The 144179-nt window shown below is 44.5% G+C and overlaps 1 protein-coding gene across 2 annotated transcripts; it reads right to left on the reverse strand.

Annotated features, from left to right (window-relative positions):
- Positions 1-33356: 33356 nt before the first annotated feature.
- OS9 (OS9 endoplasmic reticulum lectin) lies at positions 33357-118464 on the reverse strand. Of its 2 annotated transcripts, XM_068267419.1 has the most exons (15): positions 118200-118463; positions 99640-99816; positions 93412-93475; positions 92545-92621; positions 86259-86357; positions 85944-86145; positions 85704-85850; positions 77515-77648; positions 73707-73752; positions 71538-71626; positions 67556-67774; positions 65553-65748; positions 58554-58721; positions 53840-53949; positions 33357-38526 (listed from the first exon to the last, which is right to left on the reverse strand). In XM_068267419.1, exons 1-15 carry the CDS (start codon positions 118410-118412, stop codon positions 38389-38391), a joined length of 2079 nt encoding a protein of 692 aa, XP_068123520.1. In that variant the 5' UTR covers positions 118413-118463; the 3' UTR covers positions 33357-38388. The 2 variants fall into 2 exon arrangements, with proteins under 2 accessions (XP_068123520.1, XP_068123521.1); XM_068267420.1 differs by lacking the exon at positions 58554-58721 and having other exon boundaries at positions 118200-118464.
- Positions 118465-144179: the final 25715 nt, after the last annotated feature.

Below are 144179 nucleotides of genomic sequence, written 5' to 3' on the forward strand. Positions count from 1 at the left end.
CAAAATATTAAAACATCTGCACTTTATACATTATTTTTTACACCTTATGTAGTATTCTTTGCAATTATGTGGAGTTTGTGGCACTAGGATATATACAATATACTGTATGTATATATCCTATTCTCTAGTCAGTCATGTGTTTGTAAATGTATAAATCTTATTGCTGTATCTAGCTATTTATTCACTTAATACTATTCACTTTGTATTATTTGTAAACATCAAATGAATAGTGGCTGTTCACTGGCTGGAAGTCATCATTCATTCCATGTGACACTTTGATTGGCTTTGGGATCACTTGTTCCCATTCACCAACTACAAGGCTGTCGCGTGACAGCGGTGGTGCACTCCACAATTGTAAGCAGAGGAACACGTATCTACGGCCCTGTGAGCAGAGCGCGGGTTTTCAGGGACGTACTGTAGATACACATACCAGGGGAGGGTAAGTGATTAATTTACAACAACAAAACATTTGTAAAGCGTTTTTCTTCCTTAGGACCCAAAGTACATAAGCTTGTCTCAGATCACTACATAGTGATGTGTTACAGGGATAAAAGTTATGCCAGCGTAAATGCCAGACAAATGGCTTTTCAATTTTGAGTTAAATGCCTCCAGGGTTGTAGCAGTCTTGATTGGGTGTGAAAAGGCACTCCAATGGGCAGGGTAAGCATGACAGAAGCCTCTGGCTCCAAAGGTTTTTAGTTGAACTCTGGGGGTGGTCAAATTCTTAGATCCTGTTTGAGAACTCATGGAGAAGCATGTGATCAGTTTAGTCAGGTGATGGATATGCAAGTCCCTGGTTTACTAGTCATGAGCATGTGCTAAAGCAGGATGTGATCACAGCAAATCAGAGGTTTGCAAATCTATCAGCTGAACTAACAAATCACATGGTTCTCCATGAGTTCTCCTACACATGACTATCACTAATGTACATATGTGCACTGATGATCTCCGTGGACAGTTTTATACCCTGAAGACATTTCGCAGTCCCTTGTGCACAGCATTGTGACTACTTTATATGTTTACTGCTAATAACGTTTTAGCTTTCTTTTGGTCACATTTTGAAAATAATGTTTTGATTTATAGTTATTAATTAGGAATAATCAAGCAAAAATTAGAAAAAAAAATCCTCCAAATTAATTTTGGCCAAAGCAATATATATGGCCTAGACACACATTTGAAGGGAACCTGAGCAGAGAGTAAAAATGGAATTCTGAACTTACTTGGGGCTTCCTCCAGCTCCCCACAGCCCACAAGGTCTCTCGGCGTCCTCTTGGTCCCCTGCATGCTCCCACTGACGGCTCCATTAGGTGCCTAAATTTGCCCTGCATGGGGTGAAACTGTGCATGCGCGGCCAGTCCAATCGTGTCCATCGCCGTGAGCAGTCTGCACAAGCGCGGTTCTCGAGGCTATAAAAGGCTGGAGAAAGCCCCAGGTGTGTTCAGAATTCAATTTTTCGGCTCTGCCTAGGGTTCCTTTAACCATATTTTACGGTTTATCACAATTTCTAGGATACTAGAAATGGATGCGTATGTGCAAAGACCCATTTATTCATTCACCTGGTAGGGGTGCTATCTGGAGAGGATAAGATAGCACATACGCCCCTTGAACCCCATATCCCAACTCATGCCGGCTACTTTACTTGGAAGCTAAAGGCCAAATACTCACTGGCCATACCCTGCGGACCACCAGCCAGCATGTGTATGGAACGGTGTGAGGTAGCGGCGGCACAGTGTGCTTGCACACAGATTCAGAATATGTGCTTACAAGCCATCAGCTTGCACGTCACTGCCAATTGTGTAGTGGGCACAGTATCAAATACCTACCTGGCAAACGTCATTGCTAGACAAACCCAGCTAGGAGACTGTAAAATATGATTATATATCTCACACACACAGTAAAGGAAGCTAGACTGACATCAACGTCACACTTCAGGTATCTTAAAACAAAAGCACAGTAAACATTACTTAGCGGAATGGATGCTGACCACATTTAGTTCCAGCATGCACTGAGATGAGTAATAGTAATACACCTGTACAAAGACTGGGTCACCAAGGTCAACTCTTAAGCATGTCACTCATGAAAGCAGCACCAAAGGTTAAATTGGAAGACTGGATTGTGGAAAGATTACGCAATGGGACAGAACCAGCTCCCATTTACCTGTGTGCTAAGTTAAGAGTGCTCTGTAACTCAGACCTAGCAAATGCCAGTTCCCATGATAAAGTTAAACATGAAGAGTTATAAATCAATTATTAAATCTTAAGTTTTGTATATGTAGATGTATAAAACATTTATCAGGTTATTAACAGGTTCTAAAAATTGACTAAATCTAAACTCTAAAGTTGTAAAGGAACACACAGCAGATTCCACAGTGTCATTTGCATGCAAACATTTAGTGCACTTTGTAAAAAAGTACATTGCAGACTTGAATAGCTTGCTGAACCACATTCAGCGGCAATAACCTGAAGCAATTGTTTTCTGTAGAACATTCAGTCCCTCACATCATTGTGCTCTTATTCATACCATTACTGCAGATTGTTGAGGTTATGGACATTCCTTTAGGCACGGCTATCATAAGGTTCATTCACAGCATTACAGCTGGGTTGAGGTCTGAACTTAACTTTGACCATTGCCATTAAAGGGAACCAGAGATGAACGTTTCACACAAAATAAACATATCAGTTGATAGCTTGTAAAGAATAAATGCTCTACCTGATAATTTCGCCGCTCTGGTGGGCCTTTTTTTTGTGTGTTTTTTATCCATTATTGCTCCAAGAAAAATCAAATATGGCCGCCGGCTCATATCCCTTCTCCTTCCGGGTTATGAGTTGTTCTGGATGTGCGGTCTAGGCTAAATGAGAAAGGCCTCAATTCACTAAGCTTATCTCCTGTCTTTAATAACTCTTCTAGAGTTGTTACCATGGTGATAAGGCATGTAGTATTCAGGAAACATTTTAGGCAAACCTAAAGTTAACTCTTCTGTCTTTAAGTTAACACTTCAATCCTTAAAATAACTCCAGAGTTAAAGTCAGGCTGTTTATTAACTGCATGTGAAAATAACTACAGAGGAAGTAAATTAACTACAGAGGAGGTAAAATAACTACAGAGGAGGTAACTTAACTACAAAGGAGGTAACTTAAGGAATGAAGAGATAAGATAACTCTCTCTTATGTGGAGGTAAGTTTTCTCTTGCCTTATTATCTCCAGCATGATCTTAGTGAATCGAGGCCAAAGGCTGCTGTGTGCTTTCATTTTGGTATAATGTACAGCTGCCTGTAGGAAGTGTCTCTCATAGGAATGAAACTGCAGTCATCATCAGTATCTATGCAGACAGAGCACACAGGGATCATATTGCAGCCACAGAGCTTCTCTTTCAGCAGGAGCAGCCCCTCCCATGTCATCACAGCTCTCAGTATGAAGAGCAGGAAATCTAAGCCAGGAGGGGGAAGGCTTGGGCTTGAAAAGACTCCACAGAAGAGTGACTCAACTATAATGATTCCAGGTCAAACCTCGACTGAATAGTCGGTGGATTCTTATCACAGTTGATAACAGATATATTAGACTGAGAAGAATAAAACTAAAAGCAGGGTAGGTGTTTACTGTCATGTTCCCACTGATAAATGTAATAAAATATATGAGGGTGCTTCTTCTCTGGTTCTCTTTAAATAGTCTGTGGATTCAAATGTGCAGTAAGGCCTCGTTCACATTGCGTTCCGCTCGCGCTGAGCGATTATTTTTCTTTTTTGAAATCCCTCTGCATGTTTTAAAGAGAAACTCTAACCTAGAATTGAACTTTATCCCAATCAGTAGCTGATACCCCCTTTTACATGAGAAATATAATGATTTTCACAAACAGACCATCAGGGGGCGCTGTATGACTGATTTTGTGCTGAAACCCCTCCCACAAGAAGCTCTGAATACTGCAGTACTCTGGGCAAACTGCCACAATGTAACAATGTTCACAGACAGGAATTAGCTGTTTACAGCTGTCTCTAACAGCCAAAACAGCTAGGTGCAGCTACATAACCTGTCCACAGTAACAATGTCACCATGTAATACATGTTAGAATGTGAATCTGGGAGAGAAAAGATTTTACATTGAGCAAACACTGACTAAATCATTTATACATAATTATGGTAAAAAATCAAGCACTTTTTTTACTACATTATTTTCACTGGAGTTCCTCTTTAAGCACTTGTGTAAGTGCTTTTTAGCAGAGCAATTATTTAAATCACTTCCTGACATCAGTCAGGAAGTGATTACTTTGCCCACTGGGAATGAAAATACAATGTATTAATTAAAGCGCTGGGGAAATCGCTATACAAAGCGCTCTTTCAAGTGCTTTGCAATGTCCCTATACCTTCCATTCAGGGCAAATCGCACTGAAAATGGTACATGCAGCGCTTTTGTCAGCAGCAAGCAAACAGAGCGCCCCAATGAGAACTAGCTCATTGGAAAGCATAGTGTAAACGCTTTTAGGGCGATTTGTACAAATCATCTGCGCTTAAAAAAAATTCAAAAAAACGCCTCTAGTGTGAACGAGCTCTAACAGGGAGGCCCAGTGCACACCAAAAAGCTCTAGCAGATCTGCAAAACACTAGAGGTTTTTGAAGCAGATTTCAGAGCGATTCTAGGCATGTTTAGAGAGGTTTTCTAAACATGCTTAGCGTTTTTTGGAGCGTTTTTGTGTAACAGATTACAAATATTGTTACAGTAAATCTGTTACTGAACATCTACTGTAACAAAAACGCCCCGCTGTGATGTAGCGTTTTCCAGAGCGGTTTGAGCTTTTGCTATACTTTACATTGAGGCAGAAATGCATCTGCAAACCGCAAAAGTGCTGCAGGACCCCAGTTTGCGGTTTGCTAAAAACCTCAAACCGCTGGTGTGCACCATGCCATTGAAATACATTAGCCAAGCGTTTTCACAGGCGGAAGCAGTTTGCGGAACACTTCAAAAACCGCTTGGTGTGCACCAGGCCTGACTGAAGTATGTGTGTTGCAGACGAGCTGCAAGCTTCTGGGTGAAAGTACTGAGCCCTGTGCAAAAGTGCTGTGTTTTTCCCTAAAGGCTGATAGACACATTGCAATTTTCCCATCAGATCTGTGGGTCAATCGATAATTTCCAGCATGTCTAGTCTGCTCCCGATTGAGAAAGGGATCCATTTTCACATCAGTACTGGACAAAACCCTGTCTCTATCCAGAGTAGATCTGACATGCCAGAAATTACTGATTGATCCACCCATCTGATGGACGCACTGCATCATGTGTACCAGGCTTAACCTGCAGTGTGGCTTTCAGGCTGGATATCTGGTCTAAATTGGACAGACCATCCAGGCCTTTCCTATGTACACAGACCAGGAACAGACCATGCTTCCCATGATTGGATAGCATCCTGTGATTGGTTTTAAGTGTATTGGGATGGGTAAAAGGCAATGCCCCAAACATTTTGGACACGCTTTCTCCTGACTTGGATAGACAGTGCTTGAGCCCCTCAAATGAAGTAATTGTGTTAACTACTCTAGGATCCTTGGTACGCAAGTCTACACCCCCTGTATAATTTACATGCGGATCAGGGGCATAGATATGTGTACTATTTACTTACCGCCGTGTTTGCGATCCCAGCACGGTTTCCATTCGCCTCATCATCGCAATCACCTGCTTCTTTGATCGGGGTATAGGAATCAGCTGTTCCCAACCCCGATCACTGTGCTTGTGATGACTCTGAACTTGCAGCAACAAGATTAAGCTCTCAGTCAAAAAAATAAAAAATAAATTAAAAAAAACCCTGACACTTCTGTGTTTCTATTATTAGAAAGTATGGCCAAAGTAAAAATACACCCAAATACACTTTTACATAGAAAAAAATATATTTTTATTTTATAACTCCTTTCACCCCTGCCCCATAGTTACCAAAATAAAACCTTTGTAAAAAAAAAAAAAAAAAGTGAACATAAATAGTTACCTTAGGGACTTTTTTTTTTTTTAAACATATATGTATGTCATGTATGTATTACTATTAATTTTTCAAATAAAGTCTTGCAATAAGTGATATAGTATTAATAAAAAAAATCAATAAACTGAAAAAAATACACCTTTATTTCTAGATAAAATATTATCGCCATACATTGTACTAGGGATACAATTTAAACGTTGTAAGAACCAGGACATATGGGCAAATAAAATGTGTGTGTTTTATGTATGGAAGCACATTTTAATTTTAAAACTATAATGGCTGAAAACTGAGACGTGATTTTTTTTCTTATTATTATTCCCTTTACAATGCATATAAAATTAAATAATGCTTAGCAAAAAATACCACCCAAAGAAAGCATAATTTCTGGTAAACAAAAAAAATATATATATAGATCATTTCAGTGTGATTAGTAACAATAAAGTTATCAGTGAATGAATGGGAGGAGCGCGGAAATGTGAAAATTGTTTTGGTTTTTAAGGGGAGGATTCCACAGACTCCTAATTTGCATATTACAATCTTGTTGAATGAAAGTATGTAACATGAAATTTGTCTCTTAACTTCCAACGCTTAGGAATTTTAAAAGGCAACTGAAGTGAGAAGGATATGTAGATTGCCATATTTATTCCCTTTAGTCATAGACTAAAGCTAGTCCTTGGTAAGAGTACTTGTAGAAGGTACAGACCAGAACAAAGAACATCAGGCCCTAGGCAATGTAACTGTGGGTACATGTAAGAGTGATGTGCAGGTACTCTGCAGGAGAATGAGGCGTTTCTTCCTCTATTAGGCCTGGTGCACACCGAGCGGTTTTTGTAGCGTTTTCCAAACCGCTTCCGCTTGTGGAAACGCTTGGCTAAAGTATTTCAATGGCATGGTGCACACCAGCGGTTTGAGGTTTTTAGCAAACCGCAAACGTGGGTCCTGCAGCACTTTTGCAGTTTGCAGAAGCGTTTCTGCCTCAATGTAAAAGTATAGGAAAAGCTCAAACCGCTTTGGAAAACGCTAGAGGAGAGCGCTTTTCCAGACGTTTTTGTTACAGAAGCTGTTAAGTAACAGCTTTTACTGTAACAATATTTGTAATCTGTTACACAAAAACGCTCCAAAAAAACGCTAGGCATTTTAGGAAAACGTCTCTAAACATGCCTAGAATCGCTCTGAAATCTGCTCCAAAACCTCTAGTGTTTTGAGGATCTGCCAGCAGTTTTGGTGTGCACTGGTGTGCAATCTGCCAGCAGTTTTGGTGTGCACACATTCTTCATGCACAATCTGAACCAAGTTTATGGGTGATAGACAACACCTCTGTGTTCAATGTGCACGACATTCTCAGTGGATTCCCTGCAGCTCTGTGGGGAGTGCATATGTAGAGTATAGTACTACTGTGTAACAAAGTAAACCTGAGACAGATGAAATTAAAGTTTTATACATACCTGGGACTTCCCCCATCCCCCTTCAGGCTAATCAGTCCCTCGCTGTCCTTGTCCGCCACCTGGATCTTCTGCTATGAGTACAGGTACTTGAGCCAGTCTTTAACCATTTCCGGACCGCAGTGATAGAGATCTACGCCCTGTTTTGATGGGCTCCTGGCTGGCAGGGCGTAGATCTCTATCACCGGCGCCGCCGCTCCCCGCCGCGATCGCGCGCACCGAACCGGCTGCACTTAGCTGTCTTATGACAGCTAAGGCTTCCGGGTATCGGCAGGAGCCGTCACTGATTGGCTCCCTGCCGTGTGATCGCTGTGAGCCAATCACAGCGATCACCCTCCGAAAGGCAACATAGTTGCCGTTCCGCCTCCCTCTCCGCCTCCCTCTCCCTGTCACTGTGGATCTTGTGTGACAGGGAGAGACGCACAGCCTGCAGCCGTGACAGGCTGTGCGATTTTAGTGTAAAAATAAACTTTTTTCCAGCTCTCCCCCCCCCATGTATCCCTTGATCCCCTCCCAACCACCTATATATAGATCTATATATATATAGATCTATATATATATATAGATCTATATATATATATATATATATATAGATCTATATATATATATATAGATCTATATATATATATATATAGATCTATATATATATATATATATAGATCTATATATATAAATAGATCTATATATATATATATATATATATATATATAGATCTATCTATATATATATATATATATAGATCTATATATATATATATATATATAGATCTATATATATATATATATAGATCTATATATATATATATATAGATCTATATATATATATATAGATCTATATATATATATATATATCTATATATATATATCTATATATATATATATATATATATATATATATATATATATATATATATATATATATATATATATATATATATATTACTGGATTGTGATTTTAACCACTTGCCGGCCGCCCCTACCTAGGGGCGGCGGCAAAGTGGAGCCCGCAACGACCGCGCAATACGCCGATCGGCGGCGGCTCGTTGCGGACTAGCTGCCGGGGATCGCACGCTGGATGTGCCCACCCGCGACGTCAACCCGCCAGCCAATTAGCAGCGGCGGCCGGTTGTTAACCCCCGATCTTCCGCATGTAAAGCGGATAATACGCTTTGTAATGTATACAAAGCGTATTATACAGGCTGCCTCCTGCCCTGGTGGTCCCAGTGATTGAGGGACCACCAGGGCAGGTTGCAGCCCTCCTAGTAAGTACCCAAGCACACTGATCCTGCCCCCTGATCGCCCACTGCACCCATCAGACCCCCCCTGCCCACCCCTAGGACACCTGTTTGCACCCAATCACCCCCCTAATCACCCATTAATCACTCCCTGTCACTATCTCAACGCTATTTTTTAGATTAGGTCCTAAACTGCCCCCTGGGGGCTCCTGAACACACCCCCCCACACCCTTAGATCCTCCCTAGACCCTCCCCCCTGTGTACTGTATACATCTATTCTTCCCTATAATCACCCACTGATCACCTGTCAATCACCCATCAATCACCCCCTGTCACCACCTGTCACTGCCACCCATCAGATCAGACCCTAACCTGCCTTTTGTGGGCACCTGATCACCCACCCACACCCTCAGATTGCGTGCAGACCCACCCTCAGATCACCTCTGAAAGTGCATTGTTTACATCTGTTCTCCCCTCTAATCATCCACTGATCACCCATCAATCACCCCGTCACCACCTGTCACTGCTACCCATCAGATCAGACACTAATCTGCCCCTTGCGGGCACCCAATCACCTGCCCACACCCTAAATTAGCCCCCCAGACCCCCTCTGATCAACTCGCCAGTGCATTGCTTGCATATATTCTCCTCTGTAATCACCTACTGATCACCTATCAACCACCCCGTCACCCCCTGTCACCACCTGTCACTGCTACCCATCAGATCAGGCCCTAATATGCCCCCTGCGGTCTTCTGATCACCCGGCCAAACCCTCACCCGCCCCACCGCAGTGACAGAAATTTTTTTTCTGATCACTGCTGGTACGACTTAATTGCCATGTCCAGGTCATGATTTGAGAACATTCCTGCACTTCAGTGCCAATACAACCTGTCATCTAAGAAGCCACCCTGCTTATGACCGGTTCCACAAAATTCGGCCCCTCATAGACCACCTGTCATCAAAATTTGCAGATGCTTATACCCCTGAACAGTCATTTTGAGGCATTTGGTTTCCAGACTACTCCTCGTGGTTTTGGGCCCCTAAAATGCCAGGGCAGTATAGGAACCCCACAAGTGACCCCATTTTAGAAAGAAGACACCCCAAGGTATTCCGTTAGGTGTATGACGAGTTCATAGAAGATTTTATTTTTTGTCAAAAGTTAGCGGAAATTGATTTGTATTGTTTTTTTTCACAAAGTGTCATTTTCCACTAACTTGTGACAAAAAATAAAATCTTCTATGAACTCACCATACACCTAACGGAATACCTTGGGGTGTCTTCTTTCTAAAATGGGGTCACTTGTGGGGTTTCTATACTGCCCTGGCATTTTAGGGGCCCTAAACCGTGAGGAGTAGTCTAGAAACCAAATGCCTCAAAATTACCTGTGAATAGGACGTTGGGCCCCATAGCGCACCTAGGCTGCAAAAAAGTGTCACACATGTGATATCGCCGTACTCAGGAGAAGTAGTATAATGTGTTTTGGGGTGTATTTTTACACATACCCATGCTGGGTGGGAGAAATCTCTCTGTAAAGGGACAATTGTGTGTAAAAAAAATCAAAACATTTTAATTTACAGAGATATTTCTCCCACCCAGCATGGGTATGTGTAAAAATACACCCCAAAACACATTATACTACTTCTCCTGAGTACGGCGATACCACATGTGTGACACTTTTTTGCAACCTAGGTGCGCTAAGAGGCCCAACGTCCTATGAGTACCTTTAGAATTTCACAGGTCATTTTGAGGCATTTGGTTTCTAGACTACTCCTCACGGTTTAGGGCCCCTAAAATGCCAGGGCATTATAGGAACCCCACAAGTGACCCCATTTTAGAAAAAAGACACCCCAAGGTATTCAATTAGGTGTATGGGGAATTCATAGAAGATTTTATTTTTTGTCACAAGTTAGTGGAAAATGACACTTTGTGAAAAAAACAATAAAAATCAATTTCCGCTAACTTGTGAAAAAAAAATGAAATCTTCTATGAACTCCCCATACTACTAACGGAATACCTTGGGGTGTCTTCTTTCTAAAATGGGGTCACTTGTAGGGTTCCTATACTGTCCTGGCATTTTAGGGGCCCTAAACCGTGAGGAGTAGTCTAGAAAATAAATGCCTCAAAATGACCTGTGAAATCCTAAAGGTACTCATAGGACTTTGGGCCCCTTAGCGCAGTTAGGGTGCAAAAAAGTGTCACACATGTGGTATCGCCGTACTCAGGAGAAGTAGTATAATGTGTTTTGGGGTGTATTTTTACACATACCCATGCTGGGTGGGAGAAATATCTCTGTAAATGGACAATTGTGTGTAAAAAAAATCAAAAGAAATCTCATTTACAGAGATATTTCTCCCACCCATCATGGGTATGTGTAAAAATACACCCCAAAACACATTATACTATTTCTCCTGAGTAAGGCGATACCACATGTGTGACATTTCTTTTGCAGCCTAGGTGCGCTAAGGGGCCCAAAGTCCTATGAGCACCTTTAGGCTTTACAGGGGTGCTTACAATTTAGCACCCCCCAAAATGCCAGGACAATAAACACACCCCACAAATGACCCCATTTTGGAAACTAGACACTTCAAGGTATTCAGAGAGGGGCATGGTGAGTCCGTGGCAGATTTCATTTTTTTTTGTCACCAGATAGCAGAAATGGAAACTTTTTTTTATTTATTTTTTTTGTCACAAAGTGTCATTTTCCGCTAACTTGTGACAAAAGATAAAATCTTCTATGAACTCACCATGCCTCTTAGTGAATACTTTGGGGTGTCTTCTTTCCAAAATGGGGTCATTTGGGGGGTATTTATACTATCCTGGAATTCTAGCACCTCATGAAACCTGACAGGTGCTCAGAAATGAGAGAGATGCTTCAAAATGGGAAAATTCAATTTTTGCACCATAGTTTGTAAACGCTATAACTTTTACCCAAACCAATAAATATACACTGAATGGGTTTTTTTTAATCAAAAACATGTTTGTCCACATTTTTCGCGCTGCATGTATACAGAAATTTTACTTTATTTGAAAAATGTCAGCACAGAAAGTTAAAAAAATCATTTTTTTGCCAAAATTCATGTCTTTTTTGATGAATAGAATAAAAAGTAAAAATCGCAGCACCAATCAAATAGCACCAAAAGAAAGCTGTATTAGTGACAAGAAAAGGAGGTAAAATTCATTTAGATGGTAGCTTGTATGACTGAGCAATAAACCATTTAAGCTGCAGTGGTCTGAATGGAAAAAAGGCTCTGGTCCTTAAGGGTGAAAAGACTGCGGTCCTTAAGTGGTTAACAAATCCATTTTTATTTTGTAAATACAAAAACACAGAACAAGGCAAACACATACCTCCACATGCGAAGGTTGGTACATACATATTAATAGTAGCAACGAGGTGCCGTGATAGCATATCTGGGTAACATTCACCTCCGGTACCAGTGAGTAAAGATACGATGGGAATACCATATATATCATTGTTTCATCATTCTTGCATCAGAGAAACTGTGTTGCCAGTGAGGATAGCCAAAAGGCTAGAAGAAAGGAGAGTACATAGAGGAAGAAGAAGGGGAAACTAGAAGGAGGATTATAAGATGAAGGAGGAGAAAGAAGGTAGGGAAAGGGAAGGTTGAAAGAAAAGAAGGAAGGAAGAAGGAAAGAAGGATGGCTCCAGGCCCATCTCCAGGGCCCCTATATAGTTAGAGGGTTATGATATAGGAAATCTTGCATACTTTATATCGGCGATTAGGAATGATTTCACTCAGGACTATTTCCTGCAGTTTCTATGTTATTGTACCAGGGTGCCCAGATTTTCTGGAATCGTTGTGGACAATTGCGGTTTTTATATGTCATTTGGTATAGAGGAAGTGCAAGGTTAATTGTGCGTTTCCAGTGGGAAGTAGATGGCAGGGTCCCCCCTTTTCAAACCCTCACTATCTCTTTACGTGCGTAATAGCAAAGAATGCGTACCAGATATTGGGCATGTTTACCACAAGGGGGATCATCAGAGATTCCCAGTAGCGCCAGTCTGGAGGTACATTTAAAGTGGGAATCCAAAATTTCATTAATGATAGTGAATATTTTACCCCAGAAGTGTTTTATCTTATCACAAGTCCAGAACATGTGTAGAAATGTACCCGTACCAGTAGAGCATTTGGGACATATAACACTATTAGCTGCACTAATTTTGTTCATTCTTTATGAAGTTAGATAGGTCCTGTGTAAGAATTTGACCTGGATCAGTCTATCTCTGGCTGATATGGGTAATTTAATAAAGTCTTCTAATATGTCTTCCCAATCAGTGTTATCTATATTGTCTAGATCATGGTTCCATTTCTCTTGACATCGGAGGAGCTTTTCATTGTTTTTTTGTACTTGAGCCAGTCTGGCGTAGTGCGCATGCATACACTCCGCCGCCGAGAGCGTACTACACCTGCACAACACTATTGCACAGGTGCAGAATGCTCCTGGCTGTAGGAGTGGCACGTGGCCATACTGCGCTGACTGGCTGAATTACCAGGACTCATAGCAGAAGATCCAGGTGGTGGTGGAGGACAGCGAGGGACTGATTGGCCTGAAGGGGGCTAGAGGAAGCCCCAGGTATGTATAAAACTTTTCTTTTCATCTGTCTCAGGTACCCTTTAATTCATAGTCACCAAACCACATTTTAACAACAAATCAAATTATTTCATGACCAAAGAGAGTACATACATTTGCATAAATCAAGATCAACGCAGAATTATTTCCATCTCATTGACCATCTCTTAGTGACACGGCTACACATCAGGCTTTATACTTACAGCATAGATGTTATTTAGTATATATAAGAGATTCCTGTGTACATATATATATAACTGTACAGTCACAATCAGATGTGTATATCTGACTTTAAAAATAAGGGGACTGCTTTATTGAAGCAGCACAAGTAACTAATTTTGATTGGTTTATTTCATTTTTGTGGACTAAGCAGAGCTATTCCTGTATAAATAACTTATGATGACTATTATCTGAGAAATAGAACATTTTATCATATTTTCCATTTTAAATTCATTCAGAGTCGGTGCATTTTTTCCCGACTCCAGCTACCCAAAATTGCTCCGACTCCAACTCCACAGCCCTGAAAAAAAAACCTGTGATCCTGAAGTGGTTAATAAAATGCTTTAGTTGCCTCATATTTTATGTAATCGTTCTGATAACCCTTGCTAAGATTCTGAAATTGCTGAAATTGGATGGGAATCGGCCTGCAGTATATGGGTAGCGTCTACAAATGTATCTCTAATCGGATTCAGTTACAGATAATTTGTCTCTTTGTAGAATCTTCCCATAATATCAGGTGTATTACCTTAACAATTACCTCTTCTCAGGATGAACCCTTATCTACACCCTTTACATTGCTACGTTTGTGAAATTAACATAAAAAAGAACAGTTCCAGGAAACAAAAATAAGGGATGTAAGTGATTAGAATCTTTTGTATTATTATTACTGTAATGTTTTCCACCTGTGAGAGTTCCCATCACTGCTTGTCCAAAATGTTCCAAGTGAAAGAGGCAGCAACAAACAAATGTGCAATGAGGGAAGTAGAGGTGGCCAATAAGATGCAAATATTTCCAGCTTGCATGGAAACTTATTGCATTCAGTTTGCATGTATTAGTACCTTACTGACAATCTCTAGTGGGGAGGAGTTAGAATCTCCAAGTAGCTTTTATTGCTGTACATTGTGTCATGCACAATCTCCTCCCCCACCCCCCACATACATATTAGCTAGCAACTTTAAAGGAAACTTGAGACATAAAAATATACGTTTTATACATACCTGGGGCTTCTTCCAGCCCCCTCTGCACCAATTGCTCCTACACCATCCTCCCACCCCCTACCCTCCTCCTCGTTCGCCCTGCAAAAGCCCTGTTAGCTTGGCCAGTTGGGGCCTATTGCTCGTGCGCCGACTGGCCAGGCTAACGGGGCTTCTACTGAGCAAACAAGGAGGATGGTGTTGGAGCAATTGGGGCAGAGGGGGCTGGAGGAAGCCCCAGGTATGTTATATCCTTACATCTCAGGTACACTTTCAGGCCGCATTCACACTAGAACTAAAGAGGTTCCATTTAGAAGAACAAAACGGAATGGATCCCTTGAAAACAACCGTATCAGTTCCAAACGGAATGCAACTTTGGGTCCTGCACAACAAATCCGGATCAGCTGGACGAAGTAGAGGCCGACGATTAGTGAGGAGCAGAAATTACACCAATGCATAATTATGCACCGTAATTCGCATTTATGCATCGTAATCGGAATGTGAAATATCAGGGAAAAATGTAATTCATTTTGTATGCAATTGTAAGCATTTGTAATTACACATGAATTTACGCATAATTTCATGCTGACTGTGGCGGTGAACAGCAAAACCCCCATACATTCTATTGCTACCATGTTTTTAGGTAGAATAGTGAGTACAAGTCAAAAAAATAATTTTTCAAAAAGTAGTGTAGTTTTTGAGAAAATCAATTTTAAATATGCAAAGAAAAATGGTTTTTAAACTGTCATTTTTCAGTTTAAAACACATTTTTCTTTGCATTTTTAAAATATATTTTCTCAAAAATTAAAAGGTCTTTTAAAAAAAGTGTTTGGGACTTGTACCCACTAGTCCTTAACCCTTTCTGGACCAGCACCCTCTGCCCCCTTAAGGACCAGAGGGTGCTGGTCCAGCAAACCGCCGCTTCCCGACGAATCGCCGCAAGTTACAGTCGCTCCCGCCGGACACGCTGCTCTGTCCCCGCCGCAGGCTGCTCTCTCTGCCGCCGCTATGACGGCAGAGCACTGTGCGCCGGTCAGGAGCCACTTTCATTGGCTCCTGACCCTGTCACTCAATGTAAGCCAATGGGAACGGCTTACATGAATGACAGGGCCAGGAGCCAATGAAAACGGCTCCTGCCCGGCTCACAGTGCTCTGCCGTCAGAGGCGGCTGGACATCACATTGCGGCGGGGGCAGAGCGGACCGAGCGACGGGGACGGGCGGGGGCGCGCGGTCAATGGGACGTAGAGTTTACGTCTGGTCAGGACCGCAGCGCCCCCTGCCCGCCGTAGATTCATACTCGCTCGGTCCGCAGGTAGTTACCATATGTAGCAACTTTGGTAGCAATAACGTATGTTTTTTTGTTTGTTTTGTTATTCACCGCCAAAGGTGGCATGAAATTACACGTTAATTCATGCATAATTGCGAATGATTATACAAAATCAATTGAATTAACAATTTGTAAATTACATGTAAGTAATTGCAAAAATTTACGTGAAATTTCACATAATCGTTATTAGCTGATTACAATCATCACTACAGACGGAATGAAAGCTAGCCTATCAGAATGGACATGCCATTTTTCAATGGGTGCCGCCTCTGTTTTGCAAAATACCGTACCTGCATGGACGAAACGCTGGTGTAACGATCCAAGCCCCATCAGGCTCCCATTGATTTGCAAGAGACCTATTGGAATTGTCCCTCCCCAGGGAGGATTCTCATTGGTTCACTGTGTGGTGGACGAATTAATGTGCTCCCTGGTGCTCAGGGATATTACCATTGGTCTTTTGCAAACCAATGGGTGCCTAATGCCTCTGATGGGACCCTGGGATTGGTGTAACCAGCATTTCTAGCATGCATTAGAAACTCTAACCTAGAATTGAACTTTATCCCAATCAGTAGCTGATACCCCCTTTTACATGAGAAATATAATGATTTTCACAAACAGACCATCAGGGGGCGCTGTATGACTGATTTTGTGCTGAAACCCCTCCCACAAGAAGCTCTGAATACTGCAGTACTCTGGGCAAACTGCCACAATGTAACAATGTTCACAGACAGGAATTAGCTGTTTACAGCTGTCTCTAACAGCCAAAACAGCTAGGTGCAGCTACATAACCTGTCCACAGTAACAATGTCACCATGTAATACATGTTAGAATGTGAACCTGGGAGAGAAAAGATTTTACATTGAGCAAACACTGACTAAATCATTTATACATAATTATGGTAAAAAATCAAGCACTTTTTTACTACATTATTTTCACTGGAGTTCCTCTTTAAGCACTTGTGTAAGTGCTTTTTAGCAGAGCAATTATTTAAATCACTTCCTGACATCAGTCAGGAAGTGATTACTTTGCCCACTGGGAATGAAAATACAATGTATTAATTAAAGCGCTGGGGAAATCGCTATACAAAGCGCTCTTTCAAGTGCTTTGCAATGTCCCTATACCTTCCATTCAGGGCAAATCGCACTGAAAATGGTACATGCAGCGCTTTTGTCAGCAGCAAGCAAACAGAGCGCCCCAATGAGAACTAGCTCATTGGAAAGCATAGTGTAAACACTTTTAGGGCGATTTGTACAAATCATCTGCGCTTAAAAAAAATCCAAAAAACACCTCTAGTGTGAACGAGTTCTAACAGGGAGGCCCAGTGCACACCAAAAAGCTCTAGCAGATCTGCAAAACACTAGAGGTTTTTGAAGCAGATTTCAGAGCGATTCTAGGCATGTTTAGAGAGGTTTTCTAAACATGCTTAGCGTTTTTTGGAGCGTTTTTGTGTAACAGATTACAAATATTGTTACAGTAAATCTGTTACTGAACATCTACTGTAACAAAAACGCCCCGCTGTGATGTAGCGTTTTCCAGAGCGGTTTGAGCTTTTGCTATACTTTACATTGAGGCAGAAATGCATCTGCAAACCGCAAAAGTGCTGCAGGACCCCAGTTTGCGGTTTGCTAAAAACCTCAAACCGCTGGTGTGCACCATGCCATTGAAATACATTAGCCAAGCGTTTTCACAGGCGGAAGCAGTTTGCGGAACACTTCAAAAACCGCTTGGTGTGCACCAGGCCTGACTGAAGTATGTGTGTTGCAGACGAGCTGCAAGCTTCTGGGTGAAAGTACTGAGCCCTGTGCAAAAGTGCTGTGTTTTTCCCTAAAGGCTGATAGACACATTGCAATTTTCCCATCAGATCTGTGGGTCAATCGATAATTTCCAGCATGTCTAGTCTGCTCCCGATTGAGAAAGGGATCCATTTTCACATCAGTACTGGACAAAACCCTGTCTCTATCCAGAGTAGATCTGACATGCCAGAAATTACTGATTGATCCACCCATCTGATGGACGCACTGCATCATGTGTACCAGGCTTAACCTGCAGTGTGGCTTTCAGGCTGGATATCTGGTCTAAATTGGACAGACCATCCAGGCCTTTCCTATGTACACAGACCAGGAACAGACCATGCTTCCCATGATTGGATAGCATCCTGTGATTGGTTTTAAGTGTATTGGGATGGGTAAAAGGCAATGCCCCAAACATTTTGGACACGCTTTCTCCTGACTTGGATAGACAGTGCTTGAGCCCCTCAAATGAAGTAATTGTGTTAACTACTCTAGGATCCTTGGTACGCAAGTCTACACCCCCTGTATAATTTACATGCGGATCAGGGGCATAGATATGTGTACTATTTACTTACCGCCGTGTTTGCGATCCCAGCACGGTTTCCATTCGCCTCATCATCGCAATCACCTGCTTCTTTGATCGGGGTATAGGAATCAGCTGTTCCCAACCCCGATCACTGTGCTTGTGATGACTCTGAACTTGCAGCAACAAGATTAAGCTCTCAGTCAAAAAAATAAAAAATAAATTAAAAAAAACCCTGACACTTCTGTGTTTCTATTATTAGAAAGTATGGCCAAAGTAAAAATACACCCAAATACACTTTTACATAGAAAAAAATATATTTTTATTTTATAACTCCTTTCACCCCTGCCCCATAGTTACCAAAATAAAACCTTTGTAAAAAAAAAAAAAAAAAGTGAACATAAATAGTTACCTTAGGGACTTTTTTTTTTTTTTAAACATATATGTATGTCATGTATGTATTACTATTAATTTTTCAAATAAAGTCTTGCAATAAGTGATATAGTATTAATAAAAAAAATCAATAAACTGAAAAAAATACACCTTTATTTCTAGATAAAATATTATCGCCATACATTGTACTAGGGATACAATTTAAACGTTGTAAGAACCAGGACATATGGGCAAATAAAATGTGTGTGTTTTATGTATGGAAGCACATTTTAATTTTAAAACTATAATGGCTGAAAACTGAGACGTGATTTTTTTTCTTATTATTATTCCCTTTACAATGCATATAAAATTAAATAATGCTTAGCAAAAAATACCACCCAAAGAAAGCATAATTTCTGGTAAACAAAAAAAATATATATATAGATCATTTCAGTGTGATTAGTAACAATAAAGTTATCAGTGAATGAATGGGAGGAGCGCGGAAATGTGAAAATTGTTTTGGTTTTTAAGGGGAAAAAAAACAGTGCTGTGGAGTCGGTACAAAAATCCACCGACTCAGACTCCTCAGTTTAGGATTCCACAGACTCCTAATTTGCATATTACAATCTTGTTGAATGAAAGTATGTAACATGAAATTTGTCTCTTAAAGAGACTCTGAAGCGAGAATAAATCTCGCTTCAGAGCTCATAAATAGCAGGGGCACGTGTGCCCCTGCTAAAACGCCGCTATCCCGCGGCTAAACGGGGGTCCCTTCACCCCCAACCCACCCCCCGCAAAAGTGTGTCGTAAAAAAGTCGCTGGCTGTCTCTTCCTGGAGGCAGGGCTAACGGCTGCACAGTCGCGTCTGTCAGCGGCGCATCGCCGCCTCTCCCCCGCCCCTCTCAGTGAAGGAAGACTGAGAGGGGCGGGGGAGAGGCGGAGATACGCGCTGACAGACGCGCGTGGGGCAGGGCTGCGGCGGTTAGCCCTGCCCCAACCAGGAAGCGCTCCCCCGGTGTATCGAGGGGGATTTGGGGGTGAAGGGACCCCATTAAGCCGCGCTATAGCGGCGTTTTAGCAGGGGCACACATGCCCCTGCTATTTATGAGGTCTGAAGCGAGATTTATTCTCGCTTCAGACTCTCTTTAACTTCCAACGCTTAGGAATTTTAAAAGGCAACTGAAGTGAGAAGGATATGTAGATTGCCATATTTATTCCCTTTAGTCATAGACTAAAGCTAGTCCTTGGTAAGAGTACTTGTAGAAGGTACAGACCAGAACAAAGAACATCAGGCCCTAGGCAATGTAACTGTGGGTACATGTAAGAGTGATGTGCAGGTACTCTGCAGGAGAATGAGGCGTTTCTTCCTCTATTAGGCCTGGTGCACACCGAGCGGTTTTTGTAGCGTTTTCCAAACCGCTTCCGCTTGTGGAAACGCTTGGCTAAAGTATTTCAATGGCATGGTGCACACCAGCGGTTTGAGGTTTTTAGCAAACCGCAAACGTGGGTCCTGCAGCACTTTTGCAGTTTGCAGAAGCGTTTCTGCCTCAATGTAAAAGTATAGGAAAAGCTCAAACCGCTTTGGAAAACGCTAGAGGAGAGCGCTTTTCCAGACGTTTTTGTTACAGAAGCTGTTAAGTAACAGCTTTTACTGTAACAATATTTGTAATCTGTTACACAAAAACGCTCCAAAAAAACGCTAGGCATTTTAGGAAAACGTCTCTAAACATGCCTAGAATCGCTCTGAAATCTGCTCCAAAACCTCTAGTGTTTTGAGGATCTGCCAGCAGTTTTGGTGTGCACTGGTGTGCAATCTGCCAGCAGTTTTGGTGTGCACACATTCTTCATGCACAATCTGAACCAAGTTTATGGGTGATAGACAACACCTCTGTGTTCAATGTGCACGACATTCTCAGTGGATTCCCTGCAGCTCTGTGGGGAGTGCATATGTAGAGTATAGTACTACTGTGTAACAAAGTAAACCTGAGACAGATGAAATTAAAGTTTTATACATACCTGGGACTTCCCCCATCCCCCTTCAGGCTAATCAGTCCCTCGCTGTCCTTGTCCGCCACCTGGATCTTCTGCTATGAGTACAGGTACTTGAGCCAGTCTTTAACAAATCAATTTTTATTTTGTAAATACAAAAACACAGAACAAGGCAAACACATACCTCCACATGCGAAGGTTGGTACATACATATTAATAGTAGCAACGAGGTGCCGTGATAGCATATCTGGGTAATATTCACCTCCGGTACCAGTGAGTAAAGATACGATGGGAATACCATATATATCATTGTTTCATCATTCTTGCATCAGAGAAACTGTGTTGCCAGTGAGGATAGCCAAAAGGCTAGAAGAAAGGAGAGTACATAGAGGAAGAAGAAGGGGAAACTAGAAGGAGGATTATAAGATGAAGGAGGAGAAAGAAGGTAGGGAAAGGGAAGGTTGAAAGAAAAGAAGGAAGGAAGAAGGAAAGAAGGATGGCTCCAGGCCCATCTCCAGGGCCCCTATATAGTTAGAGGGTTATGATATAGGAAATCTTGCATACTTTATATCGGCGATTAGGAATGATTTCACTCAGGACTATTTCCTGCAGTTTCTATGTTATTGTACCAGGGTGCCCAGATTTTCTGGAATCGTTGTGGACAATTGCGGTTTTTATATGTCATTTGGTATAGAGGAAGTGCAAGGTTAATTGTGCGTTTCCAGTGGGAAGTAGATGGCAGGGTCCCCCCTTTTCAAACCCTCACTATCTCTTTACGTGCGTAATAGCAAAGAATGCGTACCAGATATTGGGCATGTTTACCACAAGGGGGATCATCAGAGATTCCCAGTAGCGCCAGTCTGGAGGTACATTTAAAGTGGGAATCCAAAATTTCATTAATGATAGTGAATATTTTACCCCAGAAGTGTTTTATCTTATCACAAGTCCAGAACATGTGTAGAAATGTACCCGTACCAGTAGAGCATTTGGGACATATAACACTATTAGCTGCACTAATTTTGTTCATTCTTTATGAAGTTAGATAGGTCCTGTGTAAGAATTTGACCTGGATCAGTCTATCTCTGGCTGATATGGGTAATTTAATAAAGTCTTCTAATATGTCTTCCCAATCAGTGTTATCTATATTGTCTAGATCATGGTTCCATTTCTCTTGACATCGGAGGAGCTTTTCATTGTTTTTTTGTACTTGAGCCAGTCTGGCGTAGTGCGCATGCATACACTCCGCCGCCGAGAGCGTACTACACCTGCACAACACTATTGCACAGGTGCAGAATGCTCCTGGCTGTAGGAGTGGCACGTGGCCATACTGCGCTGACTGGCTGAATTACCAGGACTCATAGCAGAAGATCCAGGTGGTGGTGGAGGACAGCGAGGGACTGATTGGCCTGAAGGGGGCTAGAGGAAGCCCCAGGTATGTATAAAACTTTTCTTTTCATCTGTCTCAGGTACCCTTTAATTCATAGTCACCAAACCACATTTTAACAACAAATCAAATTATTTCATGACCAAAGAGAGTACATACATTTGCATAAATCAAGATCAACGCAGAATTATTTCCATCTCATTGACCATCTCTTAGTGACACGGCTACACATCAGGCTTTATACTTACAGCATAGATGTTATTTAGTATATATAAGAGATTCCTGTGTACATATATATATAACTGTACAGTCACAATCAGATGTGTATATCTGACTTTAAAAATAAGGGGACTGCTTTATTGAAGCAGCACAAGTAACTAATTTTGATTGGTTTATTTCATTTTTGTGGACTAAGCAGAGCTATTCCTGTATAAATAACTTATGATGACTATTATCTGAGAAATAGAACATTTTATCATATTTTCCATTTTAAATTCATTCAGAGTCGGTGCATTTTTTCCCGACTCCAGCTACCCAAAATTGCTCCGACTCCAACTCCACAGCCCTGAAAAAAAAACCTGTGATCCTGAAGTGGTTAATAAAATGCTTTAGTTGCCTCATATTTTATGTAATCGTTCTGATAACCCTTGCTAAGATTCTGAAATTGCTGAAATTGGATGGGAATCGGCCTGCAGTATATGGGTAGCGTCTACAAATTTATCTCTAATCGGATTCAGTTACAGATAATTTGTCTCTTTGTAGAATCTTCCCATAATATCAGGTGTATTACCTTAACAATTACCTCTTCTCAGGATGAACCCTTATCTACACCCTTTACATTGCTACGTTTGTGAAATTAACATAAAAAAGAACAGTTCCAGGAAACAAAAATAAGGGATGTAAGTGATTAGAATCTTTTGTATTATTATTACTGTAATGTTTTCCACCTGTGAGAGTTCCCATCACTGCTTGTCCAAAATGTTCCAAGTGAAAGAGGCAGCAACAAACAAATGTGCAATGAGGGAAGTAGAGGTGGCCAATAAGATGCAAATATTTCCAGCTTGCATGGAAACTTATTGCATTCAGTTTGCATGTATTAGTACCTTACTGACAATCTCTAGTGGGGAGGAGTTAGAATCTCCAAGTAGCTTTTATTGCTGTACATTGTGTCATGCACAATCTCCTCCCCCACCCCCCACATACATATTAGCTAGCAACTTTAAAGGAAACTTGAGACATAAAAATATACGTTTTATACATACCTGGGGCTTCTTCCAGCCCCCTCTGCACCAATTGCTCCTACACCATCCTCCCACCCCCTACCCTCCTCCTCGTTCGCCCTGCAAAAGCCCTGTTAGCTTGGCCAGTTGGGGCCTATTGCTCGTGCGCCGACTGGCCAGGCTAACGGGGCTTCTACTGAGCAAACAAGGAGGATGGTGTTGGAGCAATTGGGGCAGAGGGGGCTGGAGGAAGCCCCAGGTATGTTATATCCTTACATCTCAGGTACACTTTCAGGCCGCATTCACACTAGAACTAAAGAGGTTCCATTTAGAAGAACAAAACGGAATGGATCCCTTGAAAACAACCGTATCAGTTCCAAACGGAATGCAACTTTGGGTCCTGCACAACAAATCCGGATCAGCTGGACGAAGTAGAGGCCGACGATTAGTGAGGAGCAGAAATTACACCAATGCATAATTATGCACCGTAATTCGCATTTATGCATCGTAATCGGAATGTGAAATATCAGGGAAAAATGTAATTCATTTTGTATGCAATTGTAAGCATTTGTAATTACACATGAATTTACGCATAATTTCATGCTGACTGTGGCGGTGAACAGCAAAACCCCCATACATTCTATTGCTACCATGTTTTTAGGTAGAATAGTGAGTACAAGTCAAAAAAATAATTTTTCAAAAAGTAGTGTAGTTTTTGAGAAAATCAATTTTAAATATGCAAAGAAAAATGGTTTTTAAACTGTCATTTTTCAGTTTAAAACACATTTTTCTTTGCATTTTTAAAATATATTTTCTCAAAAATTAAAAGGTCTTTTAAAAAAAGTGTTTGGGACTTGTACCCACTAGTCCTTAACCCTTTCTGGACCAGCACCCTCTGCCCCCTTAAGGACCAGAGGGTGCTGGTCCAGCAAACCGCCGCTTCCCGACGAATCGCCGCAAGTTACAGTCGCTCCCGCCGGACACGCTGCTCTGTCCCCGCCGCAGGCTGCTCTCTCTGCCGCCGCTATGACGGCAGAGCACTGTGCGCCGGTCAGGAGCCACTTTCATTGGCTCCTGACCCTGTCACTCAATGTAAGCCAATGGGAACGGCTTACATGAATGACAGGGCCAGGAGCCAATGAAAACGGCTCCTGCCCGGCTCACAGTGCTCTGCCGTCAGAGGCGGCTGGACATCACATTGCGGCGGGGGCAGAGCGGACCGAGCGACGGGGACGGGCGGGGGCGCGCGGTCAATGGGACGTAGAGTTTACGTCTGGTCAGGACCGCAGCGCCCCCTGCCCGCCGTAGATTCATACTCGCTCGGTCCGCAGGTAGTTACCATATGTAGCAACTTTGGTAGCAATAACGTATGTTTTTTTGTTTGTTTTGTTATTCACCGCCAAAGGTGGCATGAAATTACACGTTAATTCATGCATAATTGCGAATGATTATACAAAATCAATTGAATTAACAATTTGTAAATTACATGTAAGTAATTGCAAAAATTTACGTGAAATTTCACATAATCGTTATTAGCTGATTACAATCATCACTACAGACGGAATGAAAGCTAGCCTATCAGAATGGACATGCCATTTTTCAATGGGTGCCGCCTCTGTTTTGCAAAATACCGTACCTGCATGGACGAAACGCTGGTGTAACGATCCAAGCCCCATCAGGCTCCCATTGATTTGCAAGAGACCTATTGGAATTGTCCCTCCCCAGGGAGGATTCTCATTGGTTCACTGTGTGGTGGACAAATTAATGTGCTCCCTGGTGCTCAGGGATATTACCATTGGTCTTTTGCAAACCAATGGGTGCCTAATGCCTCTGATGGGACCCTGGGATTGGTGTAACCAGCATTTCTAGCATGCAGGCACCAGAATGAAAGGAGGCGGAGGAACACGGCAACAGGTATACTGAGCGGGTAGCACCAGAAACAGAACGGAAAACTGGATATAAAACTGATGCCCAAATTAACACACGGATTTGTTTAAATGGAAACCGTATCAGTTTTGACAGGTGGTCAAGAAAAGCTTTACTATAGATAGATAATTAAGTCAAAAGTTCTTCCTTTGAAAAGAAAAATGTGTGGGCAGCTTTTCCAAGTCCAATAGATCTTTGATGTTGGATACTCCACTCTTTGTATTATTTTTATAGTGCCATCATCTTCCGAAATGCTGTAAAGAGTATATTGTCTTCATGTAACTGTCACAATATAATCCCTACCAGTCATATGACTATGCACCTTATGTATTGTGTATTGTTTGTATCCTAGTCTAGGGCCAGTTTAATTAACTCATCTATATTTTTGTGATGCGAGAGGAAACCGGAATGCCCAGAATAAACCCACACAGACAGGGAGAACATACAAACTCAGTACAGATAGCGCTCCAGCTGCGAGGCGAGAGTGCTAACCACTACACTATTGTGCTACCCACTCTTTCCACTAATTTAGCTCTATGAAGAGTGTACCTCAGAACAAACAAACACATTAAATCATGGTGCAACCCTGCAGCACAAAAGCAACAATTCTCTCAACCAGGGGATACCAGTCTATTTAGTGCACACCTGAAAAATCATACTTATCACCGTTCCATCCAACATTACAAGCAGCACAATAAGCCTGCAATATTCACAGTACAAGTGTAGCAACATCCCACAGAGGGCAGTGCACACAAGGCTCTCCGTGCTAACAGGCTGCTCACCCTTCACACTGCCATCTTAATTACATCAGTAAGCACGTTATCTGCACTCCTAGACCGATGTCTGAGCTGCTCTCTGTTGCACCAGCCATCCACAGCACACCTACCTATTAACTGACAAGGCTTCTGATTGCAAGAACAATTTTACACTATCCTAACTGACACAGGAGACACGTAAACTGGAGTCCCCTGGTGGAAGGAATTGTTGCTTTTGTGTTGTAGGGTTGCACCATGATTTAGGCTTTGTTCACATCTAATATCGAAATCGTTGACACCAGAGATTTGATTTAGTGAGTGATTTTTTTTCACCCCCTCTCCCCACACTTACCTGCATGCTTTGATTTTTGGTAAAGCGCTTTTGCAGGGAGATTTGTTTGTTCACTTCCTGGCGTAAGTCAGGACGTGAACTCTTTGACCTGGAAAAGAATAAATACAATGTATTTATTCATGAAAGCTCTAGGGAAATCTCTATACAAAGCGCTTTTTCAAGCGTTTTGCGATTTCCCTATACCTTCCATTGAGGCAAATCACCAAAAAAAAGAGTACAGGCAGTGCTTTGCTGAGCGGATCGGAATTGAACCGCTCAGATGTGAACACTCTCATAGGGAATCCTTGCACAAGCGCTTTTAGGGCGATTTTGAAAATCGCCGGCCCTTTAAAAAAAACGGCAAAATTGCCCTAGGTGTGAACAAGCCCTTAAAGGATACCCGAACTGAAATGTGACATAATGAGATAGACATGTGTATGTACAGTGCCTAGCACACAAATAACTATGCAGTGTTACTTTTTTTTTTTATTTCTCTGCCTGAAAGAGTTAAATATCAGGTATGTAAGTGGCTGACTCAGTCCTGACTCAGACAGGAAGTGACTACAGTGTGACCCTCACTGATAAGAAATTCCCCCTTTTTACCACTTACTTGCTCTCAGAAGCCATTTTCTGCTAGGAAAGTGTTTTATAGTTGGCATTTCTTATCAGTGAGGGTCACACTGTAGTCACTTCCTGTCTGAGTCAGGACTGAGTCAGCCACTTGCATACCTTATATTTAACTCTTTCAGGCTGAAAAATAAAAAAGGAACTCAGCATAGTTATTTGTGTGCTAGGCACTGTACATACACAGGTCTATCTCATTATGTCACTTTTTAATTCAGGTATCCTTTAATGTGTTTTTCTAAGGCACACTCTTTATAGAACTAGATTTGTGGAAAGAGAGAAATATTGAAACATCACAGAAGTACTGGACTAGGAAAAGCTACGCATGTTTATCTGGCACGTGAGGAGTGTATTTTCTGTTCGGAGGCAGCACATCTGACTTCATTATAACTGAAATTGTAGTATGATTGGAGCGCCAAACACATGTAGATGAGGCAAGCCAACTCTATAAAGGCTGGGTGCATACATAACAGAGCGTGAAAGATCGAGTTTTCTGTATTTTTTATGTGCGTTTGCTTTTTTCCTGCATGTGTTTTTCTAGCGTTTTGCGTGAGATTACACGTTTGTGGTTTTTAAAAAACCTGAAGAAGCCGGGAGAGCCGGCGAAATCGATTGAGAACACCGTCCTCCATCATGGTCACGCCATCCTCACTTATCCACGCAGTCTAGCCGGGCCCCCGGCTTCCCTTCTCACAGCACCACATGTCTCCGCTCAGCTGTATGGCTCCCATTTTACCACAAGCCACTGGACCAGTTCATCTAGGGACACAGTAAGAGCCCACAGGGCACATGTGTTGCTACTAATGGAGCAAACTATTACATGGCTGCACAGAAATCTATCAATGCTATCCATGCATGAACTTTCACTCTATGCACCTTGCTATGATATGACTTGCATATGCTGTGCTACATTGATATGTGCTGAACTGCTGCCTCACTTGTTTTGCTACTCTGCCTGGCTGGCTAACCTGCATCACTGTGCTTGCGGCTAACAGTCTGTGTTAGGCTGACACAAGTCAGGAAGTGAACTCTTTGACCCGGAAATAATAAATATAATGTATTTATTCTTAAAAACCCTCACACAATCACCACACATTAATGAGCCCTCATAGTAACATTTCAAAAATCTGACCACTACACCACACGTTAAATTTTTGCTCAATGACTCAAGATTAGCTGCATGCTTGTTTCTAGTGTGACCCAGACACTACTGCAGCCAAATAGATCAGCAGTGTTGCCAGGCAACTGGGAGGAGTCAAGTAATATTCCCTAGCCCCTGATCTACTTACCTGGGGCTTCCTCCAGCCCCTTGCAGCTGACATGTCCCACCGCGCAAGCTCCGGTCTCAGCCGCCGGGCCCAGGATCCCCGCACGGTGCAGAGGGCAACCTTAAGGACATCCTTACAGCACCTGCGCAAGCACTGATGCCACGTTTTCCAGTGTACTGCGCAGGCGCAGTAGTTCTACACCTGAACAGTACACTGCGGACTTGATTGAGAGCGGCGCTCACGCAGGCGCAGTAGAGGACGCCTGGCGAGAGACTGTGCAGAGACCCCAGGCCGGTGGCGGAGAGCAGAGCTGCGGCGTGGGGCATGTCAGCTGCAAGGGGCTGGAGGAAGCCCCAGGAAAAGTAGATCGAGGAGTAGGGAATATTGCTTGATTACTCCTTTAACAGAAAATAAATATGGCAGCCTTCACATCCCTCTTACTTCAGTTGTCCTTTAAAGGATACCTGAAGTAACATGTGACATGATGAGATAGACATGTGTATATACAGTGCCTAGCACACAAATAACTATGCTGTGTTCCTTTTTTTCTTTCTCTGCCTGAAAGAGTTTAATATCAGGTATGTAAGTGGCTGACTCAGATAGGAAGTGACTACAGTGTGACCCTCAATGATAAGAAATTCCCATTTTTACCTCTTTCTTGCTCTCAGATGCCATTTTCTGCTAGGAAAGTGTTTTATAGTTGGAATTTCTTATCAGTAAGGGTCACGCTGTAGTCAATTCCTGTCTGAGTCAGGACTGAGTCAGCCACTTACATACCTGATAGTTAACCCTTTCAGGCAAAGAAAGAAAAAAGGAACACAGCATAGTTTTTTGTGTGCTAGGCACTGTACATACACATGTCTATCTCATCATGTTACATGTCAGTTCAGGTATCCTTTAACCACTTTGTCCTCCTTGACGTATAAAAACGTCGAGGACATGCTTGCTCCCGCGGCCGATCGCGCACGCGCACTCCCGGCCGCGGGTTCGGTAGCCCAGGAATCAATGTATTGGGCTATGGTGCCCGATCACTGATTCCTCTCCCCCGCTGAAAAAGCGACAGCTTCTCTCGGAAGCTACGCTTTTTCTGGAGCCATGTCCCTCTAAGCGTACATTGTACGCTTAGAGTGACGTCATGTAAACAAACTCAAGATTGCCATCTTGTGGCCAAAAAGTAAAACTACAAGTAAAAGTAAAAAAACATTACAATACACAAATATTTCTCCAAATAAAACACTATTTATATCCCACCCTCCCAAAAATGCCCACATAAAATGTTTAATAAAAAAAAAAAAACATTACTATAAAAAAAAACAAAAAAACACATCAATATTTACCTAAGGGTCTAAACTTTTTAAATAGTTATGTAAAGATGAAATATTTCTCTCTTTTTTTTTTTAATAAGCTTGTAAATAGTGATGGATGCAAAACGGAAAAAATGCTCTTATTTCCAAATAAAATATTGTCGCGATACATTGTGATAGGGACATAATTTAAACGGTGAAATAACCGTGACAAATGGGCAAATACAATACGTGGGTTTTAATTATGGAGGCATGTATTATTTTAAAATTATAATGGCCGAAAACTGACAAATGAATTTTTTCATTTTTTTATTCTTACTGTTAAAATGCATTTACAGTAAGGTAGCTCTTAGCAAAATGTACCCCCAAAGAAAGCCTAATTGGTGGTGGAAAAAACAAGATATAGATCAGTTCATTGTGATAAGTAGTGATAAAGTTATAGGCTAATGAATGGGAGGTGAACATTGCTCGGATGCATAAAGTGAAAACGACTGAGAGCTTAAGTGGTTAAGGTCCACTTGTAAGAGTGGGAAGTGGAATCCAAGCTGCATACATTTTCAAACAGTTATCAACTCAAAATGATTTGCATCTCATTGACCATCTTGAATGATAACACATTCATCGGAGTCATGTCAAATTACTACAATCAGAGAAAAATTAAAGCATATTTTAATAAATATTTCTGTATGGGACAATTAACAAGTTATTAAAGACCTCAAATGAAAGAAACATAAAATTGCAATATAAAAGTCACGCACTCCTTCACATTAAAAAAAAAAAATTTGTACAAAAGAACATTTTGCAAAATTGCACATTTTCAGCAGGACATTTTTCTCCTTCGCTTTACATCAAGTAATAAGTCATCTGAATTCAAAGGTAAGAAATATAGGCAATGAAAAAGTACAGCATACAAAGAGCGCAGCTTCCTATATTATATCTTGCAAGGGTTATTTTATTGACCTAAACCAAAAAGAAACAAATGGGAAGATGAAACTCCAAGCAAAAGGCTAAAACCCTTGACCAGACAGTACTTTTGTATATAATGTGAAGTACACAAGCAGCAATGCTTATAATCCAGCAACAAGTATTACAGCTTTCCCTGTGTCTCCTGCCCATCTTACCTGAAAGTCTGAAGCAAGCGACTCATGCTGCCAGCTCACATTTTTGATCACTGAAGACTGATGAATGCTACCGTGACATTCATTAGGAATGAAGATGAGCAAGAGTAAAGCTGCACCCTCTCCATGCTAATTTGCATTTTCACACCCTCACAGATCCTTCAGTGCCCAGAAACCTCATCTTGCATAACATCAGACTTTCCATCAAGCTGGAAACATTGGAATGCTGCCCATCTCTATCCCACATATATACTCTGCACATATAAGTACTCTATGAGTTTCAGTTTTTTCTTGGAGTTTTAATTAGAAGCAGGATTTTTTTTTTTTTTGGGGGGGGGGGGGGGGTTTAGCCTGGAACCCATTCACAGCGCTTATCTAAGCCTTTTGTACACGCTTGTGATTTAAAAGCTATTGCTAATGTAATGCTATGTGTGATCTATTAAAATCCCCAACAGCATTGCATTAGCAAGAGCTTTTTAAATCACTAGTGCTTAGAAGAGGCTGCTAGTGGGTCCCAGGCCTGAGAGCCATCTTTTTCCCCTCCGCTCCAGCCTTGCTTCAAAAACCAAGAGACAGGAACTCGAAGACAGCAATTGATAAAATATACACTGAAGACGAGCAATATAAAGCAGTCAGCCATGCACAGGGGATTACATACTTTCTAGGTTTATAATCACCTGAATACTGGCTCTCTCTTTATTGCTTATTTGCTTTTAAACCGATAGGAGCAAAAAACAAAAATCTAAACACCTGTATATTTCAAAGCCATTTTTGAAATGGTTTTTAAAGCCAGGGAAGTACTTGGCAGGAGTTGGTATATCTACCGAAACGGTACTCCTAAAGTATACAGAAATCTAGAAAAAAAAGAAAAAAAGAAAAAAAAGAAAAAGGATGCAGTAGCCAAGAGCAGCCAATCAAAATCTATAATATGTTGAATGTGAATGCATCATGAAACCTGTCTGGCTTGCGCTGGGCATATGCTCCACTTCTGCACATCTTAATAAATCATCTCCTTTATCAACTCTATAGACAGACAAATAAAATGCATGGATGAAAAAGCTGTGCATGAACATCTGTTTTATTGGGCATGCGGGCCTTACTTCCGCATTCCCAGTCAGTATGCACTCGTCCACAGCCGGGAGAGGAGGCAGAAGGTGAAGCAGGACCCTGCACTGGAATGGTGGGCATAACGAGGATCTGGGAAGCCTCTGGACTATTTAGATGCTTCAAACTACTTAACCTCCTTAGCGCTATGCCCGACACGGTGTCTGGCATACCGCTCGCTGGCCCCAGGAGTCCCCCAGTATAATAACAGACCTTTAGCAAGCACTAGGCTGCTGATCTCCCCTGCTAATACATTACCCAGCCTGGATCCAGCGATCGCGCAGCCTCCCTGCACATCTCCGGTCCTCTATGGGTAGGATCGCGTCTGCGCATGACGTCATGTACGATCCTCCCCATAGAGAAGAGCGGAGCTGTGCAGGGAGGCTGCGCGATCGCTGGATACAGGCTGGGTGATGTATTAGCGGGGGATTGGGGGGGATTAGCAACAATCGGGGGAATGTCGGCCACATGTACTAGCTAGCCTAGTGCTAGCTAAGGGTTTTACAAGCGTGCGATCTAAAAATTATACTGGGGGACTCAGGCTGTAAAACTTGAGCGGTGTAACGTTCAGGAGATTAAATATCTAACTTCTACCCCCTGCCCATTACAGGTTTGTTTCAAATCAAATACAATCCATGTTAGCTGGATCACTTAAGAATCATCTAGGAGAAGGGTTGGCAAGTGTGTTCCTCGAGAACCATGAGAGTTCCAGTAGGGTCCATTTGCAATAACACACAGTAATTAATAAGTTCTTGGCAAGCAAGCTAGTCTCCAGCTCACCTATGGCTGGGAGCAAAACAGGGAGAAGTGGATTGAGTAACAAAACAAAACAAAAAAAAAAAAAACAAAAAAAAAAAAAACAAAAAAAAAAAAAGGTACCTTTAAACTGGACACCTTTTTGACTCTAGATATTTAAACACTCCTTCGGAGTTACTACTTCAGTTCTGATGAGTGAAGAGGAGCGACCTAAGAATGTCCTTCCCTCGTCAGAGCTGAAGGAGTTACTAACATCTTCCAGAACACATAATGGTGTCTAGTTGAAAATCGGTTAATGTTTTCTTTGGGTATACCATGACCAGGGTAAATGGAACCTTCACACAAATATGGAAAGAACAAGAGAACGTCTGCATGTGAATGAGTGAAAAATGTGCCGTTCACTGACTATCTCAAATGCCAATTTAGCCCAGTAACAGAGCTGCAAGGGAAATATGTCTGAGAAACGCTGGGACTGGGTGTGAAGCAATTTAAAAAGGACCCCCATTGTGAAAACTACAATATCTAAAATGCATGTTAACACATACAAATAGAAGTTAGTTTCTTCCAGAGCAAAATAAGCCATACATTACTTTTCTTCTATTTTGCTGTCAATTACAGTAGGTAGTAGAAATCTGACTAGAAATTACCGACCGGTTTTGGACTAGTCCATCTCTCCATAGTGGATTCTCAGCATGGCCTTTATTCTTTATCAAGATAGCTTATGTCGATAGTTCCTGTGATTGCAACAACCCCAGGTTCATTTAAATCCATCAGAGCAGGCGGGAAATTAACCGTCCCGGCTCGGCTTTCCAGGTCTGTTGACAGGAACTGGGTGGTCGCACTCCAGAAGTTCTTTAGGACAACTAAAAAACAATCACCTCTAAAAGAGGTATGACCAGACATTTAAAACAGGGGTGGAGGCGCCCAATGCATAAAAGATAGGCTAATAAGCGGTTAACCTTATAAACAGAGGTAATCTTACCTCTCTTGAAGAATTTGGACCAGTTTATAGAAAAAGATCCATTCGAGAACAATTTTTATGTGCTCGAATCGAGACCTTTTTCAATAAACTGGTCCAAATTCTTCAAGAGAGGTAAGATTCCCTCTCTGTTTATAAGGTTAATAGCTTATTAGCCTATCTTTTATGCATTGGGCGCCTCCACCCCTGTTTTAAGTTTCTTTATAAAGATCCTCCCTGAAAAGGATGTATACAAAGATGCTGGCCAGCCTCCCTGCTCATTGATTTGGCAGTTGGACAGAGCAACTGCCAATCATAAAATGCTTATCAAAATAAAGAAAACCCTGACAATCCCCCATGAGGAGATGGACTAGTCCAAAACCTGTCAGATTTCTACTACTACTACTACTGACAGCAACATAGGAGAAAAGTAATTTATGGCTCATTTTACTCTGGAAGAAATGTGCTTCTTCTTTGTATGTGTACACATGTATTTTAATTTTTACAATTTTCACGATAGTGGTCCTTTAACCGCTTGCCGTTTATTAGAAAGTACATTTATATACACTGGAAAGTCATCTAAAGCTTCAAAATATACCTCCCAAAGAAAGTCTAGCTTGTCCTGGAAATCAAACCCAACATATATATGACTTAGGTGTCAGAAGTAGCAAAAAAATTATTGCTGATTAAATAGGGTAAGAGCTAACATATCAAAACTGCTCGGGTACTTAAAAGTGAAAAAAAACCTCTAGTGGTGAAGTGGCTAAAGCAGGGGTCAGGAACCTTTTTGGCTGAGAGAGCCATAAACGCTACATATTTTAAAATGTAATTCCGTGAGAGCCATACAATATGTTTTAAACTGGGACAGTAGGGCTCACATCCCTGTTGCCATGGTGATGTGTATACAGTTGACCCGCTGGACAGCAGAAGAGTCAGACACGTCTTCAGCTTCTCTTGGGTTTCAGCAACATCAGCAATTTCCCCCCCGAGAGCCAGACAGGAGAAATACTGACTAACAGCTTGTACAATTAGCTAGCTGACTTGGGGGTTGATTCGCTTTGTAGGACGAGATCCCCGCACTATGGCCCAATAGGCTGACTGTCAAGTGACAAGCAGCCTATTGGGCCAATCAAAGTGTGGGGATCTTGTTCTACAAAGTCACTGGAACCGACAGGGTCCAGAGTGAAACAATTGGAGCAGCCATTCGTTTTGGGGTAGTGCATGCAACAGCAGAAAATGTTACTTGTGCTGCCACACTAAGATGAGCTGCTTGAGCAGTGTAGCTTAGTGAATAAACCCCTACTGATTTGTCTGTGAGCCAGATGCAGCCATCAAAAGAGCCACATGTGGCTCCCGAGCCATAGGTCCCCTACCCCTGGGCTAAAGGAACATTGAAGTAAGAAACATGGAAGATGCCATTTTCAATTTTACTAAGGAAAAATTAAGAAAGAAAAACCGAGTTCCTTACTGGTCATGCTGATCTGGTTTCAGTGGCTGTAAACTTACTGTAGGTATGTATGTATGTATGTATGTATGTATGTATGTATGTATGTATGTATGCATGTATGCATGTATGTATGTAACAGACTAAAAGGTGACCATACAATTATGGGCAGTAGTCTACTTTAGGGGAGCCAATAGGAATCCCCATAGACAAACAGCCACTTCCTGCTTATGGCAAACACTACATCTGGTTGCAATCACCAACTTGTTAGTGGTTCCCTATTTCAAACACAAACATTGCACAAACAATGACTCTTGCCCGCTGCCTTCAGCCGCTGTGCTTCAGGCATGGGCAGATTAACTAAACCTATTCGGTTGGTGGCGTGGATATTGAATCCTGCTGGGTCCTCCATTTCGTACAAATGGAAGCTCAGATTGTCTATAGGAATTCCCATTGGGTCCCCTAAAGTAGTAGCACCAAATTCTGATTGTCAAATCTTAACACATCTGTGTAGTATTAGGGCCAATAGATTGAGGATGCTTCGAATAGTGGTAAGAATGTACAATCAACATTGCATGGTGTACGGTCAGGATAACAATAGTAGATATGGAAGGCATGGTCCAATTCCTTTTTTTTTTTTTTTTAAATGGTAATCATATTAACATCATTTGGCTGTTGTATCCGCCCTCTGCAGGATGTGCGGCCACCATGCAAGGCAATTCGGTCACCCCTATACAGTATGAGAGCACTTCTAAGCGTTCAGCCCCATGCCAGTGTGCATATTGTGTTTCAATAGATTTGCGGTTTTTTATTCAATAGTTTGATTGAAAATCTAAAGTGAATACATTTCCACTTGAAAACCAACCAGTTCTCCTCAAAAAAATAAAATGGTTAAATCAACAGATGCAACTGCCAGGGTAATAAAAGCTTTTGTTTGATTTTTAGTTGCTTCAGGTCTTTTATATGCATTTCAACCATGTGATCAACCATGTTATCAAAATGGAGGAGATGTGGGCAATGGTTGAAAATGGTTTCCAGTGGGAAAAAACAAAACATCAAATCAAACCTAAATTAAGAAACACAATTTGGCCACTATAGGATTGGAATGGACTGGGACAAAAAAAAAATTCCAATTGATTTCTCACAAACAGCAGGGCAGCTGGTACATAGCAGCCTGTATTTAGCGCTCAGTACAGGTACCCTTTGGTAACATGACAGGAGAGTAGCAAGATTTAAAGGTACATACACATTGGTTTTGATTGTCCAATCACTTTTTACCACCTCTATGTAATATGAGGGCCAACAGACTTTAAATACTATGCACAAATTGTGTAAGGTAATCTCTCATGCTACATGAAGGTGGTATAATTGGATGTGGGTGCCAGGCTTTAGTCATTGTGCCACGCCCTTATGTTGCAGCATTAAGATAAGGGAGGAGTTTTGTCTATGCTGCTTTACAACTGCAAGGAGATAAGGACAGAATAAAGAGCGCCTAATGGTGGATCTGTTGGGTGGACTGTCTGGACAAAAGCTAGAAGTGGGGGTATGGAGGGATACAGATTTCAGATGTGTACTCTGTTTTGCACCCAGAAGTTTAACTTTACAGGGTTCAACATTACTGAATGGTCGAACATGAGCAGATTTTAGGGAGGGCGTGTTAAAAAAAAAAAACGTTATAAAAAAATGCTCATACCTTGGTACAATCTGAGCGTTTACTATATACTTTTAATAAGCATACCTATAAATATGCAGCCGGGAGATTTGGGCGCAGGATAAAGCAGATATATGGCTTAATCTGCTCCTGCGCAAGTCCCGGCAGCGTTAATTACCATTTCCCCTCCAGGTCAACTTGGATGGTGGGGAATGATGTAATTCGGCTTCCAGCTATTGCTGGCGGCTGAATTACAGAGTTTTAAAAGTAATTTGCCGGCGCACAAGTTACTCACTGAGCGCCACTACAGCCATAATTCCTATAACAGCCTATGGTAGCACTATCTGCGCACAAATCTCTTGCATTGTTTTAACAGCGCTTGCATTTAATAGTACTTCTACAGGAGGGAAGTCAAACCAGTCCTTCGAGGGCTGAGGCCCTCACACATTTTTGACATAGCTCAAAATAATTGATGGGTCTGAATCAGGAAAGGTGTGGTCCATCAGGTAGAACACATTCCTCTCTTTCTCAGTCCATCCTAAACCCTGGCATGGATCTGGCCCTCCAGGCCTGGAGTTCGACACCTGTGTTCTACAGGTTATGTTCTGTAGGATTGATTGTAACTAAGTCCGGGTGGCTGCCTGTGCTCATAGGAAGGGTCATTTCTGTTTTCCACAAAGGCTGAATCTAGAAGAATTTGATTGTGATTGCAGTCAGCTAATCAGATGTAACAAACTGATCACCTGCTAATCCATATTTTTTCCTTTTTAGAGAATGTATGCAAGTGAAATAGATCTTGCTCCCCTTCCTGTTGACATGTCATAATAGTGGTAAGAGAAGTTGGTAACAGATGTTTGCAGTGCAATCCTTCAAAAATCGCACAAATTTGATCATCTGAGCCTGGACTTTAAGACATTTTTGGGGGGGCTGAAGGTGATCCCCATCTATGCTGAGTACCATCACTTAGAGGAAATTCAGTGTTAATTTAAAATCAATAGTCTGTTGAAGTTATAACAACTTGCCGATACCTCTAGTTCCAAACACCTTCAGGCGCAAAGCCCCACCCCCTTGCAGAAATCAACCTCAGCACTATCTCGAGTAGAGAAAGTGCCAAGGCACTTTTCTGCAAGGGGGAGGAGTTACATGCCAGACACAGGGCTTTGAAAGGGATTTGGAAGAAAGAGACCCAGCAGACTATTAATTGTTAACTTTACACTGAAATTGCTCTTTAAGGAGTACAGAGGTGTGCACTTGCACTTTTCTGGATGCTTTACCCATGTTAAATTGCACTATATAACGTAACTCCAAATCTTTAGGCAGCAATTCGAATGATATGTACTACACAAAAATAACACAGGTGGCACAAATGCTCACTTCAAGGTGTTACAACAAACCTCAGTGGAAGAGAAGGGAAAAAGTGACAGCATTACATTCTGATCCTAACACCTGATCAGAAACAGTTTTTCTCCCTTAATAATCCATATATGACTGCTCAACAGTATATGACAAAGCCGAACAATTACAAAAGTAAAGGCGTAATTACTAAGCTTTCAAGTAAACAGGAAAAAACTACATTCTCTCCAAGTTTTTTTTTTTTTACCAAAATTGTGTTTTGTTTTTTTTAACTGGTCAATATATTTTTTCAGCATAAACGCAGTCTATTTATGGTTATCAGCGAGTCCTGCCAATAGGAGATCTTCTGGGACTGCTACCTTTCAGAGGAAAAGCTGGAGGTGGAAGATGGCTCAAAGATGCAGCAGAGAGGAAAGGCTAAATGTAAAATGCCTTCTTCTGAAGGAAAATATAGTATGGTTCATTTGGTGCGTGAGGAGGCTGTGGTCAGTGTTAGGACATGTATTTCCAGGGAGGGGGGGGGGGGGGGGGGAAGGGGCTGGAATTAAGATTGCTTAAATTCTCCTAGTTGTGCTTTGCACACCTAAAAGATCATCTAATACTGGTTTTAACTATTGCACGCTAGATTGAGGTCTCTGCACATTTTTCTATAGGTTTGCAATCCCTATCATTGTTCCAGAGGCAGCACAGTATCCAAAAACCAGTTGTTGCAAAGCTCCGAAGTCCACAGGACAGTCAGAAGGTCTGCAATGTGCTGACGATTTCCTGATGGTTTACGTCAGAAGTCCACATCGTCAGAATCTGTAGAACTGCTGCTCTTTGTTTCCTCTTGATTTTGGTTCCAGACAAACCGGTAGTTATCTTCCAGCTGCTGTTGCCTCTTTTGCTCTTTGTGAGCATCTTCTGACCCATGAATCTAAACGAAAGAGGGGGAAAAAAGCATTTATAACTGGATCCACATATTGGAGAACCTTAAGATTACAATTGGTCCCTTGCCATCAATCTAAACGGGTTTCACATAACACGCTCGGGACTACAAAGACTGTCCATCTTACAGTCATGGCTGAAATTGTTGGTACCCCAGAAATTTTTCCAGAAAATCAAGCATTTCTCACAGAAAAGTATTGCGGTAACATGTTTTGCTATACACACGCTCGTTTATTCCCTTTATGTGTATTGGAGCAAAACAAAAAAGAAAGAGGAAAAAAGCAAATTGGACATAATGTCACACAAAACTACAAAAATGGGCTGGACAAAATGATTGGCACCCTTAACTTAATATTTGATTGCACAGCCTTTGGGAAAAAATAAATCATTTGCTTCCTTTAATCATCAATAAGTTTCTTACATCTCTCACCCAGAATTTTGGACCACTCTTCCTTTGCAAACTGCTCCAGGTCTCTCTTATTGGAAGGGCACCTTTTCCCAACAGAAATTTTAAGATCCCGCTACAGGTGTTCTATGGTATTTAGCGCTGGGCTCATTGCTGGCCACTTCAGAACTCCCCAGCTCTTTGTTGCCATCCATTTCTGGGAGTGTTTTGATGTATGTTTGGGGTCATTGTCCTGCTGAAAGACCCAAGATCTCAGAAGCAGTTCTGATGCTCCCTGAGCCTGCAGGACAGCTTGAATTTCTCTGGAACTTGTTTGGGGATGCTTATCCACCATCTGGACTATCCTGCGCTGCAACCTTTTATCAATTTATCTCTTCCGTCCACGCCCAAAGAGATTAGCTACAGTGCCATGAGTTGAAAACTTGTTGATAATGTTGCGCGCTATGGACAAATCTAGATCTTGAGTAGTGTTGGGCGAACAGTGTTCGCCACTGTTCGGGTTCTGCAGAACATCACCCTATTCGGGTGAAGTTCGAGTTCGACCGAACACCTGATGGTGTTCGGCCAAACCGTTCGGCCATATGGCCGAACTAAGAGCGCATGGCCGAACGTTCGGCTAGTGCTGTGATTGGCCGAACGGGTCACGTGGTTCGGGTAAATAAATACCCGATCCACGTCATTTCTCCGCCATTTGTCTGTGGGTTTAGCTTTGGGTAGGCAGGCAGGGTAGTTCTCTCTCCAGCCAGGCTAGCCAGGGTCCCCCCAGTCATTGTGTCGCTGCTGGGAACAGTAGTACACCGCTCACCCACACTATATAGCATTGTTTACTGCCACTCTGTGTACACCGCTCACCCACCACTGTATAGCATTGTGTTTACTGCCACTCTGTGTCTCTGCTGGGAACAGTAGTACACCGCTCACCCGCCACTGTATAGCATTGTGCTCTGTGTCGCTGCTGGGAATAGTAGTACACCGCTCACCCACCACTGTATAGCATTGTGCTCTGTGTCGCTGCTGGGAACAGTAGTACACCGCTCACCCACCACTGTATAGCATTGTGCTCTGTGTCGCTGCTGGGAATAGTAGTACACCGCTCACCCACCACTGTATAGCATTGTGCTCTGTGTCGCTGCTGGGAATAGTAGTACACTGCTCACCCACCACTGTATAGCATTGTGCTCTGTGTCGCTGCTGGGAATAGTAGTACACCGCTCACCCAACACTGTATAGCATTGTGCTCTGTGTCGCTGCTGGGAATAGTACTACACCGCTCACCCACCACTGTATAGCATTGTGCTGTGTGTCGCTGCTGGGAATAGTAGTACACCGCTCACCCACCACTGTATAGCATTGTGCTGTGTGTTGCTGCTGGGAACAGTAGTACACCGCTTACCCACCACTGTATAGCATTGTGCTCTGTGTCGCTGCTGGGAATAGTAGTACACCGCTCACCCACCACTATATAGCATTTCTGTACTGCCACTGTACTGCTGCCAGTCAGCGTGTACTTTAAGGATAAGTGAAATGAAGAAGAAATCCTGTGAAAGAGGGAGGGGCAAGGGAAGAGGCGTTTCCCCTGACGGTTCCCGTACAGGCCACAGTGGCGCACCGAAGAAAACCCACTCAATACCGCCCATGTTGTCCAGGAAATCAACCCTCACAAATCCAAAAGAACAGGACCAGATAATTAATTGTATGACCTCTCAAGCGTCCAGCAGTGGGTTAAGCAGCACCAGCACATCACGCACGAGGTCCGAGTCCTCAGCCAGTTACAAGGAGCCAGTGGGCACAAAGCTGACACAACCGGCAGCGACACCATGCACACAACTGCCAGATAACCAGTCCGAAGAATTTCCTCAGGACACAATGGGGTATTCGCAGGAGCTATTCCCAGCCCAACAAACTTCCACCTTTCAAAGGTCAATGGAACAGCCAGAAATGTTGTGCCCGGATTCACAACCATTTACTGTGGGAAATGCACCGCGCACTGAAATGCAAGGAGAGTCCGAGGACTTTGAAACCCAAATCCCAGAGCAAGTTGGGCAGGAGGGGTTTCAATTGCAGGAGGTCGGCCGAGAAGATCTGGAAGACGACGTTGGAGTGAGCTGCGCAGAGGTTGTTCTGGGGAGCTCTACTCCACGGCGGCGGCCCACAATCACATATGACGAGTTTGAGGAGATGGAAGAGGAGGAGGGTATGGACAATGTGGACACAGACCCAGATTTTGTATGTGAAGGAGAACATCGCCGTCGTAGCAGCACAGATGAATCTGTTGAAGAACCCACTGCTGCACGAGTTCGCCTTGTGCCACAAGGTAGGCGGCGCGAAATTTCAGGCACCACAAGCGTGAAAGTTCAAGCGAGATGCAAAAGAGGCGCAAACAGAAATCGCCAGCAAGGCAGGTGCTCCAAAGTCTGGCCTTTCTTTGAAGACTGCAGTGAGGATGGTACCATGGTGATTTGCAAGGTGTGCAAGACCCGCCTGAGCAGGGGGAAAAATATTAACAACCTCTCCACCACCAGCATGACCCGCTACATGGTATACAAACATCCCACTCTGTGGGCAAACGCGGCAGGACAGGGTACCAGCAACACTGCCTCCCTTGGGGTCACCAGACTCACCACCAGACCCTCCTCAGCAGCAGCAGTAGCCCAGCCATTGCGTGGTTCACAACAACATTCACAAACATCAGACGACGCTGACACTGTCACTTTCCGGAATAGAGCTCTTGAGGTCTCCCAGTCTTCATCAAACACAACAACCAACAGCCCTTCAGTGTGCAGCCCTAAGGTTCAGTTGTCTGTCTCGGAGATGTTTGAGCGCAAGAGGAAATTGCCAGCAAATGACCCCCGGGCCGTGGCACTAACAGCCAGCATAGCCAAGCTTCTGGCCTGCGAAATGCTGCCATATCGAGTGGTGGAGACAAACAGCTTCAAGGGCATGATGTCAGTGGCCATCCCACGTTACGTGGTTCCCAGCCGCTACCACTTTGCGCGCTCTGCAGTGCCTGAGTTGCATGAGCACGTGGTCAGCAAAATAACCCGAAGCTTGAAGAATGCCGTTGCCTGCAAGGTTCACCTCACCACTGACACCTGGATGAGTGCGTTCGGCCAGGGTCGATACATTTCCCTTACCGCGCACTGGGTGAACCTTGTGGAGCCTGGCAGCGATTCCTCGCCTGCTACGGCGCGGGTGTTGCCCACGCCGCAAACAGCTGCACCGCCGTCCCTCCCACTGGATAACAACAGCAGCACCTACCTCTCTGACTCCTTCTCCTCCAACGCATCTCAAAGCTGTACCTCATCCGGAAACGCTAACCCAGCAGCAGTAGGATCGTGGAAGCAGTGCAGCACAGCTGTTGGCATGCGTCAGCAAGCGTTGCTGTAGCTGATCTGCCTTGGGGATAAGCAGCACACAGGGGAGGAAATTTGGAGGGGAATAAAGGAACAGACGGATTTGTGGCTGGCACCGCTGGACCTGAAACCGGGCATGGTTGTGTGTGATAATGGGAGTAATCTCATTCGCGCTTTAAGGTTGGTTAAGCTGACACACATCCCTTGCCTGGCGCACGTGATGAACCTAGTAGTTCAGCGGTTCCTGAGGCCATACCCAGGCGTGGCCGATCTTCTGTTGAAGGTGCGACGAGTGGCCAAACATTGTAGAAATTCCAGTACTGCTTCGGGGGCACTCGCCAAGATGCAGGAGCGCTTCAATCTCCCCCACCATCGCTTGCTGTGTGATGTCCCTACGCGCTGGAATTCTACGCTGCTCATGCTAGCTCGCTTTTGCGAGCAGAAGAGTGCAGTGGTCCAGTACATGACGGCGCAGTACCGAGGCGCATCCGGACAGCTGCCAAGCTTCTGTGGATCCGATTGGGCCAACATGTTGGACCTCTGCCAAGTCCTCCAAAATTATGAGCAATCCACGTTGCTTGTGAGCAGTGACAACTCTTCAGTCAGCATTACCATACCACTGCTGTGTTTACTGAAGAGGTCAATGTTGAAAATCAAGGAAACAGCTGTCATGATGCAACTGGGGGAATCTGAAGGAGAAAACGATCAGCGTGATGATACCAACATCAGGCCATCTGCCTCAGGAAACGCTGGCCCCAGCAGCTATGACGAAGAGGAGGAGGAGGAACAGCTGGAGTTGGAGCAGGAATTTCATGCCACCACTGACGAGGGCCAGAGCGGTGCACGTTGGACTTCCACAATTCAGCGCGAATGGTCAGCAGAAGCAGACCAGGAAGAAGGTGACGACTATGATGCATCACAACGCTCACAAGAGGATGATGAGGATTCTGGCAGGACTCTGGCACACATGGCTCAATTCATGCTAGACTGCATTGAACGTGACCCACGCATTGTGCGCATTCTGGACAACACCAATTACTGGGTTTATACCCTTCTGGATCCACGGTACAAACACAATGTTCCAAAACTGCTTGAAGAAAGAGTCAGACAGGTCAAAATGGAAGAATACCAGCAGGCCCTTTGGAGACTTTAGAGAGGAGATTGACATCCTCCCCTCCTCTAGCCAGTTGTACGCCGACAGACTGACTTCCGCAAACCCAGGACGACCAGGAGGGCAGCAAACAACACAAGCCGCAGCTAGTGCCCAAAAGGGAATGGTATCAGCAGTGTCCTTGGAGTGGGAAAATTTTCTGACACCCATGCAGCAGCCCACAGAACAGCAAGCGTGCAGATCCACCTCCAACACCGATCGCCTGGAGAAGATGGTCAAGGACTACATGTCAGATGGCGTAGCTGTGTTGAACAATCCATCTGCACCCTTCAACTATTGGGTATCGAAGCCAGACACCTGGCACGAACTGGCAATGTACGCAATAGAGGTGCTGGCTTGCCCGGCAGCCAGCGTTATGTCGGAACGCTGCAGTGCCGCCGGAGGCATCGTCACAGATCAGCGTATCCGCCTCTCCACAGAAAATGCAGACCGTCTGACTCAAATTAAAATGAATCAATCCTGGATTGGAAACGACTACGCAACACTCCCGGACCCCAACCAAGTAACATGAACAATGAACATCTGTGATGGGTTAGCGTTTCCAGTCCCTGTTTATTGAACCGCTCATCTGTATTACATTTATGACTGCATGGCGACAAAATGCATTGCTATCCGCACGCTTCTTGTCCTCATGCAAGGCCTGGGTTGCGCCTCAAAGCGTGGCCTTCTCCTCCTGCGCCTCCTCCTGTTCCATCACGTGTGCTGCTGCTGGGTTAGCGTTGCCGGTCCCTTTTTACGGAACCTCTTATCTGTATTACATTTATGACTGCATGGCGACAAAAAGCATGTTACCTGTGCAAAGAAAAATGACATTTTCCGCATTTAAAAGACATTTTTTCCTTTGAAACTTTACAATAAATTTTCTCAAAAACTATAAGCTCTTTTTCAAATATTTTTTTCCCTCTTGTACCCACTCCCAAGGTGCACATACCCTGCAAATGTGGGGTATGTAGCATGTAAGGAAGCTTTACAAAGCACGAAAGTTCGGGTCCCCATTGACTTCCATTATGTTCGGAGTTCGGCGCGAACACCCGAACATCGCGGCCATGTTCGGCGAACGTTCGCGAACCCGAACATCCAGGTGTTCGCCCAACACTAATCTCTGGAGATGGACTTATAACCTTGAGATTGTTGATCTTTTTCCACAATTTAGGTTCTCAAGTCCTCAGACAGTTCTCTTCTCTTTTTGTTGCCCATGCTTAGTGTGGCGCACACACAGACACCGCGCAAAAACTAAGTGATCTCTCCTTTTTATCTACCTTCAGGTGTGATTTTTAAATTGCTCACACCGGTTACTTGCCCCAAGGGAGTTTAAGGGAGCACCACATGCTTGAAACAATCTTATTTATCCACAATTCTGAAAGGGGGCCAATATTTCTGTCTAGCTCCTTTTTGGAGTTGTGTGACATTCTGTCCAATTTGCCTCCCACCCACTTTTTTGTTGTTCAAATACACACAGGGAATACACGTGTATAGCAAAACGTGTTACTGCAATAAGTTTCTGTGCGAAGGCTACAATTACACTCACGGTAATTGGTTTTCTGCGTTGCCTCTACGAGGGGTGGAACCATGAGATAGCTCCGCCTAGTGGACAGGAAGCACAAGATACAATTAAATAGCCACATCCTCATACCTATCCTCAGTGCATTGACTATTACCTTGACTCAGTAGGAGACTTACCGTTAGATTTGGGTGGGTAGGTTCACCCCTCGTAGAGGCAATGCAGAAAACCAATTACCGGTGAGTAATTGTAGCCTTCTGCTCGCCTCTACTTGGGGTGGAACCATGAGAGTTACAATATTACCTCTCTTAGGGCGGGACTACTTCAGACAATACGTTACGACCGAACCCCAAGTCCTGGTGACTTGGTAAATCCAAACAGTAGTGCTTTATGAAGGTGTCATAAGAGGACCATGTGGCAGCCTTACAAATTTGGAGTACTGAGGCAGAATTTCTTTCTGTCCAGGAAGAGGAGACAGCCCTAGTGGAGTGTGCTTTGACAATAACAGGGACTGGTTTGCCTGCAATTTCATAAGCTTTGCTTATACATAACTTCAACCAGTTACTTAAAGTACTCTTGGATGCTCTTAACCCTTTACTACCACCCTGCAACTGTACAAATACATTATCCTCCTTTCTCCACTCAGCAGTTTTGTCTAAATAAAGCAAAATCATTTTCCTGACATCCAGGGAATTGAACTTTTCCTCTTTTCGTTTAGAAGGATTCGGACAAAGAGAAGGGATAAAGATTTCCTGTTCACTGTGGAAATCTAACAACTTTTGGAGAAAAATTGGGAGGTAACTTAAAAGTGATTCTATCTGGTTGGATAGTTATGAACGGTGGCTTAGTGCATAAGGCTTGTATTTCCCCTATACACCTGACTGTAGTCACTGCTACTAGCAAACAGGTTTTAAGCACTATGGCCTGGTGCACACCAAAAACCGCTAGCAGATCCGCAAAATGCTAGCAGATTTTAAAACGCCTTTTCTTTTTTTGTAGCGTTTCAGCTAGCATTTTGCGGTTTTGTGAAGCATTTTTGGTGTAGTAGACTTCATGTATTGTTACAGTAAAGCTGTTACTGAACAGCTACTGTAATAAAAACTGCCTGGCAAACCGCTCTGAAGTGCCGTTTTTCAGAGCGGTTTGCGTTTTTCCTATACTTAACATTGAGGCAGAAATGCATCTGCAATCCAAAATCTGCAGCAGCCCGGGAGTATGCGTTTCTGCAAAACGCCTCCCGCTCTGGTGTGCACCAGCCCACTGAAATACATTACCCTAGTGGATCCGCACCCGCAAGCGGATCGCAAACCGCAGCCGAACCGCTCTGGTGTGCACTAGGCCTAAGTCCCTAATGGAGATCTGGTCCATTGGCTCAAAGGGGAATGCAATAAGAGAATTTATGACTAAATTCAAGTCCCAAGGCGGAACAGTGTTTCTTCACCACTGTTTTCCTTTTGAACTCCTTTTAATCAAAGAGTTTGAAGTGAAAGGAAAATCAAGTATGCACCCAGGGCTGCTAACTGCACCTTAACCTCCTGGGCGATAATCCCAAACTGAGCTCGGGGTATATCGCGCAGGAGGATTTCTCAGGCCCTGGTGGGCCGATTTGCATAATTTTTTTTTGTTACACGCAGCTAGCACTTTGCTAGCTGCGTGTAACTTCCGATCGTCGCCGATACGCCGCTACCCGCCGTGCCGCGCAGCCCCCCCCCAGACCCCTTGCGCAGCATGGCCAATCACTGCCAGGCAGCGCTGAGGGGTGGATCGGGACTCCCTCTGACGTCCATGACGTCGGTGACGTCATCCCTCCCCGTCGCCATGGCGACCGGGGAAGCTCAGCAGGAAATCCCGCTCTGAACGGGATTTCCTGCTTACTCTGATCGCATAAGTCGATCGGAGTGGGTGGGGGGGATGCCGCTGCGCAGCAGCTATCATGATTTTAAAAAACAAAACGAAAAAAAGTGCTGCGCCCCCTCCTGGGCGATGCAATTGTATCGCCCAGAGGGTTAAGGGTGTTTAATTTTAGACCCATATCTAGCCCTTTCTGCAGGAACTCTAGAATATTGGGGAAAGAGAATTTCTCAAGATTTTCTGGATTGTCTTTGTTGAATTCACAATATACTTTCAAAATCCTGAGATAAATAGTGGAAGTGACAGGTTTCCTTGCATAAAGCAGGGTAGAAACCACTTTTTCAGATAGGGCTTGATTCAGTAATAGGCGGCGCTCAAAACCCACGCCTTCATGTTCAGACTGGCCACTGAGGGATGGTACACTTGTCCCTGAAATAGCAGATCCTCCCTGATCGGCAGGACCATGGGTTCCTCTACTGCTAGGGAGAGTAACGGAGGATACCAATGCCTTCTTGGCCAGTCTGGGGCAATGAGAATTATCGAGGCCTGGTCTTTGATCACTTTTTGAAGTACCCTGCCGATTAATTTCAGGGTGTACAAATGCTCTTTCCAGACCCAAGTGAAGCAAAAATGCGTCCAGACATATCGGAGAGCCTCTGGAATTGAGGGCGCAAAATCTGGGCAGAAGTGCATTGTTCCATGCGGCAAACAGGTCTATGGATGGAAGACCCCACTTGCTGCAAATTATCCAAAAGACATCTTTGTTCAGACACCAGTTGCTCTGATTTAGCACCCAACCTGCTAGAACATTGTCCTTTTCTTTGAGGTGAACTGACTTTAAGGAAACAACCTTGTTCTCTGCCCAACAGAAGATTTGCAGAGATAGAGATATTAGTGGAGGACTGCGAGTCCCTCCTCGCTTGTTTATGTGAGTTACTGCCGTCTGGTTGTCCGATTGGACAATTACGTTTTTGTTTACGAGCAGACTTTCCCATCTCTGTAGAGACTTCCAGATCGCCAATAACGCTTTGTGATTGGATGAGAAGGTCTTCTCTATTGGAGACCACCTGCCTTGGATCTATTCTCGACCCAGATGTGCTCCCCATCCCCCGAGGCTCGCATCGGTTGTAATAATTACTGGATTTTGCAAGATCCAACTTTTTGCAGGTTTTAACTGGAAGTCCACCAGATCAGAGACTGAATCACTGGATCTGATAGATCGATTTTTTGATGCAGATCCTCCTGTCTGCCTGACCACTGACATAGAATTGTCAGTTGAAAGATTATGTAATTTGCCTGAGCCCAAGCTACATCTGGAATACAGGCTGAATACTAACCCAGGAAAGACATAGCCTGTCTTACTGTGACAGACTTCGCTTTAAGAAGTTCCTGAGTACAAGAGATCACTTGATCCACTTTCTTTTGTGGCACACAAGAGATCTGGTTCACTGTGTCCAGTGATACTACCAGAAATTCTTTCTTCTGATCTGGTGTAAGATCGGATTTCTTTAAATTCAGTATCCATGCCAGGTCCTTCAGAACTGTCAGAGCCATCTGAATATGCTCTTGTAGAATATCTTTGGATTTTGCAGATAATCAGCAGATCGTCTAGATATGGTACTAGAATGATCTTCTGCATTCTCAGATGTGCTGCAACTTCTATCATGATCTTTGTAAAAATCCTGGGAGCACTTGAGATCCCAAAGGGAAGTGCTTTGAATTGAAGATGAAGGACCTGGGATTGAATGTGCACGGCTGCCCTCAGGTATTTCTAGTAAGCTGGCAGAATGGGTACATGATAATGCGCATAAGATCTATGGACGCCATGAACTAATCCTTCCCCAGAAGTTGAATTGTGGAAGAAATCTATTCCATGCAAAAAACTTTTTGTATTTTACAAAGCGGTTAAAAAACCAAAGATTTATAATAAGGCGAAAATCGCCGTTCGGTTTTGGAACCAGGAAGAGCGTGGAGTAAAAACCCCTTCCTCTCCTGAATTGGAACCTCTTCCACAACTCCCTTCAGGAAAAAGCTCCTTCACGTTTTTTTCCATTGCAGATTGCTTCACTGGGGACTGCAAACAACTTGTTACACAAAAGTGAATTGGAGGTTTCCTGGAAAATTGGATTCTGTATCCTTCCCTGGTAGTCTGGCAAATATTTGTTTTTTGAAATTTTTTGCCAGGCTGGGAAAAATGCTTTTAACCTGCCCCCTACCTGAACATAGTCATAGTTCCTTACTGGATTGTTTGGGGGTGTCTGAGGATTGTGGATTAAAGAGACTCTGTAACATGAAAAACCTCCCCTGGGGGGTACTCACCTCGGGTGGGGGAAGCCTCGGGATCCTAATGAGGCTTCCCACGCCGTCCTCTGTCCCACGGGGGTCTCGCCGCAGCCCTCCGAACAGCCGGCGACTGTGCCGACTGTCAGTTCAATATTTACCTTTGCTGGCTCCAGCAGGGGCGCTGTGGCGACTTTCGGCACGGAAATAGACGGAAATACCCGATCTCCGTCGGGTCCGCTCTACTGCGCAGGCGCCGGAAACTTGCGCCTGCGCAGTAGAGCAGACCCGACGGCGATCGGGTATTTCCGCCTACTTCGGCGCCGACAGCCATCAGAGCGCCTGCGCAGGAGCCAGGAAGGTAAATATTGCGTCACCGCTGTACGGAGGGCTACAGCGAGACCCCCGAGGGACGCAGGACGGCGTGGGAAGCCTCATTAGGATCCCGAGGCTTCCCCCACCCGAGGTGCGTACCCCCCAGGGGCCGTTTTGTCGTTACAGTTCCTCTTTAAAGAGCAAGCCTTTGGCTTTGAAGCCTTTTTTCATCTGCCATTTCTTATTCAGCTCCCTACCTCTATAAGCTTTTCTAGGGCCCCAAAACCTTTTTCTAGGGGCCCGTTTCTTCTTTAGAGGAGGAAAACAGGTTTTCTTTTTGACTGCCCTTTCAAGTGCATGCTCCAGGGCTGAACCAAAAAACAGGTCTCCTTCAAAAGGGAAGACCACAAAGTTTCACTTTGGTTGCCATGTCACCTTCCCAATTTTTTAGCCATAAAAATCTGCGTACAGTATTAAAGCTAGACTCCTAGCAGAAATTCTGACAGCCTCACTCGAGGCATCCGCCAAAAATTTGGCGGCTAATTTTAAAGTGGTGACTGATAGGGAAATACTCTCAAGGGGAGCACCACCTTTCAAGCGAGCCTGCATCTCCTGCAGCCAGAGGTTTAAACAACGAGCAGTACAAGTAGCTGCTAAATTAAGAGAAAGGAGGCAGAAGTAGCCTCCCAAGCTTTCTTGAGTAGAGTCTCCATTTTCCTATCTGATAAATCTTTCTGCAAACCCGTATCCTCAAAAGGGATGGTTGAATCTCTGGATAGCCTTGAAATGGCAGCGTCAATTCTAGGACATTTAGACCATTTGATTATATCCTCTTCATTAACCAGTAGCCAACCGCGTCACGCCGATGGGCGTGGCCGCGGCAGCAGGCCCAGGACCACCTAACCCCGATCGGCGTAAAGTCCTGGGGCTCTGGTTTGCAGGAGATTGCACGCAGTCCTGGGGCTCTGGTTTGCAGGAGATTGCGAACAAACAAAAATAAACAAACATCTGGGGGGCGATCAGACCCCACCAACAGAGAGCTCTGTTGGTGTGGAGAAAACTAAGGGGGGGGGGGGGGGGGGGGGGTGATCACTAGTGTGCTGTGTCATGTGGCCCTGCAGCTTGGCCTTAAAGCTGCAGTGGCCAATTTATCTAAAAATGTCCTGGTCACTAGGGGGGGGGGGGGGGGGGGGTTAACACCATGGTCCTCAAGAGGTTAAAAAGGATAACGCCTTTTAAATGATCTATCAATATGCATCCTCTTAGGTTCTTTCCACTCATCCACAATTAAATCAATCATTGTTTTGTGTACTGGAAAAACCAGAACTATCAGTTCTGAATACATATCTTCAATAGAAGCATGTTTAGGCTTTTCAGTAGGAATATTTAAAGCCGTGCAAATGTACTCTAACAATTCATTAGACTGATCGGGTAGCAGTTTAAAGTTTCCTCCATTAGAGGATTCCTCTTCCTGGGTGGAAGATTCCCCCACATGCTCTATATCCTCAGAGGAGGAATCCACAGCCCTCTGTGTACCAAACAAACCAGGTAAGTCCATATCCGAAATAGGAGTGACAACCCCAGTAGTGGCTGGTAAAGTGAGAGCTTCCTTTGCAGCTAAAAATGTTTCTGCTAAGCGCTCCTGAAAGTTAGCTAACATATCGTTAAACATGTCACCACTGTCATGCTTTACAACCTGTAAGATACAGGCATTACACAGGGTCTTGGGATAAGAGGGGGCCAGCCTTTTCTGACAAACACCACACTCTCTGGTAACTTTAAAAGATGTGGGGTTCTGAAAAATAAACAGAAAGAAAAGGACTGAATGTTAGAGTACAAAAAGAAAGGATATTGCCCCCATGCTGATAAAAAGACCTTACATGGTCAGTATCAGGCTGAGCAACAGTGTCCCTGTCCTGAGAGGAGTCCTCCATGGCGGATGGCAGAGGCTAAGCTGTGTATAGCACACTATGCTCAGCGGCGTCTGTGTAACAGACAGACGCCGGCAGCGTTTCCATGAGGTTTTAAGGTCCGCCCCCTGCAGGCGGAAGTTCCGGGTGCCACTTAAACTTCTGCCACCTCTAGTGGAAAGCGCCGCTTCCTCGCTCAGCGCTTATGCGGAAAGTCGGACGCGAGGATACGAGCAGGGCTGCAGAGCACTTGTCAGGTCCCGCTTCCCTAGCCCGTCATCTGCCTTGTCTCAGCCCCACACGGCGGCCGGCTGGCTCAGAGTCCCAGCATTAGCATACTCTGGCCGGAAGGCAAAGACAAGGGCTGACCTTACTCTTGGACTCCCCGGAGAACCCAGCAATTGTATCCTGTCTGTCCAGGGGACAGGAAAGCACAGAGGATAGGTAGGAGGATGTGGCTATTTAATTGTATCTTGTGCTTCCTGTCCCCTAGGCAGGCGGAGCTATCATGGTTCCACCCCGAGTAGAGGCAAGCAGAAATACTTGATTTTCCTGGGCAAAATTTCTGGGGTTCCAATTTCAGCCATGACTATGTCCTCTCAAAAGCATTGTTGTGATCCAGATTATTTTTCTCTTCCTTTCCCCCACAAATGCAGAGTGTATACACAGTAGAGTCTTACCTCATACAGGCAGGACACAGGAGACAGCACCGCACTCTATGCTTCAGACTGTCTGCTTATTAACCCTCGTAGTGGAAATTAGCCCTGTACCCACTGGTCACTATACCTGGGGGGGGGACGGGGAGGATTTGAACCTAAATGGGCCCCTAGAAGCTCTGTGGCTTCCTTTGCCTCTATGGAAGTGCTGGCCCTGCCCAACTGAACTGATAAGTTAGCTGGTTCTCCCAGATTTAACTCTTAACCATAAATTAGTCAAATCCCTATCAGTTATGAAGGCACAATTAGAAATAGGACTTTAGATTACATGAAGTTTAGCAGAATATGTCAGTACTACATAAAGTACCTGATGAATACAGTAATAACCATTCAAAAGACCACTACAGCCTCTATACAAATAAAGTTTAGGTCTCAACCTATGAATAATAATAATAAAAAAAAACAAAAAAAAACAAAAACGGGAGACTGGATTAGTCCTATGATTCTACAGGAGTCAATTTTGGCCATTTAAGAAACATTTCAAGATTGTTGTATGTTATGAGAGCAGAGTTTGAGAATCACATACTATCCTTCAGTGTATACCATTGCAATGAACAGTGGGTAGAGCTAAGGTTTGGCAACAGTGGTTTTAAGTCTTCCAGTGGATTTTGGCAGCACAGAGACACCATGGAGAGGTGAAGGGACAGTCCCCCCATTGACAGAGGTGATCCATGGACCCTATACAGTGGCATATGAAAGGTTAAAGGGGAGTTTCTGCATATTGTAGGGTGGTGACTTGCACAACAGGGTAATTGCTAGTTTATGTTTTTTTATGTGTATTAGAGATAAGAATTGTGTATTTGATCGATACTGTGTGACTAGCCTTGATAAGAGTACACTTTGGGCGACCTCAAAACAATTGTCACTTATTAGCATGGTGATGAAATAAATGGCTTGGAATAGCAGTTCGATGGGCTGGGCATTCAATGGATTTGGGTATGTTTGAACACTGCCACTCGTTCTTGGCCAAGAGCGCCCGATATCACAGTAGGAGGTGTGCCAACACGCTTTCTGATTTCCCAATTACAATTAAGGCACCACTAGTATCTTAAAGGACCACTATCGTAATTGTAAAGTTTAAAATACATGTAAACACGTTCAAATAAGAAGTTTGTTTATTGCAGAGTAAAATAAGCCATAAATTACTTTTCTCTTATGTTGCTGTCACTTACAGTAAGCAGTAGAAATCTGACAGAACTGACAGGTTTTGGACAAGTCCATCTCTTCATGGGGGATTCTCCGCATTGCCTTTATTATTTCTAAAGAGACAATCCCTGAAAAGGATTTTTTATAAAAGATGCAGACCACCTCTCTACCGGTTTGCACACTGTTTCGGCAGTTGGGCAGAGCAACTACCATTCACTAGGTGCTTTTAAAAATAAAGAAAACCCTGAGAATCCACATAAGGAGCTGGGCTAGTCCAAAACCTGTGGGTTCTGTCAGATTTCTACTACATACTGTAAGTGACAGCAACATAGGAAAAAAGTCATTTAGGTCTCATTTTACACTGGTAGAAATGTACTTATTTGTATGTGTTCACGTTATTTTACATTTGTATGATTTTCGTGATAGTGGTCTTTTACTATGTTGACAACTTTGAAAACCCTGCCCACAGGTCACATGAGCACTATTACTTGGAGAGGTTATGGTGGTTGAGGGATGTGAAGAGTTGCAGATAGAAAACTGGCGTTATCAGTACTGAAAATTATCCAGTTGGCATGTTTAATAACACCCCCCCCCCCCTTCCCAGGCTTGCTAGGGATCCTACAAATTGCAGATTTGACCTTGAGTAAACATACCAGCAAGTTGAAAAATATCTCTTTGAGGTTCTTTGTATCTTCATCTGAAAGCCAATGTCCATCATCATCCTCTCCAAAATCCCCCGTCAAGATTTTAATTTCTATTTTACCTAACAGGGAAACAACAGTAACTTACACAGTTGCATAAAGGTGAACAGGATCTAGAAATTATGCAACATAAAAAAAGGTACACAAGTTGAACATTCTTCCATAGCGTAACTGCTTACATTTCCATTCAATTACATCTCTGTCATATGCTCCATTTACTTTGCAGTGGACAGAAAGATCTTATTGTGTAAGCAGTCAATTCCTAAACCACATTCATGGCCAGCCTCTCACAAACCCGCCTGGATCCTCGATATGCCCCGATAATGTAGCGAATCCGGGTGTACTGCGCATGCCCCATCGCTGGGAGTGTTCTGTGTACTACTGCGCAGGCACAGAATGCTACCAGTTGTGGGAGTATGACTGGGGAGAATGCGCGCGGCCAGACTGTGCTTGCACAGGCTGGCCCTGTTTGGCGGAAACAACAGGCCCCCTAGTGGGGGGGTCCAGGTGGCCAGAGATGACGAGAGACCAATTAGCCTGAAGAGGGCTGGAGAAAGCCCCAGGTATGTATCATTCTTTATTTGTATGGTGTCAGGTACACTTTAAAAGAGTAACGCCATGAAGTTTGCCATTGAATAAGCTCATCATTTGTAATGTATAGCTTTTTTTTGTCCTTTTAAAAAAAAGTTATTAGCTGCAAAAGTCAGAGATTAACACCATTTGTCTTGACTAGTAGTCTAATATGGGTGCGTTCTGCCTGTGATCCTCCAGAGGCTTCCCCTGTCTTCCTTCGTCAGGCCTTTTTAGCGCTTAGACCCCCAAAGCGAGGACGCTCTGCGCCGCAGCAGTAACAGACCTGCTTGGATTGGGCAGAAAAGGCCAAGCCTGATTAGGTTGGTGCTACTGCACAGGCGGGTCACGCTCGCACAGTAGCAGGGACCTGATCAGGCTCAGCTCTTTCTGCCAAAGCAGGTCTGTGCTACTGCGCACGTGCAAGCTGTCCGCAAGCCCTTGTGGACAGTTTTGATGCGAGGACAGTGCTTGAAGGGCCTGGTGGAGGAAGATGAGGGAAGTCTCTGGAGGCTCTCTACTAAGGCAAGTACCCAAACTTAAAGTTAAAGGTGTAGAAACACATCCTAAAACCTCATTTAAAAAGCATGTCCTGACAGATTCTGCAATGAGAGAAGAGACAGTTTTAATGATCTTTCAAAGTAAGTTACAAGGGAACAGGGAAAAAAAAAAAAGTTTACTTGCAATGCATGATGCAATTTGGGAGATCCTGTAGTTTAAAGCTTTATGGAAGCTCAGCTCTCAAAATAGGAGAACAAATTGGTCCTCTCCTCAGCTTCTACCTCACAAATCAGAAACTGACTTTTCAGATTATCACAGATTACTTTTCTCAAGTCTGTCCCAAAACCCTCATTAGGAAAACTTCCACTAGTACAAAAAAAATGAGATCTGTTTGTGGAAAAGCCACTGCTCAGTTTGTGAAACGCTCAGTTTGTGGAAAGTTCTGCCACTGCGATTAAGATACACCAGATACATGGGACTGCAACTATTCATAGTTTTTATACTTTGAGTTACCGCAATAGAAATGATTGCCATTAGTGACTTTCATCAAAATGTAAAGTCCTGAACAAATGTTTCAGCTGATCGTTCATGGAGTACCTTTCTATACATTACTCAGTATGGGCTGAGCTCTTGCCCATCTGGCTAATCCACTGTTCAGCCTCTAAAGGGGATTCAATCAAAACCCATAAATGACTGATCAGCAGGCCTGGATGTACAGTCAGTGATACAGCTCCCATCAGATTTTCTATTAGAAACCTACTGATATCTGCTCAGCTGCTTTTCTTCTAGTTTTCTTCTGCCCCCTGCACTACAAACCAAAGAATTCACTGCTGACAGCTCAGGATTTTGTCTTGTCCAAATTACTTCTCAGTCCAATTTTACTGAGGACCTTTTTTTTTTTTTTTTTTTTTTTTAATCTTTTGTTAAAAAGGCACAATTCAGGTAGATTTGCAATGCAAACAAACTATAGATTGCAAATTCTATGCCTTATGCTCCTTTCACAACTGCATCTGTTGCAACAATCTAAATCGTATTGCAACGCAATTGTTTTTCAGTGGTACATTCCCATTGGTGCATCAGCGGCGCAGCAGTTCTCGTGGAATAACACACAGCATGCAGTTCTTTTACTGGGAAATGTGCACGTTTACAGTGAAGTACATTTCTATGGACTGTAAGCATCACATTACACATCACAATGCAACTTTTCATCACCCTTGCGCTTTAATAGCATCACAATGCAATGTGCATAGTGTGCAAGTAGGCTTAATCTACAGTGGTTTGCAGAAGTATTCGGTCCCCTTCAAGTGTTCCACATTTTGTCACATTACTGCCACAATAAATCTATTTTATTGGAATTCCACATGAAAGACCAATACAAAGTGGAGTACACGTGAGAAGTGGAACGAAAATCATACATGATTCCAAACATTTGTTAAAAAAAAAAAAAACTGCAAAGTGGGGTGTGCGTAATTATTCAGCCCCAAGTCAATACTTTGTAGAACCACCTTTTGCTGCAATTACAGCTGCCAGTCTTTTAGGGTATGTCTCTACCAGCTTTGCACATCTAGAGACTGAAATCCTTGCCCATTCTTCTTTGTAAAACAGTTCCAGCTCAGTCAGATTAGATAGACAGCGTTTGTGAACAGTAGTTTTCAGATCTTGCCACAGATTCTCGATTGGATTTAGATCTGGACTTTGACTGGGCCATTCTAACAGATATGTTTTGTTTTAACCACCCTGGCGTTCTGATTAAATCGCCAGGGTGGCTGCGGGAGGGTTTTTTTTAAATAAAAAAAAAACTATTTCATGCAGCCAACTGAAAGTTGGCTGCATGAAAGCCCACTAGAGGGCGCTCCGGAGGCGATCTTCCGATCGCCTCCGGCGCCCAGAATAAACAAGGAAGGCCGCAATGAGCGGCCTTCCTTGTTTTGCTTATATCGTCGCCATAGCGACGAGCGGAGTGACGTCATCGACGTCAGCCGACGTCCTGACGTCAGCCGCCTCCGATCCAGCCCTTAGCGCTGGCCGGAACTTTTTGTTCCGGCTGCGCAGGGCTCAGGCGGCTAGGGGGGCCCTCTTTCGCCGCTGCTCGCGGCGAATCGCCGCAGAGCGGCGGCGATCAGGCAGCACACGCGGCTGGCAAAGTGCCGGCTGCGTGTGCTGCTTTTTATTTGACAAAAATCGGCCCAGCAGGGCCTGAGCGGCAGCCTCTGGCGGTGTTGGACGAGCTGAGCTCGTCCAGACCGCTCAGCAGGTTAAACCATTCCATTGTTGCCCTGGCTTTATGTTTAGGGTTGTTGTGCTGGAAGGTGAACCTCCGCCCCAGTTTCAAGTCTTTTGCAGACTCCAAGAGATTTTCTTCCAAGATTGCCCTGTATTTGGCTCTATTCATCTTCCCATCAACTCTGATCAGCTTCCCTGTCCCTGCTGAAGAGAAGCACCCCCAGAGCATGATGCTGCCACCACCATATTTGACAGGGGGGATGGTGTGTTCAGAGTGATGTGCAGTGTTAGCTTTCCGCCACACATAGCGTTTTGCATTTTGGCCAAAAATTGCAGTTTGGTCTCATCTGACCAGAGCACCTTCTTCCACATGTTTGTTGTGTCCCCCACATAGCTTGTGGCAAACTGCAAAACGGGACTACTTATGCTTTTCTGTTAATGGCTTTCTTCTTGCCACTCTTCCATAAAGGCCAACTTTGTGCAGTGCACAACTAATAGTTGTCCTATGGACAGATTCCCCCACCTGAGCTGTAGATCTCTGCAGCTCGTCCAGAGTCACCATGGGCCTCTTGACTGCATTTCTGATCAGCGCTCTCCTTGTTCGGCCTGTGAGTTTAGGTGGATGGCCTTGTCTTGGTAGGTTTACAGTTGTGCCATACTCCTTCCATTTCTGAATGATCGCTTGAACAGTGCTTTGTGGGATGTTCAAGGCTTTGGAAATCTTTTTGTAGCCTAAGCCTGCTTTAAATTTCTCAATAACTTTATCCCTGCTCCCAATATTCTCTTAAGACAACCTCTGAGGCCGTCACAGAGCAGCTGTATTTGTACTAACATTAGATTACACACAGGCGCACTATTTAGTCATTAGGCAATGTCTATGGGCAACTGACTGCACTCAGACCAAAGGGGGCTGAATAATTACGCACACCCCACTTTGCAGTTATTCATTTGTAAAAAATGTTTGGAATCATGTAAGATTTTCATTCCACTTTCTACTCACGTGTACACCACTTTGTATTGGCCTTTCACGTGGAATTCCAATAAAATTGATTCATGTTTGTGGCAGTAATGTGACAATACAGTATGTGGAAAACTTTGAGGGGGCCGAATACTTTTGCCAACCACTATGTAGGAAAACTATAGAAAAGTTAATAGAAAATGAGAAAGTGCAGTGGAAACAAATATGAAGAAAAATATATAAAAAGCGACGCCAGCTAGCAGAAATGCCAGAGAGCAGCTGAGCAGATAGGGCGATGCAGTGCGACACAAGAAAAGGGCACGGCTAAGATAACATAACTGGAATTGCATTCCACCTGACCATTTTGCAAACACAACTAGATGAAGCCAGACAGACCATAGAGGGAGCGCCTACCTTCTGCCTTCAGGCCTTCCTTTTCAAGCAGATCTTTAACAACATTTTCAATGACTCTCATCTGTGGGTTCTCGCTGCTCATTTCCTTCAGACTCCGCTCGGTATTCTCAGAGCTGCCCCTTCGTATCTTAGTGACCCTGACTTTTACACGGCCCTCCGATTGGTCATCTGATGTGGAGAGGCGATAGGAAAAATTAACCTCTCTATCCCAGATTAAACAAGAAGCCTAGCCATACACTGGTGATTACAATGCAGCTGAACGGCCGCGTTCGAGAACACCGCGCAAGTCACTTTTGACATGCAACGGCATTACCTGGTGGCCAAAAACCATCCCCCGTCACGTCTGAGCATGGCAACCACTGTGCTCAGATGCAACTGCTTGGAGGGGCTGCCTGTCCACCACCTCTCCACCGTTTGTCCATTGCCGAGCGCTAGCAAGTGCCCAACTGATGGACGGGAGCAGCTAACAGATTGTGAATTCACACATTCAGTTGCTCGTGAAAGAGGCCACAAGGGTGCGACTGATGCCTTTTAAATTAGGAGAACACACACATTGGTCAGTCAAATATTTTTGCCTGAAGATCACAAGAATTTTATAATGCTTTATAATATAATAGATTCATTATTGCAATTTGATTTTAAATATTTATATGTAGATGCTTGTAGTCCACTTTGAAAGATCAATAAAAAAAAAAAACAACAATGGTGTTCTGTACCAATTTAGGCTGTCTTTACAAGTTTAACCAGTTTATGCATTTGATACAGTCTATGTACGCCTCCAGAGACTTCATCTTAGTGCCTGTGATCACCGGCATCAATGAGTTGCCGGTGGTCATTGACAAAAGTGAAAGCATACACACATTACTTCTCTGTATTGTTCACAGTACACAAAAGGAATAAAGTGAGGGGATCTGTAGCGACCATATAGTAAAATTACAACTAAATACATTAAATTAAATAAGAATAAACACCCCATTACTGGTAATTAAACCCTTACCTCCCCCTCCCATAGTTACCAAAGTAAAAAAAAAAAGAAAAAAAAAAAGGCCATTTTAAAATATATAAAGTTTCCTTAGGGACTCAGCTTTTTTAATATGTATGTCATGAGGGTGCATAACTTATTTTTTACAAACAAAACATACACCTTTATTTCCAAATAAAATATTGTCACCATGCATTGAACTAGGGACATATTTAAAACATAGTAATAACCGGGACTATTGGGAAAACAAAATGTGTGGGTTTTATCCACAGTAACATTTTATTCTAAAACTATATTAAAAAAAAAAAAAAAAAAAAAACTGAGAAAAATGATTTTTTTCCCCCTTTTTTTTTCTTATTACCATTAAAATGCATTTAAAATAAAATAATTCTTAACAAAATGTACCACCCAAAGAAAGCCTAACTGGTGGCAAATAAATCAAGACTAAGATCCTTTTGTTAAGATTAGTGATAAAGTTATTGGCGAATGAATGGAAGGAGCGCTGACCGATGAAAATTGCTCTGGTTCATAAGAGGAAAAACCCCTTAGTGGTGAACTGGTTAGAACAAACCTTAAGGGCCCATTCACACTTAAAAGCGCAAAATGCCGGCGATTACCGCCTGCGTTTTGCGGGAGTGATTTTTCCGTGATTTAACGCGGAAAAAAAAAATCACTAGACACTGCAGCGATTTTTCCACGATCGCGTTTAGCGGTTCTATAGCACTGAAACACGATCGCCGGGAAATCGCCTGAAAATGGTGCAGGCTACACATTTGCCTTTGGTAATTTGCGTTAATCGCCGGCGATTAACGCAAATTGCCCAAGTGAGAACGGACCCATAGGGTATCATTGCACTAGCACTTTAAAAAGCGCTAGCGCTTGAGCGTTTTGCCAAAATCGCTGGCAAAACGCTTTACTGTGAATGAGCCCTTAGTGAGAGTTTTTTTTATGCTACCAAGAGGTCAAAAGCAGTAAGCAGTTTTACAGTAATAAGGCTCAAACTTCCCCATTCAACTGTGACATCTCCAGACACAACTGAATGGGTGGGGTTCTGCTTGCTTGTGAGCTTCAATAAAGCACTGGATGAGCTGTAATCACCTGCAAGTTGCCCTGTAAACACACACAGCATGCTGTGCATTACCCTGACGGAACTCGCCACACTACAATCAATGTGACCCCATAGGAATAACATTGCATTGCGTTGTGCTGCGATGATCTTGCCCATTGTGATGTGACGCAACAAACAGCGCACGATCCAATTCACATTTTCTTCTAAGTTTTCTCCTAGGAGACAATTTTTCATCTTCTGTCTAAAATAACTTTTCTGCAATTGATTAAGTACCAAAAAGCGAAAAGTACTGTGAAAATGATGATAATTTTTTTTCTTGGTTACCGGTGGCCTAAAAGGCATTTTTATTGGTAAGATGTGAAAATATCACCTAGGAGAAAAAAAGTGAATGGGGCCAATAGTGTGAAAGGAGCTTCATGAAGCATTTGAGACTATTGAAAATCACCCTTGAAAAATAAAAGAGAAATGGGAAGAAAAAATAAATAAAAAAAAGGGGAAACAAATTATAAAGTGTTCTTTTTTTCATGGCCAATCCAAAATGCTTCCTGGATTACTGAAGTGTTACACGCTGGCCACACATTGGCCTGTCGGGTTTGTTTACATCAACTGAACTTAACAGCGCAGTTAGCTTACAGTAAATGTGCAAGGAAGCTTTTGAGTTGACTTTAAAAAACTAAAACCAAAATTGGACAAGGCAAATTCTGAAGGCAGTCATGGTGATAAAGTTAGTGTAAATTATTAGTTTTGGAACCAAACTACTCAAGCTAATAAACCTATTGAGCAGTTCTGCTTGCTTGCCACTGTACAGATCTCTTACAAGATAAGGACAGAACTCTAAATGTGGGTATCTGAGGCAAAGCCACAGCACTACCAAAGTTATCCCACACTATTCATACCAGAATCAGCTCATTGCTTGTTCTGTGTTCACGAATGCTCACCAGTCACCACTATGTGCAAAAGAATCTGTCTATACTGCGTATCTGAATAAAGTGTATGAAGACTTGCATGTTCCACAGCAATGGAAAATGCTATGAAATAACATTAATGTACAGAGTGCGTGCTGTGTTATGACCACGTTGAAGTGCAAATGTACAAAGTGGAAGCTTAAACCTGGTACACAGATTAAATATGGATTAGCAAATCACAGGACAACGTTACCACCTTCATGTAGTATGAGGCCTCTTTCACAGTGCGATGTTAAAGTCGCACATTATAAGATACTTTAACGCAGAGTAACGCACAGCAATGCAGAGTCTGTGCGACATTCACAGTGCACACGTTGCGTTAGTGTGTAACGTGTAGCGTTATTAAAACCTGCTGCATGCTGTGCGTTTAACAATGAATCTGCTGCGTTACTTGTGTTGCACATGCTCAGTAATGTTTTTTCCATTTTTTAAAATGTTCCGCATGCGCCGTTTTCGTTCCATAGTAAATACATTTTGTAATGTGCGACTTTAACGTTGCACTGTGAAAGTGTATATGCGTTGTGTTAGGGCCGTGTTGTGCGCAAGTAGCCTGAGGGTCTACGGATTTTGAATACCATGTAGGTAAGTTCTCATATCACATGGAAGTGGTAAAATTGGCCTTATGTGTGCACATCCTTAGCCTAAACAGATTTCAGGGATGCCTTTGCTCTTCTCTATATGTGGTTTTGCAACTCTTGTTTAGAGAGGAAATTCTTCCTTCTACTATTTATATAGTTTACTATTCAAGTTCTCCTGCAGTCCAGTTGACAGTTTTAATCACCGCTGTAGAATCGAGATATGAATGCTTTAGCTCAGGTTCATTATCACTACCAAAATCAGTCTGCTGTTCACATCATACCCAGCAAGTTCAAGGTGAACCAGAATCACTAGGGTTTTGTATTTGATTTTATGTAAACGAGAAGGAACTCCTATGCATCACTTCTGAATATGTAATATACCTTCCACCTCCAAGCAGTGATCCACTGACAATGCCCATCTCATAGCACTCTCCCATGGATACCTACACCCAACATGTCAGTCAAGCATACAGGGCATCTGGCTGTACCATGCTGCAGTTAGGTTGACAGAGCGTAAAAGACATGCTGGGATTTAGGTCTGGTAATAGGAGAAATCACCAAAATCAGAACTGTCACTGACAGCTATTTATATTTGCATAATTCTGCATCAACTGATTTGCATATTTCAAGTAAAAGTAGAAAGTTGGGACTGAGCCAAAACTTATAGTAAAATGTCCTTTAGACGTCCGTGGCACAGGAATATGGGGAGGCAAAATGGCCTATGGACGTTCACTGCAGGCGGAAGTAAATTTGTACTAAAATACCTTTAGAAGTCTGTGGTGTATGGATGCGAAAAAAAAGAGAACACCTATTGATGTCCACGGCAGTCAAAGGGTTAATGCACTTCACTCACAGCTGACATCTTGGGGACTACTAGGGATGATTAAATAAGAGAAATGTGCAAATTCTAGTAAATGGGGGAGCAAGCCAATCACACTGCATTGCTAGTTCCCAAATTCTATTACCACTCATTTCCACTAGGGCTGAATCTGCACCGTTTCCCCGCAGGAGAGTCGGACGGAGGAACGCTGCCATAAGCGGGCAATGGCTTGCTGTCCAAATTGCACTGCAGTGTGCACCCGAAACCCTATAGCCCTGCATGGCTAAAGGTGGCCAGACACTGGTCGATTTGCCATCAGATTCAACCAAAAGATAGATCCCTCTCTGATCAGAGAGGGATCGTATGGCCACCTTACTGCAAACATATTGTGAATCGATTTCAGTCTGAAACCGATCACAATCTGTGGAGCTGCCACTGCTGCCCCCCCCTCATACATTACCTGCTCCGCCGGCGCGAGTCCCCTGGTCCTGTCTTCTCCGCCTGGTCCCGGCATCTTCTCCGCATCAGCTCCCGGCTGGCATCCGCGTGTAACTTTCCGTCACTCCAGTGACAGCGGAAGTTCAAATAGAGCGCCCTCTATTTGTACTTCCGATGTCACTGCAGTGACACAGGAAGTTATGCCGGATGCCGGGATGCGGAAGCTGATGCGGAGAAGATGCCGGGACCAGGCGGAGAAGACAGGACCAGGGGACTCGCGCCGGCGGAGCAGGTAATGTATACCTGCTGTATTGCGTCGGTCGTCGGGCATTCGAACGCTGCTATCGACGCACTCCCGACCCGCCGGCAACCGAGAAAAATCTTCCGCATGGATGGATCGACGGGAACGATGGATTTCGGACGTAAATCCATCGTTCTGTCAGCGGTGTGCGCGGCGATTTCACGGCCGTTTCAATCACTGTGATCGAAACGGACGTATTTCGGCGGGAAAATCGTTAGGTGTATGGGCCCCTTAAGTGATTTAGATACGTACTCACATCACTGCCATTGCCGGTGTAAATCTTACAACAGCTCAGTCGAAACCGGCCCTTAACTTACTGCAAAGCTCAGTTTCCTTTTATGCAAATTCCACTTTGCTTGGTTTCAGCTACAATCACTTGACAAGACATTATTAAGGTAGCACAAGCACTACAGTGTAAACAACAGCAGTCTAAAGCTAGGAACATGCACAATTACTGTTGCCTGCAGGGATGGAGACTTAATTCCTCGGATGAGAGTTCACGGTCGAGGTCAACATCGAAGGGCTCGTGTGCACACGCCTCAGCAGAGCGTCATCTAGCATATGTAATTGAGTACATTTAAAAAATCGGCGCCGGTAGACTTGGGCGCAGGATACAGCTGTTATATGGCTGATCCTGCTTCTGCACAAGTCCGGGCCGTTTTAATTACTATTCCCCCTCCAGGCCGCCATGGATGGTGGGAAATAAAATAATTCGGCTTCCAGCGATTGCTGGAGGCCGAATTATTGTGTTTAAGCAACCTCGGCTCCGTCCTCTGACGGCGCCGACGTTACTCACTGAGCGCCGCTATAGACTGATTCACAGTATAGTCTATAACGGCACTGGCTGTGCCCAAATCTAGCAGCGCCAAAAAGCACTGCTCCGGTGTAATTAGCTCTGGCTAGGTAGGTTATCCCCATAGATATCTTGTAGATCATGTGTGCTCATCTTTAAAGGATGGCTTGAAGTTACAAGTGGCAGTAGAAGTGCAAAGGATAAGCATTCACATTACAGTATTAATACAGTAGAATCCCTTTATAGGTAACGCCAAGGGACCAGGACAAGCAGTTTACTAGAGCAGGATTCATCACACACACTGTATATTTATACAGATGCATAATCGGGACTGGATGTCTGAGATTACTATATCCAGAGGTGTACTATAATGAGATTCTATTGTAGAGCTCTTGAAGTGAAAATTAAGAGTTGTGACAAATCATATGGCTATTAAAAAAAAAAAAAAAAAAAAAAAAGTATATTTTAGTGCACTTCCAAGTAGAACCCCTGTTCTTGCATTAGCCACTGCCACTCCTAAACACAACAAAGCCATCGGTATTTTGGAGGCCTGCAGTCCTCAATCGTGCGACAACAGTATCTGCTGTATAAATCAGGTTAAGTACCATAATCTGAAAGCCTGCTTGCAAAAAGCTTTGCACTATAAGCATTGCTAATTGTTAGACAAATTGAAAGATTGCCTTTTGTTTCTCCATGAGGGCCCATTCACACTTGAAAGTGCAAAACCTGCATGCGTGATTTTTCAGCAGAAAAAAAATCACTGAAAACTGCGGCGATTTTTCCGCAATCACGTTTAGCGCTTCTATAGCACACACTGGAAAAAAAAAATCGCCTGAAAATGGTGCAAGCGACATGTTTGTGTTTCGCAATTTTGGGTCGGTTTGCGGTGATTAGCGCAAATCGCCCAAGTAAGAAAGGGCCCATAGGGTTTTATTATACTAGTGCTTTTTAAAAGCACTAGCATTTGAGCTTTTTGCCGAAATCGCGGCAAAACGCTCTAGTGTGAATGGGCCCTAATGGTGGAATTTTATGCTGAGTGTTTAACACACCTACCAGTTGGTGGATTGACAGCAGGTTCCAGGTTTTGTGCAGAGTCGTCTTTGCTGTCAGAGTCTGTCTCTTCTCCCTTACCAGCTGCAGCAGTGTCCAGTTTATCTATTAGCTTGTTCAGTGTAGTGGCGAGAGATTTAGTTGCTTGCTTCCGGTCAAACTCCCCCTTTAGGCCTTCGGTCTCTAACTCTTCTTGTGCCTAGAACAATGAATGTTTAAAAGCGCATGAGCCGATATAGGGTAAGGAAATCTGCAAAAGCGTAGCAATTTGACAAAGACATAAAAAAAATAAAATTAAGAGATCTAGGAGGGCTTCATTGATTACTCCATTTCAGATTAGTACAGCGAGTGCAAAGACTCGCTACACTGATGTAGACCTGAGGCTTAGACAAAGCCCTAGGGGCATAGATTCATGTCCTCTGGTCAATAAGGGGTTAAAAGTTAAATTTTCTTTTACTTGATCTCTTTAACGGCTGATGAGGAATGCAAATGTGAAATTTAAAAACCACTTGCTTTGGTGGCTCCATCGCCATGGAAACAACCATACTGCATTTTTTTCTCAGGCCTTAAGGTGCCCATACATCACACGATGTATGGGCAGGTCGACCAAGTAACAGATCTCTATCTCTCTTGGATTGGATCTGATTGGAGATCTGTTGCTTGCTCATACACCGCAGGCTGATTCCCGATTTCGGCTTGAAATCCCTTGAGAATCGGGCCTTGTGATGCTGCACCCCCCACCCTCCTTGTTGTACTTTAACTTTCCGCGTCTGCTGTTGGCTCCATCCGCATTAGCGCCTCCTCCCTCCCTCTCTCCATGGTTGCCAGCATATACATGGATGCGTGTGTGTTTGTGGGGGGGGGGGTTCTGCCATATTCATCCCGATACTGCACGTGGTTACAGCCATGCACCTGATGGAGCAGGTCGGTCCTACACCTTGCAGCATTGTCATCCAACTATAATAATTGAATCGGATGGTCGATTGGCTAACAAGTTGCCTGATGTATGGTCACCTTTACGCTTTTCTTCCAGGGCAGTTTACCCCCAGGCAATCTTTTAGAAAACTTGCTTAATTTACCTGCTGGACTCTGCTCCAGACATTAGCTCAGCTTTTGCATCTGTCTTGACATCTCTGCAATAAACTGCAGGTGAGCCAGTGGTGTAATAAAGCCATCTAGTGGTCATTCGTTGTAAATCCAAGGCTTGTGATCACTGGTGTTCTACACAGCAAACCTACTGCACACATTTGCAAATAAAATGACCAAATATCCCCACTCCCTTCATGCAATCACTAGAGCTACGTACACACATACGACAACGATCGTTCGTTTTGAACGACGAACGAACTTTTAATTGACGAAAGAACGACTTAAGTAAAGTTAGCTTTTAAAGGTGTGTAACGATCTGATCGTTAGACCGAACGTTACATCACGTAAAGCAACTATTGCGCTTGCACATAAAAATGAAAAGTTCCATGGAGAAATAGTGAAATGCGCATGTCAAGCCTAGTACGAACGACAGTTTCCAACGATGTACTACTTTTGCAAACGATCGTCGTTGGAAAAAATTGGCCAAGCTAGATCGTTCATTTTGAACAATCTAGCTCGTCCGTCGTTAGACTTAATGGTCGTTGGCTGCTTTTTTTTTTAAACGATCGTCGCTTGAAATGATCGGGGAACGATCGTTTCAAACGACTATAGTCGCATGTGTGTACGCACCTTAAGGATAGTCAATGAGATGCAGATAATTCAGTGTTGATGCAAATATTTATGCAGCTGGAAAAACAGACCAAATAGCTTCTGCAGCATTTAATTGGTCCATTTTCCAGCAGCATAAATGTACATAAATATTTGAATTAATTTTTCATTGACTATCCCCCATCATTCAATTATTGCTGGCCAATGGAACTCAAGCCAAAACAGGAGTTAGATTCCACTGGAAGATACTCCTGTATACATCTTATTGCCCAGTCTGGTCAAGTCATTTTAAAGGAGCCAGTGACTACCTCATCTATAATATTGTTAAAGTCCTTCTCCATCTCAGTTTTCACATTTTCCTTCATTTGGGACACGTCAGACTTGGGAAGGAGGATGTGCTCCAGCTCTTTCTCAAACTCCTGCATGAGCGCCTGTTCATCCTCATCCTCTGCATCCTTTACTCCATCCACAGGACTGGAATCCCCATCACTCTGCACCTCGTTATTCTCAGCATCCTGCTTCTCATCCTGAAGGAACAGAAATCATGACTTCACTGCGCTATATCCAATCCCGTGCAATAAATATGCAATACACTGGCAAACTTCCAGTGCCCATATATTTGAACTTTCTATGAAATTCTATGTTTATCTGGGAGGTCACCTTGCATTTAGTTATACAAAAAGAAACGTGTGATCTCCAAGTTTTGTCTTTACCAGAGGTGCTCATGCTTGTATAGATTTATACACAACTGGATGTGTGCAACATACTGGCATAGCGTACAGCAGTGTTGTCCAACCCTGTCCTCAAGGCCCACCAACAGTGCATGTTTTGTGGAAATCCACAGAGGTAATTAATCAGCTCAACTGAGACACTAATTACCTCACCTGTGCATGTCTGTAGTTTTCTGCAAAACATCTACTGTTGGTGGGTCTTGAGGACAGGGTTGGGGTGTACAGCACTCTTGCCTTTGGGTCCACAATTCGAATCCCAGGGGACTATCTACAAGGGATTCCTTTAGGCACTCCAGTTTCCTCCCACATCCCAAAAATATACAGATAAGTTAATTGGCTTCCCCTAAACTTCTCCCTAGACTACAATGTACAAAGGACTATGGTAGGGGTAGGGATTAGATTGTGAGCTCCTTTGAAAGACAGTTAGGGACATGTGACATGTGGTGGTCGGGACTTGTGACGGTGGTGGTGGTGACATGTGGTGGTGGTGGTGGTGGATGCATTTTCCATCAAAAAGTAACTTTACCTAATGGAACCACATTATGAAAAACATATATCCTAGTCCTCCTAAACAATATTAATGATTTATAAAGCACCAACATATTCAGTAGCGTAGAAACCCCACCGAATGGGTAATTTAAAAGGTTATAAAATATCTCTGGATGACACTAATCTCAACCAGGACTGCAGTGTTGCTCACAGGTAAAACCATGTTTGGGCAGCAGTAATGTGTGTGAGCAGTATTGGAGAAATACACAAAACATGTGGTTGGTTTTTAATCCTGGGTTTTTAAGGTCACAGACCTTAAAGTGGTCCAACAACCAGCATTTCAACTTTGCACTAAAGTGGTCCAACACCCAGCATTTCAACTTTGCACTAAAGTGGTCCAACACCCAGCATTTCAACTTTGCACTAAAGTGGTCCAACACTCAGCATTTTAATTTTGCACTAAAATGTCATGTTTAACCCATTCAGTGAATTTCTGCTTTAAAAAAAATCTGGCATAATAGTTTCTAAGCTGTAAGCAATCTTTTCAGCGTTTCTGCAGCCGCTTGCGGCTGCGGATACGCTTGGTCAATGTATCTCAATGGGGTGGGTCACACCAGAGCAGGAGGCGTTTTGCTGAAACGCATACTACCGGGGTGAGGCATTTTTTGGATTGCGGAGGCGTTTCTGTCTCCAATGTAAAGTATAGGAAAAACGCAAACCGCTCTGAAAAACGGCAGTTCAGAGCGGTTTGCCAGGCGGTTTTGTTACAGAAGCTGATCAGTAACAGCTTTACTGTAACAATATATGAAATCTACTACACCAAAAACTCTCCTCAAAACTGCAAAATGGTAGGTGAAACGCTACAGAAAAATAACAAAAAGCGTTTCAAAATCTGCTAGCATTTTGCGGATCTGCTAGCGGGTTTTGGTGTGCACCGGGCCTTAAAGCAAAGTTGAAATGCTGGGTGTTAGACTGCTTTAAATCTTGCAGCTTACCCAAGCTGCTTGTACTAGTAAAAATAACACACAAAAAAATCCCCACCAGGTTTCTGAATTGCTTGTTTGCAGCTAAAGTGTGCAAAACTAATTTGGATAAGTAATTCTTTTAATAAATGCAGCTAGTCCTGGAGTCGGAGAGAAGTTCTAGTTGTGTGTACAAGGGAGAATAAAAACATCAGAAATGAATTCACTCCCCTCTCAGCAGTCCTTGCTATATTTGGACATGGCACAGGTTGCAAGTTTTTCCCACCTAATAGACCATTGTCAAAAAAAAAAAAAAAAAAAAAAAAAAAAAAAAAACAGGCTTGACAGGTTTATTACATTCTTAAAGTGACACTGAAGCAGAAAAAACCCCCCCAAAAAACAAACTTATGATATAATGAACTATATATGTAGTATGGACAGTTAAAAACATTAGTTGCAAAGAAAAAGTCATTTTTTTTTATTTTCAGGTATATAGCTTTTTCTATAGCATTGCATCATTCTATCATATCTGCAATTTACAAACCACACTGTATTTTAATCTATAAAACAGAGCAGGGTTAATGACCCTTTCCACTTCCATGCAGTAAAAATCTTAGCTGAAGCTGCCTGTCACTGTTTCTTTGAAGTAGAAGTGCCTCAGAAAACAGCGCTCAGAGAAACTTTTGCATAGATAACATGTGAAGTTTCTCAACTCTTTCTGTACTGGAAACAATATGAGACTCATATCTTTGCTACTAATGTTCTACTTCTTAGCTGTACTACACATACAATGCGTTATTTTCATTAGTTTCTTTTAACTTCAGATTCCCTTTAAGGCTTTGTTCACATTAGCATTTGCCAACGGAACGGCCATACGGTTCCGTGGTCAGTTCCGCTGAACGGACAACAAAAATGCAGTAGGACCCAATTTTCCAGACCGTTTCGTTCAGTGGAATGGAAACAGAAGGTTTTGCAGCACAATAGGATCCTATGCAAAATGGATGTTTTACAGCACACTGGCTGTAAAAATTGACCGTTTTCCCAGATCCAGATGGCCAGATCTGTACAGCTGGCTCCGGAAAAAAAAACAACGCAGATGTAAACCGGGCCTAAGTGTTCCCTACCTCAGAAAAACTCTCCCATAGGGCTGGAAGAGAATAGTAAGGCTAAGTTTACAGTTGGGAGCAGCAGTGCAAAGTAACTAACTTAAAAGGGGCACTATGGCGAGAAATTGCAAAATTAAAAATATGTGCAAACCTATACAATGGTTAATTTGCATATATTCAACAGTGTTGCTCTGGGAGGCATCTCAAGCTCACTCCAACCTGAATTATCGCAAATTCTTTCTGTTTTAGGAAAGCAAACTTTTGTTTTTCTATACAAATAAAAAGTACATTTTTTTCCAGAGTAAAATGAGCCATAATTTACTTTTCTCCTATGTTGCTGTCACTTACAGTAGGTAGTAAAAAAAAAAAATCAGAGAGAAGTGACAGGTTTTGGGCTAGTCCATCTCTTCATAGGGATTCAATTTCAAAAGTACTTAGTGAATGGCAGTTGCTCTGTCCAACTGCCAAAAAACTGCAGCGAGCAGCGAAGCTGGCCAGTATCATTGTTTATAAAGATATTCCTTGCAAAGTATTTAAAGAATAAAGGCCTTGCTGAGAATCCCCTATGAAGAGATGGACTAGTCCGAAACCTGTCACTTCTCTCCAATTCTACTACCTACTGTAAGTGACAGCAACATAGGAGAAAAGTAATTTATGGCTCATTTTACTCTGGAAGAAACTTACTTCTTATTTGTTTAGGTTTGCACATATTTAAAATTTTACAATTTTTAGCAATAGTGCCCCTTTAAAAGCAGAAAGTCACACAGCAATAGTAAGTCTGTGCGACATTCAGAGTGATCCAACAGATTACAGTATCCCAACGCACTTGCTTGCTTTACCAATAGCAGTGAAGCATGCATTTCATTCACTGTGTGTAATGCAATGTGCAGCAAGACTCTTCCATTGCGTGTTTGTTTTTAAATGAAATGCACCGCAATTCACACTGTGAACCTATCCACTTTGGTTCATCTTTCAAAAACACATGACCCCCCAATGACATACCTTTTTATCAGGTTTCTTTAAATCTTCAATAAACTTGATCAAGTCTTCTGGATTTCTAATGATGCGGTACCGGAGAGTTTTAGGTGTGCCTGGAGAAATGGAAAAGTACAGTTCTACAAAAAATAGCTTTTACAGGTTTAAGAAAATTCTGAAGAATATAGATTTAATTTTTTAGATGTTAAGCTACATATATTTCAAGTATTTAAATATTCATCCAGCTTACCAGTACTTTTTTGGCATGCAAACATGACACTTCTAGTTAAATACTTAAAGGACAACTGTAATGAGCAGGATATGTAGAGTACAATATTTCTTTTAACCTCCCTGGCGTTCTGGGTAATGCGTACATGAGTACGCATTACCCTTTTTGTTAAACAGTTTTTTTTCCCGCTTGCTGTAGCTAGCGTATTGCTAGCTACAGCAGTACGCCACGCCGTCCGCGTCCACCCTCCCAATCCCCGCCGGCCATAATTACGAGTCCGAGATCCCGCGAGAAGCGTGACTTCCTATCGTCTCTTCTCCCGTCGCCATGGTGATGATCGGACATGACATCATGGGGAGCTCCGATCCTTCCCATTGCGCAGCCTGGCGGTGATTCGCCAGGCTGCGCTAGGCGTTTCGGGGGATGGATCGGCGGCGATCGGACAAAACATGTAGCTAGCAAAGTGCTAGATAGATGTTCTGAAAAAAAAAAAAAAAAAAAGTAAAAAGACCCTCCAGGGGCTGAGCAATCCTCCTTGGCGTACATGGACGAGCTGAGCTTGTTCATACCGCCAAGGAGGTTAAGCAATACCAGTTGCCTGGCTGTCCTGCTCCTCTAATACTTTTAGCCATAGACCCTGAAAAAGCAATGTAGATGATCAGGTGTTTCTGAAAAACTTGTCAGATCTGACAAGATTAGCGGCATGCTTGTGTCTGGTGTGATTCAGACACGACTGCAGCCAAATAGACCAGCATGGCTGCAAGGCAACTGGTATTGTTCAAAAGCAAATAAATGTGGCAGCCTCAATAGCTCTCTCACTTCAGTTGTCCCTTAAGAAAAGCTTCCTATTGCTATAGCCAGCAGCCAAGACTAAACCAAATGGAAGACAACAATGTTTGTTTTGAAACTACTTACAAAAAACATTTATACAAAATTGTAACACGTAACAACAAAATGTAAATAAAAGCAGTACTGCATACATTTTGAACATGAATATAACCTTGTATGTATGAAACGCAACTCCGTTCATTTCTAAGTAGGGGGACCGTCTGTAGTGTACAGTAAGTGGCTTGCATGGTGCGCATGCATGGCATTTGCTTGGACCTGGATCTTTACCTTTATACCTTGTTTTTCCCATGGTTTTATATTGCCTGAGTGCATTCATGTGGTATTATGTATTGCACTGAAGTGGGGGTGAGCTTGCATTATCTTTTCTCATTTGTTGTACTGTTACTGGTATCTGAATCATTCAATTTAGACAGGAAACAAGTTGTTGCCCTGCAAAGTAGTGGCGTAAGTTGTAACTTGCAAAGTATATTATATTTATATGTGTAAATGCAGTGTTCTCCCCAGGCTTGCTCTTTTAGCCGGGTGCTCCACCCAGCTAATATTGGTGAGCACCCAGCTGTCATCAGCTTGCTTCCTCATCCTCCTCCTGTGCTGTAAGAGAGAAGCACTGGGCCTGCACTGCCCTGTCGCACCCAACATGGTTGCTTTTCATGCCACCTGGCTGGAAAAGCATTCTGGGGAAAATACGGATGTGGATAATTTTAACAATTGTATACCAACTCAATTGTACTAAATATTGCAAGGCTAACTGTGTGTGGTATTATAACAATGTGGGAGAAATTTGGAGGAAAAAAAAACCAAACCTCCCCTTCCCCCCCCAAAAAAAACACAGAGCTGGATCAGCGCATACCAAGATGTACAATGCACAGCCAAGCCAACATTCTGCAGAGTCAATACATTAATTGTATGGCTTGCAGATGAGCTAAAGAACAGTATTGTATGTAAAGTGCTCTGTCTATTTGTAGGTATTCAGGCAGGGGGTTCCCTGAGAAATTAGCACGTTTTGGGCCTCTAACCAAGAGGTAGAGAAAGGCTGCTTATAACTATTAGAAAATATTTGTGAATTTGTGCACCACAGTTGGTTACAACAGAATTATCACGCCATAAAGTGTACTTGCCTTGTGATCCATCAGGTGGATTATTTGGACCGGAAAACATTCCTTGCTGCATAAAGAACCATAGAAGAAAATCATGTAAAATGCAGCAAAAAACAAACAAAATTTCTTTAAAAAAAAAAAAAATAAAAAAAAAAAATCGCAAACTTAAAGTATACATTTAAAAAACAAATACAAAAAACACAAATTTATGCTGTGCTGTACAGACATTTCATAGATAAAAAGCTCCTCAAACTATTGCATAATCATTGTCTGAGGCCCGGTGCCAGGTAAAATTCAGGCCCAGCTCCCATTAGAGAAAAAAAAAAAAAAAAAAGTCCATTCCCGGATCGGAACGTAACAGATGGGAGTGGCTCCAATGTTAACCTATGGATCCGTTCAAATCTGTCCAAACGGATCCGTTCACATCTGTCCATTCAAACGGATCCGTTCCGGATGATCCGCTGAACGGCCCACAAGTTTAGTTCTGCAACAATTTTTCCGGACCGCTAAGCCCAGCTGAATGAAAACGGAAGTGGAAGCACTGCATTGGGGGCAATGAGAAAGCGGAGCGTTTCTTCACACTAGTGAAGAAATGGACCGTTCTAGACAGCAAAATCCCCTCTGGGGGTGGGGGATATGGGGAAAGGGAACGGAAGCAGTGGAATGGAATAAGAGTGGCAACGGAGTGAAAACGGATCCGATTGACAGATCAGATCAGTTTTCACGGATCTGTTTGCCACTTCAATGAAAATGTGAACTGGGCCTTACTGTGGCTTCCACTAAGAACTCCGCAGGCACACGTGTGGAGGAGACACTAGAGGAAGGTTGGATCAGATCCAGAAATGGAAAAGAACCTTCTCTGTTCCCTCCTACCCTCCCACATCCACCACTACTCAATGCAAGAAGTCCGTAAGGCAGTCTCAGTCTTTCAGTGGAAAGTGGTATAGAAATGTTGCCATTTACATACAGCTGCATTTAAACGTTAACTTTTGCTTTAAGTGAAAACTGTATCTAACTGCATGGAGTAACACTCAGTCCTGAATCTTAAATTGTGCCCATCTATTCTAACCTCACCAAGCTACTGCCAATGGCCAACTTTCACTGTCACTGCCCACCAATCCTGGGGTGGCAGCATCGGTATTCCTCTCCCTTTAGGTTCCCTATAAAACCCTTTATTCAAACAGAGTAAATGTCTAATACTAGGTACATACAATGGAATGTTCTGACAGATTTACTGTCAGATCGACTATTTCCAACATGTCCAATCTATTTTCTGTTTACTCTTATGGGGGGAAAAAAAAGAAAAAAAAAAAAAATCGATCGAAAATCAGACCGGACATGTTGGAAATAGTCAGAATCTGTCAGAAAATTGCATTATGTGTACCTAGCATGAGGGCTCGTTTCCACTATCGCGAATCTGCATGCGTCCAACGCATGCAGATCCGCACATGTAATACAAGTGGATGGGCCTGTTTCCACTGTAGCGTTGTTGAGGTGCGTTTTTTTCAGCGTGAAAAAAACGCACAAAAGAGCCAACGATTTCGCCTGCGTCGGGAATCCGTGCGAATCGCCGCTAATGTATTTAATAGTAAAAACGCATGCGTTTGTTACATGCGTTTTTACCCGCGATTTCGCACCTTTTTCAATTTTATTTAGCCCTGGCAGTGTCATGGTTAATTTCGCATGGCACCCTGCCATGCGAAATCGCAGGCGAAATCGCGGGTAAAAACGCATGCGGAAACTCATCCGCATGCGTTTTTACAAGCGTCGGAATGCGGCCGAAATCGCGTCGCAATAGTGGGAACGAGCCCTAAGAGACAGTTTCCTTGAGGTGCAAATTAGTGCGTTTTTGTGGGTGGCATACAAAGTCGCACAGCAATTAATTCCTCTGGGCTTGTTTCCACTAAATGCAAAATTCGCATCCAGAAAAAAAAAAAAAAAAAAAAATTATAATCAAACAAAAACAAAACACCAAGGAAAATAAATAAATAAAAAACCCACACAACAAGATGGTTACCATTTTTTGGATGTCAGATGCAGAATATTTGCGTGTGATTTTTGCATATGCAATCAATAACAGCAATAGTACTTTGAAAAGTTTTCATATATATGTGTACGTGTTTTAGCATGAAAATTGTGCATTCAAAAATGTGCATAATTTGCATGCTTCCCATGGAAAAGTAGTTTAAAGAGACACTGAAGCGAAAAAAATATTATGATATTATGATTTGTATGTGTAGTACAGCTACGAAATAAAACATTAAGATCAGATACATCAGTCTAATTGTTTCCAGTACAGGAAGAGTTGAGAAACTCCAGTTGTTATCTCTATACAAAATAGCCATTAAACTCTACGAATTTCAAAGTCGTGGAGAGGGCTGTTTTCTGACTTTTATTATCTCAGCTGTTAGTGAACACATTACTTTTTCTCTGCCAGAGGAGAGGTCATTAGTTCACAGACTGCTCTGAAAGAATCATTTTGAATGCTGAGTGTTGTGTAATCTGCACATATTATAGAATGATGCAATGTTGGAAAAAACACTATATACCTGAAAATAAAAATATGAGAATATTTTCTTTGCTGCTAATCTTCTAGTAATTATTCATAGTACACAACCAATTCACTATATCATATTTTTTTTCGCTTCAGTGTCTCTTTAGGCGATGGTGTCATTTTATTTCCCTGAAGTTATACATTAAAAGGACAACTGAAGTGAGAGGTATATGGAAGCTGCGATATTTGTTTTCTTTTAAGCAATACCACTTACCTGGCTATCCTGCTGATCCTCTGCCTCTAATACTTTTAGCCTTAGGCCACATACAGACATCAGACCATAGTCTTTGGAAAATGAAAGATCACAGACCAATCTTACCACCCTTCCTGTAGTATAAGAGCCATACTCTACACAGTCTTTTCTATGGAGCTGAACTCCCCATCAGACATAAATCATTGCAAGATGCTGCACACACAGATGCTGTACAGACACAAAAGATCAGTATCTGCAAAATATCTGTTCCTGCCAAAAATCTATTCCTGCAAATTGCAATGATAGTCTATGAGATCTGCAGATCATCATACACACATGATTTAACTGACATTCATCTGTAGATCTGCAGATCTGAAAATCCATCCTGGTGGATCTGATCTGCAGATGAATGTCAGTTAAATCATGTGTGTATGATGATCTGCAGATCTTATAGACTATCATTGCAATTTGCATGAATGGATTTTTGGCAGGAACAGATCTTTTGCAGATACTGATCTTTTGTGTCTGTACAGCATCTGTGTGTGCAGCATCTTGCAAAGATTTATGTCTGATGGGGAGTTCAGCTCCATAGAAAAGACTGTGTAGAGTATGGCTCTTATACTACAGGAAGGGTGGTAAGATTGGTCTGTGATCTTTCATTTTCCAAAGACTATGGTCTGATGTCTGTATGTGGCCTTAGCCCCTGAACAAGCATGCAGCATATCAGATGTTTCTGGCATTGTCAGATGTGACAAGATTAGCTGCATACTTGTTTCCGGTGTGATTAAGATACTACTGCAGCCAAATTCAGCAGGGCTGCCAGGAAACTGGTATTGTTTATAAGGAAATAAATATGGCAGCCTCCATATTCTTTTCGCTACAATTGTCCTTTAACCAATAAACTCCTGTATAAAACTTTTGTGGGGATTGGTTATACCCACAGGAAGTGCAAAATCTGTTTTTGAATAACGAATGACTATAGTTAATTATCACAGGTATGTGGTGCATCCTCTCTCTTCAGAAAGGTTTAGTTCTGAGCTTTGAAAAACACACTCAGCAGGCACTATTTACAGCTACTTTACCATAGGATCAATGTCTGGGCTCTCCATTTCTGTGTGCTGCGATTTAATCATTTCATCCCATAGACTTCCCTCAGTGTCTTCATGCTCCTGTTTCACAGCACTTTCATCTTCTGCATTTGTAGATTCCTCTGCAGCTGAGAGCGTAAAAGTGTTACAGTCAAGCAAGAGCCACTAGCAAGCCCAACAGCATCCCCTCCATTACAGCTAAACTATGTAGTCTAACAAGAAAGCTTCTACAGTATTCTAGCTTTATTACTGTCTCAGAAAGATCACAAGACAGTCTAACTTCATAAGCATGGGAGCATGGATATTTGCCCCCCCCCCCCCCCCCCCCCTATTAACCAACAATCTCGATAACTATGTTGATGATAATTCCAGAGCAAGTTGATTCACTTTTTTGTGCTCTCTCTCTCTTGTTGATATTTTTCTCTGTTTAAATAAAGACTACTGTACTTTCTTTGGAACTCCATAGGGTTCTCTTCTTAAAAACAAAATTTTCTTGCAATAAAAACCTAGAGAAAGGAAAGATCACGGTACTTCACTTGCTTCTGAGCTCTCCGCAACGGGAGGTCTTGTGTAAAAAAAAAAAAAAAACAAGGAGATATTCAGAATCAGAATCACGTTTATTTCGCCAAGTACAACGGGGGTTGTACCCGGAATTATATTTGGCTCAGACAGGGTCGGAGATGGTACAAACACATGCATGCAATCCAACATGTACAGTCAGGTACAGTAGTACAAGTAGCATATACCTATATATACACAGCACACTAGCTATAATGACGGACGCGTGGGGGGAGTCTGGAGAGCTGTGTGAGGGGAGCAGCCGGTGGCCCTCTGCCGGTGGCCCTCTGCCGGTGGCGCTCGCTCAGCTCCAGACGCCCCTCCGTGTGTCCTGGAGAGAGTGGACAGCGAAAGAGAGAGAGAGAAACAGCAGGATTAGCTAAGAGACTTAGGAAGGAAAGAGAAAAGAGAAAGAACAGAGAAAGAACAGAGAAAGAACCAGGGCAAGAGGAGAAAGAGAGGCAGAGTCGTCCCCCCCCCCCCCCCCCCCCCAGGGCTGCAGGATAAGAGGGAAAAAAAAAAAAAAAAAAAAAGCATCCCAGGGTCCGACAAAACAGTCCAAACAGAGTCTATCCCCGTGGAGAAGTCGCCAGGAGTAGATCGCTAGTCCTCCAGGCTGAGTGGTGGGTGGTGGAGCAGGCTGACCGCTGGTCCTCCCGGCTGAGTGGTGGGGCAGGCTGACCGCTGGTCCTCCCGGCTGAGTGGTGGGGCAGGCTGACCGCTGGTCCTCCCGGCTGAGTGGTGGGGCAGGCTGACCGCTGGTACTCCCGGCTGAGTGGTGGGGCAGGCTGACCGCTGGTACTCCCGGCTGAGTGGTGGGGCAGGCTGACCGCTGGTACTCCCGGCTGAGTGGTGGGGCAGGCTGACCGCTGGTACTCCCGGCTGAGTGGTGGGGCAGGCTGACCGCTGGTACTCCCGGCTGAGTGGTGGGGCAGGCTGACCGCTGGTACTCCCAGCTGAGTAGTGGACGACACGAGCCTCGGCAGTGACAGATGACCCTGGTAAGGCTGGGGGCCGCGGCTGGCAAAGACCCACTACCACGTGGGAGGCCCGGCAGGAAGCGGCGGTGGTCAGGCCTCCTGCCCACATGGAGTGGCTGAGGGGCTGGCTCGGGGCAGCAGCCGGGCAGCACCGAAAGTGCCAGTGCCCAAGAAAAAGCTCGAACAGCTGATCAGCTGTCGGCCCGCAGGCGGTTTGTGTAGCCCGGCGCACCGACCCGCTGGAGGCCTGCATGGCATCGTCCTCCGTGGCTGGAGTGTGCGGAGGATGCTGGCCTCTCCCCTAGGAGCCTTCCTGGTCATCGGGCCTTCAATTCCTGCGTGGGGTCGGCGCGGAAGGTGTCCCTAATTGTCCGGGGGCAGCGGCGGCAGATCAGCGGAGCTCCGTGCTTGCTAGACTCCATGCTGCATGAGAGCTCCCGAACAGCTGATCCTCTCATCTGCCTTCCCACCCGCGGTCCGTGGCTGTTGCATGGCCAGACTGACTCCGCCGATGTCCTCCGCCTCTTACCCCAGCACGAGATATGAAGCCAGAGGCGAGTGGAGGGAGAGACCTCAAAACAGTGGAAAAGGCCGGAGCCCTGTGGCCGTGGCGTCCGAGTCCGGCACCATCTTAGTAGTATTTTCCATGGAAGTCATTATTAATAGTAAAAAAAAATAAAAATGGATTTGCTTATCAGATGGTAGCGGCATATGAATATCCAGAACTGAATAAGCTCAAACTGCACTTTCTAAGCATGACTCTACTCTGTGGAGTTTTAAAGAGGGGCTGTCAGCCATACTATGCCAGGTTAAAAAAAAAACCAACAACATATAAAGTAGATAAATACTAGCTCTACTTACATAACATGTGTATTGCACAGTCCAAGTGTTGATTTCAGTGAACTTTATACAATAAAAAAAGGTAAAATGGAGAGAATTCTGTTCGCTGGCAGGGGCCATCTTTACTCCCTCCAGCTGAAGCCAATGATGAGGCAATTTTCTCCCTTCCTCCCCCCTCCTCCCCACGCCAATAGCAAGCGTCGATTGTAAATGCAGGGAATCCCTAAGGAAATGGTTGCAGGGACGGGGATCCCCATGGATGCGATGTGATGTGGTAATAGCAGCCACTGCCCACATGAATCGGTGGAGATGCCTGTCGGGCTGGAGTGTGGGGAGGGGGCAGACACGGACAGTCATGGGAGGCAGCCAATGAGAGGAAGAGGAGTGAGAGTGACACAGGCTGCAGCCAATCAGGCTGAACTAGCTGTGTCTGTGCAGAAACCCCCCCCCCCCCCCCCCTGCACTGCAACTTCTCTTTTACCAATTACTGGCTGCATACTAAGGAGCTGGGGACATGAGGATTACTCTCTGCAATAAAAAAAAATAAGATTGATTTTAAAAGTTATGCATTGCCTTTTTTGCATTCCTTTTATATGATCAGCAGATAGAAATAGAAAATTGATTTTGTTTTTCATGCCTAACAGTTACTCTTTAAAGGACAACTGAAGTAAGAGGGACGTATTCACAGTATACAATAGGAGATGGCAAAAGGCACTACAACTGCTAGTGTGGCTGAGTGGAATAAATACTTCCCTCAGATGTCCGGAGGACCTGGCCAGGCGGAATTACACGTTCCCAATGCGTGCTCAAAACTTGAAGAAACACTAAGGGCTTGAGTCACAAAGCCGTGCAAACTGTTTAGCACGGGTATGTTAAACAGTTAGCACATGAAGTGCTATTCGTGGACTTTTGCGCGCGCAAAGCGCCACGATTCGCGCTATCGCAAACTTTTGCGTGTGCAATTTGCGGCAAATTGCGCTCGCAAAAGTCCGCTATCGCGCGAATTGCGGCACCCTGCGCGCGCAAAAGTCCGCGAACGGCACTTCATGTGCTAACTGTTTAGCATACCCGTGCTAAACAGTTTGCACGGCTTTGTGAATCAAGCCCTAAGTATACAGTCCATGAAGAGAAGAAAACAGTTCGGGACTTGCATTCCACATGTAAAAAAAGCTTTAATACTTCCAGCTTATGAGAATCATCAATACAAGCATAGTAATATTTCATAAAATTCCTACGGGATACTTATAATGCTGTGGGGTCAAGTGGGGGCGGTGTGAGGCCTGACTACCGTTTCGCTCGATTGAGCATCTACCACAAATAACTAGGCTGTGTATTTTTTTCCTTTCTCTGCCAGAAAGAGTTAAATATCAGGTATGGAAGGGAGTTTCTGTCCGGGTCGGGTGCAGGTCGGACCAAGTCAGACTTTAGCAACACCCTCACTGATAAGGAATTACAGCCATAAAAAAAAAGAAAAAAAAACACTTTCCTGACAGGAAATGGCTTCTGAGAGCAGGATAGAGATAAATAGAGTCAATAATTCATAGATTTTAGCTCTGGCATACTTCAATTAAGTTGTCATTGAGCAGAGACAATGAAACCGCAAAAACAGTTTTAAATCTAAAATAAAACTGTGGGATATCTAAAAAAAGTCACTTTTCAAAAGTCATGAAGGACAACATCTTCTGGCATGCAGTGTGGCAGGCCACGCACTACCACCACGTGCACTTCAAACACCAGCAGCTGCTGCGAGAGTCAGTGTCGACTGCATATACACCGGGGGTTGGAGGCAAAGGGTGTTGCAAGGGAGCAGCCCTCCGAAGGCAATTAGTGCCTGCTCCCCCCTCTAATGGCCCACATCATTTGTGAACCTCCCTTGGTTTGTTTTGTATATGTTAAAGAGAAACCGTAACCAAGACTTGAACTTCATCCCAATCAGTAGCCAATACCCCCTTTCCCATGAGAAATCTATTCCTTTTCTCAAACAAACAAAAACAAACAAACAAACACAGAACATTTATATCGCGCTTTTCTCCTGGCGGACTCAAAGCGCCAGAGCTGCAGCCACTAGGATGCGCTCTATAGGCAGTAGCAGTGTTAGGGAGACTTGCCTACGGTCTCCTACTGAATAGGCGCTGGCTTACTCAACAGGCAGAGCCGAGGTTCGAACCCAGGTCTTGTGTGTCAGAGGCTGAGCCCTTAACCATTACACTATCCAGCCACTGGATCATCAGGGGGCTCTGTATGTCTGATTTTGGGTAAAACCCCTCCCACAGTGTGATGTCAGCGCCTCACAGCACTGAGGTTGTGGCATTACACTGTGGGATCCTTGTTGCATTGTGGGAAATAACAGCTGTTTCCAACTGCCAAAAATGCAAGCAGCATCTCCGTCCAGTGACATCACCTGCCAGCAGTAAAAATGTCACCATGTGATAAATGTCAGAATGTAAATCAGGGAGAGGAAAGATTTTACAATGAGCAAACACTGACTAAATCATTTATAATTATTGTAAAAATTAAGCATTTTTTAATTACATTATTTTCACTGGAGTTCCTCTTTAAAGGACAACTATAGTGAGAATAATATGAAAGCTGCCATATTTATTTTCTTTTAAGCAATACTAGTTGCCTGGCAGCCCTGCTGATCTATTTGGCTACAGTAGAGACTGAACACCAGAAACAAGCATGCAGCTAATTAGTCAGTTCTGACAATGTCAGAAACACCTGATCTGCTGCATGCGTGTTCAGGGTCTATGGCTAAAAAATATTAAAGGCAGAGGATAAGCAGGACTGCCATGCATTTTATATTGCTTAAAACGGAAATAAATATGGAAGCTTCCATGTACCTCCTTTTAGGGCTGGAACCCACAAGAGCTTTTTTTGAGCATTTTGGCAGCGCTGCGACACGCTAGCGTTTTGCCAAAACGCTCAGCTGATGTTAATGGATGGGGCAACTTCCACAGGAGCGTTTGCGTTTCTGGGAAACGCAAACGCAGGACCTGCAGCATTTTGGGAGCGTTAGCGATTCAATGTAAAGTATTGAAACGCTAGCAGAAACGCTCAGCAAAACCTAAACTGAGCGGTTTTGCTAGCGTTTTGCGGTTCAGCACACTGTAACAAAATTAAAAATAATTCACAGGACCAATCAGGATAAAAACGCGAAATGCAAAACGCTACACAACCGCTGAGCAAAGAAATACACTGTTGCAAAACGCGACCGAAAACGCGCATGAATCCGCTTGCAAACCGCTCAGACAAAACGCTAGCGGTTGCGTTTTGCGTTTGCGGATTTCAGTGGGTTCCAGGCCTTACAGTTGTCCTTTAAGGAATATTTGCTCAAATAAAAAAAAAATAAAAAAACGTACACAGACTTGCAATCCATATGATTTAGGCACTGAGCAACTACAGGATCACAGGAAACTAGTGACACTTGACTCGGTATTCATGCCTCCCTCCCCCAGGATATTAGAGGACTCAGACCACACTAATGCTGGATACACACTGTGCGTTCTCGTACTCGATGCGCCCGTCGATTCGCATCGACTCGATTATTTCCAACATGTCCGATTCGTGTTTCGATAGATCGTTAGGTCGATTTTGCCTACTTTACATGTAAAGCGACCTAACAATCATCGAAATGCGCTCGGAAATCGACGCAAATCGACGGGCGCATCGAGTGCAGGAACGCACCGTGTGTATCCAGCATAAGGCAGGTTTACTGAAACATGACTGGTCCAGGCTGGAAGTAGCCAGGTATGGAATGTTGTGGAACTAGGCCAGTTCATCCTTGTGGCCTTGGGCTTTAATTTAGCTCAACAGCATAAAGCCAGAAACAGGTCATAGGTTTCGGCTATGGATGATCAATGAGATGCAAATAATTCAAAGTTTGCACATTTAGGCAACTTAAAAACAAAACAAGAAACAAAAACAATACAATCCAAATTAACTAAAGGCTGAAAGTGGTAAATTCAGGGAGACGAGGGAGGCAGGTAGCAGTGATTGTGTGCCTGGGGAGAAGCACACATTTGCCTCAAACAGTGGGCAGAAGTGGTACAGTACATAGAACAAGTTTTCAGAGGCTGACGACACCACAAGCTTGTCTTAACAGTTGCCGCCTTCACGAGATTGATCTCGGCAATAGCTTTAACAGGTACAGTCTTGCCAAGATCCATCTTGTTAATGATAGTTGAAGACTAATTACTATTACAAGCTTGGGTGAGCACAGATATCTGTCTACACTTCCCCTCCACCCTCCTCAGTCTTCATCAGGTGCCCGCCAGTGAACAGTCGCATAGAATGTGGAGGCTGGGTTAAGATTTCAGATCTGCTGCTACTGCAGGGTACCAAACTAGGCACAAAGTGGACTTTAAAAGAAGAGAAGTTTCCGATTTCACTGCATTTCCATTGACACCACACTTCCACATTTCAGCACAAGTCTGCCTATCCTTTCTTTTATAAAATGGGAGGGGCATACAGCAAGCAAGACCATGGTCCTCCTTAGGGCCCTTTTACACTTAAAGAGACACTGAAGCGAGAATAAATCTCGCTTCAGTGCTTAAATTCAGCAGGGGCATGCGTGCCCCTGTTAAAACGCCGCTATCCCGCGGCTAAACGGGGGTCCCTTACCTCCCAAATCCCCTCAGTTCTTTGCGGGGATCTTTTCCGCATTGAGGCATGGCTAATGGCCGCAGCCCTGCCTCACGCGCGTCTGTCAGCGCGAATCTCCGCCTCTCCCCCGTCCCTCTCAGTCTTCCTTCCCTGAGAGGGGCGGGGGAGAGGCGGCGATGCGCTGCTGATAGACGGCGCTGAGAGGCAGGGCTGCAGCCGTTAGCCCTGCCTCAAGAGCAGCAAAATCTACGACCAATTTGGTCGATGATTTTGCAGGGGGTGATTTGGGGCTTAAGGGACCCCCGCTTAGCCACGGGATAGCTGTGTTTTAGCAGGGGCACACATGCCCCTGCTGAATATAAGCACTGAAGCGAGATTTATTCTCGCTTCAGTGTCTAATCAGTTGCTCTCAGTTAAAATGGAAAGAAAACTGATTTCCAAAGTAATACCCATGTTTTCCTATGGCACCTTTCACACTTAACACGTTTTAACTGAAATCTTCTTCCCAATGCACTGCTATGGAAAAACCGCGTACCAACGCGCACCAACTGATTAAGTGTAAAAGGACCCTAACAATATCAGTCTAGCACAACATACAGTAAAAATCTGTCTAAACTGTTTACAGCCTATGCAATTATGCTACCTGCCTTTGTCACAAGGTAATGCCACCTGTGAACGTCACAGTTCTCTTCCTAATATAGCTTTCCCAATTGTACTTTTCCCTGGGAGAAGGAGCCACTAAAGCCTACAAAGAAAGCTATACCTAGGATGGGGGATACTTCATACTGGGCGTGCCTCTGGCTATTTATTCTGGGGAGGTGGGCTGCCTAATACTGGGACATGTCTAGCTATCTATACTGGAGAGGGGAGCTGCCTATTACTGGGGGGCACAGCTTGCTACCTATACTAGGTTGGGGGCTACCTAATACAGAGGGCACATCTGAGAACAGGAGCGGTCATGCTCAGATGTGACTCAATACATTGGCCACCTCTCCAATAGCAATGCTCCGAGCACTAGCAGGCACCTGCATGGTGCACGGGAGCAGCAGACAAGTGGTAAATTCATTGCCTTCAGCCTCCTGTGTGCCAAGGGGTGCCTTGAAAAATGTAAAAGCCACCAAGGGTGCCCTCACCTGGAAAAGTTTGAGAACCACTGAGGTAAGGCAAAAACATTAATCCACTCTTTACCGTTTCACCTACCATTCTCTTGCTGATGCTCCTCTACAGATTCCACCACATTTGATTGCTTTCCTTGATCTAAAGAGGATGGCAGGGTGGGGGGCAGGGTTTTAAGGTCAAGAGATTTCAGTTCTTCTGACAGCTCCTCCACTATGCGCTTTGTGTCAGCTAGACGTGAGGAAAAAATATAAATTACAGTACCAGGTCTGCCCATACAATGGCTTTAGGACATGTGCTCTTCAAAAACATAAACATACTTACAGACTTTTGCTTTAAAATACTCCACATATTGCTCTGGGCTGAGAGCAGGATGACACCTTATGGACTGTGGCATGCCAGAAGATGGAGGGCGCAGGAAGGGATGGTTGCAGATACGAGTGGTGTGTACAGTGAGCACATACGTACAAGACTGTGGCTCATCCACACGAGCAATGTAGTCTCCAGAACCTTCTTCACATACAAACTGCAAAAGTAGCACACATTTTCTCATAACCAAGCTGAATTCCCACAACACACGCAGTGCACTGCTTCATTCACAATGTGAACTGTAGATAAGACGGTAATTGTTTTCCTTACCCTGACTTCAGTTTCTCTGGACTTCCCATTCAGATCACACTTTGAACCATTCACGTACATTTGGCTGTGGTAACGCTTGAGCTTGTGGTGCTTAGAAGCCTAAGAAAAGGAAATGACAAGAGGAAAGTTAAGAATTAGAGGGTATAGCACAGAGTCCATGAGTCATGCAGAGGTGACTAAATGTGCAGGGAGATAATATATGGCGACAGGTCAACAAACTAGGCATGTTAAGACGGCTGAGCAGCTCCTGAAACTGCCAGGTTCATCACATTCATAGTGGAGAAGAGCGCTGAACAATACCACTTGCCACTTTAGTTTCAGATCACAATCTTAAAGTGGACCCAATGTGACATGAGGAGATAGGCATGTGTATGTACAGTGCCAAGCCTACAAATGTCTAGTCTTGGTTACTTTTCTATTTCTGCATTTATTTTCTTCTATTTCTGTCTGAAAGAGTGCAGGGGTTAGATAAAAAAAAAAAAAAATAAATTATATATATATATATATATATATATATATATATATATATATATATATATATATATATATATATATATATATATATATATATATATATATATATATATATATATATATATATATATATATATATATATATATATATATATATTTTCATTTATTTTAGCTTCAGTGAAAGACTTAGTAATTTGTGACATTTCTGCAATTCTGCAATTTTTTTTTTTTAGAAATCTGGGATTTTTAAAAGTAATTTTCAGGATTAGAAGGATACATACAATTGTTTATTTCACAGTTAATCCTTGGACTTCCTTTAAGCTGCAATTAACAGTTAATTGTATGCTTACTTCTTTTTTTTGCTTTAGACTTACAAGACAAAAAAAAAAAAAAAAAAAAAGGGAGAAAAAAAAAAAAAAAAAAAAAAAAAAAAAAAGAAAAAAAATTAAAAAAAAAAACCGCAACTAGGTTTTTACTTCTGTATCCCTGCAAAAATGCCCAGTTTACTAAATAGTTCTATAATTTTAGTATTAAAAAGTCAGCACAGATAAAAGAGGAATAAATACAGTCAAAACTTCACCATGGTGATATTCCAACCTCACATGGTCTCATGGCCAACCATCACCAGAAAAGAGTAATGCTGGGAATACACGAGTGGAAGCCGCCGGATCCCCGCCACCGTCCCTGCGAGCGCTTCCTTATCTTCCGCTCGATTCCCCGCTATTGTCCGCCCGCGGGGATCGAGCGGGAAATAGATCTGGCGAGTCATCGGGCTTGTCGGAAATTATCGATCCATCAGCGGCTTTATTGATAAGGGCGCATCGACCAGTGTATGCCCAGCATAAGAGGGGCTTACCAGCTGCCAACAACCCACATTATAAGTTTGTATGTCTTGCAATCAGTGGTAATCCTAACGAACCTCAAGCAGATATGGATCCAAACTTCCACAACTCTGTATCTGCTTGCGGTTCGTTAGGATTACCACTGAATGTGAGACAAACAACCTTATAATGTGTGTTGTTGGCAGCTGGTAAGCCCCTCTTACTCTTTTCTGGTGATGGTTGGCCACGAGACCATGTGAGGTTGGAATATCACCGTGGTGAAGTTTTATTGACTGTATTTATTCCTCTTTGATCTGCGCTACCTTCTTAATACTAATTTTGTGGACTTTGGACATTGTTCATTCTCGGCAGCGATCATATGTTCTATTTCCTTGGCGCTGATAAACTGTTTGCTAGTTCTAGAATTTTAATTTTCCTGCCCAAATCAGAAAACAAAAAAAACAAACAAAAAAAAAAAACAAAAAAAAGTTTCCTTAACTATTGTGGGAAAAGAAAAAAAAAAAAGATGTAGTCTTCCCAATAGGAGCATATACAAAAAAATAAAATGGCGGTACGCTGTGGTCTCGACTCCCATTTCTGCCTAAAATCCACATCTATAGAGTTTGTATACTTGCTTAGGCTTCCTCCATGTGCTATGGTTTCTTCCTAAAAAAACAAAAACCTACTGCCAGATTAACTGGCTATCCCCAAAACTGGCCCTGGAGTGTGGGAGGGATATAAGATTGTAAACATTTTTAGCGATGTGTGGATTACCCAATGCACTTTGTATTTTGAAGATGCATATTGCTTTAACCTCCCTCATCACTCTGTGGTGCAAAAATACTCAAACTAAATGTATACTTTATTTAGGGGATTTAAGAGGCACTGGAAAAATATTTAAGGACCACTATACATTTCCCTGAAAACACATATACATTTCTCCCTAATGCACTATAAATTACTTTTTCCTACGTCACTATCACTTGCAGTAGGTAATAAAAAAATCTGACAGGTTTTGGACTACTCCATCTCATGAGAGATTCTCAGAATTTGATTTAAAAAAGCACTTTATAAAGGCTCTTTATAAAAGATGATGGTCTGAGCAACTGCCATCGACAAAGTGCTTTCAGAAATAAAACCCTGAGAATCTCCCGACTAGACCAGACTAGTCAAATCTCTATTCCATAGTCATACAGTGGTTTGCAAAAAGTATTCAGCCCCCTTGAAGTTTTCCACATTTTGTCATATTACTGCCACAAACATGACTTTTATTGGAATTTCACGTGAAAGACCAATACAAAGTGGTGTACACGTGAGAAGTGGAACGAAAATCATACATGATTCCAAACATACAAAAAAAAAAAAAAAAATAACTGCAAAGTGAGGCGTGTGTAATTATTCAGCCCCCTTTGGTCTGAGTGCAGTCAGTTGCCCATAGACATTGCCTGATGACTGCTAATGACTAAATAGAATGCACCTGTGTGTAATCTAATGTCAGTACAAATATACCGTAGCTGCTCTGTGACGGCCTCAGAGGTTGTCTAAGAATATTGGGAGCAACAACACCATGAAGTCCAAAGAACATTTCTCAGATTAGAGGACAGTGACATGGGAAATATGTAATTTATAGTGCATTTTACTCTGGAATAAATGTACATATTGTATGCATTTAACATTTTACAGTTTTCCATGATGCTGGTCCTTTTTAAAAAAGACAAGTCTGAACAACAGTTGTGTGTGTTTCATTACAGTGTTCTCCCCAGGCTCTTTTAGCCAGGTACTCCACCCGGCTAGTTTTGGTGACCACCCGGCTGTCATCAGCTCACCTTCTCCTCTGCTGTATGCAGAAAGGCGCCGGCCCTGCATTCTGTTATCACGCCGCACCCAGCTACTTTTTCATGCCACCCGGGTGAAAACATTTTCTGGGGAGAACACTGCATTAACATGACTAGGTTCATGTCCACTCAAATTACACCTGAGCTGCATAGTATTTGACTTTACAGAAATTGACTGGTTACATATTCTTCACTTTAAAGAGACCCTGTAACAAAAAGAAACCAAAAAAAAAAAAAAAAAAAAACCTCTGGGGATACTGTACTTACCGCGGGAGTGGGAAGCCTAAGGGTCCCAATGAGGCTTCCCCATCCTCCGTAGCTTGAGGAATCCAGCGCTGGTTCCCCCGAAACCTCCTCGACAAAGCTGACAAGCAATATTTACCTACCGTGATCCGGCGCAATAGCGGCTCTCCGTTTGGGCTAAGGCGGAAACAGAGCCCGATCAATCCGCTCTACTGCGCAAGTCCTTTGCGAATATGATCACGCTCAGCTATTTTTACTTTAGCCCGCAAGTGCGCCTGCACTGGATCGCGGTAAGTACTTACCTCGCCGCTGTTCAGGGGGTTACAATGCTGGATTGCTGGGACACCGGAGGATGGGGGGGGGGCCTCATTAGGAACCTGAGGCTTCCCCCTCCGGAGGCAAGTATCCCCTGTGGGGGTTTGTTATGTTACAAGTTTTCTTTAAGGCTACCTTTCCATTTGATGTGATCAGCTCAAAAAAGCAAGTTTTGCAAGCACAAAACGCTCAACTGCTATCCAATTGCATGTGAAAAAGCATCCTAAAAGAGGATATTGTGAAGAGAAGTTAGAGTCTAAAAACTTTAGAAATGTTATTTCTTGTATTTCTACCCTATTTGTTTTACATTTTATTCATCATCATGTTAGATTTGTCACTGACAATTCTGTATTTTGTACATTTGTGTATACCATTACCTGCATTATTATGTTTCCCCTGTTTGTTTCTTATTTTATACAGCGCCATAGACTATGTTGGCGCTTTATAACTATGTGTCCAAATTGGAACAAGAGAGAAGGAAGATCTACCCAATGCAGAGAGCCAGATAACAATATAAGCATTAAACTATTAAAACAAAAAAGTTCCCCTGGGGGGTACTCACCTTCGGGTGGAGGAAGCCTCCAGCTCCTATCGAGGCTTCCCCAGTCGTCCTGTGTCCCACGGCGGCGATAAAGCTCTCCGGACAGTGAGGATGTAAAATATTTACCTTCCCGGCTCCAGTGCAGGCACAGAACTGGCTCTCCACTCGGAGATAGGTGGAAATAGCCGATCTCTGTCAGTCCGCTCTACTGCGCAGGCGCAAATCTCCTGCGCCTGAATAGTAAAGTGGACCCGACAGAGATCAGCTATTTACGAGCGGAGAGCCGCAGCAGCGCCCCCACTGGAGCCAAAAAAGCTAAATATTGCACAGCCTGACAAAATGTCAGCTAGGTGTTCCGTGGGCTGCAGCGAAACCGCCGTGGGACGCCTCAATAGGGTCCAGAGGCTTCCCCCTACTGAGGTGAGTACCCCCAGGGGAACTTTTTTCCGTTACAGAGTCTCTATAAGGTGGCCACACACAATACAATAAAATTATCCAATTTTATGGCAATTCGATAAAAAGCATTGGTTGTATAGAATTTTTTTTTTTTATCATTCACTGGAGGAATTTTCTTTGTAGCAATTACATTTTAAAAATTGCATGGTGTGTGGTCACATTTAAAGTGGGAAAGGGGTTAGGTGTTTTTTCAGCTTTCATAGGCAAAGTTCTGATGCAGAAAATGTGTACAACTGCCAAACCCGTAATAGGAAGTCAAGAAGATAGATGGAAATTGTACCATCCTTACAAATAGGGAAAAAACTAAGCAGTCACATCCCTCCCCAGTCTATTCAAAACCAAGAGCTTTTAATATGGTGAAGTTTGTGTGAAACACCATCTGGCTAGGGAGCCACCTGCGGCAGTGTTCAGCCATTCCTGGCGATTGGAAATACTGTATTAAATCGAGTAGAAGTCTAGACATTTAGGTCTGGTTCACGTCATTAAAGTATAGGGGTCGACTTATACACGAGTCACTGGCAACACTGAGCACACAGAGTTGTGTGTGTAACAATAGTGAAATTCACATTTTCAGACATTTACCCAGTGGCAAGTGATACTTTGAGGGAAAAAATGCCAAGAAAACAGATCTATAAGTCTTGGCCACAACAATTAAAGAAAGGGGCATGGGGGAAATACTGGCAGCATAAAAGGGAGGGAATAATTGCAGCACTTGGGGGCCTGGAGGAGGTATTGGCTGCACTTAAAGGGATACTGTAGGGGGGGGGGATGAGTTGAAGTTACCCGGGGCTTCTAATGGTCCCCCACAGACATCCTGTGCCCACGCAGCCACTCCCCAATGCTCCGGCCCCGCCTCTGGTTCACCTCTGAAATTTCAGACTTTAAAGTCTGAAAACCAAAGCGCCTGCGTTGCCGTGTCCTTACTGCCGCTGATGTCACCAGGAGGGTACTGCACATGCCCAGTATGGTCTGTGCCTGCGCCGTACGTTCCTGGTAACATCAGGGGGGGTGAGGACACAGCAACGCAAGCGCAGTGGTTTTCAGACTTTAAAGTCTGAAATTCCAGAAGTGAACCGGAGGCGGGGCCGGAGCATCGGTGAGTGGCTGCGCGGGCACAGGTTGTCTGCGGGGGACCATTAGAAGCCCTAGGTATGTTCAACTCATTCCCCCGACCCCCCTCCAGTATCCCTTTAAGGGACAGGAGAAGTTAATGGTTGTAATACTGTATGCAGTGCAGTCATTAACCCCTCCTGAGCTCCAAGTGTAGCCATTGACTTTTCTGGATAGATTTATACTTTAGTCGAAAAAAAAAAACACAGCTTAAGAGGGTTACATATTGGAGTCGATTTACACACAAGGTCGACTTGTATATGAGTATATATGGTAACGATCGATTTCTGCATCGCCGAAGTACTGCATTTTTGCTATGATTCCAGACTCATTGACCTGAACGCAAGCGCTCTGGATCAATCAGCGATGAATGCAACGCTGCTGTGAACTCACTCCCATAGCCTTCGCTTTCTAGACTACTAAACGGAATAAATACTACTGAAAGCTCTCTAGTGGACTCTCAGCCTCAGACAGATGAGAAGCCAGCTGACCTTTGCAGTCTCATTGTTCCAGTCAAACTCTGACTGATAGTAGCCCAGGTACAAGATGTCTCCTTTTACTTCAGATTCTGAAATACAAAAATTGGATAGAGTAAAGTACAAGCCTTCATTTTTCAGCATACATATAGCATGACAGAATATCAGAACGTAAATGTGATAAAGTATCCGAGTAAGAAGTTTGTGCTGGGGGGTGATCAGGGAGGCACGCGGTTCGGGCTGCACATGCGCAATAGTCCGCGACTGAGCCAAGATGCAGACTTTACCAGCTGAGAAGACCAGTAAGACAGAAGGCGCAGACAAGATGACAGGGGGTAGGAAGAAGCCCCAGGAAAGTAAAAATCATTTTATTCCCTTCGAGACTGGTACACTTTAAAGCAAACCAAAGCGGACAATATAGCAAAAAAATCAATACTTACCCCTCCAGACCCATAAGCACGTCTGAGTCCCACGACGTCCTCCCGCGGTCTGCTGTTCAGCCACCATCAGCCCCAGTAACCGGCTCAGTTGTGTAAGCCGGTGCCTTCAGTGCAGGATGGTGAGGGACTCGCACGCATTTATGGAGATGGAGGAAGCTTTGGGTAAGCATCGATTTTTGCTATTTAGTCAGCTCTGGTACACTTTAAGTTCATCTACCTAAATCAAGTACTATGGATGCCTATAACTGATCTAGCTGTCTTTTGTTGAAGAATTAAAAGCACAGATTTAGGTGCACATATAGCCACACATGTACAAACTGTTACATTTTCTGCTGTATGTAATATCCTGTCTCCAAGACTGAGAAATCCTGAGTTTGTGTCCAACCTTGGATTGCAGTGCCTGAAGATTTACTTTAATATCCTAGGAACATTTTATGTATACCTTCAATATGGTATTGCTGTATGTGTTTTCCATAGCAGAATTCGTATGTCCACCAATCTTTCGTCTGAAAAACAAAAATGAAGCTTTGTGTAACACCAAAATGCAATCAAAGATATACAACACTGACAAGAATATACATGACAGTACACACAGACTGTACACAGAATGCTAAAAGAGAACTCGAGGTGGGCAGATGGGACACAGAGGCATATCCTCTGACTCATGACATGCCTCTATGTCCCCACACCGTCGCTCTCTGCCCTCACGAGATTAGCGATAATATTTGTCGCCATCTCTGAGGTAAACACAGGGAGAAAGGGATTCCCTGTTCAAAACGTCGCTGCGTTCCTGCAGGGTTTCCAGAGCGGCCATTGAGCCGCTCCATCTCCCTGGCCACATCCCCTGCCGCTTCCCCACCTCCCTGCACGCTGCAAGAGGCACACAGTCTCTCCTTGCAGAATCATGACCTGTAGGTCACAAAAGTGGCCCAGTGCAGCCCACAAGAGCGCCTAGGAGAAAAAGTGAATTGCTGGCTACCTGACCTGCTCAACCCCTTGGATCAGGTAGCTTTTTGTTTGAGCCCATATTGGGCTCACTTTAACCATTTAAGCCTCCTGGACGTAGAAGCTACGTCCAGGAGGCCATGTGCACTCCCGCGGCCGATAGTTTGCCCAGGACTCAATCGGGACAACAAAAAAAAAAAGTAAATATTTACCTAAGGGTCTAAGCTTTTTAACCACTTCAGGATTCTGCGTACGTATAAGTACGCCCCTGAATCCTGAAGCGGTTTCCATGGAAACGGCCGCTCGAATGAGCGGCCGTTCCATGTCAGTTCACGGAGGGCGTCTCCGTGAACACCCTGCGAGCCTCCGATACCGGCTCGCAGGGTAAATGTAAACTGGCGGGGAAGATCTTCCCCGCTGTTTACATACATACGGTGCTCCGTGACGGAGATCGGCGATCCCCGGCCTCTGATTGGCCGGGGGATCGCCGGCATCCGATAGGCTAAAGCCTATCCTATCCGGCGCAGGACGGCTTCCCGTCCTGCGCCGCACACAGGGGACGGGAGAGGGAGGCAGAGGGAGGACTAGTGTTGCGGAGGGGGGCTTTGAGGAGCCCCCCCCCCCCCCGCTAGGCACAGCAGCGTGGCGGCGATCAGACCCCCCCAGCAGGACATCTCCCTAATGGGGAAAAAAAGGGGGGGGGGGAGGGGAGTCTGATCGCCCTGCCTGATTTCTGATCTGTGCTGGGGGCTGAAGAGCCCCCGCAGCACAGATCAGCCAAACCACCCGGAATCCGGAAGTGGTTAAATATCAATGTAAAGATGAAATCTTTTTTTTTTTTTTTTTTTTTTTTTTTAGTTATAAGCTTGTAACCACAAAAGTTTTGGGATAGTGTTCTGATGAAACAAAATTAGAACTGTTTGGGCCCATGGATCAACGCCATGTTTGGAGGAGGAAGAACAAGGCCTATGAAGAAAAGAACACCTTGCCTACTAGGCTTGAAAGATAAATCGAATTTAAATCGAAATCGCGATCACCAAGATCACAATTTCAGAATCGTCAAAGCGACGAATATCGCGATCACGTCATTTCCACATGAGGAAGTTTGAAGAAGCGCCTTCAAACTTTCCCAAAGTCCCAGTGCCCGCAGCGTTGGACATACCTTCCATCTTCTATCGCCCTCTGCCGCCTCTTGTGCTTGGCAAAACTTCGAGTTCCTGTATGTCACATGATATACAGGAAGTATGCCGTGCATTAGAGCCTGCAGAGGCAAAGTGGATAGACGGGCATCGCTGGACTAGTGCTTGAAGCTATGTCCAGAACTGATGCAACTTGGGGGACAGAGGAGGCACAGAGAGAGAAAGAGCGGGCACAGAGACACAAAGGAGGCAAGAGAGAGACCCAGAGGAGGCATGAAGAAGCAAAGGAGGCACAATGAGAGATGGGGACAGAGGGGGAAAAGAGAGGCACAAAGGGGGGGGAACAAAGCTTGATTTGAAGGAAATCGTGAATCGAATCGAAATCGTAATTTTGGACAGAAATCGCTCTATTCAATTTTTTCCTAAAATCGTTCAGGCCTAGCCTACTGTGAAGCATTGCGGGGGGTCAATCATGCTTTGGGGCTGTTTGCTCCTGCAGGTACAGGGAAGCTTCAGCGTGTGCAAGGTACCATGAATTATCTTCAGTACCAGGAGATATTGGAAAAAAAATGTGATGCAGTCTGTCACAAACCTAAAGCTGGGGGGGACGTTGGACCTTTCAACATGACAATGATCCCAAGCATACCTCCAAGTCCACTAGAGCACGGTTGCAGATTAAGGCTGGAACATTTTGGAGTGGCCATCGCAGTCACCAGACTTAAATCCGATTGTGAGCCTCTGGTGGGACTTAAAGAAAGCAGTTGCAGCACACAAGCCTAAAAATGTGACTGAACTGGAGGCTTTTGCCCATGAAGAATGGGCTAAGATACCCGTAGATTGCTGCAAGACACTTGTGTCCACCTATGCTTCACGTTTAAAAGCTGTTATAACTGGAAAAGGAGGTTGTACTAAGTACTAAGAATGAATGTCACTTGGGGGTTGAATAAAACGGATAATGATGTGAGCACAGAAAAGACATTTGTGGTTATTTCATTATAATTTTTATGTTCTATTTGTCTGACTTACAAGTGCCTCTGATTTCATTGTAAACAAGATGACTGAAATGATCAAAATCAATGTCAAACTGGCCAAAACACTCAATTTCAGTTGAATAATTTTGAACACAACTGTAGGTTAGCTAATGGACAGGGCAACCAGATGTCACAGTGCTACACTAAAACTAGGTAGAATGGAGGGTGACAAGTCTCAGAATTACTGTAGAAAGGGTGCAGCAAAAGGCTCAACAGACACCGTGAAAAAGGTGGACCATAGGACCAGCAGACTAAAACATTGTTATTCCTGCTTGTTCTGTGTTTTTTGAGCATGTTGGAGGGTGAGTAGAGCTTGCATGAGCAACCCCTAGATATTTTACTATCACATAAAGCTGACCTCCAACCATTACATTTCCTTATTTGTAAAACTCATCACCCACCTCAACCATATTCAGTTTTATGTAGTTAAAGAGAAACTCCGATTAAGAATTGAAATTTATCCCAATCAGTAGCTGATACCCCCTTTTACGTGAGAAATCTATTCCTTTTCACAAACAGACCATCAGGGGGTGCTGTATTGCTGATATTGTGGTGAAATCCCTCCCACAAAGAAATTCTGGGTACGTACTCTTGGCAGTTTCCTATCTGTGAACCCTGTTACATTGTGGGAAATAGCTGTTTACAGCTGTTTCCAACTGTCAAAACAGCAAGCAGCAGCTACATCACTTGCCAGCAGTAAAAATGTCACCATGTGATAAATGTCAGAATATAAAATCAGGAATTTAAAATATTTTACAATGGGCAAACACTGACTAAATCATTTATACATAATTATTGTAAAAATGAAGCACTTTTTTGTTTTTTTAATTACATTTTCACTGGAGTTTCTCTTTAAAGAGAAACTGTGACGAAGAATTGAACTTCATCCCAATCAGTAGCTGATACTCCCTTTTACATGAGATATCTATTCCTGCTTGCTTTGCATGCTAATCAAAGTCGCGAATCGCTAATCGCAGGCAAACCGATGCATGCAAAGAGTTTGCGGTTAACTAACCGCAAACGCGGCAGGGAGAACACTGCCATTTGCTACAATGTGTAGCGGTTTTTACAAAACCGCTAGCGGTTTGCCTTGAGCGGGATTCGCGCGATTCCCGCTCAGGTGTGAATGGGTCCTAAATGAAAAAGTACTATCAAAATTATTTTGAGCATTTTCTTACTTTCTGGGGGTTTAAAATTCATTTTATTAACAAATGTAAAAATATCACCCAATAGAAAACTTAGGAGAAAAAGTGAATTGCATATGGGCCCGGGGGTCATATGCAATTCACTTTTTCTCCTAGGAGATCATTTTTCATCTTCATTTTAAAATAACTTTTCAGCACTCTGCAATTTAAATAGTAGGCGATAGAGTGCTATAAAAATATTTTGAGTATTTTGTCTGTAAATGGGTTAAAAGGCATTTTATTTAAAAGTTTAAAAATATCATCTTGGAGAAAATTCAGGAGAAAAAGTGAATTGCATATGCGTCCGGGTCTCTTCTGAAAATAACTACTGCCCCAATCAAGTCAATGTCAAGATCCAGACCTGAACTAAAGGCCGACATATTTATTTCCTTTTAAACAAGGCAAATTGCCTGGCTGTGCTGTTGATCCTGCGCCTCCAATGCTTTTAGCCAAACACCCTGAACAAGCATGCTGATCAGGAGCTCTGATTGAAGTTTGACGGGATTAGCCGCAAGCTTGTTTCAGGTGTGTGATCCAGATACCATTGCAGCCAGAAAGATCAGATCAGCACAACAGCCAGACAACTGGTACTGTAATTAAATTTGGCAACTAACATGTCCCTCAGTTCATGTGTCCTTCAGGAAGCTTGATTTGTGACCACATGTTGGGGGGAGGAGGGGGGGGGGGGAGGCCAAGTGGTGGGGTCTGGAACTGTCAATGGGGACTGCAGTTTAAATGTGCACAATGGCAACATAGGTGGATGCTCCAGATGAATCTGATTAAACGAAACCAGTAGAGCGGAGGGGGACGCTGACACGAGCAGGCACAAGGTGGTCTGGCAAGGAAGGGACTGGAGGTTTCAGCGCTACTTCACCCACCGAGCGGTCCACAAATGGGGTAGAGCCCGGAAAAACTATGCTCCTCACTTGGCGCAAGTTTGCAAGTGTGCATTTTTAATAATACATTTTAAGTACGGTTTTACGATATGGAGGGTCTTGTCTATATGTTTTAAAGTGATGTGATCTACAAAGCCCATTTGTATTGAAGACGCAGAGTGAGGATCGTTTAAGGCAGGGGGTGGCCAGATGACCCCACAATCACTGTAGACCTACCTAACGGAAGGTCATTAAAGGAAACCCGACGTGACATTAGAGACATGTGTATGTACAGTGCCTAGCAAACAAATAACTATGCTGTGTTCATTTTTTATTTTCTCTGCCTAAAAGTTAAATATCAGGAATGTAAGTGGCTGACTCAGTCCTGACTCATACAGGAAGTGACTACAGTGTGACCCTCACTGATAAGAAATTCCAACTATAAAAACACTTTCCTAGCAGAAAATGCATTCTGAGAGCAAGAAAGCTAAAAAAAAAAAAAAGGAGAATTTCTTATCAGTGAGGGTCACACTGTAGTCACTGCCTGTCTGAGTCAGGACTGAGTCAGCCACTTACATACCTGATATTTAACCCATTCAGGCAGAGGAGGAAAAAAAAAAAAAAAGGAACAGCATAGTTATTTGTGTGCTAGGCACTGTACATACACATGTCTATCTCATCATGTCACTTTGGGTATCCTTTAACAAGGGTGAGTTGCCACTGCTTGGGGTGTGGTGGAGGGCAACTGCACTGTGAAGGTCTCTGAGTTGGTGCTGCAGGATCCAATCTTTGAAGTGTGACCCAAAGAGGGGACAGTTTTTCATTACATCACTATTGGGACTTTGGATGGTTTCTGAGCGCTGACCTATTGATGATAAGTGTGTTACGTTTAGCAAGGATCGATCCACCGTTTAATACACTCCAGTATACGCATCAGCGCAGTATTTTGTTGACATAGATTGGTACATTAATAAGGTCTACCGTAAAGGAATTCCGAGGCCAAATGTCCAAAAAAGTTAAATACCTGGATCACTTTTGTAAGCACGGAGGACGCCGCCCGCGCCGGGTCCCCGCCGCTCAATAGCCCCCCGGGCCGCTACCGACCCGGGCTCTGCCTGCACTAACATGGCCGCAAGAGCTGGCCGTGGCTGCGCAGTCCGCATAGCCAAGAGTGCGGCTGTGCAGCTCTAGGACCAACCCCCCGATCCACGCAACAGGCTGTTTCTTGTTGCGTGGATTAGGGGGTTGGCCCTAGAGCTGCGCAGCCGCATACGGCCATCTTTGTGCAGGCAGGAGAGCCCGACCCGGGTCGAGCGGCCTGGGGGGGCTATCGAGCGGCGGAGACCCGGCGGAACGGCACGGAGGGCGCAGACGGCGTCCACCGTGCTTACAAAAGTGATCCAGGTATTTAACTTTTTGGGACATTTGGCCTCGGAAGTCCTTTAAGGCACTCAAAAACCAAAAGTTAAACTACAGTAGTGAAGTGTAAACTGTACCTTTGTTAGGCATGCTGCAGCTTCCATGGGTTTCAAGAGGTCAGAAATTCCAAGGCCAGAGTAGGTCTGTGGGTCATCATCTTTCTCTTGTTGAAATTTCACAGCCACCGCAGGAAGCTTACATTCATAATTCTGTTTGTATTTTGAGGCAATAGTGACAATGTTGTCCGCTTTGCTCTGTATGTAAAGAAAAAAAAAAGTCCCTCAATTGTCACCCATGCCCATCACGACACAAGTGAAACAATTCAACCAATTGCAGGGTAATATTTTATAATTAAAAGTAAAAAAAAAAAAAAAAAAAAACCTTCTTCAAATTATGCCAGTGGATGAAACAGAAGTCTATTATATCTGAGCACTGTTTTGCAATAAAACAGCCATGTGGCACATCCTCATTACGAACAACCATGGGATATCCAGTAATTGTGATGTCTGGGTGCCCTTTGGCTGTGTGCAACGGTGGGTGTCCCATGGCGGTTTTTAATGATTGGGTGGATGGAGTAGATACAGGGTTATTCTTGAGAAAACCTGCTTCAGGCCTGGGACCCACTAGCAGTGCTTTCTATTCGCTTGTGATTTGAATAGCTCTAGCTAATGTAATGCTATGGGTGTGATCCAACTAGAGCGATGTAATTAAAAAAAAAAAAAAAAAAAAAAAAAAAAATCACATCATTACATTAGCAAGAGGTTTTCATATCACTAGGGGAGGTGGGAGTAATGAAGCATAAAAAAAAAAAAAAAGGACAACCAGATAAGAGTCATAAACTGGGGAATGATCATTTATCAACAAGTAATAGTGATTTTAAAGGGGCACTACAGTGAAAATTGTAAAACGTAAAATATGTGTAAACATATACAAATAAGAAGTACATTTTTTCCAGAGTAAAATGAGCCATAACTTACTTTTCTCCTATGAAGCTGTCACTTACAATAGGTAGAAGAAATCAGACAGAAGTGACAGGTTTTGGACTAGTCCATCTCTTTATAGGGGATTCTCAGTGATAGATTTATTTTCAAAAACAGTGAATGGCAGTTGCTCTGTCCAACTGCCAAAAAACTGTGTAGTGAGCAGGGAAGCTGGCCAGCATCATTGTTTAAATACTTTTTAGGGAATATCTTCATAAAGAATAAAAGCCTTGCTGAGAATCCCCTGTGAAGAGATTGGATAGTCCAAAACCTGTAGGTTCTGTAAGATTTCTACTACTTACTGTAAGTGACAGCAACATAGGAGAAAAGTAATTTATGGCTCATTTTACTCTGGGGGGGGGGGGGGGGGGGAAGGTACTTATTCGTGTATATGTTTGCACACATTTTAAATTTTACAGTTTTTCGCTGTAGTGCCCATTTAAATTTTGGATTGCCTGGTTAGCATCCTTATTACTTGTTTACCAGATAAAAATAAAAATAATGATTTTTGATTTTATGCCCAACAGTTACACAATAAGGCTTTCGGTCTTTATCATTGGTGTCCCAATAAAAATATTTGACATCTTCAAAATAGTAGGCATGTTGCTTAAAACCACTTAAAGAGACACTGAAGCGAAAAAAAAATTATATTATGATCTGTATGTGTAGTACAGATAAGAAATAAAACATTAAGATCAGATACATCAGTCTAATTGTTTCCAGTACAGGAAGAGTTAAGAAACTCCAGTTATCTCTATGAAAAAAGCCATTAAGCTCTATGACTTTCAAAGTCGTGGAGAGGGCTGTCTTCTGACTTATTATCTCAAGTGTTTTTTTCTCTGCCAGAGGAGAGGTCATTAGTTCACAGACTGCTCTGAAAGAATCATTTTGAATGCAGAGTGTTGTGTAATCTGCACATATTATAGAATGATGCAATGTTAGAAAAAACACTATATACCTGAAAATAAAAAATATGAGAATATTTTCTTTGCTGCTAATCTTCTAGTAATTATTCATAGTACACAACCAATTCATTAGATCATATATTTTTTTCGCTTCAGTGTCTCTTTAAGGACCGGGGCTGTTATTGCAGATCTGCGCTGCGTGGGCTCTCCAGCCCGCAGCGCAGATCGTGGGCACGGCAGGGCGATCAGACTTCCCCCCCTTTTTTCCCCCACTAGGGGGATGACCTGCTGGGGGGGGGGGGGTCTGATCGCCGCCGCTCCGTGTGGCCGAGGCGGGGGGCTCTTCAAAGCCCCCCTCCGCAGCGGTTTCCGCGCTCCCTCCTTCCCCTTACCTCCCTCTCCCTCGTCCTGCGCATTGTAGGATAGGCTTCAGCCTATCAAATGACGCCGATCCCCAGCCAATCAGAGGCCGGGGATCGCCCATCTGCCCTACGGCGCTGCTGCGCAGCAGCACCGTATTGATGTAAACAGCGGGGATTTCTTCCCCGCGTGTTTACATTAGGCGTGCGAGCCGCGATCGGCGGCTCGCACACTGTTCACAGAGACAAGCTCCGTGAACTGACATGGAAAGGCCGCTTGAACGCTTCCATGTAATAACCACTTAAACTCGCCGCCGCCTATCGGCGTTAGGTGGTCATTATTACATGGTGCCAACCTGCCAAAATGAAAATTTCAAATGGTTATGCAGAAAACTAGGACAGACATCAAGTGGGTTAATCCTGTCGCCAGGCACTGCATACATGTGTGTTAGAAGCAGAAATGAAAGTGTCTATTCTGAGCATAAAGCCACCAGAGGATATATCGAAATTTCCATAACAAAAAATAAAAAAATAATCAAACAGCCCCACAAAAACAGGATGTGTGCATGGCCTTTTTTCTGAATTAAAGTAATATATAAAAAAAAAAAAAAAAAAAAAATAAATTTATTCAGGACCTAACAATAATTAAATAGAAGTTTGAGGGTAGATTCACACTGGTCAGTTGCATAACGCATATTAGGATTGGGAGGCTAGGTTCACAGTGGGACATTCTTTTCCTGCACTAAGTCATATAATGCTTTATTGCCTGTATGCTCCACTGTATCTACTGTATGCCACAGTAACGCAGCGATAAGGTGCATTACATTATAATGTTGCGTTACGGCTTTAACATCGCATTACAACATAACGTCCCACTGTGAACCTAGCCTGAACTGCAATGGATGCTGGGCATCGACTTTAATACAAAGCCTGCCTGCAGTGAGCTAGAACACGATCTTTTACAAAGCAGTACTGTGAACAGGCCCATAGAATAGCATGGGCAGTGAGCTGACATGCAGAAGTATTCTGCAACACAACTGATGCACTGTGATCTTGCTGTTTGCCGCTTTAAGCCTGGTTGACACACATCAATTCATGAGCAAGATCTAGCACTGGAACCACAAGCCTGTAATCATTTATGATAGCCAGGTTTGCTAAACACAATCTCTACACTAATCATGATAAAGATCTGAGGTAGACCTACATGCAGGCTGAGCCAAACATGCAAGAGTGAGAGATCCCCAACAGTGGTGATGAATGCAACAGCGAGTGGCTTCATAAAAAGGTAGTTATATATCTAGCTATGTTTGGGCAGATTCGACCAAGAGAAATCTCTCGCTTATCGAATCTGATAAGAGAGACATCTGTCAGCTGCCCATACACCACAGGGTGATTTCCCGATTAATTTCATGCTGAAATAGATCTGGAATCAGCCCTCACCGCTGTGCCCTCCTAATGTCAGTGTCCCCCGTGCCAGTGCAAATGTATACATTAACTCTCCGCGGCCTCCACTTGCCCCCTGCAGGCTTTCAGCGTTCCTTTTTCATATACACGAGCGCCCCACATGGTCTCCTAGTAAGGGCACATGCGTGTGACGACATACGCACGCCCTTACCAGGAAACCATGTGGGGCATGGGTAAATGCGGAAAAGCAATACCAGAGGCCTGCGGGGGACAAGCAGAGGCCACAGAAAGGGAATGTATACATATACACTAGCATGGGGGACACCAACATTGGGGGGGGGGGGGGGGTCACAACAGCGTTGCAGCAGATTGTTTCGTCGATCGTCTGGAAGTCGGCCACCGTTCCCGCCGTGCACCCGACCAACAAACTTCTGCTTGACATCTTGCAGCATGCACTATCGTCAATGCGCCCAATTTCTGTCCAAAAATTGGTCACGGTCGGTCAGGCATGCACTTGGCGGCACAGATTTTCATCCAACTCGATTATAATAATCGAACTGGATGGCCGATTGGCGGCCAAGTTGCCTGATGTATGGCCACCTTAAACCCAGCCCATCATCATGGACAAGAAGGTGACACACCTACAGCCATACAAAGGTCACCTCACCCACCATGTGAAGTTTGAGAGCAGCCTTACATTTCAGAGGATGCGCTCTCTGATTCCTTCTAGCAAAGTTAACATGGAGGCTCGACATAACCAAACTGGGAGTTTTGTGTCATTAAACCCACAAGCACTACAGCTCTATGCAAGCTGGGAACATTTAAAGAGCGGCCGAGTTGGCATAAGATAAAATGATTGTACAGTGCAAAACTTATTAAAGAGAATCTGTATTGTTAAAATCGCTCAAAAGTAAACATACCAGTGCGTTAGGGGATAACTCCTATTCCTCTGTCACAATATCGCTGCTCCTCGCCGCATTAAAAAAGTGGTTAAAAACAGTTTTAATCCAATCCAGCGCTGGCACCCCCTTAAAATCCCCGCAGGTGCACTTGCGCCTGCAGCATGTTGCGATAATCACCTTTGGGATCCAGAGCAGGAGCAGTACCAGCTCTCCCCTTGGGCTCCGGTGGAAATAGCCGAGCCCGATCGGGTCCACTCTACTACTCGGGTTCACTTTGAGGCTGTCTGTATATCATGGACCATAGATGAATACTAAGTGAATAAGGACGCACAGGAATAATATGGATGGCTCCGTTTTAAAAAAAAACTTGCTTGTCTTTAAAAACATGCTAGAAGTGAAGGCCTGGAAGTGACTTGTCCTGTACTAAGCAAGTGTCTTTAGGACTCTTTTCACATCAAGTCCGTAGCGTTGCGATAAGATCATTGAAACCTGACGCACTGGACTCAATGTGAAAGCCCCATAGACATATCATTGCAGCGTGTTGCAATGATATTGTTCCTTGTGATTGAACACTGTGAAAAGGCCCTTAGTGGAGGACCAAAGAAGGAATATATACTAGGCACTAGATGCAACAGCCTAAGTTATTGCAAAATTGACAGGGAAAAAAAAAAAGACATACAAGCAGAGGTGGTACAGTGTAGGCAGCCTAAAGCCTGGCACACGCCTTCAATTTTGATTGGCTAGTTTTACCACCTTCATGTAGTATGAGGACCAATAGATTTAGAATACTATGAACAGGTTGTGTAGGTAAACTCCCATACATGGGGAGGTGGTAAAATTGGTTAGTGATTGGACAATGAAAATTGGATGTGTGTACCAAGCTTAACAGCTGTTTAATGGGTGCCCATGCTTCACCAGGTGGTTTTCCATACTCTAAGTAGTATCATGAGTAGGTCACTTAAAGGACCCCTATCACCAAAAAAAAAAAAAAAAAAAAAAAAAAAATCATTTTAAAATACATGTAAGCACATACAAATATGAAATACATTTCTTCCAGCGTAAAATGAGCTATAAATTAGGCTGAAGCCTATGAGAGCCGATCGCGTCATTGACTGGCCTGGGGGGAAGGTTTTCATGGAAACAAGGAGGGGAAAAAAAAAGTAAACTTTTATTTTAAACAAAATAATATTGATTAAAAAAAAAAAAAACAATATGGGGGGGGGCAATCAGACCCCACCAACAGTGGGCTCTGTTGGTGGGGAGAAAGGAAGGGGGGGGGAAATCACTTGTGTGCTGTGTTGTGCAGCCTTGCAGCTTGGCCTTAAAGCTGCAAAGGCCAATTTGGTGAAAATTGGCCTGGTCTTTAGGGGGGTTTAACCCTGCAGTCCTCAAGAGGTTACGAGCTCATTCCAACCAAGCAGAAATCTTAAAATGTCCACAACTAAAACCCAGAGAATGGCAGATGGGTGAGTTTCTCTATTGGAAACCATTCAACTTGTTCCCACCAGTATAATATTTATTTTTTATTTATTTTATTTTTTAAAGGAAAACTGTATGCAGTTTAATGCAACTGACTACTGGAACGGTCATTTGCATTGAACCACAAATACCAGTAAAAATGCAACAAAAAAAGGCAAGCATTGTTCTGTGCAATTCTAGTGGGAACAAGTGCTAAGGGATCTTTCACACTATAAAAAAAAAAGCAAAGCATATAGGAAGAAGGCAATTGCTTTTCTTGGGAGTTCGCTCTGATTGCAAAGTCTGAAAGGAGCTAAATGACATCAGGTCAAAAATGTAGCAAGCAGCGAGTCTGCTGATTGCAGAGAATCGGATTGCACCAGTGGTAATATCACACCATGGTTTACAATACTATGCCAGCATTGGTGTGATCAGCACACTGCACGAAATTCAAAAATAATTCAGTGTTTAAAAAGGCCCTCAGCTGCAGCACAACAGTGAATTTCTTACCATTTACAGTATAACCAGAAGAAATTGCATCAGCAATCCTCAGGTGACTGAAGCAAGGCTGGAAACAAGCATGAAGCACTGTTGTGTGCCCTCTAGTGGTGTAGTGGTGAGGGCACTGTATTTATAGCCTAGATGCTGTTTAAAAAAAAATAAAACATTTTTTACTGTGTGTTTCAGTAGCTTTTGGTGAAACCAGCATTACAATAAATACAATCAGCAAAGCTCTCCAAATAACTGAGGGGTACTGTACTTAGAAGTGCAAAGCAAGGTTTGTGAAAAAAGGCTTTCACATTGACCGGCGGAAATCAAGTAAACATGTCGGTCACTTCTATTTGCTGGGCGCTTGCAGCTGGTTGCAAGTGCCCAGCACTGGCCGTGGTCTCATGCATGCACATCTGAGTTGGCAGCAGCTGCTCCAGATGTGACATCGCTTTTTTTAAGTTGACAGCTGCACAGCACGTCAGTCCCTGACACACGAAGTTACAAACGCTCCCATTCAGTTGCGACATTTTGCAACTGTAAAATGCTTAGGGCCCTTTTCCAACATCAGCATTTTGCGATCTGATTCTGATCGTTGCAGATCGCAAAGCGCTAGACATCTGAAAACTAATGCAATCCGTACCAAACATTTCCATAAGTGCAATACGTTTGTGATTTTTTCCTGATCAATGGTTGTGCCTGCTGCATTTTTTCATGAGCTCCTATACCAGTGATGGCTAACCTTGGCACTCCAGCTGTGGTGGAACTACAAGTCCCTGGAATCCAGGTCAAACTTAGACTGAAGGCTCAGTCGGGATTCTTATCACAGCTAATAGACTAATTGGACAGAGAGGAATGAAACTAAAAGCAGGTCCATAGTGTCTGCGTGACTGTGGAGCTGCATACTGGTCACAGAGAGTGCTTTAATGCACAGTGTTTGATCGCCCCCTGCATGCTTTGAATCCCTACCTTCGGAGTTGTGGAGGCCAGTGAGGGCGAGTGTGGGTCAAACGGGGGGACCCACGTGTGGAGGTGATCGCGGAAGGTGTTGGTTTCACAATGGCGCGGTGACAGGAACAGCTCTTTTAATTTTGGATTACGCTGTCCTTTTTTTCCTTCTCTTGCATATATGTGTGGATCTGGATAAAGAGATTGGTCCTGACCGAGGGTTATACAGGTGGCAGCCATTAGCAATTCCTCCTTTGCCAGACACCACCTACTTCACTAGTCTGCCGGATTTTGTCCCAGGCAATATGAAAGGAAGGGAGGGGTTCCTCCAATAAATGTAAAATATTTTATATTTGTCATCATGCAGCTGAAAAAAGGCTGCTATTTATTATTATAATTTAGAAAATAGATTTTATTTCTGAAATCTTGTATTTTTAAATGTGAGTCCACTTTAAACTGCTAAAGCAAAAAAGATCAGTGTAAAAGGTGGACATAGACCATAACATTTATTTATTTTGATTAAGTAGTAGCAGTAGGGTATTGTACCGTGTTAGCCATCATATACAACTTCTTGCGTATTTTGATTAAATTTGAGCATTACGATCCAATTTTCCAGTTGATCGAAAGTTTCGAGCAGAATCTTCACACACGTATTTGAGATTGACGCAATTTCGAGTTAAAAGATAGTAAACTCCGAAAAAAATGGTTGGTTAGAAAAAGCGAGAGAAAAGTGAATAAAGAGAATTTGGCATGTACTGAATAGTTGCATTTTTGGGGGGGATTGAATACAATCTTACAATCCAGCACACACCAAACAAATCTTGATAAAATTGGTCTGAATGTTTTTAACATGTCCAATCATTAAAAAAAAAAAAAAAAAAAAAAAATGGAAATTCGATCAGATTTCGCGATCGATGAATAATTTTTAGGGGACAACCAATCGTATTTATCGAATTGGTGTAAAATTGGATCTTTTAATTGTATAGTGTGTGGCCACCTTACCCTCGAGGACCATGGGCTTTACCCCCCCCCCCCCCCCCCCCCCCCCTAAAAGACCAAGCTATCTTTGTCCAAAAAAGCCACTGCAGCTTTAAGGCCAAGCTGCAGGACCGCACAACACAGCACACCAGTGATTCCTCCCCCCCCCCCCCCCCTCTTTCTCCCCACCAACAGAGCTCTCTGTTGGTGGGGTCTGATCGCCCTCCCCCCCCCCCTCCCCAGTGTTTGTTTGTATGGTACAAATATTGTTTTTTTTTTAAATAAACGTGCAATTTTTTTTTTACTGTTTGTTTTCCCTCCCTCCCACCCCACAGCCAGCCAATAACGGCGATCGGCTGTCATAGGCTTCTGCCTATGAGAGCCGATCACTCTCTAGTGTCCAATGGGGACAGCCCTGTCACACGGCTGTCCCCAGTACAGCGCTGCTGCAGATCGCAGCGCTGTACAATGTAATTAGACGGCGATTCCGCTGTCTAACAGTCTCCCGAGCGGCAACCTCCGCTCGGAGACTGAAGGCGGAGCTCTGCTCCGCCCACTAACAGGAGATGCGTGATCTCCTGCACTGCGAGCCCCAAGGACTTTACGCCAATCGGCGTTAGCTGGTCCTGGGGCTGCCGCCGCGGCCACGCCCGTTGGCGTGACGTGGTCGGCAAGCAGTTAAAGAGATTCCGTAACAAAATGTTCAGCCTTATTTGTTCTATCCTGTAAGTTCCTATACCTGTTCTAATGTGGTCTGTCTTAAGGTTCGTATACACGTCCGATAAAGATCGTTCGTTACGAACGATTCGTGACGTTTACACGATATTCAAATTATACGGAAAAGATCGTTCGTAATGAACGATTGTGTACACACGTGAACGATATAAGTATAAAGTACTGAACGACGAACGATTAAAAAATGCGTGCGCAAACGGAAGTGACGTTATGACAGGCAATAAGAACATGCGTTATCGGACGATCTTTGTACACACTGCAACGATTGAACGATTATCTTTCGAAAAAATCCGCCGGGTTGGATCGGTCGAATTGAACGATAACGGTCGTTATCGTCCCAAAAAACGATCGTTGGAAAATTTGGAGCGCACGATTATCGGTCCAATTGTCGTTATCGTTCGTTTTTGAACGATCGTTATCGTACGTGTGTACTCAGCTTTACTGCAGCCTTTCCTAGCTGCACAATGGCTGTATTATCTGTTATATAATCTAATAATCTTTCCTCTGATGGCTTTGTCAGGCTCAGGCAGGAATGTGCTGCTCGACTTGTGATAGGATAGAAGCTATACACACCCTCTCCACGCCCCCTGCAGGCTCTGTGAGTCACAGACTGGAGCTCCTCTCAGCCTATCACACTCTGGTTAGCAGCTATGTCTTGTTTGTAAACACTGTCTAAAACTGGCAATTACAAGCCAGGATCGCAGCAGGGAGTGGCAGAAACAGCACAGAGGGGCCCAGGAGAACATAATGAATAGAATGGTATGCTTTTTATTGTAAGATTTTAGAGTACAGATTCTCTTTCAAGAGACTCTGTAACAAAATTTTGAGCCCAATTTCTTCTATGATATAAGTTCATATGCCTGTTCTAATGTGGCCTGTCTTACTGCAGCCTTTCCTACTTGCACTGTCTCTGTAATAAGTGTCTGTCAGGCTGAGGCTGGAATGTGTTGAATGTGCAGCACTGCTTGTCATTGGCAGAAGCTTTACACACCCCCTCCAAGTTCTGCATGAGTCACACAGTGAGCTGTTCTCAGCCTATGATACTCTGGTTAGAAGCCAGTCTTTTGTTTGTAAACACTGCAAAACTGTTCATTACAAGCCAGGATTGCAGCAGGGAGTGGCAGAAATAGCACAGAGGGGCCCAGGAGAACATAAGGAATAGAATGGTATGTTTTTTATTGTAAGCATTTTAGAGTACAGATTCTCTTTAAGACGTTTCCACGAGGTTGCCACGGCTGCTCCAAATCAGATGCAGCATCCGTGCTGATGCAAAATCACATCCGAATACAATGGCCGTGGGGATTTGGATGCAAGGTCTTAAACGCTGCAAGCGTTTTTTTTTTTTTTTTTTAACCAGCACACAAATTCAGAAGCTGCCTATTGATTTCAGTGGGCTGTAATTACACATGTGAATTTGGGTGTGCAGAAACAGGGAGGAAATAGAAACTTGGCTTTAAAGGCAGATAATTGTTATTTCTTTCTTTTTCATTTTGAGCAACATAAAACTACTTTAACCACTTCACAACTGAGGGGTTTTACCCCTGAAACACCAGCGCGATGTTTACCTTTCAGCGCTGCTTCCATTTCCTTATTACTGTAATGTGATTGGTTATTGGGGACTGGGGTCCCCATAACCAATCATTGAACTGCAGAGTCCGGGTTTGTATGCATGCGCGCGCGATCGCGCGCTGCACGTTTGTTTACGTTACTTTGTTATGAATGAAGACGGCTTCAAACAGAAGCCGTCTTCATTCTATTCACAATCGGCGAGGCTAATTGGATTTAGGAACGCTTGTTCCTAACGTCCAATTAGTCACCTGCTGTGCGGGCTGGCTGGAGTGTGCGCGCGAGGTCCCCGCCCACTCCCAGCCAGTAAACAAACAAGTGCGCCTTTCTCCGTCCCTGGGGGTGAAGCGGTGCGCAGAGGGACGGAGAAAGTTAGCACTGGGGGGTTAAGTGGTTAAATAGAAAGCCACATCAGAAAATGCTGCATGCCTGGCCTTTGAGCCGATACCTACAAGGTACTCTGACTTCAGCAGTACTTGATTACAGTTTTGTTACACCAGTTAACAGGCCAACACATCTGCAACAAATCTGCAGGCATCATCTTGTCCACTTTAAAATCAGCATAATTTCCACAGGTAGCTGTCATTATTGTAGTTAGTGGCCATACAAGGGATTACAATAGAATCACACTGCTTATGTAATTCTATTGCAATGGCGTGTTCACATGGCGTATCAGCAGTGCGGTGGAATCAGTCAGCATAACATGGTACATGCAATGCAGTACCACATAGCAAACGTGTTATACTTACAGTGAAGCCTACTTCATATGTACTGTATGCTTCACAGTATGCGCTGCACTGCTCTCAAATTCACAATGCGACTTTTCCCCTTCACTTATTTTTCGCATGAAGTTTAAACTCGTGTATGTGTGGTACGGATTGTCCTCAGAACTAGTCAAGGATGCCAGTAGTTCCTAACAGCTATTTGGTGAAATAACTACAACCTGGGATGGTACTGAAACAATGATCCCCGACACTGGAACGGGAATGCTCTACACCAGTGGTCCTCAAACTACGGCTTTTTCACTGGCCCAAACACAAAATGTATAACTTATAGATGCAGCTCACTGCACCTTTAAATATTGGCACCCTGCACATAGACTAGCAGTGCTGGCACCACCCATCCACATACTGTAGAAGCCAGCAAGCAGTAATTTGCTGGCTTTTAGTCCAATTCTGCATCAGGTGACACTGCTGCAGGTTGTCACCTGGGTATTCTTCACTGTCTGGTGCACAAAGATGTTCTTCGGGCGCCACATGACTGAATGGCTGCTGCTGCGAGCTCTCCTCTGGCATGGTTGGAAGGGGGGGGGGGGGGGGGGGAATCAATACCTAGATTCAATGCAATGTTTTTCAACATCAGTTTATGTATGTTCCAGCCCCCCAGCAGTCTGAAGTATGTTGACCTGGCCCTTGACCGAAAAAGTTTGGGGACTCCTGCTCTACACTATCCAGAGTTTCCTTACTTCACATTTCCATTAATCTTTTCCTAATTAAAACAGAAATGTGCCCAAAAACAGAAGGCATTTGCGATTCTTAAGGTTGGAGTGAGCTCTGAGGTGTCCCACAATGCATCACTGCCGAATATGCAAATTGTCCATTTGTTGTCCCTGAAAGTTAAACACCTCCAGATCCACTGGAATCCAATGATGTGTCTGCTTGTTAACTGTACAGAGCCACACTAATCCAACGTGAATACAGACTGGTTGATCCTCAACTTGACCCTATGAAGCAGGACTTGAAACACCCAGAGTTAAAGAGACACTGAAGCGAAAAAAAATATATGATATAATGAATTGGTTGTGTACTATGAATAATTACTAGAAGATTAGCAGCAAAGAAAATATTCTCATATTTTTATTTTCAGGTATATAGTGTTTTTTCTAACATTGCATCACTCTATAATATGTCCAGATTACACAACACTCAGCATTCAAAATGAGTCTTTCAGAGCAGTCTGTGAAGTAATAAACTCTTCTCTGCTAGAGGAAAAGTAAACAGTTCAATTACAGTTCAGATAATAAAAGTCAGATAACAGCCCTCTCCACGACCAAGTTGGTCGGAGAGCTTAATAGCTTTTTTGCATAGAGATAACAACTGGAGTTTCTCAACTCTTCCTGCACTGGAAACAATTAGACTGATGTATCTGATCTTAATGTTTTTTTTCTTAGCTGTACTACACATACAAATCATAATATCATCATTTTTTTTTCGCTTCAGTGTCTCTTTAAATGATGTCCAGAGAGCTCATGGTGAACCAGAACTCCTGGGAGTGTGTAAGGGGCTGCTTATAGAACTAATTAAAATAACTGAAAAATGTTAACATCACACACTAAAATCAAATAGGTGTACAGTGCCTGCTGGCATGACTGACACCTTACTAAGATTAAAAAAAGAGGGATCACTGCTGAGTAGCACAGAAACACTAAGTATAGGGAGTTTATGGATTACATTTGTAATGTTAAAGATTTTATTCTCACTACAATGGTAAGCAAACCTTCAACCAGTAAAACAGCACGTGGATTAAACAAAAACACACACAATTAATTGTAATAAGTCATGTGTTTGAAGAAAAAACAAAAACAACTTTTTCAGAAGTGCACTTTAACATCTGTAAATATTTTGGGTTGGAATTATTAACACCAAAACTATACACACCCTTTAAAATGTATGCAGTTCAGCCCTAAACAGGCTTACAGACAGATGATGGTGGTTTGGTCCAATAGTTACTGCTTCCTGTTTTTCTGTGGGTTTCCCATCAGTGATGTCAGTGGGAAACCTTGTTCAACTGCTATTAATTCTACCCCGGAGAAGTTGGACCAGTGTAGTCAGTTTTAATTCGCCCTCCCAAGCACATTCGGAACTGAAATCAGATAAAACTTGACTGAGGTGGGCTATAAAAGGACCGCCTCTGCCAAAAATCCAGCATGTGAAACAGCTGCCTCCAACCCCTCATCGACTTAATCAGCCTGACGGATCGATTAATTCAAATATGGCTAAAGGCATTGTTCTCCCCGCTCCCTCATGCTGTCACATTATGCTCCTCGTGCGGTGGTTCATTGACCGTAGCAACAGAACGTGATGCGCATTAGACTATGATGGACATATGGCTATGGCAGGGTTTCGCTTGTGAGCCATTCTGAGGGACAGTTAGCAACTCTGTAAAGAAGAGATCCTCAACCCTGTCCTCAAGTACCACCAACAGTGCATGTTTTGCAGAAAACCAAACATTCACATGAGGCAATTAGTGTCTCAGCAGAGCTGATTAATTACCTCTGGGGATTTCCAAAAAACATGCACTGTTGCTGGGCCTTGAGGACAAGTTTGGGGAACACTGCTGTAGAGCACTGAAGAAGAGGTTAGCACTACAGAAAAACAACTTGCAAATAATATATTTCACTCAAGGACATTGCACTAACATAACCAGTCCAAGGCAGCAGTAAAACAGCCTTCATCCAGTAAATACCAGGGCTGTGGAGTCGGTACAAAAATCATCCAACTCAGACTCCTCAATTTATGAAACCATCGACTCCAACTACGACTCCAGTTACCTCAAATTGCCCAGACTCCGCAGCCTTGGCAAATGCCATGCAAAATGGGCACTCACCTGCAGCCCATGTTAGCTACAATAAGCTTTATTTTAGAGGTGGATGTGGTCATGAGATCATGCAAGCTGCTTCCAGCTTGTTCAACCTCTGGGGGTTGAGTATTGCTTTATAGCCTAGCAAAGTAGTCATTGAGATGCTAATCGTTCAAAGTGGATGCAGGATTATGAAAATTCATGCAGCTTGAAAATGGACCAATTCAATTCCACCCTGGCAGGATTCGATTGGTAGGATTCCGGAAATCCAACAGTTTTGGGTGCATCTTGTATGGCCATCTTAGAATGCGTACAGATGTCCCCTAGCCCTATGCCCAGTGTGTGCACGCCCCCTTCTGGACATCTTGCACAACAGATTATTCTTGGCCGACGGGTATTGTTCTTGTGAGCTTTTCAAAGGAAGATCCAGCATTGACATTAACATTTATGTCAATCCAACATTAACAAATATCCAACAAAACAGTCTACAAAAAGACAATGCTATTTGAAAGATTGTAGAGTTCCCCAGATTTTCCTCTCTGCTTTCCCCACCCACTGCAAATGTAAAAGTGCCCGTACAGCTCTCGCACGATCGACCATCCGATTATGAACGAATCGGATGAATCGGCGCCGCCAACAGCATGCCTGATTGACAACGCAACCAATTTTGTCCCATGTATCGATCAGACATGTCGGGCCGTTATGTTGGATCGCATGCACGGTAGTAATGGCAAGCAATATCGGGACTAGCGACAAAACCCCCAGCACATAAATGTATCCCGTGTTTGCATTTATACATTACCTGCACTGTGTCTCCCCCGCTCCTCCATTAGCGCTATACATGGTGCTGCCATATAGCAGGCGCCGTGTGTGACGTCACTCACGCGTCACGCCCGTGGTGTGTATAGCACTAATAGAAGAGCGGGGGATTCCGAAGGCAGAGCAGTGGGCAACACCGGACAGGTAATGTATTAAATGTACACACATGTATACACGAGGGGTGCAGCAGCAAGGCGGAAGACTAATCGATCAGAGAGATTTTGTCTCTCGGTCGAATCTGTCCATCATCGCTAGATGTATGGCTATCTTAAGCGAATATTTGAGAGGAGAGTATGTATGTATGTATGTATGTATGTATGTACGTACGTACCTACGTACATACTCTTCCCTTTCCCAACTTTGAGCGTTTTTTTTTTGGGGGGGGGGTTCTGTAACCAGAAAGACGTTATCACCACACAAGGTACGTATACACGTCTGATATTTCTGAACGACTTATCGTTCAAACCAGGTGTTTGAATGACAGTTTTCATTTGATCTGGTCCATTGTTCTATCCAGTCCATTGACCAGTCAAATGACATTTAAATTAGCTGTAATTAGCATTTCAAACATTTTGTTGCCTGTGTGTACAAGGAGTCTGACCAACTTTTTGTTTGAATGACAAGTCGGTCAAACGTCCGGTTTGAACGACAATCGGGCATAAAATCAGAGACGAGAATGCACCTACAGCCAAGATGCAGAGAAAAGTGATAAGACAAGTGATAAGGCTGGGTTTACCTCAGACACCAAGTTCTACAGTCTTCCGCTGTATAGATCAATGGAAAAGTGAACATATTAATGGTTTTCTATAGGATATGTTTAGATCCACCCATTTCCAATGTATCGGTCATCTCCGTTAAAGTAGTAAAATGCCAAGTCCTGACCTGTACGATATTTTCAAATGCCACATACACTACTACTAAAAAAACATGAAAGCCAATAAACAGGCTACATTCCTTCTCACAAACATGGTAGATGTGGATGTTGGGAACACCAAAACTATTTCGCCAGAGAGAAGGCCAAAAAACAGAGCGCGATCCTGCTCTCAGACCCCTCTCAATCCCGATTCCCATGATTTAAATTTAAGTTACATCTCCCCCCGCCCCCCATAAAGAGGGAAGCCTCTGGATGGTCCAGAGGTTTCCCATGTGACCAAGAACCCTCCAACGCGCTGGTCGGGACCCCCTTTAGCTTGTGGTAGTGTTTACGGCTGTATACAAGTATGGCCACACTGCACATGTGCGAGTTCAGCTTGCATAGTGTCACTCATGCATGGAGAGCAAAACTGTGCACAAACAACCCTGTGCTACTGCGCAGGCCGTACTTGCACCTGCAATAGTACATGGATAGCTCCGCGGCTGCAAGAACATATCAACAGTCTCTTGTCAAATATGTTTGGAGGGTCCTAGAACTGGATTGGCGGGGTCATGGAGTGTGGGAAAAGCCTCTGGACTATCCAGAGGATTCCCACTACTAAAGGTAAGTATCCAGTTTTACATCTTTGTTTTGCCTTCAAATACACTTTAAAGAGACCTGAGAAGCAGATTTTTTTCTTTATGGTATTTATATATTTAATTTTAATAATGGTGTGTGCTGTTGGGGAGCGGGTGTTGGGATGATCCTCACTACTTATGTATGGGGTGCTGTTACTCTGGACCCGCCAGTGTCTCGTGGGTGCTGCAATGCATGCCAGGATATGTAGTTTGTGGCTTTCAACTACAGCTCTGTAGAGCTCTCTTCCAATGGCACACACCATTATGAAACTCCCTTATATTGGGTGGGGGGGGGGGGGGGGGGCATTCCATTTAAAAAATAAATTCTGCTGCTCAGGCCGCTTTAAAGTGGGTTTATACTCCCAAAGCTAAAATTTCAGAACCTACTCTTAGTTACATAAAAGAACATTTGAAAGCATTCCAAGTATTTTCTATGTGTAAACACTGAAGAGAGCAGTAGCACCTTGCTAATCTCTTCAGGCGGCAATGATTACTTTCGCAGATGACCAGAGATAAGCAAGTTTCTACTGCTCACTGCAGGGAAAATAAAAGTTTTTTCACACAGGGAATGCTTTCAAATGTTTTTTTATGCAGCCAAGAGTAAATTGTGATTACACTCCCAAAAACTATAGGGAACCTGAGACTGGGGATAAGGGCAGTATCTATACTTACCAGGGGCTTCCTCCAGCCTAATGAGGTACGTAGGCTCCCTCACTGTCCTCTCTGGCAGCTCCATTTAATTGTAATAGTTCCCGGTATTCAGGCCAGCCGCGCTCCTATGTGCATGCATAGCCCAGCACGCACCTCCTGTTGCGCTCACATGGCCAGGAGCATTCTGCTCCTGCACAGCAGTAGTGTGCAGACGCAGAACGATCCCGCGAGGGCACGGGTGCACAGAACCAGACAACTGACCAGAATCCAGGAGCTATTACAATTGAACAGAGCCACTAGAAAGGACAGTGAGGGAACCCATGGACCTCAAGGGGCTGGAGGAAGCCCCAGGTTAGTATAAATACTGCAATATCCTCACCTCAGGTACACTTTAAAGGACTTCTGATACGATAAATAATAAACAGGTTTTACTCACCTGGGTCTTCTTCCAGCCCCTAGCAACAGTATCAGTCCCTCGCTGCAGCCCCAGTCCTCCACGTTGTCCTGCTGGCCGCCGGTAAAGATCACAACCCCGCCAGCGGGTCTTCTGTGCCTGCACAGGCATTTGTGCCCACCCTTCCAAATCATCTGACGCGTACTGCGCCTGCACAGTAGTTGTGCGCATGTGCAGTACGCGCCAGATAACATGGATGAGACCCAACCCATCAGGCCGCCATCTTTACTGGTGGCCAGCTGGACAACATTGAGGACCGGGGCTACGGCAAGTGACTGAGACCGCTGCTAAGGGCTGGAAGAAGCGCCAGGTGAGTAAAATCTGTTTATAATGTATCCCATCGGAACAAAGTCCTTTAAGGCACAATAAAAATCATTGTAGTAGGTTTATCTATGAAACAAATAATATTGGACAGTGTAATATACTGTCCTTTGTTTCAATACCTCTATGTTAAATACCATATTTTCAACAGTCCTGAGCTTTGGAGGTCTCCATTGCTGTTTGTTACAATGGACATAAACAGAACTGGCCAGAGTGCCGTATGTGGGGTGAATAATAGTAAACTTTTCGTCAGAGCACTTCTTTTAGAGGTGTGAAATAAACAGCACCAGCACTGGTGCATCAGCCTGATAAAACAGGTCTCTCTGCCAGTGTGCGTGTATGAAGCCAGATTAGAACTAAGCAGAAGATTTTCTGTACAGCACTGTCCTATGTATATAGGCACTTTATTATTAATTCATAATAATGAGACAGTAAATATCAAGCTATGATGTAGAGGAGGCTGAGCTGCAGAGCTGATCCCAGCACACTGTAAGGTGAGTGAGGATGAGTGGGGACGCGAGGCACACAAGCAGATGGCGAGATGACAGCAGCCAAGCACTGCACAAGCAGCAGCTGTTAGCCGGTGCCCGGGCATTACCTGTCCCTTTATCACCGGCTCCGACAGAATTTCTATCCCGTACTTCATCTCCGTCAGCTCCTCCAGGTTCAGGAACCCCAAGGACGCCGATGTCAGTCCCACCAGCAGCCCCAAAACCCCAGAAAGCAGAACCCAGACTCCGCACACCGCCATCTTCCTGCTCTCCGTACAACAACATGCGCCTTCCTCTGAACTCCACGACCCGCCCACCATCACCTGCTTTATGGCTATTAGCTAATACTTTGACAGGAAAGGTGCCTATTGGCCCGCGGTACTGCCTGTCACTATACACCTCCTCCGGCGTTCTTCCTCATTCTAAATTCCCGCCCACACAGGGTAGTCATCTTCCGAGCTGCAATGCCATTGGTAGAGAAAAGTGCCACTTACACCACTCTGTCACTCCTGATTGGCCGCATTGGCACCGGCATGGGCTTGTTTTGGCTCTTTACAGAGTAGTGTTCATAGGCTGCAATCAGTGATGACTTGACCCAATCATTTGGTGACTGGCCATGGCTTACAACTGTCCCTGTTTTAAAGGGTCTGCCCCTATTAAAGCGGTATTGTCACCATAAAAATCAAATTTCAACAGCAACTGGTCTGAGTGTATTAAGTGATAAAGATGCTAATCCTGCATTCAAAACTTTTTCTGCTGTTATGGTTTGGAGTTATCACATACTTTAGGAGCACTGGCCCTAGTGGCAAACAGTGCCAAAAAGTTGAATGCTGATAGTTCTTTTGAATGTTGGGAGTTATTTTTATCTATAATATATTCCTCCTCTTCCATTTATTTCCCTGCCTAGCTGATCACTTGTGTTTACAAGCAAGGCTGAGATGACTCAGTGATTGGATGTGTAAATAAAAAAAGACTCTGGGAGGAGGGCAGCTAATAAATACACAATGAGCAAGAGAAGGGAGGGGGGGGGGGGGGGGAACAAGAGTCAGGGAGGATATGATGTCAGCATTAAAGAGAACCCTAGGTGGGATTTGATGATCTTAGTGGGGCACAGAGGCTGGTTGTGCACACTATCACCAGCCTCTATTGCCCTATGGTGTGCCCCCAGGACCCCTCTGCGATCCCCAGCGCCGTGCTGGCGACACACAGCGTGTCGCCAGCAAGCTGTTTACCTGAGACAGGGCCGGAGCTACCATAGGAAAAAATGGGCAATTGCCCCAGGACCCCAGAGCATGTAGGGGCCCACAAGTTGTCCCTCCCCATCTTAACTGTTGCTCCCCAGGGACTCTGCAGAGTCTGTTAAGTTGGGAGGTGATTGGGGGAGGTTCAGCAGCCAGCTCAGGGGTCCAGGAGGGAAATTTGGCTGCAACAAAGGGCCTCTAATGACGCTTTTTGGTCGGGGGTGTTTGTTGGGGGGCCCCCAGTCTAATTTTGCCCTAGGGCCCAACTGTTACTTGAACCGGCCCTGACCTGAGATTGTCAGTGCCGCTCCCCCGCCTCTTCTGTATCGGCGCTACCCGCCCGCGTCCCTTCCCTGCCGCTGACTGGAGGGAAGGGACGTGGGCGGGTAGCGCCGATACAGAGGAGGCGGGGGAGCGGCGCTGACAGACAGTCTCAGGTAAACAGCTTGCTGGCGACTCGCTGTGTGTCGCCAGCACGCGCTGGGGATCTCAGAGCGCAGGGGGGCCCTGGGGGCACACCATAGGGCAACAGAGGCTGGTGATAGCGTGCACAACCAGCCTCTGTGCCCCACTAAGATCATTAAATCCCACCTCGGGTTCTCTTTAAGCTTGGCAAGATGGCCGCTGCCTAGAGCAGGATTCTCTGCTTTTACTTTATAAAATTCACAGGAATCGTTACGTGGATAGCACAATACATCTGTTATGTAAGCAGGGGCGAGCCTGGGGTGCCTGGCACCTGGGTGCAAGATTTTCTCTGGCGCCTATGGGAGTGGTTAAATTTACCGCGCCCAACCACATAACCACACCAGTGTCCTGCCTAATCACACCCACACCTTCCACCTCTTTCCGCATGCATGTGATACCCCATTCCTACCCCTCTTCCATGGGCTTGCTCCTGGCTGGCTTTGGCTTCCTGCGAGTCTGCTAGTCTCTGGACTGACTCAGGCTGAGAGGCTCTGCGAGTGCGACGCAGTCACACACTGCGTATTTATGGCTGCCTGCGGCCACCCTACTCTCGCTGTCGTAGGCTCCTCCCCCCACCAAGCCCAAGCGTGAGGTGGGCTGCCTGTATCTTTCCCGTTGCGCCGCGCAGCCTGCCAGTGTTGCCAACCTTTCACGTTATTTTTTTACTGACAAATACCTAAAAATTTACTGACAAAAGATTATTTTTACTGACAAAATTTCCCCACTAAATGCACATAAGAGACAGCTTTTCCCCATGTAAATGCACATAACAAGAGACAGCTTTTCCCCATGTAAATGCACATAAGAGACCGCTTTTTACCAGCAAATGCACATAACAAGAGACCGCTTTTCACCAGCAAATGCACATAACAAGAGACCGCTTTTCACCAGCAAATGCACATAACAAGAGACCGCTTTTCACCAGCAAATGCACATAACAAGAGACCGCTTTTCACCAGCAAATGCACATAACAAGAGACCGCTTTTCACCAGCAAATGCACATAACAAGAGACCGCTTTTCACCAGCAAATGTACATAAGAAGACAGCTTTTCACCAGCAAATGCACATAAGAAGACAGCTTTTCACCAGCAAATGCACATAAGAGAGATTTTCACCAGTAAATGCACATAATGACAAACAGACAGTGTCCCCAGAATATATAGCCAGGGATATATGTCCCCAGGATAGGTAGCCAGGGGGTATATGCGCCCAGGATAGGTAGCCAGGGGGTATACGCGCCCAGGATAGGTAGCCAGGGGGTATATGCGCCCAGGATAGGTAGCCAGGGGGTATATGCGCCCAGGATAGGTAGCCAGGGGGTATATGCGCCCAGGATAGGTAGCCAGGGGGTATATGCGCCCAGGATAGGTAGCCAGGGGGTATGTGCGCCCAGGATAGGTAGCCAGGGGGTATGTGCGCCCAGGATAGGTAGCCAGGGGGTATGTGCGCCCAGGATAGGTAGCCAGGGGGTATGTGCGCCCAGGATAGGTAGCCAGGGGGTATGTGCGCCCAGGATAGGTAGCCAGGGGGTATGTGCGCCCAGGATAGGTAGCCAGGTGGTATCTGTGCCCAGGATAGGTAGCCTGGGGGTATGTGCGCCCAGGATAGGTAGCCAGGGGGTATGTGCGCCCAGGATAGGTAGCCAGGTGGTATCTGCGCCCAGGATAGGTAGCCAGGTGGTATCTGCGCCCAGGATAGGTAGCCAGGTGGTATCTGTGCCCAGGATAGGTAGCCAGGGGGTATGTGCGCCCAGGATAGGTAGCCAGGTGGTATCTGTGCCCAGGATAGGTAGCCTGGGGGTATGTGCGCCCAGGATAGGTAGCCAGGGGGTATGTGCGCCCAGGATAGGTAGCCAGGGGGTATGTGCGCCCAGGATAGGTAGCCAGGTGGTATCTGTGCCCAGGATAGGTAGCCAGGTGGTATCTGTGCCCAGGATAGGTAGCCAGGGGGTATGTGCGCCCAGGATAGGTAGCCAGGTGGTATCTGGACCAGGAAAAGGGCGCCGGACGCACCCGCTCTATATGCGGAAGTGATGTCACTTCCGCATATCAGTGCGGCGTGCTAGGTCCTAGCGCCCGCCCGCCTGATCGAGGTCTGACGCGGCGGCTAGAGGGAGGGAGCTTGAAGCGGCGGCGGCGGCCACAGGGGGAGAGCGGGGCCGGGCGAGCGGGGCCGGGCGGCGCCTCTCAGAGGCAGGCGCCTGGGTGCCTTGCACCCGCAGCACCCGCCCAGGCTCGGCCCTGTATGTAAGTAGAAGTAGTATTTATCTACTTATATATGTGTTTTTTATTTCTAAGTTAGCATGGGTGTAGCTTGTTCTTTGAGGAATCAAAACCTCTCTAACGTATCCCTGATTTAATCCTAATGAACAGAGAAAGATGCAAGGAATATGTTTGTTCCCAGCTAAACAGAGCTAAACTAAGTTTAATATATTTATATATCACAATAGTGATTTTCTCATGCTAAAATTAAAGAATTTTAAGAACATTGAAAAGTATTTTGCTCATTAATTTTTCATGAATGCATTTGTGGTAGGACCATGTCATAGTGCTTCAAAGAGAACCTAAACTGAAAATAAAAAGTGAAAATAAACATACACAGGTCATACTTACCTCCTGTGTAGTCTACTCATCGATCTCTTTCTTCTCTCCTGTGTCCCATTTGTCCACTGAGATCAATGGAATTCTCCATCGTCCATTTTAAAAATGGCCAATTACCCCCTAACAGCTTCCTGGTCAGCACACTGTTAAACTGTAATATCACCCACTTGAGCCATAGGGAAACATGGACGTTACCTTGCACATTCAGTTGTAACTGACAGCTGCTGATATATAACGGACAGCAACTGGTATATTTCAGTTCAGACAAAATATTGTTAGAACTGGAAGGGATCACTGTAAGAAGTAAATGGTGAGGCTCTGAGAGAAACTGACAGTGAGGTACGTATGTAATATTCATTTTCAGCTATGTCATGTGTTTATTTTAACCACTTTGTCCTCCTTGACGTATAAAAACGTCAAGGAGGACAGGCGCGCTCCCGCGCGCTCCCGCGGCCGATCGCGCGCGTGCACGCGCACTCCCGGCCGCGGAGTCGGTAGCCACGAAATCAATGTATCGGGCTAGGGAGCCCGATCATTGATTCCTCTCCCCCGCTGAAAAAGCGACAGCTTCTCTCAGAAGCTTCGCTCTTTCTGAAGCTGTGTCCCTCTAAGCGTACATTGTACGCTTAGAGTGACGTCATGTAAAAAAAATCGAGATTGCCATCTTGTGGCCAAAAAGTAAAACTACAAGTAAATGCCCAAAAACATTACAATACACCAATATTTCCCCAAATAAAACACTTTTATATCCCACCCTCCCAAAAATGCCCACATAAAATGTTTAATAAAAAAAACCAAAAAAAAAATACTATAAAAAAAAAAAAACATAAATATTTACCTAAGGGTCTAAACTTTTTAAATATCTATGTAAAGATGAAATATTTCTCTCTATTTTTTTTTTATAAGCTTGTAAATAGTGATGTATGCAAAACGGAAAAAATGCTCTTTTATTTCCAAATAAAATATTGTCGCGATACATTGTGATAGGGACATAATTTAAATGGTGAAATAACCGTGACAAATGGGCAATAACAATGCGTGGGTTTTAATTATGGAGGCATGTATTATTTTAAAACTATAATGGCCGAAAACTGACAAATAATGAATTTTTTTTCTTATTCTTCCTGTTAAAATGCATTTACAGTAAAGTGGCTCTTAGCAAAATGTACCCCCCAAAGAAAGCCTAATTGGTGGCGGAAAAAACAAGATATAGATCAGTTCATTGTGATAAGTAGTGATAAAGTTATAGGCTAATGAATGGGAGGTGTACATTGCTCGGATGCATAAGCTGAAAACGACTGAGATGTTAAGTGGTTAAATAATTTGACTCGCTTCAGGTTCCCTTAAGGGCTCTTTCACACTAAGACGTTGCGTTTGATGCAACGTTAAGGTCGCATAACGTGCCCCTAACGCAACGCATGTTAGCCTTGAAGTTGGACGTTACATTGAACTGCGTTATGCGTCTCTTGATGCGTACGTGATGCGTACTTTTTGACGCATACGGATCTATGAAAACGGCGCATGAGGCACATTTAAAAAAAACATCACTGAGCATGTGCAAACAGTCTAACGCAGCTACATACGAGTATAAGGCACAGCATGCTGCACTTTCATTTAACGTGCAGCGTTATACTCAAACGCAACGTGTGCACTGTGAACCAGCCCATTGATTTTCCTTTGCTGTGAGTTGGGCTGTGTTACAGGCTGCTGTAACGTGGGACTTTAACGTCCCACTGTGAAAGCAGCCTTAAAGAGAGTCTGAAGCGAGAATAAATCTCGCTTCAGACTTCATTAGAGATGGGCCGAACCTCCGATTTTAGGTTCGCGAACCGGGTTCGCGAACTTTCGCGTAACGTTCGGTTCGCGTTAAAGTTCGCGAACCGCAATAGACTTCAATGGGGATGCGAACTTTGAAAAAAAAAATAATTATGCTGGCCACAAAACTGATGGAAAAGATGTTTCAAGGGGTCTAACACCTGGAAGGGGGCATGGCGGAGTGGGATACATGCCAAAAGTCCCGGGGAAAAATCTGGATTTGACGCAAAGCAGCGTTTTAAGGGCAGAAATCACATTGAATGCTAAATGACAGGCCTAAAGTGCTTTAAAACATCTTGCATGTGTATACATCAATCAGGTAGTGTAATTAAGGTACTGCTTCACACTGACACACCAAACTCACCGTGTAACGCACCGCAAACAGCTGTTTGTGTAGTGATGGCCGTGCTGGACTGGTGCGCACCATGGCGAGAGTGCAGGTTTTGGTGGCTTTACAGCCCATATGGTCGCCTGGCTGATGTAGCTGAATGACAGAACAGTGACTGTCCAGCTGATCAAATTTGGTCTGACCACAATGAAGCAACGACCTTATTATCTTTTGTGTGCCCCCCGAGACACTCATCTAGGCGCCGGTCATTGCTTCATTGTGATACGCAAGCCCCTTCACCACGGCAAGGTAATGATCACGAAGGGGAATGGGCGCATGTATATGCCTTTTCTTTTGTTGTTGCAGCTGCCCGCAGTGCAGCCAGAAAAATTAGGCAGTCATGTACACGCACCAGAAAAATTATTACAGCGGCCGCTGCTAGCAGCGGCCTAAAAAATTCAGCAATCCGCCTGGAGTCCCGGACCCTGTTGGTGGTGGCGGAGAAGGTAGTCAAGCGGCCTGCAGGCAGACATGCTGTGTGGAGGGACTGGGAGCGACTTAGTCTTCTTGGGGCAGCCCAGGCAGCCAGTCACATGGCGTGCAGGCAGAGATGCTGTGTGTGCGGGGACTGACTTAGTCTTGGGGCGGGCAGCAGCCCTCCGGGATCCATGCCTCATTCATTTTGATAAAGGTGAGGTACTTAACACTTTTGTGATTTAGCCGACTTCTCTTCTCTGTGACAATGCCTCCAGCTGCGCTGAAGGTCCTTTCTGACAGGACGCTTGCGGCAGGGCAGGAGAGAAGTTGGATGGCAAATTGGGACAGCTCTGGCCACAGGTCAAGCCTGCGCACCCAGTAGTTCAAGGGTTCCTCATCGCTGTTCACAGCAGTGTCTACATCCACACTTAAGGCCATGTAGTCGGCTACCTGCCGTTCCAGGCTTTGGTGGAGGGTGGATCCGGAAGGGCTACGGCGAGGCGTTGGACTAAAGAACGTCCGCATGTCCGACATCACCATGAGATCGCTGGAGCGTCCTGTCTTTGACTGCGTGGACACGGGAGGAGGATTAGTGGCAGTGGTACCTTGCTGGCGTTGTGCTGTCACATCACCCTTAAAGGCATTGTAAAGCATAGTTGACAGCTGGTTCTGCATGTGCTGCATCCTTTCCACCTTCCGGTGAGTTGGTAACAGGTCCGCCACTTTGTGCCTGTACCGAGGGTCTAGTAGTGTGGCCACCCAGTACAGCTCATTCCCCTTGAGGTTTTTTATACGGGGGTTCCTCAACAGGCAGGACAGCATAAAAGACGACATCTGCACAAAGTCGGATCCAGTACCCTCCATCTCCTCTTGCTCTTCCTCAGTGACGTCACGTAAGTCAACCTCCTCCCCCCAGCCGCGAACAATACCACGGGAAGGTTGAGCAGCACAAGCCCCCTGCGACGCCTGCTGCGGGTGTTCTCCTGCCGCCGTCCCCTCCTCCTCCTCCTCCCCCAAAGAAACACCTTGCTCATCATCCTCTGAGTCTGACTCGTCTTCTGCACACGACTTCTCTTCTTCCTCCTCCTCCCCCCTCTGTGCTGCCGCAGGTGTTGAGGAAACGGCTGGGTCTGATGAAAATTGGTCCCATGCCTGTTCCTGCCGTAACGGTTCCTGGTCACGCTCATTCACAGCTTCATCCGCCACTCTACGCACAGCACGCTCCAAGAAGTAAGCGTAGGGAATTAAGTCGCTGATGGTGCCCTCACTGCGACTCACCAGGTTGGTCACCTCCTCAAACGGCTGCATGAGCCTGCATGCATTTTTCATCAGTGTCCAGTTGTCGGGCCAGAACATCCCCATCTTCCCAGACTGTTTCATTCTACTGTAGTTGTAGAGGTAGTGGGTGACGGCTTTCTTCTGTTCTAGCAGGTGGGAGAACATGAGCAGGGTCGAATTCCAGCGAGTCGGGCTATCGCAAATGAGGCGTCTCACCGGCATGTTGTTTTTCCGCTGAATTTCTGCAAATCGTGCCATGGCTGTGTAAGACCGCCTCAAATGCCCACAGAACTTCCTGGCCTGCTTCAGGACATCCGCTAAGCCAGGGTACTTTGCCACAAATCTTTGAACAACTAGATTCATGACATGTGCCATGCAGGGTATGTGTGTCAGCTTCCCCATATGCAAAGCTGCAAGCAGATTGCTGCCGTTGTCGCACACGACGTTGCCTATCTCCAGGTGGTGCGGGGTCAGCCACTCATCCACCTGTTTCTAAAGAGCAGCCAGGAGAGCTGCTCCAGTGTGACTCTCCGCTTTGAGACAAGACATGTCTAAGATGGCGTGACAGCGTCGTACCTGGCATGCAGCATAGGCCCTGCGGAGCTGGGGCTGTGTAGCTGGAGAGGAGAACTGCCACTCAGCCAAGGAGGAGGAGGACAGCGAAGAGCATGTAGCAGGAGGAGAGGAGGTGGCAGGAGGCCTGCCTGCAAGCCGTGGAGGTGTCACAATTTGGTCCGCTGCGCCCTGCTTGCCATCGTTCACCACCAGGTTCACCCAATGGGCTGTGTACGTAATGTAGCGGCCCTGCCCGTGCTTGGCAGACCAGGCATCCGTGGTCAGGTGTACCCTTGACCCAACGCTCTTCGCAAGAGATGACACCACTTGCCTCTCAACTTCACGGTGCAGTTGGGGTATGACCTTTCTCGAAAAATAAGTGCGGCCTGGCATCTTCCACTGCGGTGTTCCGATGGCCACAAATTTACGGAAGGCCTCAGAGTCCACCAGCTGGTATGGTAACAGCTGCCGAGCTAACAGTTCCGCCACGCCAGCTGTCAGACGCCGGGCAAGGGGGTGACTGGCCGAAATTGGGTTCTTCCGCTCAAACATTTCCTTCACGGACACCTGACTGCTGCTGTGGGCAGAGGAGCAGGAACCGCTCAAGGGCAGAGGCGGAGTGGAGGAGGGTGCCTGTGAAGGTGCAAGGGAGGATCCCTATCATCGTCAGCATCGTAATCATCCTGCCCAGCTTCGCTTGCCTCAGAAAAATCCAAACATGCACCATCAGTAGGTCCTTCATCCTCCTTACACGTTACATCCATAGTGTTGCCGCGTAACGCAGACATATGAGCTGGTGAAAAATCATCTGGCTGTAACAACAATGGCTGTGCATCAGTGATTTCACCACTAAATAATTCTTGCGAAGTGTCAAATGCAGCGGAAGTGGTGCTAGTAGTAGCGCTGGTGGCTGAGCAAGATGAGGTGTTCTGTGTCGCTAAATACTCAACCACGTCCTGACAATCTTGGGAGGTGATGGGACGTGCCTTCTTCCGAGCACTGTACTGTGGGCCAGGTCCACACGAAATTACATTTACACGACCTCGCGCAGACCTGCCGGGTGGCCTTCCTCTGGCTCTGGCACTACCTCTTCCTCTACCTGTTTTGTCCATATCGGATATGCACGGAGTGGTATATCACACTGCGTGCACTAACGTAGGTAGGTGGGTTCACTTAACTGCACAGGTATGCGCACTTATGCGGTGGGTTCACTGAACACAACAGGTATGCAGTGGCGGGTTCACTGAACACAACAGGTATGCAGTGGCGGGTTCACTGAACACAACAGGTATGCAGTGGCGGGTTCACTGAACACAACAGGTATGCAGTGACGGGTTCACTGAACACAACAGGTATGCAGTGGCGGGTTCACTGAACAGGTATGCAGTGGCGGGTTCACTGAACAGTACAGGTATACAGTGGCGGGTTCACTGAACACAACAGGTATGCAGTGGCGGGTTCACTGAACACAACAGATATGCAGTGGCGGGTTCACTGAACAGTACAGGTATACAGTGGCGGGTTCACTGAACACAACAGGTATGCAGTGGCAGGTTCACTGAACAGGTATACAGTGGCGGGTTCACTGAACAGAACAGGTATACAGTGGCGGGTTCACAGAACAGGTATGCAGTGGCAGGTTCACTGAACACAACAGGTATGCAGTGGTGGGTTCCCTGAACAGGTATACAGTGGCGGGTCCACTGAACAGAACAGGTATGCAGTGGCGGGTTCACTGAACACAACAGGTATGCAGTGGTGGGTTCACTGAACAGGTATGCAGTGGTGGGTTCACTGAACACAACAGGAATGCAGTGGCGGGTTCACTGAACAGTACAGGTATACAGTGGCAGGTTCACTGAACAGAACAAGTATGCAGTGGCGGGTTCACTGAACAGTACAGGTATACAGTGGCAGGTTCACTGAACACAACAGGTATGCAGTGGCGGGTTCACTGAACACAACAGGTATGCAGTGGCGGGTTCACTGAACACAACAGGTATGCAGTGGCGGGTTCACTGAACAGGTATGCAGTGGTGGGTTCACTGAACAGTACAGGTATACAGTGGCGGGTTCACTGAACACAGCAGGTATGCAGTGGCGGGTTCACTGAACAGGTATACAGTGGCGGGTTCACTGAACAGAACAGGTATACAGTGGCGGGTTCACAGAACAGGTATGCAGTGGCAGGTTCACTGAACACAACAGGTATGCAGTGGCGGGTTCACTAAACAGGTATACAGTGGCGGGTCCACTGAACAGAACAGGTATGCAGTGGCGGGTTCACTGAACACAACAGGTATGCAGTGGTGGGTTCACTGAACAGGTATGCAGTGGTGGGTTCACAGAACAGGTATGCAGTGGTGGGTTCACTGAACACAACAGGTATGCAGTGGCGGGTTCACTGAACAGTACAGGTATACAGTGGCAGGTTCACTGAACAAAACAGGTATGCAGTGGCGGGTTCACTGAACAGTACAGGTATACAGTGGCAGGTTCACTGAACACAACAGGTATGCAGTGGCGGGTTCACTGAACACAACAGGTATGCAGTGGCGGGTTCACTGAACACAACAAGTATGCAGTGGCGGGTTCACTGAACAGGTATGCAGTGGCGGGTTCACTGAACAGTACAGGTATACAGTGGCGGGTTCACTGAACACAACAGGTATGCAGTGGCGGGTTCACTGAACAGGTATACAGTGGCGGGTTCACTGAACAGAACAGGTATACAGTGGCGGGTTCACAGAACAGGTATGCAGTGGCAGGTTCACTGAACACAACAGGTATGCAGTGGCGGGTTCACTAAACAGGTATACAGTGGCGGGTCCACTGAACAGAACAGGTATGCAGTGGCGGGTTCACTGAACACAACAGGTATGCAGTGGTGGGTTCACTGAACAGGTATGCAGTGGTGGGTTCACAGAACAGGTATGCAGTGGTGGGTTCACAGAACAGGTATGCAGTGGTGGGTTCACAGCACAGGTATGCAGTGGTGGGTTCACAGAACAGGTATGCAGTGGTGGGTTCACAGCACAGGTATGCAGTGGCAGGTTCACTGAACAGGTATGCAGTGATGGGTTCACAGCACAGGTATGCAGTGACAGGTTCACTGAACAGGTATGCAGTGATGGGTTCACAGCACAGGTATGCAGTGGTGGGTTCACAGAACAGGTATGCAGTGGTGGGTTCACAGCACAGGTATGCAGTGGCAGGTTCACTGAACAGGTATGCAGTGGTGGGTTCACAGTACAGGTATGCAGTGGTGGGTTCACAGAACAGGTATGCAGCCAGCCAGGAACAAGTTAAGCCTAACTAATCTTTCCCTGAGAGACAGTCTGCAGCAGCTCGCCCTACTCTCTACTAACGCAGGCAGCACACGAGTGACCGTAATGGCCGCTGCTGCCTGCCTTATATAAGGGGGGGTGGGGCTCCAGGGGCTAGTGTAGCCTAATTGGCTACACTGGGCCTGCTGACTGTGATGTAGAGGGTCAAAGTTGACCCTCAAGGTGCATTATGGGGTGAACCGAACTTCCGCAAAGGTTCGCCAACGGGACGCGAACGCGAACCACCGAAGTTCGTGTGGAACCGTTCGCCGGCGAACCTTTCGGCCCATCTCTAGACCTCATATATATCCCGCGGCTTAACGAGGGTCCCTGTCCCCCCAAATCCCCTCCGTAATGCAGGGGGGCGCTTCCTGGTTGGGGCAGGGCTAACCGCCACAGCCCTGCCCCACGCGCGTCTGTCAGCACGTATCTCCGCCTCTCCCCCGCCCCTCTCAGTCTTCCTTCACTGAGAGGGGCGGGGGAGAGGCGGCGATGCGCGGCTGATAGACGCGAATGGAGGCAGGGCTGCAGCCGTTAGCCCTGCCTCCAGGAGCGACCAAGCCTGCGAACAAGTGTCGCAGTGGGGGGTTTGGGGGTGAAGAGACCCCCGTTTAGCGGTGCGTATGCGGCGGTTTAGCAGGGGCACACGTGCCCCTGCTAACTATGAGCTCTGAAGCGAGATTTATTATCGCTTCAGAGTCTCTTTAACCTCCTTAGCGGTAACCCCGTGTGTGACACGGGGTAAGCCGCCGGAGGGTGCATTACCCCGTGTCACTGTTCAGTGTACCCGCCACTGCATACCTGTTCAGTGAACCCGCCACTGCATATCTGTTGTGTTCAGTGAACCCGCCACTGCATACCTGTTGTGTTCAGTGAACCCGCCACTGTATACCTGTACTGTTCAGTGAACCCGCCACTGCATACCTGTTCAGTGAACCCGCCACTGCATACCTGTTGTGTTCAGTGAACCCGCCACTGCATACCTGTTGTGTTCAGTGAACCTGCCACTGCATACCTGTTGTGTTCAGTGAACCCGCCACTGCATACCTGTTGTGTTCAGTGAACCCGCCACTGCATACCTGTTGTGTTCAGTGAACCCACCGCATCAGTGCGCATACCTGTGCAGTTAAGTGAACCCACCTACCTACGTGAGTGCACGCAGTGTGATATACCACTCCGTGCATACCCGATATGGACAAAACAGGTAGAGGAAGAGGTAGTGCCAGAACCAGAGGAAGGCCACCCGGCAGGTCTGCGCGAGGTCGTGTAAATGTATTGGTTCCATTGCGTCAGAAATTCCCATTGTAACTTTCTCATGTGCCAACGGCTCCACCGTATCATGGGAATAGATGAGGACATGATTCCCAGTAATTGTAGACACCTCTTAACTCTTATCCAAAGAAGATGTATTACTTCTGAGAACAACATTTTGATCTTCGTCATTTTTTCCAAAGGAAGTGACACTGTATTCAGGTTTGTGTCGAAAAGAGCTCCTAAATATATTAGTTGTCTTGTTGGAAAGAGCTGACTTTTTTCACTGTTTATTATCCATCCCAGATCCGTTAGAAAGCTGCTCGCCTTGTTTCGATGACACATAAGCTTCTCTTTCGACTCTGCTAGTATTAGAATATCGTCTAAGTAGTGGTGAATTCTTATCCCCTGCACTCTCAGAACCGCAATGGCAGCTACTAGCACCTTTGAGAAGGTTCTTGGTGAGGTGGATAGTCTGAAAGGAAGCGAAGTGAATTGTAAGTGAAGATCTACCAGAGCAAACCTCAGAAATTTCTGAAAGTCGTGATGAACTGGTACATGCAAATAAGCATCTTGCAGATCGATCGAGATCATCCAATCATTTGGAGCTATTGCCATTATTATCGATTGCAGTGATTCCATTTTGAACTTTGTTAGAGTTATCGATTTGTTGAGGTATTTTAAGTCTATCACAGACCTTAATGTTCCTGTCTTCTTGCGTACCAGAAATATTGGAGAATATATGTCTTGAAACCTCTTCTGTTGTAGTTCTGGCACTATCGCCTTTTGCTCTACCAACGACTTCACATTGTCTCTTAATGTTGACCTCTTCTGTACACCGTTTGGTAAAAGTGTGCGAATAAATCTGTCTTGAGGAAGGAACTTGAACTTCCACTTGTGGCCTTTTGATATCGTAGAGATTACCCGCAGATCTTAAACATACTCCACCCAGCGTTCCCTGCAAGATTGAAGTCTGGAACCCACTGGGTGCGACTGGGTGGATGCACCTTCAAAACGACTGCTTGGACGGACCGGGATTCTTGGTAGTTGATTTTAGATTTCTGGCTAATGATGCCTGTGAGCTTCTCCATTTTTTTCTGAATTGCTTTCCTGGCTTGTAATTCTGTTGAAATTGTGTTTCTTAATCCCAGAAGGTGGATTATTCTGAGGTCTATCTTGTGGGATCAAGCCGGACTTTCCACCAGTTACTCTTGAAATGGCCCTATCCATCTCACTTCCAAAAAGTGTCTTGCCATCAAATGGAATCTTGATCCAGTTTTGTTTAGAATTCTGATCCGCTTTCCACGGCTTCATCCACAAAGCTCTCTTTGCTGTTACTGCATTTAGGATAATACGCAAAGAAGATCTAAGCAGATCTAGTGATGCTTCTGCTAAAAAGTCTGCTGTGATTTTCAAGTCTTCAAAGGCACTAAGAATCTCTGATTTTTCCATATCCCTTGTTATTGCCTCTTCTATATTCGAGACCCAGACCTTCATGGCCTTCGTAACTGATGTGAGGGCAATGGCGGGTTTGCAGGCTAAACCTGCCGTTTAAATAAATCTTTTTCAGGTCATTATTAATTTGTCTATCCATGACGTCAATAAACATAACTTAATTCTCCATGGGCAAAGTCACATGTTTGATAAGTCTTGAAAGTGAAGCATCCACTGTTGGTGCATTGAGAAGAAAAGGCACTTCCTCCTCCTTTAGTGGATATAATTTTGAAAATCTGTTCTGTATGGAAGGTTTAGTCTCCACTTTTTTCCATTCTTCTAGAATTACATTTCTTATCTCCTTCATTAAAGGAAAATATGAGGATTTCTTAACAAGATGAGAGTAGTATTCCTTGTTCAACTCTTGCTCCTCCTTTTGTTCTGTTCATTCTAGCGCTTCCTTGACTGCAGCAATAAATGGCGCTGTCAGGCTAAAGCTGAAAAGTCCTGGAATGTCTTCATCCCCAGAATTCTCAGCCGCGTTATCATTGTCTTTTACCACTGGATGAGCCGAAGTGGAGGCCTGAGCCGACATCTCTTCTCTTACTACTTTTCTAATCACATCGATTATTTCCTCTGATTTTTTTGCTTGAATTGGTTCTACTTCATTACTCTTTGATAACTGCCCAAAATAAGATTCACAGACCGTCTTATCCTGTAGGGCCTGATTCGGACAAGCCCAGCACTGTCCCTTGCTGGGTAGACGTCCAGAAACTAGAGATTTTGATCTGTCTCTGTAATAGTAATCATCATAGCTGTGACGATATCTAGGCCTTGAATCATGTATTTTTCTTGGAGAACGTGACCTTGAGCGTGATGATTCCTTATGATGTTTTTTTGATTTATGTTTCTTTGATTTTGATGGTGAACGTGATCTTACAGACACCACACGTGATCTCTCCTCTTCTCTAGAGCTGGAAGACACAAACAACTATTTATGTTGCTTAGTAATGTCCCCTTTAAGAATCCTTTTTTTTTTCTTCTGTCCCTTTAAGAAGATATATGTTGCCTTACCCAGAGGGACGTTCATGTTCATTCTCCTCGGTACCTGCAGGACCCACTGTGAACAAACAATAATTGAATTTAGAAACTCATCCAAAACAATATATGAGCAATATAAAAAAATATCCACTAGGTGTCACCATGACTTACTGAGTAATTGTCCAACAATATATCCTGCAACGCAGATCACAGCCAAACAGCACCCAGCAGACCAACCACCTGCAGACTAGCCAGTGAGACAGCCAGCGCTGCACTGACACTAGTTTGCTTAAATAGGCCGGGCAAGGGAGCGTGCAATAGCGTCTCCACGCTCTACTAGCATGCTGCCCTTAAGCAAGATGGCCGCCGCCCAGAAAATCAGCGTCCTCGGGCAGCACGCATGCGCAGAGCAGAGATCCGGACGCCGAAGACGGAACGCCCCCCCCCCCCCCTCCCGTCGTCCCGCACACTCCATACACCATGCGGAGACGGAGAAACAGCGCAGAAGAGTGCAGACAACAACTTCACCCAACGGGCACACAGTGGATCTCAGCGTTTAGCTCGCAGGCACTGATGACCATGAAGGTACTGCAGTCCAAGTTTGCACATTTAGTAGCTGTGGGCTGCAGACCAGGCAGAAAAAGAAGTATGTAAAGAAAAACTTGCCCGAGGTAAGGCGCTCAATGAGCTTACAATCCAAACGCTGGTCATACCTGTAAACCTGTAAAAAATACATATAACATACCTTATATACACTACCTACATATTTTGTACAAACGCTAAAGGGTCCCATAGGTCTGAGGACGAAAAAAAAGAATGCAGATGGGGGGAAGGGTTATACCTTATATAGATTTTTAATTAGGTCCTGTAGGGTATGCCGACATGGGGTATCAGGAAAGTTGTTTCTGCAGCCCCAGCTGTGATCATCTTGCTCTGTTCCTCTGAAGTTGCCTGTCAGCTTACCCTGTCCCAGCGTGGAAGTGATCTTATCAGACACTCTTCCTGCAGCTCTGTGTCTGTAGTGTCTCTGGCCCAGTCTGCCTGCATGTTGGGTGAACTTGGGAGGCATTCGGGCAGACGGAGCAGAGACACAAGCAGAGCTACAGGATCTGAGCTGCAGGAAGAGTGTTGACATGAGACTTCCACGCTTGGAGGGTGAGAGCTAAAAACACAGCTGATCTGCAGGTCTATACTCTAATGCTGGGCATACACGGGTAGTTTATGTGCCGGTATCGAGCCGCCGGCGCGTCACCGCTCCTCCGCACGGATCGATTCCCGCTCGTCCCCGCGGGCACTTCCTTATCAGCACTTCATTTTTGCCCATTGTCCGCTCGCGGGATTGAGCCGGGAATCGATCCACGCGGTGATCGGGCATGTCAGAAATTATCATTCGAGCCATCAGCGGCTCGATTGATAGGAAGAAAACGTACCGTCTATGCCCAGCATGAAGGGGAAGAGGTTGAAGGCTATCAGGTCTGTAATGGGGAGGAAGGCAGGGCACAGCTAGCAGCATTTCTTCACATGTGCTGATAGGAGGCTTGTCTTTTTCCTCCCGTTTCCACTCCTGCATTCTTCTTTTGTGTGTGTTTTGATGACATCTCCCTTTACAAACATTGCCCCTTTCTGCACCCTCCCCTCTCCTCCTGCTGTTCACTTGCAGAGTGTCACAAGCGGCTCTTTCTGTCTCTGAACAGACTGTTTCTCCAGCTACAATATGGGTGGTCAGAGCAGAGAAAGGAGAAACATAAATTAGGAGAGTGGCAGGTCACATAGGTGGCAGTGACATGCTCACTCTGAAAGTGTTTGTGTTGTGCATAAACTACAGCAGGCATCCAGTGCTTTTCTATCATGGCAGGTTATAGACGTAGCACTGATTCATGTGTGCTGTACAAAGAAAATACATACTGCTTTATGGGCAGCACAGTGGGGTAGTGGTTAGCGCTCTCACCTTGCAAAACTGGCTCCCCGGTTTGAATCCCAGTCAGGTACCATCTGCAAGGAGTTTGTATGTTCTCCCCGTGTCTGTGTGGGTTTCCTCCGGACACTCTGGGTTCTTCCCACACTTCCAAAAACATACAGATAACTTAATTGGCTTTTCCCTAAAATTGGCCCTAGACTATGATACAATACACTATGCGATACATACATAGACATATGACTATGGCAAGGATTAGATTGTGAGCCCCTCTGAGGGACAATTAGTAACAAGACAATATACTCTGTACAGCACTGTGTAATGTCAGCACTATATACATAAGTATATAAATAAGTATTTATATATGCTATATACGTTCTAGAATAGATTAGACTGACCCTTTTAGGCCCCTTTCACAAAGACTGCTGAATTGCGTGTTTGCTGATCACCTCAGCCCCGATTTGCCGCCTGCCAGTGCAATTAGGGTTCAATATAAAGCGGAACTGAACATTAACAATGTCCCGCATCGGTCCTCAACGATCCTCCATTCCCCCGCCGCGGTGCAGTTGTAAGTCGATGGCAACTGCACCTGACTTACAACCTACAACTACGCCTGCGCGGCCCAGGCCACATGTATCCTTGTTCGTGTTTCTGTCTGCAATAGCATCCTGCGCAAGGACGCTATTGCAGACGGGAATGCAAACAAGTTTACGCGTGGCCGGGGCCGGGCAGGCGTAGTTGCCATCGACTTACAAGGCGGCGGAAACAAAACTGCACCGGGGCGTGAAAAGGAGGATCGTTGAGGACCAGCATGGGACAGGGCGGCTGCAAGGGGCTGGCAAAAGCCATAGGTAAGTTTTTTTTTTTGTTAATCTTCAGTTCCGCCTTAAATTGCACCATAATGTGCACAATCCACCCCCCAATATGGTAGCCAGATGTGCCCTACTTCCTTAACCCCCCCCCCGGTATGGTAGCCAGGTATGGGCGCCTCCAATATAGGTAGCCAGGTATAGGTGCCCCCATTATAGGTAGCCGGGAATATGCGTCCAAGGTAGAGGTAGCCAGGAATAGGTAGTATAGTATAGGTAGCCAGTAGGCTTGCTCATCACGGATTAATCACAAGTAACCACAGTGGTTACTCGTGATTCAAATTGCTCCAGCTGAGCGGGTAGATGCGCCAGGGTTTATTACCCAGAATGCCGCTCTCCGTCCAGCATTTCAACAAGCTCACAAGCGTCTATTGGACGCATTGCAAGCTTCGCTATGGAGCACTTCCTCCAAGCCGGAAGGAAGAAGTGCTCCATAGCGAGGCTTGCAAAGCGCCCATTAAGATGCTTGTGAGCTCGTTGAAACGCTGGGCGGAGAGCGGCATTCTGTGTAATTAACCCCACCGCATCTACCCGCTCAGCTGGAGCAATTAGAGCTAATTTGAATCACGAGTAACCACCGTGGTTACTCGTGATTAATCCGTGATGAGCAAGCCTAGTAGCTAGGCATTATTTGGTGCTCTAGTATAGGTAGCCAGGAAGAGGAGGAGACGTAGCGAGCAGCGGCTGAGGAGGAAGTCATCTAATACTCACTTCGCTGGGATCTACATGATGCATGTACTTACTTCTGCCAGTTCTTGCGTTTCATCTCACAGTAAAAGCGCCCCCTAATGGGCACTGTTACTGTGAGATGGAACATTGATGAAAATCAAAAAAAGAAACCCCCAAAAAACGGGACCAGACTAATAAATTTCGAAAATATATAACAATCTTTATTGTATTCCAAAAAACCATCAATAATAAAAACACTTGGCTTCTGGAGCAATATTAGTAGGCACAATCACCTCATATAATTGGATCACGAGATGGTACTTGATTATTACAACTGTGTAAAAGCGGCTGCTCTGTCAGGTATCTCTCTTCTCTCCCTCCCTGGCGTCTGGACAGCTGACCTGACCTCCTCACATCCCCACGTAAGTCTCATTACCTTTACCCTCATCTTTCTCATCCCCCTTGCTGGACACTGTGCACTTTACTCCTATTGACTGCAGGCAGCTATTACATTTACTCTCCCCTCTTTTTCCCACATTATTGCTAATACTTTTTGCTCTCCATTACGCACTTTATTCATCATAGATTTTTGCACATATTATTATTACACATATTTATATATTTATATACCCACTGTCAATCAATTTTACACAGTTGTAATAAACAAGTACCGGTACCTTCTCGTGATCCAATTATATGAGGTGATTGTGCCTACTAATATTGCTCCAGAAGCCAGGTGTTTACATAATATATGTTCTAATTAACTATTGTATAGAGAGAGACCCGGCTGGTCATATGGTATGACCTGTTTTAAGTGTTTTTATTATTGATGGCTTTTTGGAATACAATAAAGATTGTTATATATTTTCGAAATGTATTAGTCTGGTGCTGTTTATGGGGGTTTCTTTTCTTGATTTTCATCAATGTGCCTTTCTTGTTTCCCCCTAGCACATTCTAATTGGTATATTGTCCTAAATTGTCATATACAATTATCAATTTGCATGGTGCTGGTCCCAACCTTTTAAGTAAAACTGTGAGATGGAACACAATTACAGAAAGAAGTAAGTACATGCAGCATGTGGATCCCGGTGAAGTATTTGACCCCCTCAGCTGCTGCTCGTTCGCCCACTGCTGTGCCCTCTTACACAGGATGAGTGGGCCCCTCAGGGGCCCGGTCACACATGCGACCACTGCGACTGTGGCCCCTATGCCTGTGTGCAACTATAATACCATGCACCAATTTTTCTTCCTTCACTTAGTAAACAGTTTTAGAACTTTCCCATTAGATAGACGGGTTGAATCGACTGTTTCCAACAGGTTCGATCTGATGTTTTTCTGATCGATTTTGCATAGGAGTGATCAGAAAATCTACCAGAAAAAAAATCGGAAATCAGATCGGACCTGTCGAAAATAATAAATTCAACCCATCTATCAGGCAGGGAATTGCATGGTGTGTACCAGGCATAAAATGAGGGGGAGGTATAAGCTTTTTGCAGATTAAGAGCTCATTCACATTTCGTTACGTTTGCTGAGGAGTTTTTTTTCTCTCCTGCTGGTGGCGGGTGGGTGCTGCGGTTTTTGTAAAGCGCTTTTTCAGAGCGATTGCATTTTTTCGCTCCCTGACACAAGTCAGGAAGTGAACTTTGACCTGGAAAAGGATAAATACAATGTATTTATTCTTAAAAACGCGAATGCAATCGCTGCACAAAGCGATTTTGTGAGCATTTCGCGTTTTTCCTATACCTTCCATTGAGGCAAAATTGCCCCAAAAATGGTCCAGGCACCGCTTTGCTCAACACACAGCGCGTGAACCGCACTGATATGAACACTCTCATAGACATTCACTGCACAAGCGCTTTGGGGGCGATTTTAAAAATCGACTGCGCTTGAAAAAAGGCAGAAAATGCCTCTAATATGAACAAGCCCTCAGTGGGGAGTAATAAAACAGACAGCAAATTTCTATGTCCCACCCTCTAGGCTGAACACTCACAGTTCAGAAACAGACCTGATCTGCTTTCTCCTCTATTCCCCGTTCATCACAACAAACCACCCTTTTTTCATTCATTTACCCTGCTGCAATTACTGTACTAAAACTGGTTTAAAACTACCATTCAATTTTTCGTTGTATATACAGACAAACTACTTTTAGCCTCCTTCAGCTAGTTCTCTACCTGCACTTCTCTCCACACATGCATTGGGCGCCTTCAGATGACATCAGTCAGTTAAAAAAAAAAAAAAAAAAGGTGGTGACAGCCTTTACTGTATAACTGTTACAACTGCTGGAATAAAGAAAAAAAAACCTGTTACTCTGCCAGGTGTAAAAATGGTTCGTCCCATGCATTTTAACTGCTGAGAGGATGCTTACAGTTCCTCTTTAACATTAACAGCATGGCTCCCAACTGTCCCCTTTTTGGAGGGAGTCGAGGGAAAGTCCCTCTTTGGGAACCAAATTCTTCTGTCCCTCTTTTTTTTCTTTATTCGTCCCTCTGTCAGGACTGATGTATAGATCTGTGTAAATATATGTGTAAAAAATAATGTTTTTCTCCTGAAAAATGTTTTAAATTGACTGTCAGAATGAGAAATTTTATTCTCATTCTTTAATATTACTCACTTTCAAATGTTATTATGAAATAAACCTAATAATAGAAAGTGCTAGTGTAGTTTGAATGACACAAATATATCTTCTTTTGCTTATGAATTTCTTTGTGATATGCATTATGCATGACTAGGGGTGTGGCTAGAGGTGTGGCAGGATTGTGTCCTAAAGAGGAATTGTATGAAAAATAACATAATGAATACAATTGGGGGTTTTTTTTGTTTGTTTGTCTTTTAACAATATTCAAACTTAAATTATTTAGTCAGTGTTTGCCCCTTGTAAAATCTTTCCTCGCCCTAAAATTTATAACAGGTGGCAACATCTTTAATCCTGGTGATCTCTATTCATAGAACTTTCCGTAAACAAACATTCCGCAGAGGCAGATATGGCTTGCTTGGCAGTTTGAAACAGCTACTTTTTTTCCCACAATGCAGCAAGGTTCACTGACAGGAACTTTCAGGCCATGGTCCTGACCTCACACTGTGGGAGGGGTTTCACCACAGTATCAGCCATACAGATGTCCCTGACGATCTATTTGAGAAAAGGAAAAGATTTCTTGTGGAAAAGGTGGTATCAGCTACTGTTCGGGATATAGTTCAATCTTGAGTTAAAGTTCCTCTTTTATAGAGGAACTGTAGTGAAAATAACATAATGAATAAAATTACTTACCGTATTTTTTACACTATTTGCCCATTCTGAAATGTATCACTGGTGGTGACATCTTTAGCTCTGCCAGGAGAATTGTTCTGAATGTTCGTTACTGAGAGACAGTTCTTTGCAAAAAGGGATATTTTGCTCGCTTGGCCGTTGGAAAAAAACATTATTTCCCACAATGCATCACAGACTAGGACCATGGTCATGACATCACACTGTCGGAGAGGTTTCACCATAATATCAGCCATACAGACCCTGCTGAGGATCTATCTGAGAAAAGGTAAAGATTTCTCGTGGGAGAGGGGGCATCAGCTACTGATTGGAATGAAGTTCAATCCTGCGTTAAAGGTCCTCTTTAAAGTGTCCCTCATTCTTAATTTAAAGGACTTCCGAGGCCAAATAAAAAAAAAAAGGTTAAATACCTGCATCATATTTGAAGGCAGCGCCTGTAGCGTTGGCCCTAGAGCTGCGCAGCTGCATTTGCGGCTATGCGGACTGCGCAGTTGTGGCCAGCTCATGAGGCCATGTTTGGAGAGGCAGGAGAGCCCGACCCGGGCCGTGAGGTCGGGAGCCGGCCCGGGGGGCTATTGAGCGGCGGGGACCCGGCGGAATGGCATTTAACTTTTTTTTTATTTGGCCTCGAAAGTCCTTTAAAAAGTTGGAAGGTATGCACTAACCCCTGCTGCCCCACTAGTTACACTGTGTTACACTAAACTAGCCCCTGCTTTCCCCCAGCTACACTGCGCTGCACTAGACAAGACAAATAACATTTATATCGCGCTTTTCTCCTAGCGGACTCAAAGCGCCAGAGCTGCAGCTACTAGGACGCGCTCTATAGGCAGTAGCAGTGTTAGGGAGACTTGACAAAGGTCTCCTACTGAATTGGTGCTGGCTTACTGAATAGGCAGAGCCGAGATTCGAACCCAGGTCTCCCATGCCAGAGGCAGAGCCCTTAAAGAGGAGCTGTTAGGTATAGGGTCTCAGAGAAAAAAAACACATATATAAGTAGCTAAAGATTGGCTGTACTTACATTACATATGCATTTCACTGTCCACGTTTGGATTTCACAGAATTTTTATATAGTATTTGCAGAGAATGATGCTCCTGACAGCTCATGGCAGGTTCCATGTTTGTCTGTCTCCTATGAAGCCAAATGTGTCGTCATGTCCTGCCTGCTTCCTGATGATTCCACTCACACAAAAGATCCGTAATGAATAACACTACTGTGCAGTGAATATTGATTAGCCATGTGGCTAGGAACAATAGCGGACTCCTGCAGTGTACTCTGCCCAGAGATTTTTTCACTGCTACGCTGTTGTAACATGAGCCTGTACTTTCTCACTAGCAGCCTAGGGGAGGACCCAAGCAGCCCCAGAATGCTTTCCAGTATGGTATGCGGCCTTTCGTCCTTTTGAGAGCTTGGGTCTAACAGCTTTGCTGATAAGCACACATTAAAAGTAAGAGAGATTTTTAACTTCAGTATTGCCTTTTTGGCTTCCTTCTAAACTGTTTAACACAGGAGAATAGAGGTTCAAATTAGCTTTTGCAGCCTGACAGTTACTCTTTAAGCATTACACCATCCAGCACTACACTACACTAACCCCTGCTGCCCCCTCCAGCTGCACTGCAATACACTTCAACTTCAGTGGCAGCTCTCAGATGGTCCTGCCAGCACAGCCAGTGGCACCTTTTCCAGATCACAATGCACAAGACATTTATCCTGTTTAAAAAGACATGCCACACAGATAGCTAACTACACTTTCAAGATGAAGTAATAAAGTCGCTGATCAACCAAACTGCCCAAATTAGTGATGAAATTGACCCAATGCAATTAGACAATACAGTCCCAACCTAGTGGAGGACATTTTCCTGCCATAATCCCCCCAAATCAAATGAAACAGAATCTATGCCATTGTACGGGGGTGGCGGACTGAGGTGGCGGACACTCCGAGGGGAAGAGGACGACGACCATGTCCTCGGGGACGAAAATCTTGTTGCCAATGCCCACCTGTTTATCATGGCTGCGCACATGTTGCACTACCTTCGCAAGGACCCCCGGGTGATCCAGATGCGTGAAAGGGAGGACATCTGGATCACCTTGATGCTGGACCCGCGTCTGAAAGGAAAGCTGGGGGAGTTCATGTCACCATCCACCACCGAGCAAAGCACAAGGAAGTTGCAGGAGGCCCTTGGGTGCAGACTCTTGGAAGCATTCCCCCAGCCTGCCCCCCTTCCAGTGTCCTCTCCGAGATGCTTCAGTGCGGCCGGTGGCGTGGTCACCGAGTAGCGCTCTCTGCTGTCCAACGCCTCTGTTGACAAACTCACCTTCCTGAAAATTAACCAGACTTGGGTGGAAGGTGAGTTCCTTGCCCCTGCTGTTGGCCACAGGGGGACATGAAGTGGCTGCTGCAATTTTTTAACAATGTGTGCCTTTCCAAAGCAAGTTAGAACCTGCCTGGTACTCGTAATTGGCCTGGTTCAGTTCATTTTTTGCTGCGGTACCACCAGTGAGGCGCCGTGGTGGTTCTCTGCTGCCATGCTGACTGCTTAGTCGTCCTCCTGCTGCCGCTGATCTTCCTCAATTTCTTTACTAAAGTCCGTGTTCCTACTGCCAGGGTCCACGAATGCATACAATTTTTGGGCACAAGTAATCACCTGTTAGGTGCCTTGCCTTTCTGTGCTGCTGCTGAGTGGTTAGTCCTCCTCCTCCTCCTGCTGCTGATGTTGGAATTTAATACTTAAGTCTGTGTTCCTACTGCCAGGGTCCCCGGATGCTTACAATTTTTGGGCACAATTCTTGTGCTGTGGTGCTACCAATGAGGGGCCATGCCTTTCTGTGCTGCTGCTGAGTCCTAAGTCCTCCTACTGCTGCTGCTGATGTTGGAATTTAATACTTAAGTCTGTGTTCCCACTGCCAAGGTCCACAGATACCACTGGCGTAACAATAGGGCCTGCAGCCCCTGCTCCCGTGGGGGGGCCCAGGCTCCCCCCTGGGGCCCGCTCGGGCAGTTTTGTGAGGGCTGGAAGGGTGGCAGCATGAGGGGAAAGCCTTGGCCACAGTCGGCGGGGAGAGGGGAAGTCCCCACCCCCCTCTCCCTCACCTCGGGGCTCTCCCCTCTGTGCTCCCCTCCAGCTTAAGTTACAGTGTGGGCAGCGGGCAGCGACGGGCAGATACATACATTCCGTGCGTTCCACCGCATACTCCTCGCTCTAGCGTCTGTTGTCACTTCCGGAAGTGGAGTATGCAGTGGAACGCACGGAAGGTATGTATCTGCCCGCCGCTGCCCGCTGCCCACAATGTAACTTAAGCTGGAGGGGAGCACAGAGGGGAGAGCCCCGAGGTGAGGGAGAGGGGGGGAACTTCCCCTCTCCCCACCGACTGTGGCCAACGCTTTCCCCTCATGCTGCCACCCCTCCAGCCCCCACAAAACGGCCCCGAGCGGGTCCCAGGGAGGGGGGGCCCGTTCTGAAATTCTGCAGGAGGGCCCGGTGGGGCCTAGTTACGCCCTGACAGATACTTACAATTTTTGGGCATAATTCTCGTGCTGTGGTGCCACCAATGAGGGACCAT

The sequence above is a fragment of the Hyperolius riggenbachi genome, chromosome 2 (genome assembly GCF_040937935.1).
Source record: "Hyperolius riggenbachi isolate aHypRig1 chromosome 2, aHypRig1.pri, whole genome shotgun sequence".
Classification (NCBI taxonomy): domain Eukaryota; kingdom Metazoa; phylum Chordata; class Amphibia; order Anura; family Hyperoliidae; genus Hyperolius; species Hyperolius riggenbachi.

Excerpts from the sequence above, each read along its gene's own strand:
- OS9 (XM_068267419.1), bottom strand. The coding sequence starts at position 118,412 with ATGGTGGGCGGGTCGTGGAGTTCAGAGGAAGGCGCATGTTGTTGTACG. Across the intron at positions 77,649-85,703 it reads GGAGCATCAGCAAGAGAATG|CTGCAGAGGAATCTACAAAT; the intron begins GTAGGTGAAACG and ends TTACGCTCTCAG. Across the intron at positions 38,527-53,839 it reads AGATATTTTTCAACTTGCTG|ATTCATGGGTCAGAAGATGC; the intron begins GTATGTTTACTC and ends TCTTTCGTTTAG.